This window comes from Anarhichas minor, unplaced genomic scaffold (assembly GCF_050575085.1).
Source record: "Anarhichas minor isolate MPS153535 unplaced genomic scaffold, ASM5057508v1 ptg000043l, whole genome shotgun sequence".
In the NCBI taxonomy this organism is placed as follows: domain Eukaryota; kingdom Metazoa; phylum Chordata; class Actinopteri; order Perciformes; family Anarhichadidae; genus Anarhichas; species Anarhichas minor.
Window position 1 is genome coordinate 7,960,673 of NW_027466489.1, and position 144,179 is coordinate 8,104,851.

Consider the following 144,179-nt stretch of genomic DNA (forward strand, 5'->3'; position numbering starts at 1 on the left):
TTAGAATTCTCTTGCCGATTGAATGGAAACTCGGCTAATGACAACCAGCTGCTCGCATTTCCTTTAAGTGCAAGCAGAGATTCAGAACACTGCTAAACCAGTGCACGGGGCTGCGTTGCTGGGGGCGTGTTGTGTGGCCTCAGGTAGCGGCGGTGAGACATGTGAAATACGATCCAGGAAGTTCAGTCGAAGTAATAGATTAATGCGTTTAAAGGCTTAGCGGACGCCTGCTAAGCCTTTAAACACGTTTTGACAGCATTTAGACTAAACAATGAATAGAGAAGTGTTGATCGTCACGAACTGAAAACTATTTCTTAGTTGCACCCTCGGTGTCGTTGATCATATGGCCGATTTGCTTTGTTTCAAAATAAGATGGTTTGAAACTTACACGTGACAGCTGGGGGTGCACAATTCGATGAAATTACGGTACTTAAGGGAAGACTGTTGGTGAATGAATGCTGTGGTCTATCAACAATGATTTTGCTCATCTTCTAAAGCTATTGAATGATACATTGAAACCGTGTCCCATATTGTGTTGAAAGGAAAAAGGTCCAATCAGACAGGATGTAACTTAGCTTTCAGCCTACGAAAGGATTGTACTGAGCGTGCTCACTGATCTGCCACCTGCCTGAAATCACACCTGGGTTTTAAACTAAATCTGCTAGTAGCCTTTGTCCATCAGTAGTGTCAGTTGCAGCTCATGTGCTACAATAGCATGTGGGTTACAGTATGAGCGAGGCCTTCCTCATTTCTCCATCTTTCCCCCCTCCCACCCTCCCTCACAGCCACCTGGCCCTGCCTCTGAGCCTGCTGGCTGACCAGATGCACCCTGAATAAAGCAGGCCTGCAAGGAGAGAGGAGGGGAACTAGAGGTTATTATGGGTGATTACTCAGTCTATATCTAGATTACGACCCATAGAAATACAGCATCCCACAATAAGCTATTCTCTGTGTGCTCACAAACAATTAGATATCCCATTATTGTGGATTTGACATGTTCCTTAAGGGCAGAGCGAAAAATGGAATACGCCTTTCAAGTCATCCAGTGCTGTTCATACGTGTAAAGGGCAAAGATAAGGGGCAGCACCTTCTCCTAATGAACTGTTTGTATTCATCCGACGCCATTTGCTCGTTTCTTTACACAGTCAAGTGCCTGTGGATTCTCACACGTTGATCATGTTCTCTTAATTGTCGGTTGTCTAATTAAAAACAGATGAATGCCTTACTTACCCCAGGCGTGTATACTGAACTGAGCAGCATCGTCTTTACTTTCCGGAAGTAAAGTGTCGGAGTGAAGAAAGCATGCAGGCCGCCCGATTTCAGCCAGGGCCCCATTGTCTTAACCCGCATTGTGTCTACAGGAGCACTTGAGCGGTGAGGCATAAATCAGGCGGTGATTTAAGTTTAACTCAGTGAGGACCGAGCGCAACGGGACGAGAGAGTAGAAGAAGAGGAGAGAAGAATAACTCATTCATGCTCCTCAAGTGTCCCCCCCCCCCCCCCCCCCCCCCCCCCCACCACCAATGGGCTGGCTGGCGAGGCAGCGCTGAGCGGCGCATTAAGGAGCTGAGACAAAAGAGGGCATCAATGAAAGAGGAGAGAAGGAGGGGGGGGGGGGGGGGGGGGGGTAGATAGTATGAAAACATTTTAAAGGGAGATCCTCTCTTCTCTTCAAGGGGCAGAGGGGAGGTTGATAGGGAGTGAGGTTGCAGAGGACCCCCCCCCCCCCCCCATCCCTCACACACACACACACGCACACACTTTTGTCTCTCTTGGCACGGCCTCTTGTTTAGCCTTTAGGTGCCAAAGCAATTAGTTATGTTAATTGCAGGGGCCATTGCCGGTGAATGCAGGTTGAATAGAGCCTGTCAGCAGCGGATGATTGGCCAGGATCCACAGGGGGGCGGGGGGGGGGATGGGACGGGAGGAGAGAGGAGGGGAGAGAGGCGGTGTGGGCTTGTGACGTCGCCGGTGCACCCGCCCCATGAAAACAGAGGAGAGGACAGTGTGTGGGGGAAAAACGGGGGAGGAGCTAGAGTGGAAAGAGAGAGAGAGAGAGAGAGAGATAGAATGAGAGGGTGGGAGGCTCAGAGCTTGAAAGAGAGAGCGCAAGGGCGGACGCAAATTCACAGAGAGAGAAGAGATTTGAAGAAAACAAACACAGCAGCGGAAGGCAGATTGAGGGCAGGAGAGAGTGAGACAGAGAGAGTGAGACAGAGAGAGCTTTCAGGCGAGAGAAAGAGAAACAACAAAGACAGACAGAAAGTAAGAGAGAGTAGTGGCAGCGTTTGCGCTGGTCTACTCGGTGATCCGTCTCCATCTGGGTGCCATCTGTGTCTCTGGCTCTGGCCTTCGCCACACTGGAGCTCACATATGTGGGAATGCAAACACATGCCTGACATATGAAGGCGTGGAGTCACAGACAGAGACAAAAAGGAAAGGATAAGAAAGCAGCTGACTTTCTCCAAGGACTGAGGAGTGGACTCTACTAGAGTGGAGGTAGGAGAGAGCAGAGGGGATCTCAACGTGGAATTTGTGTCAGCATTTTTCTCTGTGTATTTTCCTTTATTTCTATTCGTGAGTGAGTGTGTGTCTGCTTTTGCAAACGGTGCATTTAAGTGTGTGTGTGTGTGTGTGTGTTCCAGACAAATTCCCAGAGCTGTTCTGTACTGCTGTACAGATGGTGCCTCATCCTTTCCTCTTATCTCTTCATCCTTATCTACTGAGGTAGGAGGGATGCATTTGCCTGCCTGCTTCCTTTACCAGTGGACTTAAACGTCTGTTGCCATATGGACAAAATACTGATTGTTGTGGGTGCTTTTATATGGTCATTTCCTTTGAGATGAAATTTCTCTCCATGGAGGTATAGTCTAAATGTTTTACTTCCCTTTTCTGTTTCTAAATCAACTCATAAATACTCTGTGGAATTTGGCATAACGTGGTAACATCAGTAGCAGATTTCCTTCTTTATTAAGGATGCTGAGGCCATCTGAGGTTTTATTATTTATTTTTTTTCAAAAAACTTCTCATCTTTTCGTGAACACCAAAGCAGATACATTCCCAGGTTTAGCAGCCAAAACATGGAGCCATCTGTTGTTCCTTTATTTTTCATCTTGCCCCTAATCCCCCCCCCCCTTATGATATGAGGGAACAGACCTCTTTTTTTCTTCTCCCAAAAGTAATACTTATATGTAATATACGTCATCTCGTTCAGCTGTCCATTTGCTCAGATAGAAATCAGTTTTCTTCCAGATGGCGAGCATAGTAGAGGAAAAAAAAAATGGGTAAAGAAGACGTGTGCATCTGTTGTACAGTAGCCCCGACATATGGGAAGAGGATGTTGGAAGTGCTGTCTCTGCCTTTCACGCTGTGCGTACATATTACACAACACAGACATCAGTGGGAATGTGGATCCTAACAGAGTGCAAACCCCACATTGTTGCACTGTGTATGTTGTGTATAAGTAACTGGAGCTCCAATGTTAAAACACCTTTTTGTAATATAGGTAACTTTCTTTTTTTAAATTTTGACCATGTACCTTCCAGGAGAAAAATCTTGTTTTTTTTTTTGTGCGCGGAGGGAAGGAGGTGTGTGAGGGAGCAGCAGACAGAGAGAAGGCAGAGAGACCTGGCTAGTGTTTCGCCGGGCCAGACCAGTCCATCGGGGAGATAGGAGCGACTAACTGTCGGCTGCACAGTCTCAAACCAGAGACTCCTGTCTGGTCTGCTGGACACTGTCACGCTCCTGACAGCAGCCGCTGTTCTGCATCCGTGTGCGAGTCTTGTGTGATTGCGGCGACGATCGAGGATGTGACATTTATATTGCTCCTAAATTGTGTTTTGCCCCCTCGCTCGTTCCTTGTCGGGCAGCGGCTGTGTTTGTCGTGGACTCTTGTGGCTTTGAAGTTTTCGATAGCGCACTTGATATGTGCGAGGTTGAGTCTAAGGCAGCGTGTGCACGTGTGTGCCAGGTGTCTTGGAGACATTTTGTCTGCCCCGAAGTACAAGGTTGCTTTCCCCCTTTTCTCTCTGACCTCCCTCTCAGCTGTGGGTTTATCAACTCAAAGTTTAGTAATAAATGGGAGAAACAGACCACCGTGACCCTTGCTCGCCGTGCTATTATCTTAAGAATTCATGCATAGAATACCCCCCAAACCCCCCCTTTTTTTTTTTTTTTCAACACACACATGCACACAGAATAGAGCAGCTGCGTCAAGATGCAGGAAGTGCTCTATTAGTTCCAGTGGTGAGGGCTGTGATATCTGGCCCCAGGGGTTCAATGAGAGGTTGTGTGTTTTAAATGTGTGCGCTCGCTTATGTGTGGACATGAATGGGTCGGGTCATTTACTCAACAGCAACAGCTCAGTCACTACAAGTAGCGTAATGAAAGATTATTTCATCACTAGGACCATCTCCTGACAGTATAAATGGCTGTGTGCAATGTGTGTGTGTGTTAGCGAGTGTGCAGACGCGTATCTGTGTCAATGAGCACTAACCACCTGCGTGCCCCCCCCATCTCTTTTATTGTAACCCCATTGACATCGTGGAATCCCCTCTCCTTGTGCTAAGTGCATGAGTAAAGGTCTCTTTCCGGGGTCTAGTGACTCTCTACTGGCCTGGGAGAGCCGCTCAGTGACCCAAGACAAGAACTCTTTTTTTACTGGGCTTGCGTGGTCTGAGAAGGGAAGAGTACCAGCGCATTGTTAAAAGCCTCTAAAATGACCTCAGTCGAATTCTTCAAACAAATTGATTCAAGGTCTTAAGTTCTGTGTAAATGCAAGAATAATAATATTATCTATAACTATATAATCTAATAAGTATAATAAAAAATATGGGAACATTTTAACGTTTAACTTGATCTCTTAAAGCTGCATGCACCTTTTTTATTTTATTTTTTTTTCAAAATAACAATCTCACAAAAACACAGCTGCTGACATGTTAGCTAACGTTTGCCTACTCACTCATCCAGCTGACACGGATCAACATGAGCGCCCCACTGGCTACCGAATGTTAGCCTTTTAGCTAATGCTTAGCGCACCGATTCCCGAGGAAAAAAACATCTGTGTCTTGAGCTTGCGAGCCAGTACAACTTTCTTCATTCATTTGTTGCATGTATTTGGTTTGTCTAGACTTGTTGGCTTGAAGTTGTGAAAAAAAAGGTAGTGAGATGTAACTTGCAGTCTGCACAGAGGTACCAGATTGTGTTGTTTCTCAGTTTGTTCAGCAGTACTAGAGACTACACGGAGTTATTTGAATGTTAATATCACAAATATTATGTCAGGCTGTCGTTAACTTGAATTTTCCAATATTTAACCAAGGAGACACAGATAAACAGAAGGGACATTGGCGTTTTGTGAGCATCTGTGAAAAGCCGAGGCAACAGGATGCATTCAGACTTTCCTGGAAAGACTGTCATTTTCCAATTGGAAAAACCCAAAAGGCAAGAGTTGATACTTCTGAGGACGTGCAAGAGCCACAGAAAAATTGTACACGCTTTGTGCTGTTAAGTGTGTGGGCGGATAAGAAATGGGTGTTGCAGCCTCTCTGCGTGAACTGTCTGTCATAGTCATTATTTTCCCTCTTCCTTTCCCTCTTTCTCCTTCTGGGAAAGCGTGGATTCGAATGTTTTTGTTTATTACAAAAAAAGAGACTAAAAACTCACACACACACTCATTGATACTTTCTTGTCGACAGTTTTATGTTGGACCAACATTATAATCCTACTTTACTTTACTTTATCAAGAAGAATTGTGTTTGTTATCAAGACATGACCGTCTTATAATAAACACTGTGTTCTTAAACACATGTGCGCTCAAACCCATACGATGTGCACAACAGGCCTCTGCCCACACGTTCACAAACATACACTCATCCTCACACACAGCTATCTCCGTCTCACTCTCCTCATTGTTTCGTGCACAGCTGGCCTCTTTGTTTTACTTATCTGTCCCTATCAGTGGTTGCTGAGTTCTGGATCTTTCGTGCTGCTTTGGGCTTAGCTTACACACAGCTCTGTTTAATGGACTCCGTGGACCATACTGTATCCACTGCTCAGCTTTGATTCACTGCATCCCCAAAACCTGAGTCCATGCGTGGGGAATGGATTATAACTTACTACAATACAGTAAGGCTTGTAGTTCCAGCTTTATGTGCTCAGTGTGACTCCCGGAAAGCCTGATCAGAGAAATGCCGACATTTCACGCAATGATATCCCTCGTGACATGACAGCAAATCTATTTCTTTTGTCTCAAACCTGAAACGGAAGATCTCCAAAACAACTTGTGTACGTCCATGCAGCGCCATGCTTCATGTCTAGAAACCTCGACCCTCTGCCCACATGTTCATTGGAAGTCTTTTGCACCAACGCACTCAGTGTGGGTCAAGCAAGGCTGTGTAAATGTCTTCAGCATGGCCCGTGGTGATGGCAACATCTGGTTGGACCCGAGCCCGGGCCATTTGGCTGTCGAAGCCTCTGACGCCTGGTCTGAAACAGGCCGTTCTTAATGCTTGCTTTGTTTTGTCATGTCTAGAGCTCGTATTTAGTTTTATGGACTACCGTAACTTACTGGTTCAGAGTGTGTGTTCAGAGTATGTATGACACCGAAGTACGGAGCCGAGGAGAAACAGTGTTTTGCCTGGCTGCCGGTTAGGTTGATTGTCTGGGTTTATAATGGATAGGAGCTATCCAGACTTAATCCTCCAGACACACACGAGGATCTACATCTTCACTGCTTGTCAGGGGAGCTCTATAAGTCTGTTCTGTCATCATATAATTCTGTTTCACCCTGAGAGTAAACATGCCGGAGGGGGGGGGAGGGAACAAGGGCAACGCAACTTAGTTTTAATGCTGTCATGTTCCCAAATAGCTGATTGTTTTTCTCTTTGCAGTCTTGGGTTTAAAGACTCAGCAGGCTCAGGATGATTGATGGGCAGGCTAACCAATTAGTTACGGAGAGGTGAGAAGGGTTGTAACCAGATAGGCACATAATCTACTGCCCCTCGGAGAAGGGGGTGTGGGAGAGTCTGCTTAAGTGTGTGTGTGTGTCTCAGCTTTTGTGAGTCGAGGTGATGATTGACAGATTTGAATTGTCTCCGTTTTGCCACAGTTGTTATTTGTGTGGGTGTGTGTACACGTGCCTTAGGCTGGCCATTTCACACAGGTGTGTGTGTCACTTCAGGCCTCTCTCCACTAAGCCGATGGCAAACCCAACACCTGGTACACAAGGCCAGCACACACACACACACACACGATGACACACATCCACTTCCAGCTCTATCCCTCATGGCTCAGCTGTGTGTGACGCAGGCGTGCGTCTGGATTTAAAGTTTGTGCCACTCTGAATAACACACATCCGTTTGACCCGGTGACGGTGGAGCCTGTAACAGAGGCCGACTACAGCTCGACAAGTGTGAGTCTTTGTCAAACACGTGCAATTTTACTTCATTTTCTTTGAATTTACTCTACACATGGGCCTTCTTGCCTGCTTATAATGTTACGCTGGGACATAGAATGGATCTAGTACGTAATACGAGTTGACAACTTGGATGTGCTGCTGTTGGTTGCTATTTATTTTCTCTAATCCTTTACAATGTTATGGTTACAATTCTTACAATAGTAGCAGCAGCAACGAAACATGCAGAGATAACTTATGTGTTTTGGAGAATAAAGTCACTAACTTAGAATCACATCCAGTATATTCTCCCTGCGGTCTGACCTCATGCACACGTGGACACTGTTCCCTTCTGGCTGTCCAGCGTCTGCCAAACCTCTTCTCCCCCCTCTGCTTCCAGCATCATATCACTGCGCCTCTTTTACTGCTCATTCTTAGTTTTTATGGGAGACGTCTGTCCGCCTTGCAGTCCCCTTTTTTTCGCTCTCTCTCTCTCTCTCTCGCTCGGCCACTAAGTACATTTCCATCCCCGGGTCCCTTTTTTCACGGCATGTTATTGTACTTATCTCAGTGAGTGACAAAGTAATTTCGTCTCTCGCTGCCACAGGGTTCACTTCAGGAACATGTGTGTGTCTCCTCACATGGTCCTTCACCGACACATTTCTCACCCTCCATCTTCTCCAGTTCTATGTATACGTCTTTCTCTTGCCCCCCCCCCCCCCCCCCCCCTTTTACAGTCAACCCTTGCCACCTCCCCATCTCTCCCCTCCCTAGCAGAGTGAGGAGCATAGTGTTGACATTGGGTTTTGTCCAAATATGTCTACGGGGCTGGACGGTGGTAAGGAGAGCCAAGAAAAACAGCCCGGCTCCGAGTCTGACAACCAGGCTTGTCTTTCTGATGAAACCAAACGAAAACAGTATTTTCTCTCCTTGTTATTCCCTCCCTTTCTCCCATCCCTCTCCCTCTGCGCGCATCCCTCCTTCTCAGCCTCTGGCGCCTCAGACTAATTTCTTATTAAAGGCAAAGCTTGTTTAACACTCTTGCATGGTCAGTAAAAGGTATGCAGTGATATTGGCAAATGTTGTCTTCAATTGGCTTTAATAAAGAAGTAAATAAAAAAATAATGCAAGTTTTTAAATAACCCGCAAAACATAGATTTGTAACATGTAGCGTGTCATTATATTCTAAAAAGTATCCGGTGATGCTTACGTGGAAGTGAGTCAACTGTGTTGTGGCAACAGTTGAGGAGGCGTCAGTCCCAAGAGAGCAATAGTATGAATTAAGTTGATTGAAATAAGTAGACGGGACACGTGTGTCCCGATTTTCAGACATTTGACACCATGCACACACCGAAAAGTCTCTAAAATACTAAAAGTCCTTGAACTTGTCCTTCCGTTATGAGGTTATAATGACAACCTGACACTTGAGAGACACCATGTTGAATAATCTCTTTTATAAGTGGATGTTGTGTGTGTGTGTGTGTGGGTGGAGGTCAGGATGGAGCACAGGATAGAGGAACAGATGTGTGCTGTATTGTGGTGGTGTGCGTGGACGGACGGGGACCAGGTGCAGCCTTTGTCTCCCTGGCATTTAAGTCCACTCGCTTGCATTCAGCCGCCTCGTGCCTCCCCACCCCTCCCCTCCACGTCGTCCTCCACTCCTTGGAGGGAAGGCAGAAATGTGTGTCTCTGTGTGTGTGTGTGTGTGTGTGTGTGGAGGAGGGGCCGCCTTGGCTTAGCGGAGGAAGCTCCAGCCGTCCCTTCTGCACCCCCCTCCTCCTCCCTCACAGGTGACTGTTGGAGGTCCCAGCTGGCCAGCTCTTGGCCGATTAGATCCATATGGTACAGGAGGAGGAGGAGGAGGAGGAGGAGAGAGAAGTGCCCATCAGTTGCATGGGTGCTAAGGGAGCTGCTAGCTTGTCCTTTTTTTGCCCTTAGCTTCAAAACAATCCTCGTATGTTTTTATTTTTTTTAATCTTTTACACTTAATCATTTTTTTTTTCACTCCATGTCTCACCATTATTTTCTGTTTCCTCTAGAGTCTTAATGTTGTTCCCCCGAGTTCATTCTCAGATCTATTGCCGTTGGTCTGCTCTCTGCTGTTTTGTGGAGATGGTGTCTTCTTTGCTGATCATTTGAGGGCTCTGTTTAAAATGAGGGATTATTGTTGTGTTTTATTCAAATGGTGTGAGATTGGGGTTTATGGATAATTCTTTCATACGTCCAAGAAATACACCAACTTCTGTTGATGCGTGAGAGTTACAAAGAGTTACAAAGTTGATTGATTTGAATCTCTGTACACCCATGGTCCAGTATATTTAGCCTAGCTTAACACAAAGAGTAGAAAGCGGATGAAGAAAGCTAACCAACCCCTAAAAGAAGGGGAAACAAGCCTGCAGCACAGCTAAATCATTTACATGTGTTGGCTCGGTAGCCGTCAAGCTACCCGCTGAAACACCCATGGTTTTGTTCAGGGTTGGGAAAGTCAGGACATTACTTCTGAGTTGCTGCGTTTGTACTGATGTTGGTCAAAAAGCTACAGTGCGTAAGCTAACTCACTAAACCCACAAGTTTAGTTTTCTTTAATAATATTTTAAAAATGCAAGTTACAACGTGTTTTTCATGAGAGCTTTGGAGTTTCTGTGTACCATTTTTTAGTTTGTTTTTCCTTCTTGTTCCAGTGTTTGTGCTAAGCTATGACTAAACATGCTCCGTCTTCCATTCAGCGGTATTCCTTAGCTGTGCGTGTCTGTGGGTGTTAACTGGGCCCACATAGTTGTAGCGTTGCACATTGCTCCCAATTGTCTTTTTTGCTCCCTGATAAATGAGTCAGGCCTGTGTTACGTCTTCTCTCGCCTCCTCTACAGTGACAGGAGAGCGATAGCAGCACGCACAGGCCTACACCGCCACACACCCTTGCACACACTTTCCTCGTGACTCACAGCCGCCGGGAGTTTCAACTTCAGAGTTAAACCAGGAGCTTAATAAACCCTCAACACATTAATTTATACAACACATCGAGAGTAACTTATTTGCACCGATTGAAAGTAGGTTATCCATCTTCACGTCCTGGAAGGAGGTAAATTAATGTCTTGTTTCAGATATCATTTTTTAATAGATTGCCTTCAGTCACAGTTGTAGCACGGTGGGAATATCCCTCTTCTGTTTTTCTATTTCTGATCTCTCTCTGTGTCGTCATGAGCCTCATTCTAAATCATCACCTGCAGAGGCAGAGGCAATTAAAGCCGATTAAATGTTTTAATGCAGACGAGCGTCACCTGAAGCTGAACAAACAAGGAACACCTGGCTAGCAACGGCAGTCATCCCCACAGACGCACACTACTTTCCCATCCGTGCAGCGACAACTGATGTAAAAAGCAACTCAGAAAGCTGAAGATTAGACGTTGTTATTTAGGTCTATTCCACATTTTTTTGAGAAGACAACAGGAAGAGCTGCAGCATGAAACGGTGAGCAGAGTTTAGACTTATTTTCCGTTTCTTTTTTTTTTAAAGAGAGTAGATGAAGACTTCTGGTTTTCAGCTTTGTATTCAGTATGCGTCGGTCTTTCCAGCTTTCCTTCAAAGTGTTGTCGAGGCATCGTGGCATTTCCATGTAATCCTGTTGATGTGTAGTGACAAGCCTTTGTTTCATTTGAGCAAAGATGACAGGTGGCATTTAGACCAAAAACACCCCACACCCCATATCCGCCTCTGAGCCAACATTCACCTGAGTTGACATTAGACCACTTTGTACACTGTGTGTGTGTGTGTGTGTGTGTTTTGTGGCTGCTGTAACAGCTGCCTCCTGTGACTACATTAGATGGACTCAGGTGCTCGTCAGCCAGATGAAGTCATCCAGCTATGTACGCTGCCTTAATTGACAAGCAGAGGCAATTCTCTGTGGGCTGTCAGCACACTACATGCACACACACACACACGCACACCTACACCTGATGTCTCCCATATTGGCCATTACCTCTGGCACGGCAAACGAGTCGACGCACCTTGCCGCATCTCAAGGTTGCTCCAACATGGCTGTGACCTAATTTGTCAGTTCTATGCGGACACGGGGTGCGTTATTAAGACATTATGTTTGTGTTCTGTGGCGTCATGTGGATCTGTCGGTCAAACACAACAGGCCTACAAGAAGCTTTACAAGGATGACAGTCAATTTGGACGCAACCGGTCGCTGCCAATGGAGAGCTGTTGATAATGTGTCAACATGTGCACACATCCCCATGCAACATCATATGAAGTTGTTTACGTGGTAACCGTCTTGACACTAAAGGCCATATACCCCGTTGGTTCTGTTATTGAGATGTCAGTCTAATTTACTGGCCATACGGACGGAGTGTGCGGAGCTGCTTTGGAACCGGTGTGTGTGTGTGTGCGTGTGTGTGTGTGCTGCGGGCTGCTTCCTGCGGTGCACTGGCAGGCCGCGTGTGTGGTGGGTACAACAGTCCAAATGTCTGCGTTGAGCCCTCCTTCCTGCCCCCCCCCTGTGTTGGTGAACAGGTGGAGCGATGGCAGGCAGGCCACAGGGCTGAGAAAGAACGAGAGAGCGGGTCGAAGTGGACTGCAAAACAGAAGGAAGAGCAGTCAAAGCTGTATAATGAGTTGCAGGCATAACAGATGAGTTTCACAGGGCAGATTGAGAACGTGTGCAGACTCTAGGAAAGGCAAGCAGGGCTGAGAGATTCGTTGCCAAAGTTTCTTTTATGTGTGCATGCTTGTGTAATTTAACGTTTAACTCTGAATTGTTAAGGTATTGATTTCTGTATGCTTTTACATATTCGTTTCGCATTCACAAAATCTAAAATGCCTTCTATTCATCCAATGGGTGTTATTCCTCCTTTCCGAGTTCTCATGCGTTACCTACTGACGGCTTAGACCTTCCTTTATAAAGTGGGTCCCTGTGGCTCAAGGCCATGCAGAGTTCATAGCTGTGAAAAAGATATAATGGGTGCCATTGAAGCCAAAGTCCTAAAACCATGAAACCACATTTAAAAAGCTGCTCTCTGCCGACCCATGACCCGCGAGGCCGTGCTTGTCTATTAATCGTCCATTCTTGAAGCAGTTAGAAAAGTCTGATCCACTCTAAATGGAGACGGGACCCGGCCTTCATGGATCTGCGGGAGACAAAGACGCCTTCTGATCCCACATCTCCCCACCGCCACCCCCTCATTTCACTTTCTCAATACTCCTTATCTGGTGGTCTCATTCAATAGCATATTGAGAAGTTGCGTTTAACATTCAAAAGCTCTGCCGATCTTGTTAGTAAAGCGTGAAATAACCCCGTCCCTTTCTCTCTCTCTGTCCCCCCCCCCCCCCCCCCATTTGCTGGGGAGCTCAATAACGGGGCATTCTTCTCCCACACAATGGACTTCTTCAGCGTTTCTTCTGTTATTGATCTGAATGGTTGGGAGTGAGGGGCTAAACTTTAGACATCTGGCTCTTTGATGGGGGGGGGGGGGGGAGGCAGGGCGGTTGATGTCCCGGCAGTAAGTGTTGTATGATGTGAAGTGGGTTCGGGGGGGGGGGGCACATTTTTGTTTTCTTTTGTGGCTATGGCCCTGAAGCTTTTGAATTGATTTAAACTATTGAGCTCATAGGGAAAGCACAAGTGCTCTTTTTGTTTGCTTGTTTATTTGTCATGTGGACACTTTAATGAATTCAATTTCTTTTTATGGTTTTCAATCAGATTATCATCTTTTTAAACCCTCTTTTTGGACGTGTGTGTGTGCGCGCTGTTCATTTAATAAAGAGAAAATGGTACAATGTGAAAATATATATTTTTTTTAAGTGTTCTGGTTTTGGACCGACTGCTGACCTCTCTCTCTCTCTTTCTCGCTCTCTGCAGACAGTAGAGAGAAGAAGAGCCCTGCCATGCCCGGTTCTCCTGTGGATGCTAAGACTCATTCTAGATCAGCCCCCAGCAGCAGCTCCACTATGCCACCCCTGCCTTCAGTCAACCACAGCGGCCCTCGCCCGGCCTCCTTTTCCACCACAGCATGTAAGGGTCATTCTCACATTATCTTCTTTATTAATTAGTTTCTTTAATTCTATTCTCCGGCAAGCCTGTGGTGTTACTTCTCCTGAGGTTTCCTCCTCAAACTTTTGTGTTCATTTGGTAGATTTGTCTTATAAGCGGCTTGAAAGCATGGGTCCACTCTATTATCTTAATCCCCCCCACTCTTCATCTCACATTTTACTCCTCAGTGACCAATGGGAATCATCATTCCCCGCCAACCCTGAATGCAGTGCCGTCTCCACCGCAGCGTTACAGCAACGGACCGTCCTCTTCCTCTTCCTCATCGCTGGCCAACCAGCAGCTGCCGGCCACGTGCGGGGCCCGCCAGCTGAGCAAGCTGAAACGTTTCCTGACCACGCTGCAGCAGTTTGGCAACGACATCTCTCCTGAGATCGGAGACAGCGTCCGAAGCCTCGTTCTGGCCCTCGTGGTAAGTTCTTGTGTCAAAGATAATGTCTCGTAAAAGATATATATATATATATATATCCGGCATTTCATCCTCCAACTGTGACTTGGATTGACTGGCTTCTTGAACGTCACTTTCCCTCTCTCCTAGAATTCGACAGTCACCATTGAGGAGTTCCATTCGCGGCTTCAGGAGGCCACAAACTTCCCTTTACGGCCCTTTGTTATTCCCTTTCTCAAGGTAAACGCATCTCCAACCCCCCCTCCATCTTCCCATATTTGCTTTGCATTATTCTGTTGGACTACTTCCTTTTTTTGTCTCTGCAGCAGTGTTTTTCTTCCCCCTTTCTCAGTTTTAAGTTTTAAACCTGACACAATATGGTAAGCCTGTTTGCCCGTCAGAATCTTCTAGCCCCGCTGGAAACCTGATTAATCGCAGATTAACAAGTGATTAAGAGAAAGTCCTTGAAATCAACGTAACCCTCGTTCAGGATGATCCGAGTAATCTATGGCCGATCACACCGCAGCCTGTGATTCATGATTGTAATACATTCATTGCAATTTATTTGTGTATCCAGGATACATTGAAGTAGTCTATAAATAGGCAACTCTGTAGGTTTTCTAATTAAATAAACGGCTTCTCCGTGGTTCAAAATTATCTGTATCAAGATTTGACTTGACAAGCAACAGATGTGTGTGTGTGTTAAACAGCCTCTCGAGCCCCTTTGTAACCAGTGGAGTCTGCAAGAGTATACTTTTTAAGAGCTCCCCTCGGTAAAGCAGCCCATAAATCTTCAGTCAGTTGTGCCGCTGTAACTTCAAGTGGTCGAAATGTGCTCTTTTTCCACACTTACCTCTTACTCACCTTTGGAGCCCCTCCATCTGTTTGCCTGAGAGCGCTGAGACAAGAAACCTCTGTTCCCCTCCCTCTACCAATTTATTACGAGCGGGTGGGGTCCCCACAACTTAATTCCAACTCCTTGAGACTAGCCCGTCTGAAGAAAGGGAGAGAGAAAGTAGGGCAGAAACAGACAGATGGGACAAAGTCAGGGAGTGAGGAAGTGGAAAAGAGAGAGAAGGCGGGTGAGGAGGAGAGAGGGAAAAGTGGGAACTTGGAAGTGTGAAACATGCCTATAAAGTGTTGCCTTCCCTTTTTTATGGGCTTCCATGTGCCATATGGAGCCGCTGTGCCGTTAAAAGAGCATTCAGCTGCCAAGGCGCCGCCAATCTAGCATCCGCCCCGCTGAACCCCAGAGAGCCCTCTTCTGTACCAACACACAGCACATGTGTCCGCTAGCTCGGGGCTCCGGGGAAATAAGGGAGGCAGAGGAGCATGGGAAACGTGCACAAAAAAAAAGAGAGAGAGCACAGGGGTGTTACAGAGAGTAGACCACAAAGCAGAGGTATCATCTTCGATGCTAGGAAGAGTAAGCCAGTGGAGACAAAAGGTCAGATTCCTGGAAGAAGCTTTACTAGAATCTGCTCGGTAATGGCCAAAAGAGCTGCGTGATAGGAGGTCAGAGCCACAAAACGAGAACGGCATGGTTATTTAGTTTGTTGCTCAAGATGAAGGGGGAATGAGGGAGTGAGGAAGCGGTGTAATTGCAAACACACCGGAGTCTGTTCCCAATTAGGGAAATGCCGGGAAACAAAAAAGTGAGATGGAAGATAGGAGGACAGTCACAGATAAATATTCAGAGACAGAGCGACGGTGAGGAATGAGGCAGACGCGGGGTCTGTGTATCGTTTGTTATGAAATGTTTCTAAGTTCATAAGCCCCTGCAACATCGTGCATATGGAGACTGTGACCAAAAGTATCGTGCTTAGCAACCGACTCCAGCAGCAGCTTAGAAAACATTTTCATTCGAGCGAGGGAAGCCACAGCCACCATGGAGGCAGCCACAGAACAACACCCAGGCCCAAATTGAGCCTTCCAGCCAGACCTCAAGGAGTCAGTGCCCCCCCCCCCCCCCCCCCCCCCCCCCCCCTCCTCCCCCATTTACAACCCCCTTCCTCCCACTACGACGTCCTCCCCTGGAGACATATGAACAGTGTGTCTCTTAGCTCTGTGTGCTGGTGGTCTCTTAGGACACTTCTGCTCTGCTCTGCTTCAGATCTCCACTACTTTAATGACGAGCTGACTTGTGACTTCTTCTTTTCTGTTGGTCTCTCTATGCCTCTGAATGTGTATGCGATGTATGACTTGACATGTGGCTGACATTTAACCCGGTACAACAATGCTCAATCATATCAAAAAATAGAGAATTGTCGTCCTCCCAGTTTTTAGACTACTCTGCAAATCAGAATGCAACCTCACCAAATTCCTTCTTTCTTGCCAGGCAAACCTGCCCCTTCTGCAGAGAGAGCTGCTCCACTGTGCACGGGCTGCCAAGCAGACCCCAGCCCAGTACTTGTCCCAGCACGAGCATCTCCTGCTGAGCACCACCATGGCCTCCTCTCCAGACTCCTCGGAGCTGCTGATGGAGCCTCCAGAGGCCGTCACCAAGAGACACAGCCCCAACAGGTGAGCTGAAAGTACACGTTAGTGGACGTGTACATACACAGCCTTCATACTTTATTTTAATTAAATTGAATTGCCCTCTTTCCTCTCTGTCCTTCAGAGCTAAAGAGAACGGTTTCCACGACCGCGAGCGTCCACCCCCAGCCATGGAGCCCGCCGCTAAACGAATTTGCACCATCAGCCCTGCTCCCCGACACAGCCCCGCCCACCCGCTGCCCCTCAGCGCCCAGCTTCACCCGACCCCTCCGCCCTTGCAGCACTACGCCCTGGATGACATCGCAGCGCCGCACATCCTACACCGCGAGCACAGCCAACGCATGTTGGAGATCCGCGAGCTCAAAGACAGGCCCAGGCTCCCTGGTACGTGATGCTCTTTAGCTCATTTTTATGGTTCAGGTTTCCAAGAGTCATTTTGCATCTCGAGATTTAAAGTCAATGACTACTGACATTTAATTTATTCCTCAAGAGATGTTCAGTCCCAGTCATGGCTGCTCGTACTGGAGAAGTTCAGTTCATTGAACAAACGGCATCAGACATTACTTCCTCTAATTTCAGTGAATGATTAAAGGCTACCGTACATCATGTAAACTTGGAATTCCTTGCTAAATACTTAAATGCCAAGAACTTTTACTTCCTTCTTGTTCTTCACAGCAGAGTGAATGCAAGTAGCTGATACATATAAAATGAACACATTTTGCATGAAAGCAGATAATCGCACATAAAATCTGCCGCAGATAACGGGTGGTCTGCGTGTCTGTGTAGCCGCCCCGTATATATCTCTGGAGTCCACGTGTGTATAAACAGAGCCATACTGTGCAGGCAGGGAGGGTCGGATCTACTCTGGTGTATATCTACACTCCATTTGGGGCTTGTCAGCATGCAATGGAAACGGCAGTAGCTCACAGACACACACACACACACACACGTACAGAAACATACCTGGTTATGTTCATGGCAGAGGTGCTGTGTTTACGAGGCCTTAGTCCCTTGTCTGACAGCCTCCCGCCCGCCTGCCGCCACTTAACTCAAAGGCACACAAACGCGCACACACGCATAAACACATCAGTCCGCACACTCGTGGCTTTGAACTGATGAACACTGATGGGAACCAGGAGTAGAGAAGAGGTTGAGTGGAAGGCTAGAGAGAGAGAGAGTGTGTGTGTGTGTGTGTGTCTCTGTACATGAGGGAATAGTTATCCTTCTCAGCAGGCCTAGTGTGCATGTGGCCTCTCGCTGGCTGTTTGTTACTCAATTTGAAGCGATTGTGGTTTGCTATGTCTTTGTAGTCAGTTTGTCTCTTTACATGGAGATGTATCAAGAAGTTTCTGGGCTCTGCATGAGCACAAGCTTTGTGTATGCAAACTATTATTGCTGTTAAATGCACAATTAGATATTGTTTAATTCAAAGTGTTGTGTAACAACTGAATTGGAATCAGATAGTTCACTAAATGTGTGTGTGTGTGTGTGTGTGTGTTCATGGTTGTAATGGTCCACAGTGAGTGTCAGACCGGCTGGTTGTGTTTAGAAGTGGAGCCACTCCACTCAGCCTGAGTGTCTCCCTACTGGAATGCTCTGTGTGTGTGTGTGTGTGTGTGTGTGTGTGTGTGTGTGTGTGTGTGTGTGTGTGTGTGTGTGTGTGTGTGTGTGTGTGTGTGTGTGTGTGTGTGTGTGTGTGTGTGTGTGTGTGTGTGTGTGTGTGTGTGTGTGTGTGTGTGTGTGTGTGTGTGTGTGTGTGTGTGTGTGTGTGTGTGGTTGACAGCTGACTTCCAGATGTGTGCAGGCTCTGGGTGCTGGAAGTCTGTTTTGCATCACAGGCTTCTCCTCTTCTCTTTCACCCCACCTCTCTGACTCACATAACCCCCCCTCCCCCCGGTACATTTCACATCTTTTCTTTTTTTGCTCCCCATTTATTTGCCGTCACTCTGCATGTAAGAAGCTGCTGCCTGTGAGTCTTGTCTCTGCTGCTATGTGTGGAAACTATTTTATCACAATGTATGATCATCACGAGATCTTGTGGTGAAATAATTTAGCTACTGTAGCTCAAATTTCAAGGTCAGGTCAAGTGTTTTTTTTTTGTCATCTTAAAAAAAAAAAGATTCTCCACAGACACACACACACACACACACACACACACACACACACACACCTTTCCCTCACTTACTGTCACTTGTAGCTTCTCTTACAGTTAAAAAGAATGTTAATCACATTGGCCTGTGGTCTGTCTTGTGTGTGCTTTAATCAGGCACTAACGGGGGCTACCGAGAGGAGCCGGTGGACCACAGACTGACAGACAGAGAGTGGGCTGATGAATGGAGGCATCTGGACCATGTAAGTCTGCAGACAGGCACCACTGCTGCTAATGGCTTGTGATATACAAAGAATGTAAAATGTAATTTGTCTTCTGGGGTCCTACGCTAAGGAGTTTTAAAAAATTCTCACAGCACATCTGGATGTTATACCTTGAAATGGGGAATTAGTGTCTTGCTAACAGATGGAACAATCGCCCCTAAACATACATAAGATTTAGATAAAATGATCTATAAATAGCTAAAGCAAACGATACATTTTTGCGTGTCCTTCTTCACCCTCTAGGTGTTGAACTGCATCGTTGACATGGTGGAAAAGACACGGAGGTCAGTGAGTGTGCTCAGACGATGCCAGGAGTCGGATCGCGAGGAGCTCAACTACTGGAGACGGCGTTCGAGCGAGCAGGAGGACCCACGCAAAGGAGGCTCGGGCTCCGCTCCCTTCTCGAAGACACACAGCCCCCACTCTGCAGAGTCGGGTGGGTACCGCTATTTTCAATTCAATTACGTCAGTGTGCTGCAGAACCCAGTCATTTCTGTGATTGGAGCCTCTTGTTTTCCTACAAGAGACGATTGCCTCATGAACAATCGGATGAAGCCAGGCCAATGGAAATTTTTGGGAAAGTTTGTTGTTGCGCTTAAAGGACCGGTTCAACATTGTGCCAGATAGCATTATCTACCAATTTCTGCTACAGAGCAGCAGAGCAGAGAATTTGTTATGAGTGCCCCATGATATGAGTTTAGGATGTTCAGTTGGCTGAACTGATCCTTTGTTAATTTGGAATAAGCATCATAGATGAGCATCAGTCTCAGATCCTGTAGGAATAGATATGTCTTGGCAGGAAAGTGTAACTATATACAGAGGTTATACATACAAGTCAGTACCAAAACCTGAATTTAAATGCCAATTGTATTCTTAATAATTAGATCTAATGATTTGAACACCCTGAGCTGTACTTACTTTACATGATGGTCAAGTCTGTTTTTTAAATATGGCCCAATATTAGATACTGAAAGGTCTGAACACCAACCAGGACAGCCTCTCTTCCATTTCTGCCGTCTAGTGGTCAATTATAGAATTGCAGCTAAGTCACGGCGTTATTGGGTCCCTCCACAGTTAGTCCCCCAGTCTGCTGTGTGTACTGGCACAGTTCTTTCCGAGTGCCAGCCTTGCCTCCCCCCCTGCTGGTCCATCGTCACAGACAGGTGCCAGGACTGGCCTCGGCCATATCGGCCACAGAAGGGCCGTCCTGCCGTCCTGCAGGCTCAGAGACGCAGAGCTGGCTGACTCGCCTGAGCGCCATCTGGGCCCCCAGCCGGGAAGCCCGCCCGCCCGCCTGCCTGCCTGCCTGCCTGGGCTCGAGCTGAGGAAGACTGTAGTGGGGGGTGGAAATGGCGACAGGGAGGGTGAATGCAGGCGTGGTTGAAGAGAGTGGATGTAAATGAAGGAAAAGAGAGAAGGCGATGGTGAGACGGAGGATGTAGAATATGGGGAAAGAGGAGATGAGCCAGGTGGCAGTGTTGGAGAGGCAGAGCCCAGTAGCGACACAGAAATGAATTGAGATGCAGGGAGTCAGAGAGAGAGAAAGAGAGATTTGAGGGAACAGACAGAATGTTGACACAGCTTGTTGGTCTGCAATTCCCTCCAAGCCAAACACATTCCTTTCCAAAGCTGTCAGATCTCAGATCAGTCCAAGATTCTGATAAACAACAATTACGTTGGTTGTGTGGCCTAGAAAGATATGCGGACAAATTAAAAAGACCAGATGACAAAGATAGTATCGCTGTCTGCCTCTGTGGCCTTTCTTTGTCAGCGCCCTTTACCTTCATTGAGCCGTCAGTCACAAAGTCGGCCATTATTTCAACAATTAATCATCTTGATATCTTTTATAAGCCTTGGCAGGTGCTAATCCCTTCTGTCTCTGCTTCCCCGCAGACTCCCAGCGCGACTTTGCTCCACGGCCAGGCTCGGCATACGTTACAGATGAGATCTGGAGGAAAGCTGGTGAGAACACAATCAAATTTAATTACTGATGTGTTATTTAAAAAAAGGATTTAATATATGTAGTTCGATACAAAAGGTAATCCAGCATTTTATTCAAGCGATAATCAAGATCCCAGAGGACGGATGTTTGGAGCACAGATTGAATGAATTAATGATTGGTTGATGTCTCCCCTGATGTATAGAAGAAGCGGTGAATGAGGTCAAGCGTCAGGCCATGGACGAGGTTCAGAAGGCGGTAGCGGAGGCCGAGCAGAAGGCTTTCGAGATGATCGCTTCCGAGAGGGCCAAGATGGAGAAGACTCTGACTGATGCCAAGAAGAAGGCTAAAGAGGATGCCGTCATGGTCATCAATGAACAGGAGGACTCCAGTGAGGTGAGCAGGAAACTAGATTGACGAGATTCTATGAAGTCCTGCGTTGAAAAATAAGCGATTCTACACACAAGCACATCAAATTCACTTTTTTTTAAACATTCAATTTAGATGTACACAGTCATACTTACAGCTGCTATAATCAACATTTTTTTTAATATTAAAATTGGATTAAAAAGACTACATCTAACACACATCTTTTAGCTCAGTGTTTGGGTTCACTGTTATTTCTCTCCTCAGTATCGTGATGCAGGTAGTTGTTTTCAGTGGAAAAAAAGATCCAAATCTCCACGGTTTGCTATTTGTACAGCACCAAACATCAACGATACAAAGACATAGTGGAGCGTTTAGCAGCTGAAGGGCTAGATATTTCCCTCAGCGGCTGGTGGAGAAAAGAAGAGGTTAAAGAAGAGTGAGGACTTGAATTTGCCAGCAACACGATTATCAGGGGGACAATATGTCAATGTTGAGTTTCTGCTTACTCAAATAGAGACTCAAATCTGCACGAGAGACATTCCTGTGAAGACTTACAGTCGCCTCGTGTCTCTTTTTTTTTTCCCCCTCAGTGTTGCTGGAACTGTGGCCGCAAAGCCAGCGAGACGTGCAGCGGCTGCAACGCCGCACGCTACTGCGGCTCCTTCTGCCAGCACAAAGACTGGGAGAGGCATCACCTCATCTGCAGCCCAGGACTTCAGGCGCAACCCAAACCCATTTCTGCCATCACTGCAAGCAGGGCAGCTGCTGCGGCCACAGCAGCAGCGGCGGCAGCAGCAGCAGCCGGGGTGTCTCCTGTAGGTCTGGTCGGGGTCAAGACCCTCGACGGCGTCCCTTCAGTGTCCAGTCCTGGTGGAGACAAGGCTTCGGTCGCTTCTCGCTCCTCCACCCCTTCCACCCCCGCCTCCGCCACCGAAACCAACGGACACTAGGAGGCGAAGGACATGAGCGGCGAACGTGTCACCTATCCTCTTCCTTACTGGGGAAGAAGTGAGTCAGCAGCAAGAGGGAACTATTTGTGGGTTAAGTTAGGGTAACAGATTTATCATCACACTCTTTGGCAGAAAACAAATGGCAGATTATGGATGACTGTTTGAGTGATATGTCAACTGGGATTTTGGCTTTGGCAAAGAACAGAAGGGAACGTCTCGAATGCATCTATTGGATGAACAGATGGAAACGTGTTTGTCTTCGTCCAAAACTCCCAAATCTTGGATCTGCAAGGGGCGGGGAAAAAAAACTGCGTTTATCTCTGGAAGTTATGAAAGAAGGCATATGAGAAAAGACAGAGGAGATTAAAAAAAGAGATATAAAGGCACCTCCCCCCCCCCCCCCCCCACACCAATATTCTCACTTGTTTGTGTATAGATTTAAGATAGCGAGGTGGTGGCGGTGGGAAATGGAAACAGTGTAATATTACCAGCCATAAAGCATCTGTCTTCTTCCTGTCTGGAAAATCTGACAGGAGACCACATAAGCTCCTCCTGTATACAGAAATATTTGCTCGCCAACTTCTTGTCAGGTTTTCATGTGTGTGTGTGTGTGTGTGCGTACGTGTCAAACGGTCGTGCAGTCAGTGAATATTGTACAGCATATGATAACTTTTGTCAAAGCAATATTAAAAGTGAAGTGTTCAGGTATCTCAAGCCGTTTTTCTGCATCACCAAAGTTTTCGGTCGCTAGAGAGGGAGAGAGGGAGTCGTCGTCGCCTGTAAATGTCTTGTGAACGAGAGATAATTATACACTAACACATCATATCTACTTTTATAAAGAGCTTAACTAGGAACGCCGGTGACTGTCTTTTAATTTCTGATCATCAGGCGTCTTCACAGAGAGACGGGTGATGGTGATTGGTTCAAGTAAGCGCAGGAAGGTGAAGTTAAACGATTTTTCACTCCGGTTGCAGTTTCATTTTGGCACTTGCTGGCGTCACCAGGTGTGTATGGCGGGCTCGGACGTTGCTCCAAAGCTTCCGCCATTGCAATGTGGGGATCGGGGGGGGGGTTGTACTACAGCTTTTCAAGTACAGTTTTCCACAAAAGGAAAAGAAAAGGGATGACGGTGAAATGTGTTTTACTTAATTTGAGATAATCAAAAGGGAGAGAATCCTCACTGGCGCTCACGTCGCCGCGGTGCAGGTTGAGAGCAGCGACTCCGTCCCACGGAGAATCTCAGGAGGCAGCTAAACTGTGTTTGTATGTACAGATCATTCTGTTCTTTTTTTTTTTTTTTTTCTTTTGTCGCAGTTAGGTTCAAGTCAAAAGTTGAGTGAGTGACTCTGCTGTTACAACTGAGATATTGTTCTTGTTTTATTTTTCCGTTTTGTTGTAAGATTACTTTGTAAAGAATATTATGAGAGAATGCCTTTATTTTGTGAGCCACGATTTTCTTCGTTCTTTAAACACTTTCCTTTTGTTATGAGGCATAACTTCATATGGAAAAAAAGATATCTTGACATGAAGTATGAAATAAAGAAATGGAATTACCTCAATAGTTTCTTTTTATTGTCTTTTGTCTGATTGACCTTAATATTAGGAACATATGATGAAATAAAGGTTAACTATACGATCATTAATCACAGTATTGGGAGACGTGTGAAATAAAACATCTGTCCATGAATATAGATTATCATCTCTGACATGGAATTAAAATGTCTTATAAACTGTCAGAGTTGACGTACTCATTAAATATTACAAAATATAATCATCTGCTTTATATAGTCCGTATCAGAAACTCAAAAGACTACATATTTAAAAACTACATAGAATTACATTTTCTATTCTGTATTAGTCTTTAATATGAAGAGCATTGTTGCTTTCATTTTGGGCTACTTTCAACAGTGTACTTAATATTTTAGATATTAGGTTTGTGTTTTGTGCAGAGCTGAACAAATGACACTCTGATGATAAAGTCATATTCATTACAAACCAGCGTTATATTGAACCCCAAAATGTTTCTTCCAAAATAAGTTGATATAAAAGAGCTTCAAAACACTATATATTCCTTATATTTCTGTATAACTTTATTGAACATGTTTAAAAAGATCTTAATACCTTAAAAATTATAGACATTTGCTTCCTAAATAAACTTATTTTACTGCACAAAGGTTCTTCTAAAAAAAGCCACACAAGTCTTTAATTTTTGCATCCTCTGTCTCCTTAATGTGAAATATTCAGTGACTCCTGATAAAATATGCAAGTGGCATCTTTGAATTCAGGTATGAAGTAATGGGGAGGCTCATATTGAATTATACTGAAGTGGTTGTAGATTCTGTCGTGTATAATGTATAATCTTTTCCACCAAGTCGGTTCATACTGGTCTGTATTAAAAAAAGAACCACGGTCGCTTCAACAGTGACTTTAGTCATTGTGTTTTACATCAAAAGAAGCTAAATAATAATTCAAAAAGAGACCGAAATGCAGTAGAAATATGTAATATTGTATATTACCACAAGGTGGCAGTATAATATATATTTTAAGAAATGTCTTTGCTTCTAAACGTCAGAAGATCTTGTGAAAGGTCTGTGATGAAAAACAAGGTGATCACAGTCCACAATTACTCATCTATGGAATAACAAATCACACCGAATAATCTAAAAGCATGACTTTTGTAGTCTGAGGAGACAAACAGCATTTCAAGTAAATGTCCTGCGGTGAAAATATGACTTAAGTTAAAGTTAATTAGTATTACTAACAAAAATAAAAGTACATAAGGCAGAAAAATGCTCCTTTGAGAGTGTTGTACAATTATATAATATATTAATAAATTCTTGCTAAAAAAGTAAGTTTCCCTCTAAAATGTGTAGTTGGAGTATAAACAGCATAACATTTAAAACTAAAAGCAACTAAAATGTGTACTTAAGTTCAGTATATAAGTAAATGTACATACATTCCACCTCAGGTACAACATCGTTTTTAATTCCAAATAATATATCTTAACATAAGCAGCTGCTGTTGTTTGTCTTTGTATTGTTTCAGCTTTTTATTTTTAGCACAGATCTACAAAGAACATAAAGTGTATTTCCTGATCATTAGTTGATCTAAAAATGAAATAAGACTCATCTGTTGTCTGGAGAGAATTGTGTGTGTCAGCATGTGGGCCAAAACCAGCATTGTTTAGTAGCAGGATTATGACGTCTGCTTTATGCTGAAAATAACAAATTGAGTTGTTTCCTGCTGTTGCTCAGATGTTAGCCAAATTAGCTTGTAGGTTCCAATCTGATTATTTAACATGGATCTGTGTATGCTGGGTTTTTGCACAATATATACACACACATAGTCTTTTATTTGGGGGAAGTAACCTCTCTAAATGTGACAGCTATTTACCTCAATGATACAAGAATGCATTTTAATTCATAAAACCTCTGGAATTGAATAGCTCATTTGTGTTTCACTAAACAGTAGATTTCTGCTCATGTTCAAAAATGTCTGCACATACAAAATATATCCTTGATATCTGTGTTCTGTGAGAACTCGTAGTATTTTGAGAAAAAGTGTCCTTATATAACAAGAACAAAGCCGTAATTTAATGAGAATAAAGTAGGAATATAAAAAAATAAAATAAAATCCACCTGCTCTATAGTGTGCTGTTCATGAGGAGATACGATGAGAAACATACAGGACACAACAGAAACAAGGTTACAAGTCTACAGACAAGCTAGCAGCGCTTTGAGGCTGTATAAGGCATTGCCGTACTTTGAGCTAAATGCTAACAGTACCATGCTAACGTGCTACCAATGGCAATGCTGAATTAGCACTCAAGTACAAGGCTGGTGGGAATGTCATTAGTTTTGCTGGTTTGGTCATAAACCAAAGTACTTTACTGTAACAATTGAAAACGTAGATCTCAGGGTGACAGTAGATCAAATGTCAAGGGATCACTATATTTTTCACAATTCAGGGGAACATTGATATCTGTACCAAATTTCATGGCAATAGATGTAGTAAAAATGTCAACCTCATAGTGGAGCTAGAGGAAAACTCATTACCCAAATCAGTAGGATTCATCTTCTGGGGAGCATGAATGACTTTTTGAGATTTGGAGTCTGGACTAAAGTGGTGGACTGACCGACCGACCAACCAACTCTAGCATGGCTAAAAAAAAGGTAGAGCGATAAACACCATTACCACACAAGGATAAAAAAGTAATAAATGGTAAACTTAATACCAGCAATGCAGAGGGAGCTAACATTTTGTCTGTCACCTCTGCTCAGCCTGATGCTTAAATTACATAATGGCATTGGAGGTCTGTCACAGTTCATCATCCCAGGGAGGCCAAGAGGACATTGGAGTTGATCTTACTGCCATGCTGGACCTCAAATGACACAAAAAAAATCAATTTTGAGGATGATAACACTTTCTGTGCCCATCTGTCTTTTTCACATCTTCACATCTCTTTTACAGACATTTGTCATTCCCTTCTCTCTCTCTAACCCTGTCTGCTCCTCTGTAAAATTTGCAAATGTTCTTTGACAGAACGTTACTATGACCACTTGATGTTCTTCAAGGACAGGAGTGACGCAGCAATTGATTTTGAGACTGTGTTTTGTACGTTAATACTGCTGTGCTGGACCTATAAGGAAACAAAGACGCTGCATGAAATGTTGTTTTTGTATGTACGGCACAGCTCTAACACTTCTATTAAACAATCAATACAGAAACATTTACAAGAACAATTTGTGTGTAAACTATTAGATCTTAAAGGTGCAGTGTGTAGGATTTAGCGACATCTAGTGGTGAGGTTGCAGACTGCAACCAACTGAAACTTCTCCAGTGTGCCAAGTGTGTAGCAGAATTATGGTGGCTGGAGCGAAATCTCAAAAGGCCCAATCTAGAGCCAATGTTTGGTTCGTCCACTCTGGGTTACTATAGTATACTATTGCCGTATTTGACGCTTCGGGATGAGAATGTGTTCGAAGATGGTGGTGCAACAAAGTGTACCCTGTGAAGAGGACCTGCTCCATATAGAGGTATAAACGGTTCATTCAATGGTAACAGAAACACGATTCTTATTTTCAGGTGATTATACACTAAAGTAAACATAATTGTTAATATTACATTCCATTTCTGCCAATAGTTCCCCCTAAATGCTGCATACTGAAATGGGATACTAAATTGTTGTTTCTGGCAAACAACAAGTCCGTGTGAGAAGTCTCTAAGTCAAAGCGGATGAGTGAGTTCGACTTTCAGAGGCGAGACACCTTCCGAACATGTTTCCTCCCACGCAGTCAAGTTTCCAGGGTGAAAGAAATGAAGATACTGAGGCATGAAATAGGACAACAGCTGTTGCTTTGTCACCTTTGGGCCCCCAGCCTTTGGATTTCTGTGAAGATAAGTTGCACTTGAACACGTCAGACACACACAAATAATGACTCATCTGGTGCCCTTATTAATTCTGATGAATTTTCTCTTTTTATTTGCATTTTTATTTTGCCGCTTTGACCTCGTATACGCTCGTTTAATTGTGTCTGCAACACACTGACAGATCAGATTTAAAAGTATCTTAGTGCTTTTGTGTTGACATTCTTCAAGGATAACTTCAATTACAACTTGTATTCTTCCAACAGAAACAACAAACACAGGCTTTGACTTTAGATGTCTTCTGCGTTGCCTTCTGCACAATAAAGTAACCATAGTCGAGGAAATAAACAATGGGGAGGAATGAAACAGGACAGCAGATGTTGTTTGGTAACCTTAGCTCCGGCCCTTGGCCCTCTGAAGTGATGAGCTGTGCTCGCACACATCAGAGCCAAGGGCACCTACCTGAATATATAAATCTCCTGCTGAAGGAGAGCTGCAGAGTGGTATTCAAATGATTTCACTTTGGCTATTCATCGGTGAACCACATCCCTTTCACCATACAGAACAGCATGTTTCAAGACCAGGAAATGAATCACAGGAAAATATCGTTAATAAAGACTGAATGAGTATGGAAAAGTGCAGGTGGCTATTTGTTAATTTCTTTTGAAACCAATGTATTAAAGTATAGCTCACATCAGACGGCTATCCAATTAAAACTCGATAGACTCAAAGGAGCCAGCCGGTGCTTGTGTTGTTTCAGTGTCTCGTTGGAATAACTGCAAAAAGAAAATCTCCTGAGACTCCCGGGTTGTATTTTGAGAGAATAATGCATTCCGCAGTGGTTTCGGTATCCACAGTTATCTCATCCAGCAGCGGCAGTAGGAGAAAAGTAAATCCCTGCTGTACCTCCAAGATATAAAACAGGGAGAACACTGTTTCTTTAGTTGGCTTGGAGAACATCAGTTATAGCAGGGGATGAATTTCTATCATAATAGGCGGCGGTGACTAGGAGCTGGATACATTTTGTTAGAGACTCTGAGATGGAGTTTATTTTTTAGAACCAGAATGTCTTTTAATTTATAATCCTTAAGATTTTCATCAAATCAAACCCAATTTGTGAATCGTGTTTTTTCATTGCTGTGGCTGGGTCCGCCATCCCCGCGCCGGATTCAAATGACCGACGCACAAGGGATTAAGGGAGCCTCATTGAGTTTTGCTCTTTTCATCGAGAAAAGTATTTTCCAAATGTTACATGCGTTGCTTTTGGGAGTTGGAAACAGGAACAAATGACGTACATAATGATGTATAAAATGTACTGTCCAAGTCGAGATATTCATTTTCGTACTTCATCGGTCTGTGACATCTGCCGGAAATACTCTTCAAACAGCGACAGCCTTTATTTCTTTGTTGCCTATAATTCGCTGTAACTTAGAAGTCTCTTCTCCAACATTGGTAAAAGGTGAAATGGTGACACTTGTCCCTTAGTGATCCGAGGAACAGGTGAGGAACAGGTGGTGTGTGGGTACACATCTTCACAGCTTCACGGCTGCCCTGATCGCCGCTGTTCATTCCGTCTTGCCAGCAGACTGCCAGCCTGACAAGAGGCTGAAGATGAGAGGGCTTCAATTTGCCAGTAATCAAGCAATCAAATATTACAGCCCCAGCAATCAGTGCAATGATGTGCCAGCCTCTGTGACTGTGCACGCACTTGTGGCACAAAGAATCTCAGCATTATGTTTCTGTGCAAGAAGCAAGAAGGGTTCTGCACATTTCATTGCTATTCAGAGCTTGTGAAACATTGATTGCTAAGGGAAAATGAAAAAGATGCACAAGGACTTCTTCTTTTGAGCTTTTGTGTAGCGACACGGGTTGAGACACGGACCCTCCATTAATTCTTCTGCATTCTGCTCACACACTTGAATAATCTTAGTCAGGAAAGTGTCTGGTGTGATCCACGGAAATTGTCATTATTTCAAGGCATATGGGGAATTTATAGCTCACAGGAAACTGATTTTTATTTCTATGATCCCTAAATATGAACCAGACTTCAGGCAAATTATTTTTTGTCAGATTGCTTATTGGATTATTCGCTTTCTACGCCTTACTCCAATTAAGTTCAGACTTATCTGGTATCTGGTATCAACTAGGATACGATGCTGATTCCACTCAAAGCACCATCGGTTCGTATTTCTGGTGTTGGTATTGAATTAAATGACCAAATGGAATGTGAGAACAGTTGCTGGTGACACAAGCATGGGCTATTTTATCCTCTTTATATTGTTTAAATCTTTATTTCATGGTTGAGTCTGAGAACAAAAACACTCTAATAAACCGTAGTTGTAAATTACCTCCTGACACCTAATGGCAGAGAGACAAGTTAACAACTTCCTGGTTATGAAAACCGAATAATCTGTGGATCCTGACATATTTATTGGTTGAAACCAGTGCAAAAGCAAAATGTGAGCCCTGCGTTGTTACTTAGTGTCTGCTGAATATCGACGTTTACTAAATGTCGGCCATAACGACTTCATAAATTGATAATCTGCCACTGAGTGCTGTGCATCTGTCAGCCTTTGTTGTAATTGTTGGTAATTACTCTACTCCTCGGTGGCTCAAAACTTGATTAATGCAGCTTTAAATTGTTCTGTGAGAAGGGAATCTTGGAATCAATGGAAACGGAAACAATTGAGATTTGAGTTCAAATTAATTAAAAGTTGCATTATTAGAGGAAACATTTCTGTAGAGAACTCAAGATTCAGAGGCATTTTCACTTGTCAAAACAATGAATAGCTTTAATCTTAATCGTGTTGAAGTCGAGTTTCAGTTTGTTTACATTTTGTGGTGTAGATTACAGAACCAAAACACAACATGAATATATCCGAGTTACATATGTACAGATGGAATAAACTCAAAATAAATACATCACACATTAAATATATTTTCTCTTCATAACTTAGTGATACAATGACATCTTCTCACAAAGTGTTACTTCTGTTAGATAATCACACTTTTGGAGATACTTTTGAAACAAAAGAGGAGATGTAACTAACATAAATAAGTAGTGGATCAATAGATAGCTGCCAGGGCAGGGTTAGCTTTTTAGCATTCTGTGCACACGACAGTAGAATAGTTGAATGAAAGAAAAACAGTTCTACAATATTATACAGCATATACAGCCAGGATTTAAAGGAACTATATGACTGAAAGCCCTTGGCCACAGTAGTCAGCATGCACGTTGAGGCTGAAGAAACCTTTCATCTCCTATTTCATTGTATTCAACTCTAAACAACTCATCAAAAGCACAATAACTATACTGGCATGGGGAGTTTCATTCAATTGGATTTGTTCCAGTAGCCTATTCTAGCGTCTTTTTTGGTTGTTCTCCACTGGCATAATATCAGACAAACACCGCAAGAGAGAGGAGGCCAAGTGAGAGACAGGGTTATGAGAAAAGAAAAGGCTTTTGCATTGCAGAGAATCAAACACGTTCAAGTCATTAGATTGGCTATAGGGATGCAACTATCCCTTTTGATATAAGCGGCACGATAATGAGCAGTCGAAGACAGACGAACGTTTCAAAATGCTGCTGGAGAGCGCTGGATGACGCCGTCGTCTGTCTCCTGTTGCTTTTTAAACACATGGATGCCTTCTGAATTCTCGTGTGTGTACGTGTGTGTTTATGTGTGTGGGTGATGGGCGAGAGTGTCTTTGTCCGTGTGATAGTGTAGGCAGTAGATGTGACATTCTGGATTCAGTTGCTAGTTGTTAGTCATAATCCACCAGGAAGCTGAGGGAACACACACACAGAGTTGGGTCACCACACACCAATATAACTCAGGGAGGGACACGTCAGGGTACATTTAGAAACCATCGTTGATCTAGTTTACGCTTGAGTAAGCTCTCATTTTTCACATATTTTCAGCTGACCACTTCCATCAGCAAAATAACAATTGCGTAAATGATTTACATAATTTGGAGATGGCGCCAATTAAAACAATTACTTGCTGGGAATTCTCAGCTTTATAGATAGAGGACAGGGTCATTGTGTGCACATTTGTTCTGCTGTTTTCAAACTGTTTACACCTTATTAAATGTGATGTCCAACAAACACAGGCCGGATACAAAGCAAATGATTTTACACTATGTTTAACGTGATGTGTTTTTCCGTCAAAGAGATGCACGTATTCAAAGAAAGTAACCGTGTGCAAAACTCCTCCTGGAAAAAAGACGAGAAAGGAGTGTGACTGTTGCTGACACAGACAATAATAGCCTCTGCTAGGAGCAGCCGAGTGTTGTGTTTTATTTATTTTTTCTATTATTGATTCCAGAGTCGACTCCTTCCTGCGCTTCTGACGTGCGCCTCGTAAACTGCTTTCCCTCTTTCTCCCAATCAGCGCATTGTGTACTCGCTTGTATCCCCAGCAGCCAAACTCACAGTAACCTACTAATGATATCCGTCTTTGAGAAAAAACAGGCAAAGTCACTCAAAGCAAACACATATGGTGTTCTATAAGAACCAGCTTCGCAGCTATTTTATTGGAAATGCTGCACAGCATGCAAGCCCTCTCCACAGTAAAGTGCAATTTAATATAATGTATAATATTTTATAACGTATTGACTTTTCCCCCAGAGAATTAAGAAGACAAACCCTCAATTAATACTACGAAACAAGTAAATATGATTATTTTTGTGTCACATTTTCAAGTTTATCTTTGTGTTCATGATTTCAGTTCAGTCTAATTCAATCAAATATTGACAATATATATTTAAAACTGTAATTAGTTTTCATTCTGGAAATCTATTTCAGGTTTCTTTTGGATCTATCTCACTCACACACACACACACACACACACACACACACACACACACACACACACACACACACACACACACACACACACACACACACACACACACACACACACACACACACACACACACACACACACACACACACACACACACACACACACACACACACACACACACACACACACACTTCTCTTAAATAAAGTGCTGAACTTCTGAGTCCCTGTTCGGGTTGTTTTTCCTCTGTTTTAAAAGTGACTCCTGTCTAATTCCTGTGTTTACGCCACAACTGTTTATTTATGTCTGACACAGTCAGCATGCATATGTGCGAGTCACAGATGTGGAAGTAAACAACCACATACAGTAACCTAGCAACGAGCGCAGCCCGTGCAGCCGACACAGCTAAATAACCCTCTGCAATGGAAGCAAAGAGGCAGAAATAATAATGAATCCTATTGCTTTCTGAAGCGTATTTTGAGGCCCGCAACAAATGACTCAAATGTCAAGAGGAGAGTCGTGATTGCGGCCTGGACTGGGGTGGCAGTGACTAGTGCTACTCTGCCACGTGTTGAGCCTGCTGAGGAGTTGACGACGTTGTGACGAGAAAATAAGAAATGTGCGTCGGATGGAAATAGCAATGCCAAGTATAAGTCTGCCTTCTGGAAAACATTTTCCACATGCAAATGTGTCCCGAAAGAACGCAATCAAATATTTGTTATTCTGTGTTTTTGTGCCCTGTTTACACCTTTACAACACACAAATATGGGATCTCTGCCATGTGAGCAAAACATAAGAACCGGCTCACTTTAAACAGGCAGCGCGAACATAGCCCAGGGTGTTTGGAGAGAATATCCCCACTTGGATATTTTATTTATTCAGAAACATTCAATATTTTCACAGTAAATCCCCGATTTGAAAACATTTATACCTTAAACCAAATTCTGAAAGTGATTTATTGTCAGGAGGCCCAGAAGTTCTGGACGCACCCCCGGTTTCCACAGATGGGAGATTTTAGTACATCATATCATAACACATCCAGGCCTAATGTACTAATGCAACAGCTGAATGTGACACACGGAGCGATTACCACATTCACTAATCTTGGCCAATATGAAAAAGGTTGTTAGGCAAAACACGATCTACACCTGTGTCCCAATTCCATATTACATACTGTGGACGTTGTGACTAAGCAGTGTGTTCTCACTTGAAAAGTGACAAAAACCCACTCATTAAAGTTTTGAATTTAGTATGCATAAAAAAACGCTTCAATTTCGACCGTCGATATACGCAATTGTCCAAAGTTTGTACGATATCTAACGAAAAGTAAGAGCATTCAGACACAAGCCACTGGGTGTTCAACCAATCAGCCATTTTTTGCAGCATGGCCTAAGACGACCAAAGATAGACTGAGAGCAAGTTACTTGGCAAGTTCAAGTTAAAGTAAATGTCACATCTACTCTATGCCACAACCAGATCTCACTGTTTCTACTGGAGGTTTCTCCAAATCCTACATGTGTTGATCTCACTCTAAGCAGGGTTTGCAGAACTGGTTTTAATGTTCATTTAATAACATTAAAACTATTAAATGTTCATTAATAAAATATATACATACCTGGCAGCAACATGGTAGAAACTAGTTCTGCATCCTCCAACATGTCAATGGCGCAGCGCTGGAAATCTTTACTGCTGTTGGACTGCAGGTAGCTGTGGAGAAGACAACGAAGGAGCAAAATAGGTGTAAAAAGAGATGAGTTGAGCATCTATTTTACTCTAAATGGAACCATAATTTACTAAATGAACATCATGCTGTTTTGAAGACGACTTGAAACTAGTGATTGAGACCATGAACTCATGTTAAGGTGTTAAATCAAGTGAAAAGTAGGGTCATTTTCTCATAGACTTCTATACAATCAGGCTTGAAACTGCAACCAGAGAAGCAAGTTTAAAGCACTTCCACATTGGCTTCACTTTTCAGACCGGGAGGTCGCCCTCTGGTTGCAATCTACAACCACAACACTAGATGCCACTAAATCCTACACACTGGACCTTTAATTAGTTCATCAAAATTGTAAATGTTCATAACTTGTAATTGTAAACCTTAATTGTTTTTTTAAAATCAATTCTGTGCAGATTCATTTATCCACAGATATGTGTATAGATGCTATTTAAAACCATTTAAGATACATCCATGTGTGTGTGTGTGAGAACTGAGAGATGGGCCATCTGCTCATCTTCCCTGGTGGAGAACATTTCCATCAAAAAGTTAAGATTGCCAAACTGTCTGCCAATATCTGACACAACAACACGCACAGACACACACACACACACACACACACACACACACACACACACACACACACACACACACACACACACACACACACACACACACACACACACACACACACACACACACACACACACACACACACACACACACACACACACACACACACACACACACAACTGACCTCATCCAGGAGATGCGGTCTTGCCAGAACTCATACATTATGTAACACAACTTTCCCGGGAGCTTCTGAACGGACACACTGACAGCAGGATGGAGAAGAAGAAGAGGAGGATATAGTACTTGTACAGGTTCTTGTATTTCCCTTTTATGCAACTTTATACTTCTCCTCCACTTCATCTCAGAGGCAAATATTGTACTTTTTACTCCACCACAATTGTCTGACACCTTTTCGTTACTTTTCAGAATACATTTTTTCACCCCCTTCCTGTCAAGTAAAAACCATGTCTGCAAGGATGTAGTGCTCCTTTATACGTTGAGAAAATTCTCCTGAGTTAAATAAACTATTTTAAAACCATCTTGGATCAGCTGGATGCATCGTCACAAAGCTGAAGGCTGTTTTCTGAGCTCATGAAAAGTTGACTTTTAAGCGATACGTTGTCTCGCAGGACAGGGACGTTACAAACATGATGGTGATCTTATGGAATGTGATGCATTGCTGTTGCTTAAACCACCCAACAGCATGAAGTAGTTAAGATTAGAACGACCTTAAACATCTACATCAGTAAAATACAACACAGCAGTTGTATTGATCCAAAAACATGATACTAATCAAGTACATTTTGCTGATAATACTTAACTAAGCTGTAAAATGAGAAAGTTTGTCCTGGTCGCCATTTTGAAAACAGCTAAACCAAAACCAAGAAAAACCCACTGACCGGAGAAAACATTCTCATTCCACAGCTAAACAGAACACTAAAATATCTTTCTGAAAACCGTTGAGGCGAAAATGAGGCAATACAGTCACAGAATATTGATTAATTGATCTGCTCAGAGCTTCACAAGCTGTGATTGACAGCTGCGTTAGAGACTCCTCGGCTCTGATTGGTTGTTTCTCTTCGAGTGCGGTGGAATCTTGCAGATGCCATTGGGAGCACTAAAAGGAGGCAGAGGAACTGGATTTGTTCACAGATTATCTGTCTCATGTACTACTGTCATGATATAGGGACAGTTTGAGTAAATATGATAAAAAGTTATTTTCATTATAGATACCAATTGTAGCTTTAATTAAGGAAAGAATCGGAGTACTTATTCCACCACTGGTTACAACTAGGCTAAGCTAGAGCAAAGCTTGTTACAAGATAACAAACAGCATTAAAAGATTAGCCTCCATATTTGTGAAAATGTAAGATTTAAGATTTCATTTTCAATCAAGCTGCTCACAGTTTGGGGTCACATAAGAGCTGCTATAATATATATAAGCTATAAGGATGATGGATGATAATATGCTGTTGGGAACTTTTCATTAACAGTACAGTTTCCATCCTTTCCACTGAGTTTACGTATTAGTTTTTGGCACAGTCGACACTTCAAAACCCTGATTCAACATGGCCTCAATTTTCCTCAGCAGCAGAGCCTGACACAGATATATTACTTTGTCGGAAAAACAAGCAAAACACTCACTGCAGGTTGTCAGAGTGGGCTGCGGTGGCATCGATGTAGCTCTTCAGAACTTTCCGGAAGTTGTCCAGATCTTCATCGGTCACCGACATCTGCCTCTGAACCAACAGGATGTTCTGTTAGCAAGACAAGAGACAGAGACGGGGATATGAAGAGATGACCCATTGGCTGCTCAGAAGAAGAACATACTGCTCTATGTGTGTGTGTGTGTGTGTGTGTGTGTGTGTGTGTGTGTGTGTGTGTGTGTTTTCCGTCAAAATTAAATGTGATCTGACAGTCAGTGTCGCAAATAGTTTTTTTTCCTACAGTTGTTCCTTGAAGTTCACTGGTGAAGTGGTGACAGCACACTCAACGTATCAACTAACGCAAACACCTGCCGTCCACCAATCCAGACGGAGGAAAAGAAAAGACACTTTGAAATATGTTACTTTATCGATTGATGTACCCAGCTAACGAGCAACATCCTCACAGCGGGCCACGATTCCGCGTCCTCCTCTGGGAAATTGGGCTTGAACTAAAGTCCCCGATGCACAACGTCAACCTGCTGTCCTCTTTTACTTTCTCAACAATTCAATGCAGGAGTGAGTCACCACTGAAGCCAGTATAAAGGGAAACGTATAAGCTGTGTTTCCACAAAGGTCTTCATCACAAAAATATATTTTTGGCTGTATCTGCTAAGTTTAGTGTTGAGGTACCAATCGTTGAAATCTCTTCAGAATGTTGTCACCACTCCAATACAACGGAGGAGGGTGGAATTTCATTAGTGACGCTAATGGCATTTAAAATGACATTAATGAACGGCATTACCCACAGACCTATCTTTAAAGAGATGTCATTGAACTTCTTTGAAAATAGTACCTACAAAAAGCGCAGTTTGCCAGTGGTCAGAGGAGCAAACAAGATTACATTCGGCTCAATTGTATTGCAGTGGCAGAAACTTTACAAGTACATCCTTCAAAACCTCAGCACATAAAAAAACCGACTCCGATAAAGGTGAGTGACAACATATGTGGTTTTGTAATCCAAGTAAAAAAATCTACCATTGGATCTTGTGGATTTTACTGTGCATGGGAATACACAGTGAAAAGGACAGGGGTTTATGGATGGATCCAGTGTGTATTTTGCCCTTATTCAAATATTGTTTGCTTTTTTCTGGGTTTCATTTTGGAAGGCTTATTCTAAAATCCTATAAGAAACAGAGAAGCACAAACATTGCTCTTTCCATCATTTTCCTTTTGTCAAGTACTGAAACTTGTGAAAACAGACTTCACTTTGCTATGGCTGTTATAAATACTTTGACATAAGTGTCACCATAGTTCCCCCTAACAATACAGTTTACTGGCACTCTCACCTGTCTAACTTCTTTTGTCCGTGTGTGAACATGTCAAAGACACTCGGACACAAATTCAGAACAATAATCATTTACCCTCTCTTTGTCTCAAGGTGAGCTTTGTCAAAAAGTGGCCCTTGCTTGCTTCATGTGGAACACCATTTCATCTTGAGGCTCGTCATATATTGATTTTCATAGCTGGAATGAGCTAGAATGTGTGCAAATGTGACAGCTATCTGCTGTTATGGTGTCATTTGGTTTGAGAAGGAAACAGGTGTGCTGCTTGACATTTAGAATGGGGACAGTGAACAAACTGAATGAGCAAAATCCAGTTTCTAGAGAGTGTAATTTCTGAGTGCGGCTGAAAAGGAGTTTTAAGCTATATACTGTGAGCTATTTGGAATATACTGTAACTACTGGAGGTGTACACAGTCAGAAAGAGCAAAAAGTGGAGCAACAGAGGGTGTTAAAATATGTAGTTTAAGGGGAATTATGCAATGAAAAAGAATTAATAAAATAAAACAGTTTCAGTGTATTCTACTTATTTTGCACAGTGATTCACAATCATTGTAATCAAGCCACTGTTCATTCTGCTAAAGAGAGCATTGTTCTATATCATAACACAGAGAGATACGTGTCACATTTTAACATTACAATGCAAAGGCCTCACTGTGTTTGATTGCTCTAAAATGCTGTCGGTAAAATTTAGTTTGAATAATGTTTTTTTTTCTTCAGTGAGTGTGTGTGTGGCTGTATAACCCTAATTATCCTGTAAAATGTCAAAATAAGAATAAATTCTGTGTAATTAGCAACCTTTTCACACGCTTTAATAATACCCTGCATGGGGCAGCCTACGGTCTAATCCTCGCACTTAAGCAATCATTTACTTTTTACAAATTCTACTTTAATGACGAAAAGCTTCATGCTCAATAAATACTACCTGCCATAAAATAAAATGTGTAGTCATTGCTTTTTTTTTTTTACTTCGGCCAGTAATCCAGGTAAAATTATTTTATCAGTGCTGACTTACAGACTTGTAGGTGCTGGCCAGTGTGTCCTCTTTCAGTGGCTCCAACCTGGGACCCTGAAACAAGAAGGTAACAAATATGAGAAGAACTTCTTGTCTCTGTTAAACATCTGAGGTATGGGCATCGTTTTCTTTCTATATCACAGTTCACATTTTCGGATTGAATCAGTATTCTTTTGAAAGTCATGACAAAAGCAATTTGGTAAACACCAGAATTTTCCTTTATACATATTTCACTTAACTTGCATTGGACATGATTTGGCATTTGTGTGTGTGTGTGTGTGTTTTACACAGAGAACATAACCTTTGAGGCTGAAAACGTATTCTGAAGCATTTGAGAGAGCAGAGGAAGGGAGAAAAGTGGACAGAAGGTGTGTGTGATGCTGCTGGCGTTGAAGTGTGGGGATGGATATTGCACTCAGAACATGCTGCAGGTTATGAATTGCTTTCGATATTGCACTCTGAGTCCCTCTGGGTTGGTGGAACGGAGGGCTAGAGAGAGAAAATTGCTTTGAGAGCGACTGAAAGGAGAGGAAGAGTGAACATCAAAAGATGGGAATAACTAGGAGTTAATAAAGAAAACGACTGGCAGAGAGAGAACGAGATGGAGCAGAAGATGTGGCAGGAGTGTGAAGAGGTTTTGAGACAAGCAAGAATGGATGGGTCACAGGATACAGAATGAGAAATGGGAGGTAGAGAGGTGACTGTGCTTGACAGATACGCAGATCTGCTGAACTCTTTGAAAAAGCGCCATTTTTACATGCTTCCACTGCACCCTTCGCTCTTTTTGATCATCACAAACATACAAAGACATGCTCTGAATTACGCTGCCAGTGTGAAGTTGAATAAAAATGAACATTATTTGACATAGGTCGCGGCTACAAGCGGCCGAAATGAGCTTCCTCCGTAGGGTGGCCGGGCTCAGCCTTAGAGATAGGGTAAGGAGCTCGGTCATCAGGAGGGAGCTTGGAGTCGAGCCGCTACTCCTTCGCGTCGAAAGGAGTCAGCTGAGGTGGTTCGGGCATCTAATTAGGATGCCTCCTGGACGCCTCCCACTGGAGGTTTTCCAGGCACGTCCAACTGGGAAGAGACCCCGGGGAAGACCCAGAACACGCTGGAGGGATTACATCTCCCAGCTGGCCTGGGAACGCCTCGGGATCCCCCAGAATGAGCTGGAACATGTTGCCGGTGAGAGGTAAGTCTGGGTCAGCCTGCTTGGCCTGTTGCCACCGCGACCCGACCCCGGATAAGCAGAGGAAAATGGATGGATTGATGGATTATTTGACATAATAGACAGTAAAGACCTAAACAACTGAAAACATAGTAGGTCTGTTAAAGCAGGCTTGTCGTTTTCCACATCACGGCTGAAACCATTCAAGCACTAAGCTGACACCTTGTCCCGGACATTAGAATGAAAACAGAACACGAAGCATTCAAGTGAAATCCACGTGTCCTAAGTAATCTTGTAGTTTTGCAGGCAGGTTTACAGGTAGCGATGTGCACAACCTGCAGCGCTGTGTGTGTAGCCCAATGTACTTCTCATTGTTCTAAACATATTAATAAGTCTGTATCCCAAAATGGTTGAAATGCATTTGGCGTTACTGTTTTGCATATTCTCTCCAAAATTTGTCACATGTTTTTCTGTTATTTCCTATTAAATTGATTCCATGACCTGTTCAGCAAACTTAATAATGTTAATGTTGATGGCTGCTACACACTGTATTTGTATTCATGGGACATTTATGCCTTAGAGCTATGGGGGAACAGAGGGTCAAAATATTTAAGCTTTGTGCTCATATTTGCAAAACCTTTCAGATTAAATCTGTATTCTGCTTTAAATAGAAAGCTTCCTAACTGGAGACATTACAAACTGGCAGGGGATATGCACGGCCCAGGACAGGAGGGCTATATAGCGGGTGATGAAAACTGCCCAGAACATCATTGGTACCCATCTACTGAGCATCAGTGATATTGGTGACAAGAGGTGCCTGCAAAGAGCCCAAAGGACATAAAAAGACAATACCCACCCCGGCCAAAGCCGGTTCACCCTGCAACATTTCTGAGCAGCTTCTTTCCTCAGGCTGCGAGACTCCTAAATGTATTCTCCACCATCCACCATATGATGTAGGTTTTTTTTTGTGTGGTTTTCTTATGTAGGGACTACAAACTAAATGTCGTTGCGCAACCGTGTTGTACAATGACAATAAATTAACCTTTTGACCTTATATATACACAGAAGGAACCGCTTCATACCTGGCACTCCAGTTTATCCAGCAGTTGCTGCAGCCTGTTGATTTGAGAGCACCAGTTCTCTCCATCTTCCACGCACACACCTGCAGACACCACAACACGTAATCATCAGAATGTCCGACAACAATTAAAACTGTCTCAGTTCCATTCTGCATATTACAACTGACTGGATTTGAGTAGTAGTACATAAAACAGTAGGCTTTTTACTATTGATATATACTTTGGACTAAGAAGACAGCGCTGAGAGTTTCCTTTCTGTGTTTATCATTTGATTAATGTCAAAAGACCCCATTCAATCTTGTCAAAACAGATGGCTTCCATCAGCTCAAGGACAAAACATGCGTGTGAAAATGCCTTCGTGTACAAATAAATTCCCATTTAGAAATAAAATCGTTTGAAGGATTCAGGGGAAACAATTATTGTGAAAGAAACTAAAATCATTCACCTATATGACAATTGCACATATAAAACATGTACAATTGCTGACTTGTTATCATGTATAGAAAAATACATCCAACTCCTGATACAGTTTAGTGAAAATTACTTTTAAAGTGTTTTTACGGTGAGGGCTTACTCCTTTTCCCTGTGGGCTCAATATCTGATGTTCAGTCCCTCAATACTAGTGAAGAAGAAAATAAATGAGGCTCAACATGAAATATTTGTCTCTAGAAAATGTCAATATGATCTTAGTAAGGGAAAAGAGCCCTCAGAGAGAGCTTACAGACGCGTCTAATTATGCCCAATACTTGTTATGACAGTGATGTATATGAATAAGTACATTTCATTGTTGATGTGCTTTGGTGAGAATGTCATCATGGTGTTTGAAATGTCGATTTATAGAATGGTGTCATTTGTCCAAGCAGGCAGAAATTGACACAATAAAGTTGCAGCGAAACCCCGTCACACGGTGGAAATCACGCCCACCAGAGGGAAAAACAATCGCCTCCACAATATGCAACCAAGGACCGAAAAGTCCGAAGTATGTGTCAGTTTACGAGTATAAATGTTTACGGTAAATCATACGGAACTACATTTTATATTTTAGTTGTTTATCATGTGTTCCATGATAAACACGAAACGGCGTTGCAAATGTTTGGTGAGTGCAGCTGGTTAAGTCAGCATCGATGTGGACTCACTGTTGGCGGGTTATAACCCAGCAAGGGCATTGTCTCTCCCGGAATGATTGAGACTACGAACATGGGTTCTCGTCTGCACAAGAGAGATGCTCACAAGGTAAGAAAATGGTGACCGGTCGGTGGGTTATTTATTTTTTGACAGCAAGGTTTCTTTTGTTTGCTTTTACGGATTTGGTGTTCACAAAGTTGCATCATCATGCGATGAAATAGGGTGCGTCCCCTGGACACGTCTATGGTGAGTTCACTGCCTCCTTTGGGATTTTAATACAACGCTGCACATGTACCTATAGCAACATCACTGATACTCCTCACTCGTTTTTAAAAAGTACGTCTTTGGTAGGAACCTGGGGTTGAGAGACTCAAACAGATTAGGGAAATGAGTGAGTATTGACAATGCATCAATTAATCTGCCAAGTGTAGTAATATGTAAGGGGCTAAGTTAGCTTTTGGTTTTATGGGATTTGTTAAGGATAGTTAAAATGATGAAAAATGTTTTAATATAATATGATAGTACCTGTGGTCAGGATGCTAGAGCGGGGATCTGATGGGGACATGCACAGGTTATTATGGATCCTGCGACCACACCGCCTGCCATTCTTCTGTACTGCTGTCAACTCCGGTGCCTTTACCTCTCTTCTGCAATGACAGCGGCGGAAACCCAGGGAGACAAACATCAGAGAGAAAGACAGCAGCTGTCAGAGGGCTGTGTAGTAAAAAATAAAATAAAACAGAAATTGAAGATAGGGCGGACAGAGGTAGCCACACAAGGGACTAAAGAAGAGGAAACTAAGTAGGAAAGAGAGGAGATAGGGAGAGAGGGTGCAAGAGAAAAGCAGAGAGAGGTAAGGAAGGACGTATTAATAATTGATTCAAATCAGATACGGATATAGGTTAATGTCTGAGAGAGAGAGCGCGGTCAATGGTGCAGAGACACAAGAACCAGAGACGAAGTGTCCAGAATAGAGGTGAAAACATTTAGAGGCCAGATACACACCACTGCTTATTAACCCACAGGCTAGGTGTTAAGGAGGATGAGCCCTTGCACTTACCCATTCGAATATTCAAACACATACACAGTCTTGTTTTCATTAATTTTGGGGGCATTACATTGACTTACATGTATTTCCTGGAGATTTATAGCTTTAACCACTACCTAGCCTAATCCTAATCCTTACCCTAACCTTAAACCAAGTCTTCTCCCTAAAATATTATGATTAATGTTATGGGTTCATGCAATTGTCCCCATTTTGTCCAAAAAAAAGCGAGTCCCCACAATGTGACTATGTAATCAGATGAATGTCCCCACAAGACAGGTAAAACCATCCTACACACACACACAGCTCTGTCATACATGGAAGGTGTTTGCTGCCTGTAAATGCAGTGTCAAGGGCAGTTATGAGTGTGACCCTTGAGACACACTCACACCGTGTGTGTGTGTGTGTGTGTGTGTCTCTGTGTGTGTATTTCACTCGTGTGTGTCTCAATGTCTCGAAATGCCCTCACACATTTGTTTTTTCATGTTAGTGTGTGCCTCTCTGTGTGTGTGTGTATGTGCGTGTGTGTGTGCGCAGCGTCATGCTGACGGCGCAGAGGGAGCGCATTGCCAGGAGGTTTTCATGCTGAGAACAGCCTGGAGCCCAAAGGCCACTGCAACAGCCCTATACATCCACTGCAGGGAAGCAGAGGGGAGAGAAATAAGCTGTTTGTTGCCAACTGAATATGTCTCTAATTCAGCCCCTGTCGGCCTGCCACACTCCCCCTTTCTCTTTCCAATATCCATACCTGTTTATGCAATCTTAAAAGAGTTATTTGTGGACAAAAAGATCCTCATCGTGTCCTTGTCCTCTCTCTCTCTCTCTCTCTCTCTCTCTCTCTTTCCATTTATATCAGACATTCATTTAATTTTTGTATTCATCTTGCTTTCTCTTTCTCTATGACTCACTTGTTCTGTATCATCCTTTCACATTCTGCTCCCCCTCTGCCTCCCCCAGTCCCATCTCAATAATTCCCCGTGGCTACATTCAGTCCATTATTTCCAATAATAATACCAGTGTGGCACCCAGAGGCGAGAGAGACACACGCAGCGGAACAGACAACCTCAGCTGCAAGTTAAACAAATTGGGTGGCCGCAGAAAGTGGAGGAAGCATCTTTGTTATTCAAAATAGTCAACAGTCATTTGAAAGTGTGTGAAAGCCACTGGTCATGGTATTGACCTGTGGTGAGGTAGATTTCTACTCATCAAAAGGTCCTTGACGGATTGCTCCTCTGAGCATCTTCTGCATTGAATTTCTTTAATAGGTGATGCATCAAAGAAATGCGGGGGCCAATGCCGAGGTCTTTGATGAACCACAACGTATAAAGTATAAAGCGCATGTTTTTTTTATCCCTTCGCGCAGTGGTTTACCAAATCCCAAATTGGTGGCAGCAATTTAGATCTGTTTTTTTTTGCATGAGCTCCATTTACATTTCTTGAAAGTGAGGCTCTCTGACAGAAATATTGAATTTCAAGCAGTCTGCCTATTAGTGAGGCGACTGTTTGAATTACTGTGAGAATGTAAACAAAAGGCTTCTGGGAGCACTGATTAGTTGGAATTCCTTTCTGCTTAGACCGAGACTGACTTCACTGACAACATTTTCCTTTTTAACAGCATAGTCGTGGTGCTGCTATGCTTTATAGGGCTGCTTTCCTGCAATGCTTTTGATAGGATGGTAGAGGAACAAAGTAGAGTATATTTAGCAAAGTGTTTTGCTGTGCTGATAGTGGTCTGGCAAAGCTATGGATGATTTCCATATAAGTAATTCAAACTAATTGACCATTCTCTCCATCCGTCCTCAGACATCAGCATGGAACCTTTGGCGTTCTTCACCTCCATCGTTTTTGTGTATGTGGACACCGTGTTGTGTCTTAGCTACTGCTTACAGTGTTACATGCCGTATGTAGAGTGCCATTTCCTCTTGTTTTTATACTTCATAGAAAACAACGAAAAACGATACTTGAATATATATCCTGTTTTAAAACACATTACTCCAGGTGCCACAACATTAGGGACCAAAAAGAAAATTCTCCTCGCCTTCCCAATCATTCAAACAGAGCTGGGTAAATCTTTACCCTCTCTTTTCATGTTTAGAAATATTTTAAGAAACAATGTATTTTAGCCTCTGATTCCTGTGAGTTGTTTTTCTTGTTGTGTTTTGGTATGTCGTCCAACATAAAACTTTTTTCTTGTTGCCCATCTTGGGCAGGATTCCCTGGCAGAAGGGATATTGAATCTCAATAGGACCTTTCTTGTTAAATAAATGATAATAAAAAAACAAGAGGTTTTATTGTGTAGTTGCCACACTCAGACGTTTTCTGGTCTACTTAATCCCCAATGGGTATTATAAAGTAAAATTTGGGTTTACGAGAACGGACGTGGTCTTTTGTTGAGGTTTGTTGAAGTTGAAGCACCTTCATGGTTACAGGAAAACACAATTAACATCACATTACTTCCTGCTTTGGCATTGAATGTACACACAGGTCTTATTTTGTCTTGGTTCATTATTGTAACCTAGAGACCTGATAGCCAATCAGAATCTTGTCAGCTAACTTGAAAAATCTTCTTTATGTCAATCCTCTTTATTAAGGCCTTCATTAGGGCGAGTATCGTTGAAGACCATAGTGTAGTATAGATAATATCTTGTAATCTGTATATGTAACGCACAGTACAGATGTGTCATATTGCATTACTGACGGGGCAGGGCTGCTCTGCTCTTCCACAGCCTCCATGGCACACTGCAGGGACCTCTGTAGGGACTGTAGCTGACTGGACGTCTCTCTTAGCATGAACCTGGTGACAAACTGGCCCAACACACTGGAACCCTGGTACTCCTGGGAGACACACAGAAGGAGAGGTTAATTAAAGCACATGATGCTCAAACAGAAGCAACAAGAATGTAAAAGCATGTCAGAGACAAGACAGACCGCAGAGATGGGGAGAGAGAGAGAGAGAGAGAGAGAGAGAGAATTTGGTAGCTTCTCCAAAACAACAACAGGTAGACCTACTTGTGAAATGTGTAACAGCTGCAATTAAATGGACTAATTATTTATCTGAACGCATTAATTATTCAGTACCACACATCCAAATTCCAAGGTGGAGGAACTTCAGCATAATTGCTGCTCGATTCCCCAAACACAAACGTGATTACGCACTCTCAAAGGAGTCTTATTCAAGCAATGTGCTGATGAAGTAACATTGCATTAGCTCTTTGTTCAAACTTATAATGACAAGCAGCCTCAACTGAAAATGCATCATGTGATTATGATCCAGAGCACAGCTGCTAACTAGCGTTTGCAGAATGCTCTATGGATTTCCCCAATCTGACAGCTTTAAAAAAGAGCCAGAACAGAGGAACAAGGTGATCTAATTAAGAGGGGATGCATAATTATTCAGCACTCATCTCCTCTCCTCTTCTCGTTTAACAAGCGTTGCTTTTTTTCCTGTGGTATTGCGATTGAAATCTCTGATTCAAAGCTGTTACCTTAAAAAAAGCCCCCAGGCAATTTAAAAACTAAATGATGTATTTACTGGAAAGCAAAATGTTAGGCTTCTTCAGAGTTTTAACCACACTGGAATATCAATTGAATAGTTTTCTGCAGTAGCAGCATGATTCAAATTCATATAATGTCAAAATACAGAGCTGGCAAGTCTCTCCAACACTATCAGCAAACCAACATTAGCAAAAATCAGAGTGATAACATTTCAAAGAATACCTCACTCTTTGGACCAACTGTGACACATGTTCTTTATCTTTATCCTACTAAGACTTATCCAATGACTCTTATAGGAATAGTCCTACATTTTGGGAAATATGCCTATTTACCTTCTCGCCGAGAGTTAGATGAGAAGATTGATACCACTCTCTTAACTGTACAGCAGAGACTACCACCAACAGCCTGTTAGCTTAGCTTAGCACAACATCTGCAAACAGTGGGAGACAGCTTGCCTGGCTCTGTCCAATTTAGCTACTTAATAACACGTTATGTCTCGTATGTAAAGGAACAAGATAGGTAATAGATAGGCAGATTTCTTTACCATTGGACAGAGCGAGGCCAGCTGTGGAATCTCCTGTAACTCTCGGCAAGAAACTGAATTTTCATATTTCCCACAATGTTGGACTATTCCTGTAAAATCAAGCATAATACACTGGTAATGTAATGGAAGTGTGTGTGACTGAAGTGTTCTTTATTCCTCTTTTGTTAACTCATCACTTTTGGGAAACTTGGCGCAGCATTGGCTCCATCTGTGCACGTCAGTGTTTCCTCTCAGCACAAAACTAAGCATATTGGTAGCAGAGACCCCCGACTTTGTGCACGTGTGCTTTTGTACGACAGAAGCTTGATTTTAAGCAAATTCCTATAAAACTAAAAAAAAAAAAAAAAAAAAAAAAAAAAAAAAAAAAAACTTACCTCTTTAGTTTTATCCATTGCCTTCAAAATGGCAACATTCAGGCTCTCCAGAGATGAAAGTACATTGAGATACTCCCCCAGATGCTCAGAGAAATACTCTAATAGGAGACAGAAAACAAGCTGTCAGTGTCATTGTAATGTCAGAACAGTCATGACAGTTTGGAGACAAACTCTTATATGTTGCCATGACGGATTCCAATTAAAAGAAGGCCATGACAAAGGCAGCGAGGCTGTCGTAGACATGGGTAAAAATAGCCATCTTTAGTTCAATTAACAAGTTGAGTTGGAAGTATTTGATGTTCACATGCCTATGTGTCATTAACTCTCAATGCTCCCTGCTCCCCATGAAGTGGATACTGTGTTTGATTAACCATCATATTAATCACCGAGTGTTATGACAGTAGCTCGGCCACGTACAGTTGGTGAGAGGAGCTTTAAGGATTCATTTGATACCAAAAATAAACAACTGATAAAGAAACTCCTCCACATGCCATTAATATTAATATTTATTTAAATAATCAAGGTAACTGTGGCGTGAAAGTGCTTAAAACCAAACCAGGAAAGCAGAGAACGACTTAGATCTTAGATAGTTCTTAATTAAAAACCTAATTTTACTACAACCAAAGAGTGCACTCAATATGACACACATATCCAAGGTTAATGGATCAGCAGCACCTTTTACACTGCTCTCACTCGGATTCAATTAAGCTATCCACCTGAATTTAACTCCTCTTCGAATCACTCGGTAAAAAGAAGAAGACCACGCCACGATTAGTGGACTAAATCTGAGACAAGCGGAACATTCCGTCATGGAAAACAGTCAACTTCTATTGACGTCAGATGGAAAAGATGCCATTTCCATTCAATAAATTATGCAGAGGTTTTATTCTGGGTACTATTGGTATTAACGGGTCTCTGCCCCATTTCTTCGCTTCATTCAGGCCATCTGACACTCGCATGCATTTTTAAGTTGCTAAAAAATAGGTCAATAGATCTGTGCCATTTCTTTTTTCTTCAGATTAACGGATTAAAATCAGAGCTGTGGCTGGTGGTGGTGGTGGTGTTGTTGGTTGCAGTATATTATAGTACTTTTTCAACTCCCGAAATATCTAAAAGCAGAGAAGAAGAGAGGAGTTGAATGAGACAAGTGATACCACTCTTGTGTCTGTGCAACACATTCTCACCCCAATGCATCAAATACCGCAGCTTGGTCAGTGGCCCTAAGCTTCAAACTATTATGCTCTACGTACCCCTCTGCCGTCTTCCCAAAATTAACTCCTGTTTTCACAAGTTAGGTTAGGCAACAAAACCACTAAATTTGGTTTGGAAAGAGTGCGATTGACGTTAACTTGACTGACTTACAATTTACGTGACTATGAGTCACGTGACAAACCACTTACGTGAATCATGTGACTAGCGACTCGTGTGACCGAAAAGTTAACGTTTACCTTTAGTTTTCACGCTTCAAGCCTCGGAAACCTCCCCTCCTGACACCTTTCCGATATCTCCCATATCTCTATTGATGGCTTATGTCGTCCTTTGAGTGTGGCCATTCTGATCAGCTTTCGACGATCGTGTAACCCTACTCTAAAACTTACAAATACACGTCATGTCTCATTTGGCCCTGCGTTAGTCTGGGACCTGTCCAGGGTGTAAGCTGCCTTCGCCCAATTTCAGCTGGGAACGGCTTCAGCGACCGTGAAAAGGATAAGCGGTTCCGGATAGTGGGTGGGTGGATGGATGGATGGATGGATGGATGGATGGATGGGTGTCTCATTTGTTTAATTCGCGCAAAAGTCAAGTGTGAGAACAACGCATTGCACTGTTGAGCCGTCCCCATCTGTTTCCAGTATTTATGCTAAGCTAATCTAACGTTCTACAGTCGATCTACTCATCAAGCTCTTAGCAAGAAAGCCTTTAATAAGCGCATTTCCCAAAATGTGAAAGTATTGCTTTAAAGTTTTTCCATGCTCACTTAAAAATATGGACCCACAATAAGACAAAAATCACTGATATTGGCGAATTTTAAAGAGAGCAGTTTTACAGAAATTAAAGTACAACGACAACTTATTAATCAGACAAAGCACTTCCCACCAACCTGATAGCTTGTCGGTATCCAGATTGCTGTAACACAAGAGGAGATAAAGGTATTGAGAAAATGAATTAGGGAAATTCAAAGTCTGCTAGATAAACTGTGTGGCTCCAAGCTGTGTGAATGTTACAATATTAGCCCAAGAAGGACACAGAAACGACTCCAGTGCTAAAGCCACGTGTGTAATATGAACAGCTTAGAATATGTGTTCTTGATAGAAAGACTGCATGTTAAAGCAATCTCGAAGATTTGTATTGAAATAAATATCTGTTAAGTCACTATCTATTGCCATTGATGAAAGTATTATCCTATTTATATATTTGCAGTATTTTGAACTTGGTGTCTGCGGCCTAGAGATTTTTCTCCATTATATAAAAACAAAAGATTGAACTTTTTCTGAAAACGCGAAGGCCATGTATCAACAAATTGCATTTTCTTTTGAACTCACTCCACTGTCATAAAAACATTGAGATCCATGGTCGACACATCCTTTGTCTACCATGTCTACATGTACGGGTTATTTTCCCTATCAGATGCAGACGATAAGTGAAGCAGTGCAACGGCTTGTGTTATTAGAAAGCTCACACAGCCTCTGTGGTCAAACAAATGCTTGTTTTTTTTTTCGGTTGTAAATTTCCATTTTGATAGTAATGAGTGTCCACACATCTCTGTTGCAGGCTATCATTACAATGAGCACGGACAATATATTTTCAATGGAGAGGGGTATATTGTCTGTGCTATGCGACTTTTTTTTTTGTCTCAGAAGTGATATTATATAATTAAAAGTACTGTTATTCAGCACAAGAGTGTGCTTTAATTAGGCATCAGAGCTCCGTTCATGCCAATCGCCTCAAAGCTTGGAGCGTGGTCACAGTGGTCTGAGGGCCGGTGTGTCCCATCGGTCCCAGCGTAACAGCATGTCCAAAAGCTATTTATCACACAGTGATGGAAGAACTGGCGCCACAACAAAACATTAAAAGCATTAAAAGCAGAGTTGTTATTGTAGCCAGACACTATCCTCACTCTAATTGGTTAGGCGTACAAAAGAAAAACATACAAAGTAAGCTAATCGATGCATCTCAATGTGCTCGGCGTGGGTTTGTTTATGCTGGCAAGTGCCGTCCTGTGAGACCAACACAGAGACTTGCCAATCACAGTGAATTTATTATTTCACCTGAGCCGACACACAAAGGATTTGACAGTTACAAAGTCTGGCTTAGTCTTTCAGCATTGGTCCATATAAAGAAGCATATGATGAAGAAAAAAAAGGTTGCAAATGAATACAAATCTTGAATCTCCCAAAGATGACAGAGAAGAACTGGCTTTAAAGAAAGGATAGCAAGCATCACTTATACCACGACAGGAGAGAAATGGTCTTTTCCTCTGTGGCTGCAGTGAGTTAAATATTCTCTGCAGACCAGTGATTTCAGCAGCAACCCTCGGGCGCATTTCTCTGATTGCAATTGCAGGCGAGTAGGTTTTAAAGTGGCTGGTACAGTCCACAGTATTTTATGTCCAAAGGAAGGGGGTAAACATTCATTCAGACTGCTTGAGTTTGGCTGCAGGGCTCATTTTTTACTGAAGACTCCCTCCAGCTGTGAGACATTCAGCCTGTAACTGATGACTTGAAAGGGACACATTAACTGTGGCTTTGAGCCTCAGACACTTGCTGTTCAGTCTTTTTTTCGGCTTCTTTCTAACTGTGAAAGGCACACATTTAATATAGCACTTGTAGAAATAAAAGAACAAAACAACTATTAGTCATTTTTCACCATGAGGCATTGAAATCAGAGCTCATTTTGAATAACAAAAACTCACTTATTTTGTCGGCCATCTATGGAGAAGAAAAGCTCCTGCAGCTCCTCGGTAGTCAGGATTCCATCCGCAAAGTAAGTATTGAACTCCTCAAATGACAGCTTGCCATCATCTGACACACGGAGTACAACACAAGAACAGGCCTACATCAGTACAGAAATTACTATAAATAATACTAGTTATAAGGGTGTAACATAAGTGTGTGGCCTCTAGATCGTAAAGTCCTAATAATCAGCCCTTGATCTTTAAAAAAAATTCTCATGGGAATCATGTTTTCAATTTACAATGACATAAAAAGACCCAAAACCAGTAAATTATCCCATATCGAGGCGCCGGAACCAGAGCGAGTTCGACATTTATGTCTTGGTTATAACAATTAACCCATCAACATTCAAAGTACAAAATTCAAAAATTCATTCTTATTTTATTATGTTGGATGTATAAGATAATGACATCCCGTATCACTGAAATTGTATTACAACAACAACTGTGCAGAAACATTCCACAAACTATAACTTTAAAATGGAAGAGGCCACATATTGTCAGCAGATTGGGTTTTTTTCTCCCTCTATTCAAACTAGTTAGCTGTGAGCACAGCTTGTTGTGACAAACAAGGCTCAGAAAAATCAGCAGCAGAAGATGAATAGCTCGGTTGTCGTCTGAAGAAGTGTTCCTTTGCGAGCCTCCGACTTTATCAGTCTGTCTACTGGCAAAGCTTATAGATCAGTCAGCAGTTAGTCTGGCAGAGAGAAGCTGCTAGATGTTTCAGTCCTCATAAGAGAGTCCACAGCAACCGATAGATTGGAGTCTGTGGATATTTCCTGAGCCACGACAGACACTCGAGCAATCAGAGGTAGGGAGTTGGACACTCAGTCAGTCAATGCGTGAATGCTCAGAGTGATAAAGTGGAGTCAAGATGACACACAGACAAATAAGTAGGACTGTACTAAATCAGACACACACAGAGGGTCTCAGTAGCTGTCTCAGACAGAAAAAGTCCTCCAGCCATGTCATTGCTGCACCCATTAAGGAACCATCACCGCTCGTGTTCTGCCCTCTGAGTGCAGGACGACTGTTGGCGTCACACTTCACTGTTGACTTGAGCAATCTACCCAAATAATGACCCTGTCTACACAAAGACGAGGTAAAATGAGAGCAGTTTAACATGCCATGCAGCGCCAGTTGGCTGACTCAGCAGAGCTGAAAATTCAAGGGCAAGCTTGAAGACCATCTATTCAGCTGGAGCCTCTGAGACGCCGCTCATCATCACCTCCGACCTCTGAATGTGTAAAGTGCTGGCACTTTGGCATATTTTCTCTCTTTTTCAGATCGTCTTTTCTACTTTCATTTATTGTTTATTTGACAGGGACGGATGCAATAAACATAGATAATTGCACAACAATTGTACAATAATGTGGAGCATTTAATAGTTACTACTAATTCCTACTACTAATTGCCCGTCCTTTAAAATAACAAATATAAAAACGTGTTCACAGACTATAAAGTTCACAGCGAATGATTTGTATTCTAGAGCCATGACGGGTCATTTCTTTTGTGCATGCTGGGAACAGACTGAACTGTCCTGGGGCACAAGGAGAACATTATGTTCATTCTTAAGTTGAAGGCAATCCTGTTAGTGTGGCTCCATCTTTTTCTGGAAAATGTCCACTTAAGCCCGGGAGTACGAGTATATGGTTAACACGTGCTGAAACTCTTTAGTCCATGTTCTTTGCTTCAATCGTTTACTGAAATGGCAGCAAAACCCAAAAAGCAATATTATGCACTATAAGCACGGTAAGCAAATAAAAACTAAATTCATTTATCCATTATATAAATGGCTCTAACGCATCCTGTCAGTATATTTTATATCAAGATTCTTTGGGAAAGTTATATTCATGCAATAATATACTTTTTTATGCCTTTTATACTTAGTTGATGCAGTTTAACTTTGATGCCATCTGTAGATAGTTTGTGGATCTGAGACTAAAAACCCCTCCACATATTTGTCCTTTCTCAGAGTGTTGTATTTGGAAGGATTCCTAAATTTGGGGTGCCAAGGCAGCAGTTATGCTCAGAAGTGACATTCTTGATAATCAGTTTGATGGATGACTGATGACTACCAGCAGTCTCTTCGATATTCACTTTGACAGTTCTGGGTCAAATGTCTTCCTCATGACAGGGGGATGGCCGCAACAAATACACAAGCCTGCCCTGGGCATCTATGTGTCTTACTTCCTCTATTATTAGAAAGTTCTATGATCCCTATACTTGTCACTTTAAGGGGCCTCGTCACCAGGGGAAGCCTTTTTGCACAGTATTCAACGCTGCGGGTTTGCACGTGGTTAACGTTGTGAAATGTTGGCGGTTGGGTTTAGGCAACGCAACCACTTGAGTTAGAAAAAAATAAGTGCGCTTGTAACGTAACCTAAACTTCAGACTTAACGTCATGCGACTCAGTGACCTATAGCGTCACATGACATAACGTAGTCAGCAAAAGTCCCTTTTTTTGGTTTCGCACTGGACACCAACGCAGGTCCCCCGAGTAAAAGTCGTGGGTTTGTTTGTCCCTTCCAGCAAAGGGGTATTCAGTTGGTTGCAATCTGCGACCTCACCGCAAGACGCCTCTAAATCCGACACGCTGGTCCTTTAAATGTCAAACAGCAATCCTGCTTTTAATCTCACCCAGATCCTCCAGGGATGATGGTGAGAGGTGGATGGCATTAAAAGCTTCAGAAACTTGAAGATCCACGGTCAGATGAGGGGATTATGTGTTTGCTACATCAAGACTCATACCTGTTGGCCTCCTCTCAATCCCAGTGTATGCATCCTCACTTCAATCACACACACACACACACACATCTCTTTTGATGACAAAAGGGAGGATGGGAGGATGAAGGAATTGATGCAGCGCTTATTTGCCAAATAGGACATCCTTGTTCAGTCAAGCATCATTCTGAAGTGATGTTTATCATTTATGACACTTTAAGCAGCTGTATTATTTATCACCAGGCCTGTATTGGGTGTACTGTTCTGCACAGATTTGTTGTCTTTCACAGAATAGTTTCTCATGTTTTGGGGTCTGGGCCCCATATGAGGTCACTTGATAAGCAGAAAGAGTCAAGGGGGATTTCTAGAATTGATATTTTAATATACTTAAACATTTCTTGAAGCAAAACCTGGCAAAATTAAACAATTCATAAGCTCTCTTTCTCTCCCTCACAGCTTGCATACAATCAGAAAATGTCATGTAGCGTTGCATTTTAAACTGTATTTGTCTCAAACGTATCGCTACATTTATTCATCCTGCGACAGTCCTATCAGAGCAGCCACAGTAATCAGTTACTAAACAGATTCCCAACCCAAATGCCAGCTGATGCCTCGAGATTGATGAATCATTCATGCATGGCCCAACAAAAAGGAACACACATGGGTTCCCTAAGTAGATCACAGTTTCCAATAACACTCCTAATATACACATTATGTATATTATGAACATAACCTTTGAAGCATTGCTCCCGTCATGTTCCCAGTTAATGTGAAGCTATTCCTGGACCATTTTCAGGGAATAAAGTAAGTTTCCTTGTAAATAACTCAATCATAGTTGGCAAATGAATCATATCTCTGCATCAGCAAATGTCATTGACCTGGTTTGAAAGGAAACAGGAGCTACTTGAACAAACAAAATACCTTTGAATGTCTTGTTCGTTGAAAATTAGACCTAAAACAATTTTTTTTATCTGCTGTTAATGTTATCAAGCGCTGATTTTTTTTTTTAAATAGAATGTTTCTGACTGAAAATGCTAAAAAAAAAAAAACAGAAAAGCTCAAAGGCTAAAGAATAAATCATTTTGCATGTTTAGTGATTCATAGGATCAAGAAATAATTCAAACACCACACCTTGACGACAGGTAGAATCCAAAGCAGTAAAGAAAAATGAGACTTAAAACCCAACCATAACCATTTATCACTGAGCAGTTGTTTCATCTAAGAAACAACAAACCGCCAGTACGTAGAGCACAGATGTGGAAGAGAACATGTGCACAGCAAGAAAGGCATCTTCCAACTGTGTGACATCCTCCTTTAAATGGAACCAAAATCTAAGTAGTCAAAGCTTCATACAACAAATTGCTTCACAGGCAATTCTATTAATACAGCAAAATAAAAATCGCTATAAATCATACTTAAGCCAAAAGCAATGTGCATAAATTGCTCTTTAATACTCAGTCAGAAAAAAAAATGACTGAAGAATTTCAAGGTGAGAAAAATGTTTCCATGGACAGACTTAGGCTGGTGTAATGTGCTTATTCTGCAACACAGCAGGACACAGACAGCTCTTATGTGGCCTTTCCTCCTTTAAAAAAAAGTAAACACTCTCAACAAAGTGCTCACAAGACCAGAGTAAACACGAACCAAATGAGTAAGTGAGGAAGTCCTGTAAAGTAGGGCACAAAGTAGGCCGCGCTCTTATCTCTCCAAAGGTTAGTCCCGTTGCTGCCTCTCCTAAGTGGTTTTTAAATTCCCATAAATGCATCACAGCTTCAAAAGCAACTAGCATTGCTCAGAGAGTTGGGTCTTGTTTCTTTCTACTACTGTAGACCCAGACCATTGCAGATTCTGGTATTCTTATTACTGACGCTCTACTTAAGATGTGTTCCACCAGGCCATCTGTGAGGAAATCTGTGATATAAGCTGCCTTTGCATAGCCATATCCCAATTTAAGCCTCGTCGCTGCTTTTAGATCGCATATCATACATGCTTCTCGATTCTCCACCTCACTAATGGTCTGAAGCTCGCTGGTCTTTTCCTCCACGTTGGAGCTGCTGTCAGGCGAGAAGCGAGCTTCATTAAAAGCTGAGGAGAAACAGAGGACATGATCTCTTCAGCTATCACACTGGAAAGTGTGTTCTGGGAAATATGAATATCAGGATAAAGAATATCATTTCCCCACTAAATTTGAAGTTTATTTTTGTATTGACCTGCTTTTTTAAAAACTAAACTTTAAATCTGCATAACAATTTCAAACAGGATTGCTGATCTGTGACCATTTTGCCAATTAGGTTGTGACGGTTATGTAGGGTGGCTCATTATCCTAATATTCGGTCTTAAACCATTAAAAGCATACGTTTGGACCACAAAACGGCGATGAACATGAACTGGGTTTAATTGAATTCTTCACAGTCGGCTCTTATCTTACTCAATGTCCGCTCACTAGCTTCTTCCACAGCTTTCAACTCTATTACCAGATTAGTACAAAAATCAATCTGGATTGGTTGGTCAAGAATGTAGTTTTATGCTGGTAATAATTAATTTGGCCACTTGAGGTCAGTGGAACAACCTCTTAACTCAACACTGACAAATTATCACAATAAAGTTGAATGGCTTTGTAAATCCTGATGACACATTGTAGTGCTATGGACCTTATCTTTATTTTGTTAATAATATCACATTACTTAGTCTATAATCTCAGTGGTGTTCATTGCCTAAAAGATGAAAAGCAGTGAATGTAGCGCAGCATATATCTTCTTTGTGTTTTCCTTTCATATGAACGCTCCTCCTCCTCCTCCTCCTCCTCCTCTCCCCACCATCCTTTCTCCACGACTGGTGCAGTGATGACGTCTGAACTGAGCTCATTCCAATAAACATTCTGACAGTGGATTCGATTGTGTCCGGTACGGAGACACAGTGGTCCGGACCAATCAGCATCCTGTAAGGAGCTACTGGCAGCTAAGGGAGGGGTTTAGGTGTGTGTGACGCCTTGGAATGATTCTAAATTCAATGAACTTTAACAAAAGTCTGCAGCACAGTCTACGCATGAGTTCAACATGGGATCATTTTGTGCCAATGACCAACAAGCACACACTCAAAGAGTACTGGCTCTTCAATCAGAACAGCCCACACCGCATAATGAAGTTCAGTCTCATTTCATGGGACTTGTTTAAATCTGCAAAGGCAAGACAATGAGCCAAGTAAAATAAAACGAGACAGCTTGAGGAAAGGTGGGTACAAAAAAAGCAATTAATTCACATTCCCAGAATGATTTTTACATCGTAGAGTAGACTGATGATACATCGCAGTGTAAGAGGATCCAGGGGGTATTGAGACAAATTGTAACTTCAACATACTCCCTTTGATCCCTTGTGATGCTTCTACGGTTTGATCGCCAAAACTAACAAACCTGCAGTACCCTTAAGGCTCCTTCAACAAAAGTCATTTTACAAAGATATTTCAATTCATGCCTGTATTGCCTGGACATTGTATCACAAAAAAATGGCATAATATAATATATGTATACAGTGCCAGTGTGATATCTACAGTACAAGTATGTGGATGCATATAATGTTGGAGTTTACCAGTGTATTCTGTGTCATTTCATGCCATATTCTGATTGATTGGTTTGTAGACAAAATCATAACAGCAGTCACATGGTTAGAATTTAGGTCCTAAATTTCTGACACAGTCAGAGACTCTTTGTTCGCAAAAAACTCTAAAATGGACATGACTTTTAGTACTACATGTATCAGGCCACTTACTTACTTCAGATTTACTTTGACTATATTTTGATGCTAATACTTTTACTAAATAAGATTTTGAAGTCGTAGAAGAGTATTTCTACATTGTGGTATTGATTATTTTAGTTAATTGAAAAGTCTAAATACTTCTTTAGTATTTTGGTATTCAAAACTGTAGCACTTGTAGCATTGCTGGTAAGTATAAATAGAAAAGGGATTTAAGTGTGGCTGTGGCACTGGAGGCGAGTAGAAAAAAAGATGGTGAATTGAAGAAAGGCTCAGAAGGCAGCAGTCCTCCAAAAAAGGTGGTGGTTTTATAAACCAAACATCACAATGAAACAGAGGAGAAGAACAACAGTCCCAGGGAAATTAACAAAGAGCAAATAGAGTGAAAATAAAACTGAAGTAAAGCAGCAAGCTGCCAACTAAAACACCTCTCCCACAGTGTATGCCTAAGTGGCTTTATATCCCCCTCCTGGCCCCACCCTATTACTGAAGCCCTGCATGTGAGGCGGTAAAACAAAATCCCACTGAAACCTGATCCTAACAGCAAACATCACAGAGGTTAATACACACTGCACCAACACATAACCCTGGTTAGGGAAAACGTATTTCATTTTATGTCTTTGTGATTAACTTTAGAAATAAATCAACTAATTGATAGCTCCACCCGCTGCCTCACTCGACACAGGTGGCCTGAATCACCTGATGACCGTGATTGCTGTGGGACATGTAGGGAATGGGCATGTGAAAAGGAAAAGGGTGCATTGTTTAGAATTTTCTATTACTTTTTATTTTCAGTGTCATTTAAGTTTAGTTGTATTTAGTTTTCATATATTGATGATTAGTTTTACAGTAGTTTTTTTTATTATTATTAGTTTTGTAACCAGGCAATATCATTTCAGTTTAATTTTCGTTTTTTTAATAGTTTTTATTTCGTTTCAGATTGCTACCAATACTTTTTATGGCTTATTTTCGGTTTTGTTTCAGTTTTCGTTTTCAATAATTACCCTGTTTTGATCTGACAACCAAAAATTGCACGGTCCATAAATGCCAATCCTCCCACTAACCTGCTTTAAGGTACTAAACATCAGCATGAATTTAAGGAAAATGTGTTAGAATTACTCAAAGTATATTTACAACAAGATGCGTTTTGTTTATATTGGCAAATAAAGCGATATTATTAGTGATTCACAGCTAAAAAGATAACTTGGCTCATCCTGCTTTAACATGACTCATATTCATTTGTAACCCAGTCATGTGTGTCGACGCTGACAGAGAGGTGCTTTATTTGTGTGACACATTCTTCCAGTCATGGCTACAATCCAGCATCTTAGCATCATTTTTAATTGGGCGGAGAAACTCTTTGGTGCGTGAGGTGGAAAGGAGCTTTACTTGATGAGTCATTCATGCAAATCCTTTATTTCTCCGCCCAGATTATCTGAGGCATAATAACAAGTAGAAGAATGTGGGGAAACGACAAGCATGTTTTGTCACAAATTATTCATCAACAAAAAAAAAATGTGTTTACTCACCGTTTTTGTCTGCTCGGCGGAAAATCTGAAAAAGAAAGAGGGCGGAGATGGTTATTACCTCTAGCCAAGCATCACTAAAGAGGTTCTTGCAATAACTTGGTATGGGTTATTAAGAATGATGAAAAAAACTAAAACATTATGGATGTTTGACGTCTGCTGATGAAGGCAAATCATTCTGCTGCACCAAACGGAAACATGTGAACCACGGCATTCACAAATACTCTGGATGTCATGCAAGGTTGAATGCTAGTTTATAGTACGTGTCAGTTGTAAAACAGGTTTAATTATCACCTCTGGAGCGAACAGCAATTTGCTGTCCAATAGCTAAGAGGCTTCATAGTCAGTATCTTGCAGGGGAACTCAGTCATGAAAGCGGCTCAGAGGAAAAGCAAAACAAACTGAGATGTTTGGAATTAAGATGTTTGGTTTGATTGAATTCTATTGAGCTGGGGATCAAAATAAACAATTAACAGTGGAGCAATGGCCACCAGCCGAGTCATCAATAATGCCCCAGAGTATAGATTCAGGCAGGAACACGAGGCCAGCTGGTCTCTCCGAGACACTAACCACCTCTCAGCAGAGCAGTCTATTTTAAAGCTTGACTCCAAGCATCAGTCCCTATACTACAGCTGCTCCTTTGGGCTCCTGTTACAGCTAACTGTATTCGCTGGCCAGCGGCTGCAACTGCAAGATGAAACAAAACACCCACCTCAGGCTTCACCCATATGGGACTCAACAGACCATTTTCACTGAAGACATGTTCACATGACATAGGGGGGGAAGTACAGGTGCAAGTGATAACATTAACGATGGGGGGAATAACAGTCACGTGCCGTGCTACCATGCATGCCGGCTCATTTAGAAGCTAAATTAAACAGAGGCATCGTTAGTGTTATTATTCACACATGTGCTCTTCCAGCTTTGACAACTCTAAAAATGTGCAGTTAAAAAGGTACATTTAAACCACTGCTGCTGCACCCTGCTGTTATTTAATATATACGCCGATACATGAACTGTCAGCTAAACTTGTAATGACATCAATGTGTTGTTTGTGTGCTGTTCAATTTATTGACATAATCACTATTAGGTCCGGCTCCTGTCCCTCTATTCTCACCGGGGGGTTTCTGAGATGATTAGCAGGGGAGGCTGCAACACTGAAGACGGTTGACATTTGTGAACAAGTATGATGAAGATGTTTCTGAATGAAAATTCTTCTGATGAAAATTTCTGATGAAAATAAACTTTGACACAGATTGGCTGAGACCAACAACAGAATGACTTCAGTATGGGCGAGTGACTAACACCGGGAGAGCAATTTGTTGGCTGACATGAAAAAGACACAAAGCCGTACAATATGGCTTATTGCTGACCATATGAGGGGGTGTTAGCCAGCCTTTTAAAACGGGCTGCCTCCTGGTCAACAGCAGAAAGTTCCAGTTTCCAATTTAAAAGACATGAATGCAGTTTAAAGAAAGAAAAACTGAGTTTATATATATATATATATATATATATATATATATATATCCTGCAGCTGTTAAATAAGTCTCCAGTGTAACCATAATCACTAAACCATTTACCTAGACTGATAAAAAAAAAAGGTCAGTGCACCCAAAAGTCCTATTATAATCATCCACTGGATTGTTAAACTGCGCACACAGGTAACTAAAGTACGGTGGATCAAAGTTGGAGTAGCTCTTGAAAACCAAATAGATGTTTACAGTTGACAGTTTGGGGGACGGTTTTAACAACCAGCTTTGTTTTCATGCTCAATAAGTGGGTTAGATAATTGGACAAAAGCGAGGAAACCTGCTCCATTATGAATCACTGTCAACTGGAGTCCCTGTGACCCAATGTGGCAACAGTAAAGCTGGTGACTACATTGTTGTCGATGGCTAAAATTATGAAAATAAAGAGAAGGAAAAAAAACACAATTTTCCAGAGTCCACAGTGTGCAGAGATGTCTTTTCAAAAAGTTAACATTTCAATTACAAAAACAAAGTTAACCTACGGAAAAAACTGAATCTAAAACTAGAATTTTAAACCACTGTTTAGTTTCAACCTATTAATTTATACTTCTTTTTTTTTTTTTTTTTTACAAAAAATGAATAATAATAATAATGGATAGGACGAGATAATCGTCCTGCATTCTCTCATCCTACCCATTATCTCGTCCTATAATGGGTAGGACAGAGCAATGAGTGTGTCCTACCCATTCTCTCGTCCTGCATTCTCTCGTCCTGCATTCTCTCATCCTACCCATTCTCTCGTCCTACGCATTCTCTCGTCCTGCATTCTCTCATCCTACCCATTCTCTCGTCCTACGCATTCTCTCGTCCTGCATTCTCTCGTCCTACCCATTCTCTCGTCCTACGCATTCTCTCGTCCTGCATTCTCTCGTCCTACCCATTCTCTCGTCCTACGCATTCTCTCCTCCTGCATTCTCTCGTCCTACCCATTCTCTCATCCTACCCATTATCTCGTCCTATAATGGGTAGGACAGAGCAATGAGTGTGTCCTACCCATTCTCTCGTCCTGCATTCTCTCGTCCTGCATTCTCTCATCCTACCCATTCTCTTGTCCTGCATTCTCTCATCCCATTCTCTCGTCCTGCATTCTCTCGTCCTACCCATTCTCTCGTCCTACGCATTCTCTCCTCCTGCATTCTCTCGTCCTACCCATTCTCTCGTCCTACGCATTCTCTCGTCCTGCATTCTCTCATCCTACCCATTCTCTCGTCCTACGCATTCTCTCGTCCTGCATTCTCTCGTCCTACCCATTCTCTCGTCCTACGCATTCTCTCCTCCTGCATTCTCTCGTCCTACCCATTCTCTCGTCCTACGCATTCTCTCCTCCTGCATTCTCTCATCCTACCCATTCTCTCATCCTACCCATTATCTCGTCCTATAATGGGTAGGACAGAGCAATGAGTGTGTCCTACCCATTCTCTCGTCCTGCATTCTCTCGTCCTGCATTCTCTCATCCTACCCATTCTCTCGTCCTACGCATTCTCTCCTCCTGCATTCTCTCGTCCTACCCATTCTCTCGTCCTACGCATTCTCTCGTCCTGCATTCTCTCATCCTACCCATTCTCTCGTCCTACGCATTCTCTCGTCCTGCATTCTCTCGTCCTACCCATTCTCTCGTCCTACGCATTCTCTCCTCCTGCATTCTCTCGTCCTACCCATTCTCTCGTCCTACGCATTCTCTCCTCCTGCATTCTCTCATCCTACCCATTCTCTTGTCCTGCATTCTCTCATCCCATTCTCTCGTCCTGCATTCTCTCGTCCTACCCATTCTCTCGTCCTACGCATTCTCTCCTCCTGCATTCTCTCGTCCTACCCATTCTCTCGTCCTACGCATTCTCTCGTCCTGCATTCTCTCATCCTACCCATTCTCTCATCCTGCATTCTCTCATCCTACCCATTCTCTCATCCTGCATTCTCTCATCCTACGCATTCTCTCGTCCTGCATTCTCTCATCCTGCATTCTCTCATCCTACCCATTCTCTCGTCCTACGCATTCTCTCGTCCTGCATTCTCTCATCCTAGAGAGAGAGAGAGATCCTATCAGCTTTGACCTACAGGTTATTAATAACAGCAGAACCTGCCCCTCACTTTCATTTCCCATCGGTCAACCAGCTCACGGTGGGCACTTCTGCCCTCTGTCTGTCAATGTATGTCTCTCCACAGCTGCAGTCCCGACTAACAACCAGAGCCAGGTCATTTGGAAAACCACTTCACAACACACTCATTGCTCCGTTTTTGATTCGTCTGTCTAGACTCCAAGGTGAATTTAAAGCTGCAAATTACCGTCTGTGTTTTGTAAAAAAGTGAAATGCTGCTTATAAAAGCATGAGGACAGAACATTCTGACCCGCCATGTTCACTGCATAAATCTAGCAGGAGTCTTTTTCTTTCCCCTCCTCGGCACTGTAACACATCTAAGCTGCATTTCCCCCCTCTCCTGCTTGATTCAGTGGAGACTTACAATACATCATCATTTACAGTGAGCCCAAAAAAAGGTCACACCATGCTTCCCAGTGTGCTGCTGTTCTGATGTGGTGGTGGCCGGTGTTAAGACAGAGGGTTCTCCCAGGCTCTGCTGACACACTGTTTTGTGCAGAGCTTTTGAAACAGGAGCTCATGATCATATTTTATTGAGTATGTTCTACGTGCCATTTTTCTCGGAGATTCTAAGTGATTTACTGAGATGAATCTTTCCTTCTGCTTCCTCATATGCCATGTTTTTTGTGGGTTTTTTTTTTTTGGGGGGGGGGGGTTGTTTCTCCAGCTCAAAAGCAGCAAAGCAAGAGCAGAGGGAGAAAAGATAAGAGGGAGGACAGCAATGCGAGAAAATCTGAGAGAGTGCGTATGATGGAGTAAGCCTCAGAAATGCGAAGCCAGTGGATGCACAAAGCAAACGCAGAAGAAAAAAAGCAACAACAATGCCGATGATAAAACCACCTTCAATGACCGGCATCATTAATTGTCCCTGGCCTGCTTTGAACAGGATATTTTTTTAAGGCATTGCTTTGACACTCACTCTGGGAGATGTTAGTCAAATACTGTGAATCTCTGCATCTCTAACATTACTGACTGGCTCATTATCATGTGTAAAGGATTCAATGTCGACCCCCTGTTGATGCATTGATCTCTCTCTCTCTCTCTCTCTCTCTCTCTCATTATCTGTGAAAATCAATCACCATTGATCTGCTTTACACCTTTTGCTCCTGGCACACAACATATTCATTTTTAGGTGTATCAGCTGTCAGCTGATTAATTGAGCTTACCTCACACTGTGGGGACTGGTGGAAATACCATGCAGATGCCATATTCTCAGGCTAAAATCAACAACAACAAAAACAACTCAAGGTTGAAGACTAAATGAGGCGGCACTTCGGTGCTGCACACTGTTCAGGGACAGTTTTCGCGGACAATTCTGCCAAACGTGATGTGTCCTCGCTTAGACAAGGCTGTCTGCGTACTGCAGCGTTAGTGACAGAGTAGACAAAGAGATGTCAGCTAGTAAGAGCTCTGATTTGGACACATCATTGGCCTACTAACCCATGAACATGACAGTATGTGATGGATGGATAATTACTGTGGTGATGGAAAGTTTCTGCTGCAGTGCTGCAGGTGAATCAGGCAGTGGGTGTTGTTACTTTAAACTCCAATTGGGATAGGTGTGTCGGTGTGAGTGTGTACCTCGGGATAGGGCTGGGCAATATGGGAAACATTAAATATCACAATATTTACGACCAAAAATGTTGGTATCGATATTATACAGGGTTATCTATTGGTGCTTTTGATAAATATTTCCACAAGGAGGTTTTTGATTTTTTTTAAAAGCATCAGTAATGTGGATATAATGACGAAGAGGGAAAAGGCAACTGATAGAGCGGCTAGAGCAGTCTGGTAAGTTCAGAGAATTACATCACTTTACTGGAATGCAACCAAGCGACAACCTTAATAAGGTGCTGAAAGATGATGCTAATGAGGAAGTGACAAAAACTGCGGTTCCTCAAATGGCCAATGATGGCTGGAAAACCGGGAAAACCAGGAAAGTACGACACGTATGTGATATTACCATCTCCCAAATCTAAGACGATATTCATATATCACAATATATCATATTGATATACTGCCCAGCCCTGCCTTGTGAGAAATATTAATGTGATTCTTTTGATGAAACAAAAAAAAGATTGTTTCTGTCTGTGTGTGTGTGTGTGTGTGTGTGTGTGTGTGTGTGTGTCTGTGTGGTATCTGTTGTTGCATAACACTTTTGAGAAGTGTTTGTGCAGCATGTCTGTGTGCAACAAAAAGAGGAGAACCCCCAGCAGTCCCTAAACCTGTCCGACTGTGAGAGCTTAATTTATCATGCAGAAGCAGCAGCTGCAGCTCTTCCTCTGGCATGCACGCAGGCACGCACGCACACACACACACACACACACACACACACACACACACACACACACGAGAAAAACGATTAATAAAACATTTCTGTTTTTACTTTTATGGAATAAAAAAAAAAGAAACAAAGTAGGTATTACCACTCTACACAGTAGGCTAAGCCTATTTGACAGGACACGGAGAATAACAATGATAACAGTAAATAGCTGATGTAATAATTTGATGGACAAACGTCACTTTGTGCGGTGATGCAGGCAACAGAGAGAGGCGATGCACTCACATCATGAAAGATAGTAAGCCCTTGTCCGGCGCTGTGCGGCGGCGGCTGCTGCTGCTGCTGCTGCTGCTGAGCCAGAAGATGCTTCTGTTTGGCCGACTGCAGGCACATTGTGATCATCTCCGTACAAGCCAGCATCTTTGAAACGCGTTAGAGACACACCTCGATCGGGCGGATCGCTCTAAACTGTTGACGGGAGGGAAGGCGGACGTAAAGTATTGTCTGGAGGAGAGGCAGGCAGGCTGCAGGTGAGACAGATACCAAGTGAAGGCAAAGAGCGGGCGGGGACTCGGAGATGCTCTGCAACTTTGTGCGGAGCTGCCAGAGCGGAGCTGCCAGCCAATCACAGCGCCCCCCCCCCCCCCCCCCCCCCCCCCCTCCCCCTTCCTCCTGCTGGAGCCGCTGTGATTGGCTCGTTTATCTGCGCCGGGCATCTGGATCAGAGCGTTAACTTCATCAGCACCAAATGATCCGTATATCCTCTGATAATGTAAACAACACATTAATGCACTAAACACAAGTCATCTTTCAATGTTACACCAACTTGGGATTTAGAACTATAACCCACGATGTAAAGAGTAAGTTATAGTAGCTATTAACAGCAAATAAGATGCAGTTTATTACATTATGACGTACGCTTTATAGTGCGGGAACGTGTACGTTTAATGTATCTTTGCAATGTAAGTTTAACGTTGTGAAATGTTTGATACATTCATGTCAAAACAACTTTGAGCTGTAAAATTCCACTAGACTCACTTTTATCAGACACTGCCATCTGCTGGATGCTGGGAGTTTTGATATTTTTTCTTAAAAATAGAATCCATTATGATTATATTCCATTACATTTGTTCTGACGTTGCATTCAGGTTTATTCCTTTTTAAGAATATTATGAACAATATAATTGCATTCGTGCCTTTGAGCTGAATGCCTAATTGGTGTAGTGGTCTAAAAGTGGGCTGATAATAAAACGATAGTGTCAACAACCAGATAGCCTACACATAGGGACTGTTTCATTGGTTTTATTCTTCTTTTTTACAAGGTTGTTTATATCATCATCATCATAACCTTTTAAAGTCCCAAGAGCAGGAGTCAAGGGGCGGAGCACAGCGATTCGAGAGCAACCCGTTGTCATTTCCTCTTCCTGGTCTTCAGTAAGTTTCACTTTCTCCCTGCTGAGAAGTCAGAGCTGGTCACCGTCAGCAAGCAGTTTGGTCTTCATCTGGCTGGAGCTACAAACTTCAAACTTGATACCTGTAAGTCCACTTGAGGAAGCGAGTGTCTGATGCGGACAGTGCAGCGGGCAACTCGACCAGATCAGGTTGGACATAAACTTGTCTGTAACGACAGCTGTGTTTGTCATAACTGCGATGTTTGCGCCATACATGTTGTTGTTCCACTCCTCGTTTCAGGTGTAATTATGGCCTCTGAAGTTACACCGAAAGTCGATTTGAAAGAGGGTGAGCGGCTCAACTTGGTTTCGATTTTGTTCTGAGGTTTCTGATCTAATGTCATGTCACAACATCCTATTCCCAATATATGATATTTAAAACTTATGTTTCATAACTAGGCTACGTGTTGGAGAGGAAAGTGAAAGTGTGTCATTGTTCTGATTAGTCATGAACTTACATTCTCTAGTCTAATTATAGAAGTAGCAATAAATGAAAGTAGGGGAGACCAGGGGCAAATGTAATAATTCTCCAAATGTTCCTTCATAACTCACAGGCTGCTTAAAATACACCAGTCATCTTTTGATACAAGAAACATACATGTGCACTAATTCATAATATAATTTAACTATTATAACTAGTAACTAACCCTAACCCTATAACAGACACATTAATTTTGATACACCCTTTTAAAATGTGTAATACATTTAGAATAATGGAAATACATTTTTTTTTTTTTTTTACAGAAAAATATGACAACACATGCAAATGGTGCTTAAGGGCACAGGTGCTTACATTAGGCCATGCATCTTGCAGCCATGATAACATCTCTATGCTAGCAACACCTATCTTTTCATCGGTTGTTGATAGTTTGAATTCGCAGCCATCTTAACTTTAGACAGCAGAAGAAAAATACTGTACATCCAAAGAGTAACTTTCATACCTCAAAATATGTATTTATATATATATTTTTTTAATTCTGCCAACGTTTTCTGATCGTTTCTGATTGGAGGAATTGCGTGTAGTACAATTGCCCCAAGCCTCCCCTACAATCAAATGTAACAATGTAATATTCTTACAGCTGAAACACTCAACATGTATAAAAGCTATGATATGTGACAGAGAGGAAAGTATAGACAATGCACCACACAGTGCACCACAGGCAGTGCCATCCAATAGTAACATCCGTCACTGAGGAGAAATGTTGACAATAAGCCACTTGAAGATAAGAACTCTTCCCTTGCTCCCTGTGCAGCGGAAGAACTGGCCCTCTCTCTGAGTGACGCCCTCAACAGTGGGAACGGACAGGAAGCGGTCCAACTTTGCCAGAAACTGTCCCAACTCCCTGTCCCAGTGTCCGTCAGCGTCAACAGTGAAGCCTACCCTCAGGACTCCATAAGGTGGGACGCAACCGTGTGTATGCATGTGTCTGTGTGCTGGACTTGCTTATTTTGGCCATAGTTTCCAAGACGTAAGAAAGGAAAACATGAATCTTGTTCCCCGTGGGAAATAATTTGCAATTCCAATGGCAGTGTTTCATTTTTAGAGTGGATTCTGTTTTGAATTGGGATTACGTAATTGCTAAGTATACGAGACAGAAGGTAAAGAATGGCGAAAGTGTGTGTGCGCATGTACCGTATGTGTCTGTGTTTGGTTGCTGCTTGTTGGAAATGTGAAACTAAGTGGGGTTTGGATGCATATTTAATAGAAAAATCAAGGAAAAGCTGGTTCCATTGTTTTTGATTCCATAGGTTGCGGGTCGGAGTGGAGGATGCTCAGTCAGATACCGTCATCCCAGTGATTGCTGTGGTTTCTACCGACATGACAATTGCACAACTTAAAGAAAAGGTACATAACGTGACAGCAAACGCTTACAGCTTTACTTTCAATGCACGCAAATACTGCACATTGCGCACACGCTTCCTGGAACAAATTTTCAAATCAAAATGTCATTGAATGACCTGTCTGTCCCTCGTTTTGTGTTCACAGATAAGCAATGAATTTGGGTTCCTCCCCTTGCTGCAGCGCTGGGTGATCGGGAAGCGGTTGGCTCAAGACCGGGAGACGTTGTACAGCCACGGTGTCCGTCAGGACGGAGACCAGGTCTTCCTGTTCATCCTGTCTGCCAATTCTACTCAACTGACACTGCATCAGCACAAGCATGACCAGGAGCAACAACGCATAGAGGGTCAGTAACAAACACGCGCGCGAAGAGATCAAGGCTGCTTAGAACAGTTCTTTTCTTCGTCAGTTAATCGGTTCAATTCATTTTTTAGCAATTAGTCTGTCAAAAATATTGACTATTGAATCCTGACTCTTTACAAAGTGAGGAATGCACTAATTAACTACTGTCTTTCCTTTGCTTTTATTTCAACAACAGTGCCAATTTAATACCCTTTGACTTTATTCGATCAGACAATGCCTAATTAATGAATAAACAAACCAAAGAAACTGTTGAATCATACGATCCAAACAATGTGTTTTTGATTTGATGCAGACACATTTATATAGGTTCAATACCCGCCTTGATTACAGGTGGAATTTACAAGTTATATTTAAGTTCAATGACATTATTCTTTATTCTTAGGCATCATGGAGTCCATGCAACTTTTACCCAGAGGGCTGGGCAGAGGTGGTCGTGGTGGTGAGAAGAAGACAGCTGCTCCTCCCGAGACTCAACACATTCCTCCTCCTCCTCCTCCTCCTCCTAAACCAGCGGTGCCGGCTAAACCTCAGGTCAGAATCCAACCTGTGCATTAGACATCATGTCTGCATTGTGACTCCATTACTGTAGTTAAGTATATCTGTGTTTCGTATGTAGTTTGGCTGGCCCTGCCCTATATGTACGTTCTTGAACAAACCAACGCGTCCCGGCTGTGAGATGTGTGGAGGAGATCGGCCGGAGGGTTACCAGGTGCCTGACATCTACCAGCCGGACCAGCAGGAGGTTCTTCGAATTCAGCAGGAAAGCCTGGCCATGTTGCAGTACGAAGAGGTAACAGTGCTGTTTATGAAAAAATCGGGCAACTGGTATTTTCTGAAATCTGTTCAGCCTATCTCATCTAAATTTGACGAAACCGGGAACACCGAGACTCATCACAACATACGTTATGTTGTGTGGGGACCAGTCGGCAATAGACCTGCAGCACAGTGCAGCTGGCGTTTTAGCAGGAGTTGTCTTTGCAGTTACATACACAAATATCAGAAACACCTCTCCAGATAATGCAGTCCAGAACAGCACCGTCACCATGGCCTCAATGCTATAACATATAAGTTAATTAATAACTCTATGACAGTGTTGAACAAAACTGAACAATATAGGCATCGCCCAAGTCAATTTAATGGCTGAACAGTCGTATTGGTGTGCACTAGGTTGTACTTATTTACACAGAAAAAGTAGCCTCTGAGTGTGTAGTAAGTGTTGTTTTTTTGTCAGCTTTAATCACATGGTCAGCCAGCTTAAAAGATTTCTACATTTTGTTCTGTGACACATTTTTTTTATCAAGATTCCAATTTTGACCCAACATTCTTTATATGTATGATAAATGCAGAACCAGTAGATGGCCCTTGTGCACTTACAGAGGCAAATAGATAAAAGGGGAAGTAACATAACAGAGTGAAGTCCTGGTGATGCTCATGGAAACTTTTAAAGCAGATGCCACGAGCTTGTTGTTTCAACAGTCTCCAGCGGTTTCACTTTCCTTTTTCTGGAAACGGAGGAGAATAGGGTTTTGTCATTTGTCGTGAATCTCTCTGTTGTTATCGCTTCCCTCCCTTTTCCGGGTGACGAAGGCTCAGCAGGAGGAGCGACAGAGGAACTTCCTGCATTTGTTGGCAACAGAAGACAAGAACCTTATCCCCAACACCACAGAGGTAGACTGTCCCATCTGCTTCTGTCCCCTGGCGGCAGAGGAGGGCGTCGTGCTCAGAGAGTGTCTACACACCTTCTGCAGGTCTGACACACAGAATGATTTTGTTGCTTAGTCTTATGTCGTAAAAAAAAAAAAAAGCTTAAAGTGATTTCTCTGCTTTCTTAAAGTCTACAATGGCCACATACATGCCATTATCTGCAGAAATGGGCAAATGTTAGTATTTTAAGCGTTTATTCATTAGTATTTGTTTTTTCCTTGTTTAGTGATTGTCTAAAAGCGACAATAGTGAACAGTCAAGATGCTGAGGTGTCCTGTCCTGAGAAATGTGACAGCAAGCTGCTGGACCGAGAGATCAAAGCGGTGAGTGTCAGACTGGAGAACGAGAAACTTCTTGAAGGTTTCTGGAGGAGGAAGGACTGCCTCACTAGGAAAAGCAGGCCTCTCCAGTGCTCTCAGGGGAGACGCTTCAAAGGTTTGATTCAAAGTGCACGGCCAAAGCTGTAGCACACGGACGCGAGGCAACACACTTTATCAGAGGACTAACGTTTCGATGCCAAGAGGGTCTTCATCAGAGTTAAACGGTACAGAGATTTAGATTATCTTCAATAACCTCCCGTAATTAGGGACTGATTCAGCACAGGTTGGAAAAATTGGCCCTATTTTTCCAGCCTGTGCTGAATCGGCTCCCGATTAGAGCAGGTCAGAGAATGAGAACCTCTGTGCTGTTGGACTCTGATGAAGGCGTTGCAAAGTTCGTCCTCTAATAAAGTTTGTTGCCTTAAATCCGTGTGCAGAAAATCTAAAACATCAGCCCCATCTCAAAGCTGATGGGAAACAGTAACATGTGAAAACCAATAATAACTCAAACGGTTTCGTGACCGTGTTCTGTCCACTTAAACAACCGAAATGACAATCTGGTCAATGATGAAGAAAATGTACTGTGTATAATTAAAATGAGCCCATTAGCTTTGTAGACCTAATGTAATATTTCACTGTTTATGTGCGTCTGCACTGCTTGGTCAGACTGAGTAAAAGAAAACGGTGGTTTCTTCTTCGTCTTCAAACCTACCTGTAAAATGTAAGAACTGTGCGTGGAATATAAGTTATCCATAAAGGACCACGCAACATAAAAGCATGTGTGGGAAGCTCATTGTTAATCTTGATTTTTTTTTTAAGAAATTCTTCTTAATTAAAAAAGCAACAGAAAATGGGAGATCTAGCAAGTCAGTCAGTGGGGGTGGAGTTATAGTGGTAGTAAATCCATTATTCAAAACTCTTCCTGGGAGAAGAACACTCAAGTTCTCTAAGATGATAACCCTACAGTATGCACACTCTTACTCTCTCTCTCTCCCCCCACTGTATGATCCTGGATACAGCTGCTCACAGAAGAGGAGCACCAGCGCTTTCTGGAGTTGCGTCTGAGCATCGCAGAAAGCCGCTCCGAGCACAGCTTCCACTGTCAGACTCCCAACTGTCGAGGGTGGTGCATCTACGAGGATGAAGTCGATGAGTTCCACTGTGAACTCTGCGATGAGACCAACTGCATTCTCTGCAGGGTAGTTTTTTTTTTTGGACATTCACAATGTTAACTGACCCGGGATTTTCTCGCCGTGTAGTAACCGCAGAAGCACCAGACATCAAGGGAGTTGTGTGTGTTTTTGCAGGCCATCCATGATGACATGAACTGCAAGGACTACCAGGATGACCTGCGCACCCGAGCAGAGAACGACCTGGCGGCTCAGCAAACTAAGAAGATGCTGGAGGTAGGGTCAACCTTACAGCTGCAGTCTGTTGCCCCGTTTGGCAATAAACACTTGTGTGCTCCTTGGCGCTTGTAGATCAGTTTGGATCGAGAAACACGATCCACACTAAACATATCCCCTCATTGGTTTTGCACCAGTGTGCTACTCAGTCAGCCATAAACCAGTACAGCAAGCTCTGAGGGGTCTTAAATGTAGCTTCATTATATCCTGGAGGAGCCAACTAAAACACTGGTAAAAAAATAAATAATATTTTGCTAATAAAAAAAACCCATCACGTAGAACTTTAAATGATTTAATCAAATCTAATGGTATGAAATGATTCTATGATGAATCATGGATAAAGAGAAGGCTTACTGTCTGCACTCGACTTCAAATGCCAACTCATTTGTTTTACAAGTTCTGCACTGACCCTGACTTAGTTAATTGTACACTTTATATTGTAATATGTATTTTTATGTGTGTGGCTCGAGCAACACCTCAGGCTCCTTGTTCTGAACTCTGACTGATTCTTTCAGTTTGGTCCATGCTTTCCCAGCACCAAGGGGTTGTCCTCATAATCCAACAGCAACATGTTTTTTTATTTTTGAGTTGGGTGTATTATTTGGCTGGCGCTGTTTTGTGTACATTTTTTTTTTTTTTCTTGAATTGCATACTTGTGTAATTCAGCGTTGTATTGTGCATTTCTCACCCTATGGCTTCTCTGCATTTAGATTTGATTTTACTCCACCGTATTTCAATATAGAGCCTGCTACAGAATGGGGAGGCCATGAAATGTCCACGGTGTGACATCGTCATCCAGAAAAAAGATGGCTGTGATTGGATCTGCTGTTTGATGTGCAAGACAGAAATCTGCTGGGTCACCAAACAAGCTCGCTGGGGACCAAATGTAAAAAAAAAATAATATTCACTCACACGCAAGTAGAAAACCACTTCTTCAGTGTTGGTTTAGTATTCAAGCAAATATGACTTTTCCTTTTGTTGTTGTCTCTTACAGGGTAATGCCGACACATCTGGGGGCTGTAGATGCCGAGTCAATAATCAGCCTTGCCATCCCAACTGCCAAAATTGCCACTGAGGGAAGCACACTAATGAAGACGCAGAGGAAAAGCAGATTAACTTAATGCTGGCTACGTGAACGTGTTCAAGACGCTGTACAGGGGTTGTCTTGTCATTGAGGCACAGCTTTCTTTGTTGCGCTGTAAAAATGATGCAATGTAAATGCTACATACAAGCTATGCAAACTTTTAAGCTATATCTTCCACTTCTCCTCCGCTGAGGATTCTAACTGTCAGTGTGAGATTAGTGGGATCTTCTGATAAAATAATACTTTGTTGTTGCTTATTAATGTAGATGTTGACCTATGGCTACTGCTTTCATAGCAAAAAGGTTTGATGAGCCAGCAATCATATTGCTACCAGTTTAATTCTAAACTTTGATAGGATAAAGCTCTGAAACTGACTTTTTTTTTTCATCTATAAATATGTAAAACAAAAAGGCTAATACTCAAATTCATAAAATAAGAAAACAATCCATAATTAATTAATTCACGTCATTTTTTCACATGAATAATTTGACTGTTTTTTGCCCCTCATCGTTTAGTCTATACCAGATCTACAGACAGGAGAGTGTTACGATTGCTGTTTACCAAAGTACCTTTCTGAAGTAAACTGACCAAAAGGTTTATTTTGAAGTTGTAACCAGGGTGTATTTGCTGTTTTTTCTTCGAAAAGTGACCAAAATAAGAATGTGTTATCTGCACTATAAGAGCAATAGATTTACTTTGTCGACTAATGAGAAGGAAGTTGTTTACATTAAATTAATTTGTTCAAAGCTAGTCTGCCGCACTTGATAATAACTTTAATCCTGTGCATTTATCCCATCCTGAGTATTGAGCAGCGGTAGGCTGCTGTAAAGCGCTCGGGGATCAACTCGGGGTTCGGTGTCTTGCTCAAGGACACTTAGGCACACAGACAGTAGGGGCCAGGGATCAAACTGTCAACCTTGTGGTTAAATCAACACCCGCTGTACCGAACGATCTACAGCCGCCTAAACATGGCGCTGTGGGCAGATAATGATGCTGTACTTTTGTCAGGCATTTGGGACTTTAACTGGAGTACTTAAGTGTTGTTTATGTCTTGTATCCATGAAGTTTGTTTGGCTCCACCTCCACGTTTTTTTAAAGTGACAGGCCTCAATTCTAATAAACTGGAACTGCAAGCATACAGTAGTGTGTTACCATAATTGTAACACAATGAAATGTGTTAACATCAAGCCCAAAGGAACAACAAAGTGCCAACGTGGCGATGAGCTTCAATGTACAAGTTCTACGTCTGAGATGTCTTAAAATTGCTGATTTATTCAGACGGAGAATATAATAAGTAATAATTCTCAGCCGGGGATTACGCACATACACAGCATCTGTGTATGCAGAATCAAAGACGTCTCAGAGAGAGAAAATACAAACGGTTACTAGACAGTCTGTTGGTGTGTAGAGACAGTAAGGAAAGGGAGTAGAGATGCCTTCTTCTCAGGAACAGAACGTCTGGAGGACTAGCAGGTGTGTGATAAGAGAGCGGAGAGTTGAAGGCGAGATGACCGTTAAGAAAAAACAAATCCTGTTAGCAGGCTGTGGACGTGCAAAAGGCCTCCGTGAAAATGATCTCTGGGTGCTCAGAGAGAAAAACATTTATCAAAGGCACTTCCTCCACATGCTCCACTGTCAACATAAATTGACACAACATTGAACATTTTCACTCTAGTTTATTAGCATTCTGTTGTACAACTTTACATTAGTATGACAGTTTCATTATAACAAAATAAACAAAAAGGCAGATCCATTCTTTAGTGCAATGATAATTAATGACAGCCGCCGAGTGCAGATACATGGTGTGTTACAATACAGCTGAGCTCTCCGGCACCTCCGTGCATCCTCGGACATGTTCCAGGTCACCTTCAGTCAGTAGATCCCGTAACAGCTGAATCAGTGGTTCACTACAAAGGCAGTACACCACTCAACCATAACACAGTATTCAGTTCCTAATAAAGCAAAAACAACTCCCTTTACGTCACTTCAACACCTTCAACTGAAGCGAAACGTTTGTAGTTGACTGGTTGTTGTGCAGCACAATACATGTGACCTGAAGTAAATAATTCAGACATTTTTCTGTTAAGCAAACTACATCATAAAGATTACAGACAAGCCAAACTCACCATCTTGGAAGGAAGTGCTGTGACAAACTATTTGCAATGTATTTTCTGATGAGACTCGGCTATTCGGGGAAGTGGCTCACCCCTAAACACCCTAAATATGTGACTGAATGACTGCAACATTGGAATGAGCTCGACTGCCTCTGAAATGCAAATGCTACACTCAAAGCAATCCAACTTAGTTAATGTTAAGTGTTAAAGCTAAATTCATGTTTGTAAGAAAAAAGCTGGATCGCATGAATATGAAGGCTTGGACGCTTTCTTTCTTCTGAGAGGACCACCCGTCGAGGACGAGTGTGAGAAAAGCACCCATCAAACCAATTTGAAAGTGATTTTACAAAACTCGCAGTCAGTGTGAAGTGGGTCCCCCCCACTGTGCCAGCCCAAAGACGACAGAATATCCACTTCATTCGATCTCAGCTCTGATATTTTCTGTTACCCAGAGTGAGTGAGTGCGTTACTAAACTAGAAGGAGAGATTGAATCATCTACTCCAGAGAAAGTGACGCAGAAAGCGAACCCTATTTATTAGAGGCCATGAAACACAGACACACTCTTAAGGTTGTGCATCCGAACAATTAAGTGCGTGAATAAAAAAGGAAAGCTCAAGTAAAACTAGTTTATTATGGTTGATTCTTTTTAGCATTTTTTACTTCCTGGACCGTAAACGCTGTGCTCCAATCTGGGGCCTAATCCTTTAGAAGTGTTGAGTTACAAAAGTACTCTTCCAGCAGGCTACAACACATCTACTTAGAAAAGACCAATAGGAATGCATTTAAAACTTCTAACAGATATGTTTAGCTGACCCCCAACCATGAGCCAGAATTAAAATGCAACGGTTGACACGTTTTAAAGATACTCCGTCACCAGAAAGGAAGATACTTTCTTTAACAAAAAATACTTTTCGTCGACACGAAAATGGACAAAATTACCTATACCATAATAAAATGGTGACCTTAACAAGGTGCCTGTGTGTCATGACCATCTCTCTTATATACCTATAAAATAAGATACAGTAAATACAAAGGACTCCAACAATCCTCTATTTGGTCTTAGTCCAGGTATTACATGGGTTGCACACACACACACACACACACACACTCATACATTCACTCAAGCTCTCTCAATTGGCAGCAGTTTCAAGTGTAATGAGTCCACCAAGCTTTCAGCATAAATGTCTGGGAGCATAACTCAATCTCAGATTATCCTAATACCAAATATAAATAAACTTTAACAATGACACCATCAGTAATGGTTCTTATAAAAACAGTCTCTTCATTATAACAGGATGAGCCCTTCATTTCACAACACCAGCCGTTGCAGCTGTTTTACTGGGGCCCGCTCTTCAGGAGGAAGGACCTCCAGCTGGAGCCTTAGAGGCCACACATAGGACGTTAAGACACATCCTGGAAGATGAAAAGAGGAGCGTTAACTGGTTCAGTATAGAGAGTGCACTCCAGACAGTGTTCGACTGCACGGTTTGTGGTTTCACTAATTAAAAAAAGGGTTCTTGGAAGCAGACCCACCAGCATTCAAGGACAGATCTGCTGGAGCGTGGGAGTAAAAGAGGAGCAGTTCAAGGAAACAAGTCCAGTTTGGGGGCCCACTGCAGGGCCGAGTTGACCACAGCGAAAGCTGCTGCCCCTAAAGCCACCGTGAGGCCCATGACGGCCAGTCGGACCAATCGGCGCGTCGTCGAAGGCTGGGCCACCGTCACTACCGCGTTGGCCGCCGACCTCTCCAGTGCAGCCTGTTTCTGTCTGCGTCGGCGACGGAGAACAGAGTCTGGTCGCTGTTGAGTGGACGCAAGGTCAAAGTCCTTAAAGGTAGAGGCGGCCATGCTTAGGAGGAAAAGAGACAAAGAGAGATCGAGACAGACGGAAAAAGGAAAGTGTTAATGAAAGAACAGGGAGCAACTGGAGCTGAGAAGTAGAAGAAAGTGGTAAGCATCTGTGGGAACCAGAGGGAGTTCAGTACCTGTCATGTGCGGCAGCCTCTCTGGCCAGTTCAGAGGGAGGGAACTGGACAAAGAGGTCTCCCGCTCGGCTGATGAGCATCTCATACGGCAGATCCTGGGGGATCTGAGACAGCAGGTGATGAACCATGGCCATATCGCACTCACACTCCAACACCTCCTCTTCTCTGTACAGCACAATCTGCAACACAACAACCACAAACACACACCACCGCGTTAGTTATTGACACATTGATGACTGAACAGGTAGAAACCTGTACTTTAGGTCACTCTACACTTTGATGAATACCAGAATAAACTCGATGAGCCTTAGTTGTCCTTCCTTGAAGTTTATTGGACACAAATCTGATGTCAGAGAAGATATTGGTACAGCTTGTATGCACGGACACAGTCATACCAAAAAAAGCTTGATATTGTTTCTAGTAAAAAATGATGTCATGTGACAAGGTAGACAACGTGTCTGTATCCTCCAGTCAAGACCAGTTCCCATGCTTGCTTATCACTGGAGCTGGGACATCTTCAAGGACGCCCAGAGCCTCCTCACACAAAGTGTGTTTGGTGTGAAGGACACTGAGGCCTCTCGGGTTACCTCGTGAGCTATGCAAAGAACACCTCCCCAAAATGTAATTTTGGCCTCTGAATCCCCACATCAAGAAATGTAGCTCACACAAATGTTCTTGCATGTAACTGACTCAGCAGACTTGGTTCAAGCACCATCAAATGAAAGCTGGGTTTCTAAATGGCAAAACTAGGAGAGCCAATTATAGGTCATAAACTTACCACAGCAGCAAAGTAGATGGGCATCAACGGATGGCAGGCCAGGAAAAAGTCATACAACCGGACCACATGGCGGAAGTCTGACAGGACGTGACCAAACCAGGTGATCAGCCAACTGAGAGCGAAGACTGTCCCCACCTCAGCCCTAAGGATCAATCGATGAAGGGCAGAGATCAACTTACATTGGCACACAAATCTGTAACGCGTGCCGACGCTGCACTTCAGGGACCCTGTATACTAAACATTCATTATGAAAACGACAGTTATGCTACGGTATCTAGAACTGAAAGACAGAGGGCAGCGCGATGTTAGCCCTCCGAGCAGAAGACTTAATGACCTGTCGTGTTAAATCTTTACAGACTTAACTCGAGCTGTCATAATAGGATCAAGTACGCTGAAAGTGCACCGTCACCCCTCTCCTTCACATACTCAACAATGACGTCATCTTTATATTTGAGCGTGCTGAGGTTTAACATTTACCGTTTTAAAAACACCTGGGACAAGACATTGACAGTGATGCCAAAGTTCATATAGAACAAAACTGCTTTGGACAGAAACAAACTAAATTCACTTGTTAAAGAAAACATACTCATTTAGTACAGCAGACACCAGTGGAAACTATTTATAGAGTAGATATAAATGGTATCACATTTCATAGCCTTAGGGAAAGTCATGTAGAGTATGAGGCCTTTTAATATTCGTTTCTGTTCTGCCTTAATTAGAGCTGAACTAGCTTGCAAATTATCTTCAAACTGCATATAGAGCGAGGACGGATTTCTCACTGTGGGATGTTTCATGTCCCACAAGTAAACCTCTAATAATTTGGTTTGGCGTGTTACCACTGAAACAGAGAGTCTTACTGCTGCATGAAGTCATGTACTTCAGGGTTGACCCTCTCAATGATGGGCATCAAATAGTTGAGAATGTGTTTCGTGTTGTCCATGGTGGGATCCATGAAGTCCCTGAAAAAGACAAAACAGAGAGCCGCTTTAGAGTGCACAATAGACCATTGATGAAGAGAGGAAGTGGTGGTGGTGGTGGTGTTGCAGATTACGTATGTGGCGAGTACCTGAGGTGGTGCGTGGAGAGCTTTTCCACAAGAGCAGTTGCGAGGCGCTCTCCCAGTACCAATAAGAAGGTGACAACAATGTCATGGTATCCTTGGTAGTAGTGCAGCTGGGGATTGCGTTTGAGAACTACAAGGATGATGTCAATTAGTTCTTCCTGGAGACCCTCCCTCTGCTCATCTGGCATACCTGTACAAGACCACCCAGAGTAACATACAGCCGTTAGTTTGTATAGGCTTTCACCTACCAGTCAAACCCAGCAGAAAGATGAACAGACAAACAAATAATACATTTCCGTTATTCCGGGATGAAGCTTAAAAGTACAAATCCTGCTGTGATCTGAATAAAATTCATTTTTTAAAGGATACCGATTGAAAACTACAGAATATCAAGTTTCCCCCCCCCCCCCTCCAAAAGTGACAATAGTACATTTTACAGTTTTGTTTTGAAGGCAGAACCCCTTGACTTCCACCTGATCACTGACGGACGTCACAGTGAGATCAGACATGTGTCTAGTAGAGAAGCAGTAATGGCAAAGCTTTGACATTGCGTTGGTCAGTAGGATAACGTGTAGATTTTTCTTAAGTGAATGACATTTCAGTATTTGCCAGGGCAAGTGAAAAAGTACCGTGTTACTTTTATGAAAGAGCTGAAATTACTCTATGAACATGTCAAAATAGTAGCATTTGTCATTGGTATTGAACTCAATGCAACGTTGATTATCAACAAGTTCCAAATTAAAACTAACCCCTGTACCCCCAAATATGTTGCTTTCTGTCTGGTTCGAAACCCTATGATTTACAAATTGTATGTTGCATTAGATTGTATTTCTAACATTAACTTATGAGTCCAAATCTCGAGATGTGATGCTCAGGATTAGTGCACAGCCTGGCAGTGTGTTTATCTATAGGTGTGTCAGTTCTTGTGTACAGTATACACAGCTCAGCGTCATGAACCCGTTCTCTAAACTGGTAGGAGTTCTGCTCACCAGGCGGGAACCTCCGCAGCGAACGCTGGACATCCAGTAGCACCTGGTTGTAGTCCTTGTTATCCTCCCGTTCTACCGTTTCTGGACAAGACATGTCAAAAGTCAGCATTACCACACACTAATCAAATACTGTATGTGGGACATTTTGCACCTGCGTGAACTCTGTATGTTCCCATTTGTCATGCATAGTGGGAGAGGGAAGGCATGTGTGATGGCGTATAGATATGTAGCCTATATTGCTCAGCTTGTGCGTGATGCAGCTATTCCCACGTGATACCTGGCTCTTGTTCCAAGACGTGAGGAGGGACGTTGAGGAGCTGAGGCCACACTTGACAGCGTAGCTCATCAGTCAGCAGACCACCTTCACTGATGGCCATCCTCCTCAAAGCAGCCACGTCCACTGGACTCGCACTGAGGGCATGTGCGATGTCCGCAATTTTCCTCTTCCGCTTGGTGTCCCAGTCTGAGACACAGATAAACAAACGCAGTGTTCAAGCAAGTGCTAACTTTTATCTTGGGAAAGTTAACGTTACTTGTACGTGCAGGTAACAGTTAACGTACGTTAACTTAAAGCATTTGCGGAGGTTATGGAGGGAATGGTGAGCCAACTTCAGCACCATCAAACATGAGCACGTTTATAACATTGAAGACTATTTGGGGTACTGGTTTTGCTGCTGAAATGCCCTAAAACATATGACTGCACCAACACGAAGACAGCTAACGCTAGCGGTTAACAACCTTAGCGACATGTCAAAACTACCGTTACCTTGTTTTCCGTTCACCGGTGACGAGGCACCAGCACCTCTGGATTTACTCATTTTTTTTGTCTCCGCTTCTTGGTGTGTCCTTGTCAAATTACATTAATACTTGCCATCCTGCTTTGCTTGGCTACGCTCAATGTAGCCCTTCATGGCTGCCAACTGGGAGCTAGCTGTCTAATTAGCAAGGCCAGCCAATACAAGCACGGCCCGATAGTTAAGCTAACTAACGCTAGCTATTCAGTGTTAGCTAGTTATCGAGCTAACACTACATTGCCCCGGTTCCGAAACTGCTATTTTCAGCGACACATCCATCATTATCCGTGCTACTGACAAACGTGTTGAGCATTAGGAAACGCGGCTCAACAGCAGTGCGGTTACACCTTAGACTGGTGAACCGGCTACATGTTTACATTGACGGAAGCGACCAATGGGATAGCTTTAGCTAGCCTCCGCGCTCACACTGAATGATGACGTAGGGACAAGATGATGTGAGGTGACGAGGAGGAGGAGTTTATCAAATAATAATGACGATTAAAAAAAAGACAATAACTCAAATATAATAATAATTATAGTGCTATTATTATATTTATTTATATTAATATGTTTATTATTCAACCATGTCTTTGATTTAATTATATAGTTTGCTTGTTAGTTGGTTGATTAATCTATTGAGTGACTGATTCGTAAACCTTAATTTAGCATTTACTTATTTCCTCCCTACTTAATTGGACTACTTCCACTCTTTTACATTCCAGAGGTAAACATTGCACTTTGTACTATATTTGGTGTATTTGACAGCAATAGGCATAGTTTGCAGATTAACGTTTTACATACACAACTTTATAAACCAGCTACACCATTATAATGCTGCTTACACGTTAATGCAGTAAGGAGCCAATAGGCCTACGTTATCGATAATACTCATTCTATTTAGTGTGTCACACCCAAGCATTCATTCACAATACCAGGGCCTTGGCCGACCTAAATGGAACAGGACCATAATTATTTTTGATTAATTACACCTGAGTCTAGTTACATGTTAAATTGCAGTGAAAATAACCCGTTGGGCATAATTTGTTGTATGCATTTATGTTAAACAATTGCCTCTTGCTTACATGTGTGTGTTACATATTGACTTCTAGGTGGGGTGTGTTTGTTCTGATGAAACGAAAACGAAAATGACAGGGCATATTAAATAGCAGCTTCCTTAAAGTGAGCAGCAGACGCAGCTGAGACAGAAGAGACTTGCGACTGAGAAGGCTATAGGCTCTGTGATGCTAGCGAATGGGCTTGATTACCTTGTAAACCTTGATGTATGTGGAAGTATTCATGTCAAGTGGATAGTCTAGGTGAGTTCTCTCTTTTATTCGTTATGTTGCGTTTGTTACGAGGGGTGGAAGGTCGATGTAGCTGGCTAAAGCATTCGGAAATGTGAATACATTGAAGGACTGAGAATAAATAGAGATCCGGAGTGAAATTTAATAAAAAACTCAGTCAACATAAGAGGTACAGACGGTAAATACGTATTAGCAGATCCGTGAAAGAAAGACGTGTGAAGTGGTTTATAACGTCTCATCCGATTTCTGGAGAAAAGAAACCTATCTTACAAGATCCAGCAGAGGGCACACTTACTTTAAGTTAAGTCATTGCACTTGCAAGCAAAGTCCACTCTCATAAAGGCATTGGCGTACGATACGCTTTCGAATTAAAAATGTCACAAATTACAATTAAAGCCAATACCACACAAAATATCCTGTTTTTCATGAGAATAAAGAGACAGGCAAGCACACGGACTGTTGCTTCGATCTCCTCAGAAGCTGTATTGAAATCAACCCTTCTTATCTGACCTTGACAATCCTGTTGATAATAGTTTGAAAAATGGATAGAACAGAGTGCATACGTGTGGATGTTTATGCTGTGGTGGGAAGTGACGAAGTACATTCAAGTACTGTGTAGGCTACTTAAGTACAATTCTGAGGTAGTTGAACTTTATTTCCATTATACTTCTACTCCTTTACATTTTTGAGGCAAATATCTTACATTTTACTCAACCATAATTATTTCACAGCTTTACTAGTAACTTTAGATTCAGATCATTAACACAAAATATAAATCGATTAGTACACGGTGACATATTTATATGAATTAAGCACTGTAGAATAAGTACGACTAAAATGCAAGTGTTTGGCATTACTACTCTTTACTTAAAGGATAATTATTCGACATCCAGAGCATTAATATAGCTGCAAACAACTATTTGCTATGTAAATAGTGGAAAGTATTGTCCACCCAAGCCCCACTCCCTCTGGATGTGCTGTAATCTGAGTTTCTCCGTTCTTTGATGTCATAGTCAGGCCGGCCACGCGTGCTATTGGTGCATGTACGTGCACGTGAGCGCGCATCACTAGCTAGATCACGGGGGGCACGTCTGCACTGCCCTCATACGGAGGTGACAGCTGATAAGTCCGTCCAGACCGTCGGCCTCGTAGCGGCGCCCACCCTCCCGTTCCCCCACCAGGTGAACACAGTTTGCCCTCCCAGCACTTCTCCCGGTGTTAGCGCTGTTAGCATCGTTAGCAGCGAGCTCTTGTATTATGGCTTCTTCCACTAGTACCTAACTTTACTGCTTGTATATACTACGCAACCCTTAACAATGTGTGCGTGTTCATGCTCAAATGTGATGTATTTACGTTCAATGTCTTGCCACACAGAAAACATCAGTGTTGCCAACCTAAATTCCAGCAACCATGGAAAGGCCAACTTCAATAACTGGTAGGTGTCCTAACAATGGTAAATACAGGCTACAGGAGAGGCAATCAAGCACAACTCTTGAGTAGAAATTCAGCCATGGTGTTTATTTTCAAGGTGTAAGTATCTTACTGTCTTCTTATCTTCCTCCCCCCCCCCCACAGACTCAGGACAAGGGAGTGAAAAAGGTGGGAGGAAAGAAGGAAGGGAGAAGACAGGTGAAGGGGTGCGAGGAAGAGGAGCAGATGGAGCAGCAGGCAGGGGGAGAGGAGGAGGAGGAGGAGGAGCAGCAGGAGGAGGAGGAGCAAGCAGGGGAAGAAGAGGAGGAGGAGGAGGAGCAGCAGGCAGGGGAAGAGGAGGAGCAGCAGCAGCAGGCAGGGGAAGAGGAGGAGGAGGAGGAGCAGCAGGCTGGGGAAGAGGAGGAGGAGAAGGAGGAGCAGCAGGCTGGGGAGGAGGAGGAGGAGAAGGAGCAGCAGCAGGCTGGGGAAGAGGAGGAGGAGAAGGAGCAGCAGCAGGCTGGGGAAGAGGAGGAGGAGAAGGAGGAGCAGCAGGCTGGGGAAGAGGAGGAGGAGGAGGAGAAGGAGGAGCAGCAGGCTGGGGAAGAGGAGGAGGAGGAGGCAGGGGAAGAGGAGGAGCGGCAAGCAGAGGAGGAGGAGCGGCAGGCAGAGGAACAGTTAGGGGGATGACTGAAATGCGTGTATTGAGAGGTGGACATAGTTTGGATGGAAGAGGAGGACGTTGGGGTGAGAAAAGAGATGGTGTTGGAGACAGATCAAATTCTACAGGCAGAGTCGGGGCACCACAGGGTCGTGGGCTGGGCTATAAAACACTGAAAGAACTCTCTGAAAAAGATCCGTCTGCAGTGGCCATCACCCTGTCCGCTCACCCTGCCCTGAAAGAGGTCCTGCATTGCACAGATATGAGGCAGGACCTTATTGAACTCCTCTGCCTGGTGCTGAGTAAAGCCTTCAAATCTCAGGCAGACAGGTGCACCCTGCAGCACCTGGCCGGCATCATAAAAGATTCAGGGTTCTTCCGCACCGTCCTGCCCCACTATCTGGGGGGCATGGTGTCAGAGTTCGACCCCACCCGCAGGGCGGACTACCCTTTGCACATGGAAAACATCTTGACCATTCTGTCACAGGTAAATAGTGGAAAGAATGAATGGACGAACCAATCAGTTAGTAAATTCAGCTGAAGGATAAATTAAGTAATGCATGAAAAACACTCAGTGAGTTTGCATTAAACTAATTAAATGGACCCAGAAGAGCTGCCTTCAACGACGGACGCAAACAAAGTCCAGCAAACAATGTTGTGTTCCTTGTTTTTGCCTGATTATGCTTCTTTTTTTTCTATTAACAATTGTTGAATTAGTAATTGAAACTCTTGTAGTTGAATATACTTAAACTATTTATCCTCAATATTATGCTCACTAGGTCCTCACCACCTTCCCTGCCAGCTCGGCCCAGGCTGTGAGTCTGATACTGACGATGCTTAAAGCCTCCATCGACAAACTGAGGGCCTTAGGGGTGGACATCCAGCCTCAGACGGAGGAGAGCGTGGAGAACATCGAGGTCCTGATCAAGCACCTCCAGGAGAAATCCAGGGACAGAACCCTGCGCTCGGACAAGGACACGTATGCCCTTCTACCCACAGCAGGTGATAACCCAGATAAGGGCCTCTTATACATCTCTTTACTACAAATGCTGTTTTTCTCAATGTCATATTCATGTGATTTATGATACCCAGATGAAGATATGCAACCGGATTTCCGGACCATACCCATCTACCCAACGCCCGAGGAGCTCCAGCTGGAGCAGAGGCCCTTCCTTAGAGCCAACCTCACCTCTCAGCGCTACACAAACACCCATCTCTACCTCGACACGCACTTCCGGCTGCTGAGAGAGGACTTCGTGCGGCCACTCCGTGAGGGGATCCAGCAACTGCTTTGGATCCAAGCGGAAAAGGGAGGGGGCGATGATGGGAGCCAAAATCATCTGAAGACGAAGCAATTTGATGACATCCGAGTATATTTTGACACCAAACTGGTGGTGCCCAGGTGCACGCCGGCTGGCATTGCCTACGTAGTGCAGTTTGACATTCAGCCACTCAAGGTTAGTCTCTCTCTTACATATTTTAAGAGATACAGTATTTTGCTTATTGAATGGCAAATTGAAAAATGCATACATTAACGCGTATATGAATCTTTCCTCCATCTGTCGTACAGTTTGTGCGCTGGCAGAACTCCAAGAGGCTGATCTTCGGTTCCCTGGTGTGCTTGTCGTGTGATAACTTTGAGAGCTTCCTGTTTGCCACAGTGTCAGATCGGGATCCCAAAACCTTGGAGCAGGGACTGGTCCAGATTGCCTTTACTGAAGAGAGCAGAAACAAGTTGGCCAGAATTGAGGTGGGTGTGTGAAGTGTGTGTGAGCAGAATGCATGTAGTTGCGGTCTAATATCAGCCACTTCTTCTGCAAAAAGCTATCACTGAAATGATTGGGTACATTTAGCTAAAACACTGAGAGGGGTTTCTAATAAGTCCAGTCTTCACTGATATACAAGAGGTGGACAACATATTTAAAACACCTCGTAGTATAACTGTATAGCGCCACAAAGCCTCCAAAACACGGTGAATCAACACATTGTAAAGACTAACTTCCTAACATGCAGGATGGGGGGATTTATGCCTTTTTTATGAAACGGATATACAAAAAACTAAACTTGTTTTTTTTCTCACAGAAAGATCAGTCGTTCCTGATGATTGAGACCACTGCCTACTTTGAGGCCTATCGGTATGTTCTAGAGGGTCTAAAGGAGCAGAAGGAGGACGACCTGCCCTTTCAGAGGTAGTAGGAGTGTGTGTGTGTGTGTGTGTGTTTTGTTTGTGTTAACATTTTACATTCTACAGCCAAGGTCATAGTTTTGATATAATCCCACAGCACTTCAAAAAAACAGTTCAAAGTTGGTTTTTCAAAGGGAAGCTGGGGGGTGAGGGGGGGGGGGGGGTTAGGTATGATTTAATTATATCGCCACGGTTTTCCAAAAAGCGATCATGCATGAATAAGTTCAAAGGTTTGGTTTTTGTCTCCACTCCCAGTGCCCTCCACAGTTACCACAAAGTAATGTACGATATGAGACGCTTTGTTGACCGTCTGTGCCCGGGACTCTCTTTTGTGACCACCTGAAACTGTTTTTCCTTCAGAGGTGCACCATAGGACTTATCACTAGCATGGGTGTATATATTAAACAGTTCTTCTTTCTATCTCACATTTTCCTCTTTTTTTTTTTTTTTTTTTTTGCCTGCTGTTAGATGCTAATTTGTGTCGGTGGTGTAAACAGTGCCATCTCCAGCTTTTCCCGGTGAATCCTCAAACAGCCCCTACTTCAGCTGAAGATCACTTCTGCAGCTCTCCCACTGGTTTCCTTCACCCCTCGAAACTAAACACATGCTGCTTTTGCGCTTGTAAAGACTATGTAGAAAAGTACACTCTTCCTCTTACAAATGAGAAGTTGAATTCATAGCCGACAAAATGCACTTTTTGTTGAATTCGGTCCACTCTGGTTTTGCAGCTAAAGCCTTACTTGGTGAAATCATTGTCGGACGATAACCACTGGGTTCTGAATTTGCATATTGGCCAAGTGTCTCTTAATTAGAAGTCTCTACATCCTCCTTTCACACAGATGGTAGATGCAAAAAGTAATCCTCCTATCCATACTGTGTCCAGGTACATCGTGGAGTGCAGCACAGATGTGGAACCCCCGGCTTATCTGCGAATAAGAGATGACTATGACCTGTCATCTGTTGCTCACCCTGAACATAAGCCCAACGTTAAGCCCTTTCACAGCCTGGTGGCACGGGCCTGGCCGAGGAAGGAGGACCTGGGGCTGGATGAGTCTCAGATGAGAGCCTTCCAGCTGGCCCTCACAAAGGAGCTCACCATCATACAGGGACCTCCTGGCACTGGTGAGACATTGGAAATACATTGTTGGAAGGATGACTTCACTGATGTGTACATGAAAAAAACCAGTGTGAAATGTGTTTTCAACAATCCATTAACGCACACAAATCCGGCATCTTCCATTTTCTCAGGAAAAACCTACGTTGGCCTTAAGATTGCTCGGGCTCTGTTGACCAATCAGGAACTTTGGAGAGATGGAGGTGACGCAGCTCCAATGCTGGTGGTGTGTTACACTAACCATGCCCTGGATCAGTTCCTTGAGGGTAAGCAGTGGTGCCAATATGACCAGATCTAGTTGACATGTTTGAGTGGTTTTGGATTTAAAACAAAGAAGTTTATTTGTGAAAGAAAAATGCTGAAACCTTTGCTAATGCACCTGTTTCAAGTTTTATTTGATTATTTATCTTTACAAGCTGACCTTGAATGGGCAATGTAAGACTAATGAGCTCTTGTTTTGCCTCTGCGTCTTAAGGTATTCATAAATTTCTGCCAGAGGGATTAGTGAGGGTAGGAGGGCGCAGCAACAGTGAGATCCTGAAGCGTTTCAATCTAAAGGAGCTGACCCACTCGCCTGACTTCAAACGAACGCTGCCGCCTGACCTGCAGCGTGCATACAGTCAGGTGAGCTGCCTCACCTGCAGCGTGAACGTGATGCTTCAAGTTGCTCCACACTTCTTTCTCTCATGCACAGCAACATGTTGAGAATATATGAAAGGATAGAATGTGTTTACATAATTCCTAATCATTTTGCCTTTTTGAGATTCTGTAAAAAGTCTTGAGTTTATTATGTTGTCTGTCATGTTGTTGTGTTATGCACATTTTTTTTACCTCATCTTTGTCTGACAAAGGCTCTAATGGAAACCAAAACATAAGGAAACCGAGATTTACTTGGAGAAGAACAACCAGCTTTATTGTAAAGTAACCATACTGCTACTTTAAGGGGAGGCAAAAACATTGTTTTTTCAAAAGCCAGTAACTGAACTTCCGGTGTTCTCCCAAACTAGAGACGCTCCAATTCATGCTGGGGCAAAACATTCAGGGAGAAACAAGGCTCCAAAAACTGTGTCGCCGACCTGCGTGTCTCTGCCGCACACTTTGCTCCTCCGGTCCTTCTCCTTCTTTTTGATGAGTCATTGATTTCAGGTGCTCCACTCCTACAGAATAATGCAGCTAGAGGGGAGGGAGAGCACCAGAGAGAGAACAAAAACAAACTGAACAATACGGCACATGCAGGGCCACCCGTCATAGTCGGTGTATCACATTCTTTTGTGATGTTGCCACCTAATCACTGTCTCCTTAACCTGTTACTCAGGTTTACAAGCAGGTGTGTGAGGAGGAGAGGGCCATCCAGAGCCAGAGCATGAAGCTGGAGTGCTGTCTGAAAGGCGTCCTGCGGGAAACCTTCTTACAGAGTGTCATCTCAGCCGGACACTGGGACAGTCTGCACCAGCAACCGCATGTGAGGAAATAAAACAGAAACATTCTGTGTACACGTGTAAACTGATGAAGACTGTGCAAAACTCATCAGTTCCTGTTTGTGCAATGCTTTGTAGACATGGGAAAATGTTTGGACTTCGGGCGAGAAGAAGGCCAGCCTGATGATGGATTGGTTGGGTTTGGGTTCCACCGTCTTCCTGCAGAGGGCGACAGAGAATGCAAATAGACATGACGGTAAGGCTTTCAATGTGATGAGCACTCCACTGAAACCGATTCAAGAGGATCTGATGGTTGCTTCCTTTTCACTGACAGTTTGTTAACGGCACCTCAGAACTGATACTTTTAGCATTACAAGATTCCCTCCACAGAGGCCGTCACATTTGCCCATGAAACAAGTGAAGACCAGTATAGCACTGCTCACATTTACACAGATGCATTAGCTGTCTAACCTTGCCTTGTAAACGCATCACATTATTTTTAAAGAAGTAATGACATCAAAGGGATTGCAACCATCAGACACGTAAGACCTGTACTGTCCTCACCTGTTGACTTGCACTCAACCATCACAGATATGGCTGAGAGAGCATAACAAATGGATTCCACTTGTAATATTCAACTGAAATGTTTTGAAATTACCTCGAGGAAAATTATTTATGTAATTATGTGCTGAGATGGAAAATGTGACTTCAGGGAAACAGAAGCTCTTACTCTCAAGTGTCCGTCTTCTTCAAAGTAAATTGATGTGATCACTGCCCGAGTCATGAAGTAACTTTCTTTGGTTTCACTCCCAGTCCACAGCATCTCGTATGAACACCAACCACTGAGCCAGATAGCCTGTGCAGCTCCATGTCGGCTGACTCCAAGCCGGCTGACATGAAAACTTAAGAGCTTCAAAAATGGCAAAATGACCATCAAATTCTTAACCCTAAACGGTTCCAGCTGGATTTTGTAGTTTAACAATAATAAATAATCTAGAACCCAGTTCAGATAGACCAGTCTCTGGGAATTATATAAACCATCAACTTCTACCATTTATCGACTCCTGTTGGCCTTTTTTTTTTATTTTACGACCTTTTCTTGTGTGTTATTACGATTCCATGCAACTTTATAAATCGTCGATGAAAACTAAAATGCAGCGCATTTATTGTACCGGTGAATGAAACACCGATTCTTACTCCAATGTGTCGGATGCAGCAGCAGAGGAATCGTTGGAGTCGGATGACGGGGACGACCTCATTGTCATCCCAGAGGAAGCAGATCTGATCCTGGAAGAGCGGTTTATCGAAGACGGCGGTGGTCACAGAGATGGCAAGAAGAACGGAAACTTGGATGAGGCTGTCCAAGCAGTCGGGGAACTGATGCTGGCTATGAACCTGGAGACCGACGAAGTACAGGCTGAGCAGAGCGAGGAAGGCTTTCAGGTAACGTTTCTCATGATTGGAATGGATTTAACATTTCATGAGTGTTTTTGCAATCCCTGTTCAATCAGACAACTTGATTATGAATGCAATTACTTATAGTTTAAGAGGAGTACATACAGTATAGTAGTATATCTAAGAGCTGTCCAATGGAACCGTATCAGGTGCTGCACTATACTTACCCTCTGGTTTTACATTCACTATTTCTTACGAAAATGCATCGTGTGGGTGTCCTTGGGGTCTAACAACTGTTCACCACAGATCTATATCTTTATACCTTTCAAACGGTTTCTTTACAACATGGCTAAATACACTTCTTCTGTGTCGTGCTGTCCAATTGTCATACTTCGCCCTCCATTAAGCTACAGCTTACCCTTAAATGGTCATTTTGATGTCGATTAAAGAGCAACAAAATGTTACCACATTGGGTAGGATTCCAAACCGTTAATAAATTGAGGTTCTGATCTGTGCAGCTACAACGGCACCAGAGGAAAAAGTTGAAGAACCGAATCAAGACAGAGCTGAGGAAGAGTTCGGCCATGACTAAAACGGACGAAGTTGCTGTCTTGGATGTTTGGACCCTTAGCCAGCGAGACAGATGGAGACTCTATCGGTATGTCTGCATCTTTGTTTCACTAATGATGTGCCTTTTTTCTTCCCCATCACTTCTCCTGGTACCTTTCTTACATTTCTCTTCCTCTCATCCCCCAAGCAACCTCAGCCTGGTAGAAGTAGTCTATTCCCAGTGTGTGTAATTAAATCCACTAATCACCAGGAAAATGTCTCCCAGAGGATCTTCTCACCTCAGAGAGCCAAGACATAACAACCTAACAGGGCTACCAGGACTCTTGTTTATGTAGTCGTAATTATTATTTAAACTGACAAATGGGGCAATTTCCTTCCAAGACTGATATGATGCGTCCCCCTGTAATTGCTTACCCACTAGTAACAAGTACCACAGCATTGTTGTTGTTTTTTGAGTATACTTTTAGATGCTGAGCAAATAATGAGTGTTCCAGTCTCCAGACTAGTTGTCCCAATGTTTTGCTATTAATAATTTGTGCCTGCAGGTTGTGGGTGGCCCGCTACAGAGTAGAACTTTGCACCATAATCCAACAGTCTGAAGAGGACTATCAGAACGCCGTGGACAGATTGGCTGATGTAAAACTTCATCAGAACCTCTGTCTCCTCAAGAAAGCCACGGTACGGTATTCAGTATTGTATAGTATGAATGTATTTATTTTTGTAGATTTTGACAAAACTTTAAGTAAAACACTTCTTGAATTTATAGGTTATCAGCTTTATGTAGTCATCAGCTTAATATGCGGAGAGGATAATGAAGCACATTGCTTTACTTCCACTTACTATCCAAGTTGTTCTTGTTGCCTGAAAGATACCCTTTAAATATTTAATATATTTATAAGTCCGGACTGCACGCAATGCGCAAACTAGTAGACGGAAGCAAAAACATTTCAGTAGGGCCTCTGTGGATCACTATGAACGATGGTATTAATGACACTAAGGTGAGGCTGCCAGTCAGGGGAGACTACTGCGCCCGTCCAATAAATACTCCGGTGCCGGAATCCCCCCCACATAAAACTGCAACCTGTCACTTCTACACTTGAGTTTTTCTGCTGATTAAACAAACAACATATAATGTGTGCAATTAGCAAGCTTTAGGCAGATTTTGTTCCCTTTTTTTTTTTGGAGAAGCCAAATGAGCCGTTTCCTCCTGTTCCCAGTGTTTGTGCTTAGATAAAATTCTTGGCTGCAGCTTGATATTTAATGTGCGCCCCATCAGGTTATTGGCATGACTACAACAGGGGCAGCCAAGTTCCGTAGAGTTCTGCAGATTGTGTGTCCACGTCTGGTGATTGTGGAAGAAGCTGCCGAGGTTCTCGAGGCTCACACCATCACGACGCTGAGCAAAGCCTGCCAACACCTCATCCTCATCGGAGACCACCAGCAGGTACGAACCCGTGCGGACGAATAGGGCAGCTATTCCTAAACTCCCGTCTCATTAAACAATTTGTGCACTGGTGTGCTTTGTTATGCCATCTTCTTCTGACTGAAAATTACAGGACAAACCTGTTCAGAGGGATTTCGTGTCGTTGTCAGTATCTTTGTGCATGTCGCCTTGAGGGAAATGGCGAACAAAAAAAAACATGCCATGCCGGCCATTACAAAAGATATAGAGAAGAGTGATATGCTGGACATCAGTAGACTATTACGACAACTTGTCGAGGCCTGCCAAGGACATATGGCCGGGCAGCCTGTCTAGCAATCTGCGCTGCACACAATTCTATCGCACCATCTCAATATTCTGTCCTGGTCTCTTCTTGCTGTGTAACTTCTGTCTGCTCTTTCCCTAATATTTGCTTGTTGTGCTATGTTTGTGCATGGATTTATGAAGGCATTTGAATATACAAACAAACCTGACTTCTTTAGAGTTTGCACTGAAAGTTTAGCGAGTACAAGAGTGGAATTCAAAATAGAGGTTGACTTGAAAATTGCATTTATTGTAACCCGGGCTTGGAAATCCATAGTCATCTTTAGATATACAAGATTATTATAAAAGTAATTTACCACTGCGCCGGAGGCTCCCTTCACTGTTTTACACAAAGTGCAATTTAATGTGCAAAATGAATAAATCAATATTAAAGTATATCTGAATTATCAATTTAAACAACAGAACAATTAAATTAGTACAGGTGTGGTTAAAAAAAAAATGTAAGCAAAGCCACCAAGATGAAGTATTCTGACGGCACAATTATGTGTAGTTGGTTTGTTTCATGAGTTTAAAGCCATTTTGATGATGTTTTGATTCTATGACCCAAGTGTTCAGCGCTTTTGTTTTTTTGCGTAACCCAAACTTGAATCCGTGCATGTAACGGAGGTGGATGCATCACACTTTCCGAGTAAAATAAGCTTTGGCGTTGTTGTGCTGTTCATTAATCACAGGTTTGGTGTTGCATCGAGCAGAACACAATGCATCACATTTATACCACAATTTGTCTTGCCTCCCCCACACCCCTCCCACATACATGCACAATCACACTCTGTCCTCTAGCTAAATTAGGTTTGCACACACACACGGACACTTGCACGCGCACACACACACACACACACACATTTTCTGCACAGTCAAAACAGTTAAAAAAAAAAAAAAAAAAAAAAAAACCTCGACAGGAGAGGAAAAGAAAGTTCGAGTGCATTTGCATACATCCTATATTCCCATCCAGCCACCCTGAAACAGAAACTCGTAGCAGAATATTGTTAATCCCTTCCAGGCTTACCACTGTATAGATTGGTGCTTCCACCTGTGTCTAGGAACTGTGTAATACCTATTCACTAGCATTTACATAACTGTAAATGGTCTTATCACCATAAGCATGTGTCCATGAGAGTCATCCCTCACTTCTATGGTTATGATCTAGGGCTCCTTAAATATGCTAATATAAGACAGTAAACCTGCTGAATTGATGTAATCACCACTGGATGGAACAAGATTTATTCATGTTCTCAGTTTGTACAAAATAAAAACTACGCCATTACTTTAAACCTTTCCGTAATAATTCATGAAGTTTAAAGCATATGGTAAACATGTGATTTTTTTTTTATTCCTTAAGCTGCGCCCCAGTGCCACAGTTTATGACCTCGCTAAGAACTTCAACCTGGAGATGTCCATGTTTGAGCGGCTGGTGAAGATGGAACTTCCTTATGTCAGACTCGACTACCAGGTCAGTGTTTCTGCATCCGTTCATTTGTTTATCTTATCAAAGGATCTGTCGATGAATACAATGTAGACATGTTGAGATTATTCAGTTAAAGACCAAGTATGTTTGAGTCTCTATGACGGGTTTATCTGTGCTTATGTGTTGTGTTTGTTCTTCAGCATCGTATGAGGCCAGAGATCGCCCGTCTTCTGACTCCACACATCTACGCAGAGCTGGAAAACCATCCGTCTGTGTTGAACTACGACAACATCAAGGTGCATATTTTATTTTCTCTCCTGCTGCGCATCCAGCAGTGAATATCCGTTTACTCGCTTGCATGGATAAAAAGCATCTGCATAGTTACTTGAATACATATAGATATTTTGAGTCACTGTTTGGGCAAGATTTAGAAAAATATGATAAAAGTATTTTGTAAATATCAAAGAATGACATGGAATATAATATATAAAATGCTGTTTTACAGGGCCTTGATACCAATTTATTCTTCGTGGAGCACAACCACCTTGAAGAACAGATCAAAGACGGGAAAAGCCATCGGAACCAACACGAGGCGATGTTTGTAGTCTCTCTTTGCCGCTATCTTATCCTTCAGGGGTACAAAGCAGAGCAAATTACCATCCTCACAACATATACCGGGCAGCTCTACTGCCTGCGCAACCTTATGCCTGCCAACCAGTTCACAGGGGTCAAAGTGCACGTAGTGGACAAATACCAGGGAGAAGAGAATGACATCGTTTTGTTGTCTCTGGTCCGCAGCAACCTGCAGGGTAAAGTTGGCTTTTTGAACATTCCCAATCGCGTCTGTGTAGCCTTGTCTCGTGCCAAGAAAGGTCTCTACTGCATTGGCAATAGTGCAATGCTGGGCAAAGTCAAACTGTGGAGCAACATCTTCGACACCTTGAGGGAGAAGGACCAGATTGGAAAAGCTCTGACGCTGTGCTGTCAGAATCATCCAGATCGACGGGTGAAAGCGGCTGACGCCGACGATTTCAAGCAAGCCCCCGAGGGAGGCTGCACGAAGCCCTGCGAGTTCCGTTTGGATTGTGGCCACGTTTGCAATCGCGTCTGCCACCCCTACGACCCCGAGCACAAGGAGTACCAGTGCCTCAAGAAGTGCCAGAAGACTTTATGCGATCTGGGACACAGGTGCCCACTTGTGTGCTACAAAGCATGCCCAGAGAAATGTTCAGTGATGGTTGAGAAGATCATACCCCAGTGTCAACACGCACAGTCGGTTCCTTGCCACCAGGACCCGCAGACATTTACATGCCGGGAGCCATGCACGAAGCTGCTTCACTGCGGACACCCATGTGAATCACTGTGTGGAGAACCATGCATCCTCAGTCGGTGCAATGTGAAGGTCCCCATCGCACTGAAGTGTGGCCACAGCCAACAGGATTCGTGCTTTTACAAAACGCACACACAGGAGCCTGAATGTAGGACCCCTTGTGAGGAGCAGCTTGAATGTGGCCACGCCTGTCGCGGTAGCTGTAGCCGGTGTTTTCAGGGCCGGTTCCATTCCCCATGTTTTCACCCCTGTAAGCGTCTCCTGATTTGCTCTCACATATGCCCGGAGCCCTGCACTCGTGATTGCCCCCCCTGTCGGAGACCGTGTGAGAACTGCTGCGTGCACAGCAACTGTACGAAGCCTTGCGGACAACCCTGCGCTCCGTGCGTTGAGCCCTGCGCTTGGCAGTGCCCTCACCAAAGCTGCAGCATGCTCTGCCACGAGCCATGCGATCGTCTGCCATGCGACCAACCCTGTGCCAAGACCCTGGATTGCGGCCACCCATGCATAGGTCTGTGTGGAGACAAATGTCCGAGCAAATGTCGCGTTTGTAATCACGACGAGGTCACAGAGATTTTCTTTGGCACCGAGGATGAGCCTGAGGCTTACTTCATTCAGCTGGAGGACTGTGAACACTTCTTTGAATACACATCCATGGACCACTACATGGATACCAACCAGCAGGCAAATGAAGGCGAAGATGAGGCCATTAAGCTGAAGGAATGTCCCAAGTGTACAGTTCCAATCCGCAAGAATCTGCGCTACGGATCTCACATCAACCGCTGTCTTGCTGAGATTGAGATGGTAAAGGTCAAGATGAATGGATGTCAGGCAGATATTGATGAGCATCGGGAGACCCTTCACAAACAGTGGGCGGACAACCTTCTCCTCGTTAAAAGGCATTGCCGAATGGACTACATGGAAGTCAATTACCAACTGGAAAAAAGCCATCTCACAGCGAAGGACCTGTGGACCCTGGAAAACAAGATGGATTTCCTAATAAGAGTTGCAAAGCTGAAGAAGATCCTAACGGAGAAACTGCGGGAGATTCAAAGCTCGACATTGGAAGATAATGTCGAGCAGTTTGTGCGCTGGCTCAATGACCGGGGCCAAAAATTCACAGACCAGCAGGTCTTTGATTTGCAGAGAGAGCTGCAGAGAATCACACTCCTGATTGAACTCAACGCCCGTTGCAGTCAGGCAGACATGAGAGGACAAAGTGACAAAATACGATCCGAGGTAAAAAAGATAACCGAGCTTTTGGAAAAATGCGGCCAATTCACTGAGCATGATCAACAACGAGTGACCGATGCCATGAAGGAACTCGACCAGAAGTTCCCGCCCACAGGCTTGGGGATCAATGACGAGGAGAGAAAGATGATCGTATCTGCACTGAAAATGCAGCCTGGACACTGGTACAAATGTCCCAATGGCCATGTCTACGTTATAACGGAGTGTGGAGGGGCTACGGAGAGCAGACGCTGCACCGATTGTGAAGCTACTATTGGTGGGGCCAATCACACACTGGCTGGTGGCAACCGAGTCGCCTCAGAGATGGATGGGGCGCAGCATGCTGCTTGGTCCGAAACCAACAACCTTCTAAACTTTGATCCTGATGACTTCTGAAAGCCGTCGTAGAGAAGTGCGTCGTTGCCTTCACAGTCCTGGTCTGTTGGTTGCAATCACTTTTAATTCATGTTGGACTAGGAAGGCTCTCTACAAAGGTTACTGAGATAATGCAGTAGTCTATTTTACTTTGAGTTTTAGGAATGCTTTTTAGTTCTCGTGTTTTTATATATACATCCCAGTTGTTTTTGGTCTTTCCCACAAATTTTGCTGTGTATGTGTTTTGATGCCACTTTGTGTTCATGGAAGTTTGAACATTTCCTGCTTCAGACGTAGTGGTTTTGTTTTAAAACTTGCTTTGCTGCATTTGCTCAACCATCCTTGTGTAAGTAACAGTTGTCCTGTTGTTCAACAATAGGTGGCAGTAAAACACTGTTAAAGAGCTTACAGAGAAATGACATGATGGTTATCATTTTTGCAGCTTGTTTTAAATGAAATAAAACTTGTTTGAATGTATTCGCCCATTCTTGTCTTAATTTTACACACACACACACACACACACACACACACACACACACACACACACACACACACACACACACACACCATAATGTAAGAAATACCAGCAGGGAGAGCAGTGCCTTCCAATAAAAGGTTTCTGCAAATATACACGGAGTTAAAATGTATGTTAGTATTTTTCATATGGGCCTCCACAGGCAGAGAGCATTAAGCTTAGCAGAAATGATTAACATGTAAACTTGTAATGCTGCTGCAAGACGTATTTGTAGAAAAGCTAATGTTGACACGTGCACATAAACGCAGCTCATGGGAATAATCAACATACCATTTTTAGAGCTGCTGTTCTGTAGGAATTTTTTATATATAATGCGTGACAGAAATCCTCTCCACCATTATTACAACAAATGCCGTCTTTCCTACACTGCTCGCTCTCTTTCTCACAGAGACAACATGAGTTTCTCACAGTCTCTAATAGGACATCATTGGCATTGAAGCCAAAGAAACAACCCTGAAATAGCTACAATTCCTCTTCACTACTGTACAGTTGCTGAGTTTCATTTTGGCATTTTGTAACCGCTTGCATCACTTTATTACATGATGAATGTGTCCCTGTCACAAGACCAGCTCCAATGCAAACTGCGCTGTCTGCAGGGAGGAAAAAAAAAAAAAAAGAGAAACATCCAAAAATGCACTGTCAAGACGAAGTGTTAAAATTGAGCAAACTTTAAAAGGATGCCACTCAGTATTTATAGGATTCAAGCACCCGGCTGAGAGAGAGCTGGACAAAAAGAGGCATTGCAGAAAAATGTTAATATCCTACAGAGTGGACTGTCTCATCTATCATGTCAGGTGGCTTTGTGTTACTGTCAGAGTTTCAGCTGGTGTGACCTACCAAGTCCCCCCCCAAAAAATCACGCGCACTGTACATTATGTGGTTTCTTTACTGTCTCTAGCAGAACTGATGAGACACGAGAAGGATCTGACACACCCAGCAGTGATCAGTGAGGGCTGCAGGGAATGTGAAGGGATAAAACGCAGCAAAGCCAGCCGCACGTTTTAAAACTACAACAAAGACGACAGAGCAGCCGTGTCTGTGAAGCCGCTCAAGGCAGTATCCAGTAAACATGTCCTTATTAACAGACAAAGGGATGAGCCCTGACACTGGCAGTGGCACCGTTAAGCAGACCGGCAAGACAAAACCAATCAACATTTCTTGACAGCGGAGTATAAACGGTGTCCCAATTATAGAAAGAAAATAAAAAAAGATGATACAATTCAACGCTGCTGTCTTTGCTCCCATAGTAGATAAAGAACATTGGCTATTCCAGTCAGAAAATAAAATATCTACCGGTGAGTTCAGACACTGGACCAGAGGGTCAAAGTTTAAATGGAACCTGACTGACACACCAGTATCATGATCATCTTTCAGCTGTTGGTAGCCACTGTTAACAAGCTCAACGTCGTGTTGTTAAAACCATTTCGGGATGAGTGGACTGAGAAATACATATTCATCCTATCAAATGAAAACGAAAGAATAACTTACTTCATATGCAATGTAAACAATGTCCATGGCAAAGAGTGGAAACATGAAGTTCCACGACACCAAACAGGCCCGTTTTGAAAATGTTTCCCGTCAGTGACAAGAGCAAGAGCAGGCGATGGAATCAGCATTTTCCACTATGAATAACTCATACTACGGTAAGCTAACACTTCAGTCATTGACGTCCACCTTTTGTCTCCAATTTTAAGGACTTTGTTAAACCATAAAGGTGTCACAAATGCTTTTAGTTTAGTGTGCAAGTTTAGTGTGCAAAGTTCGGAAGTTTTTGGAACTTAATCTGCGCGATCTGTAATGAAACAAATACCCCAGAGATATATAAATGTTCAGTAAATAGTCAAACTTGATGCGACTGAGTTTAGTTTCTTCACTTTCCAGCATCCTTGCACAAAAGCTTTTTGACTGCAACACATATTGGGTATTTTCACAGCTCCCCATACACCTTACAGGTTGTCATTTTGACTCGCAGGGTAAGGGCACTCGAGTGTAAGTCTTAGAGGTCCACTAACCAAACTTCCACTGTGTTGAGCATCCAGGAAGAGTGGATGTTGACTGTGGTTTGTCTCATATCTGGCTCACACAGAATCGGGTGGTTGAAATGAAACGGTTGAATAGAGGCTGAGAGATTCAATATGTGATTGAAGATGCCATTGTTTGATTATTTTGACATTGTATATTTTGTTTATACCATGCAACCATGGTCTTGAAGCAATACAATTTGAATTTTAAAATGCCTTTATTTGTTATCTGGTTCAGATATCATATTCACCTCTTTGCAGTTCAAATGTAGTCAAAGAAAAAAGAGGACAGTATTACTCTGTCCCTTAGAAAATGCATCAATGTCTATAATCACAGAACAAACTGCTGGTATTATGTTGGCTGTAAGGGTAACGCGGTTGTATTATCAGGAAATTGCTGATGAAAAGGCACCAAGGGAACACTAATAAGCAAAGCTGCTTGAGATCCAAGGTTTCTTCATAATACGGGATGCTCTACCAGACAGAAACTGCTTGTGTCATGGATGGCATACAGAGCAGCCTTGCTCTTTTGGCAAAAGATCTGAAGCAAAGTTACTTAAAGATTAGCTTTCACTATCATGTGTTACCTCCAAGCCTCTTAATGTGTGATGCACCATGTCTCCGGGCTAAATAATAAATGAGAGGTTGTTTACATAGTTGTGCTCCAAAGAAGTTTTTTTTTTTTGAAACACTTTTTTTTACTGCATTGCATAATTGCAGTGGCTTCTTCTTAAAATGTATCCGCTAATTCATTTCCTTTGATTCCAACATGTGCCGGCATCCGTAGAGATAGCGCGCTCAGTCCCATCATTTGAATTCTGTGCAAACGTCAGTTGTAATTCTCTCAAAATGTCTGGTTTGCTTGTTGAATGTCTGTATCCCAAACTGACTTGAATCTGAACAAACAACTGCTCTCGAACTGTCTTCAAACTGCCTTCTGTCTCGAACTGTCTTCTGTCTCGAACTGTCTTCAACTGCTCTCAACTGTCTTCAAACCTTTGTAATGCTAACAAGAATGCGAGCCTTTCTTCGCTTGATGAACCACCACGGCTTTTCTTCTCCACCTTAAGGTTAAACTCTGGAACGGAGAATGCAATTCCAATTGTATTGACTGAAGTCTTGGAAGCGTTTGTAGTTGAATATAACTATGGTGACTTTTTGTGTTGGTCTTTACTGTTTGTGAATTCAAAATAAACTCCTCACCTTCTTTTTGATTATTTGTCAAATCTACAGTAGGATCAGGTTGTATTGCTGATAATGGAATTGGATTTACGTTTGTTTGAGATAATTCCAGTTCTGTTGCGTTCTGCACATCCAAAGCTCTTTGTTTCTCTCTCCTTTTCCCAGCTTAGTGTGCAATTGAGTGAAAGCTTTGGGAATCCTTCTTAAGCAGCATTTCTTCCAATTTAAACTAATGTAATGCTAATGTTGGAGTTAGGGTTCGGGTTTGATCCCAAAGCCTGTGAACTTTTTGAGAGATGTACTTGCAGCAACACCACACACCCATAATGTTGTATATAATTAATGAATATGATATAGATGTTCATCAATACATTGTTTTCCCATTTACTCCCAACCAGACAATAGCTTTATCACTTTCTTACATTTGTCAATAACCTTGTGGATGTGAACTATTCTTCTGTTCAACCACAACCTGAAAACTTTTACGTTTTTCATGCTGTAAAATTTCTTGAATGAAATCTTGTTTTTTTTCCTTAGGTATTTAATAAATCCTCTAATAAACTCCTGGCTAAACCTCTTGGATTCCACTGAAGAATAATCATTACTGTAGGTCCTTTCACCCATGACTCCAGGTTTCCTATCTGTTTAAAGCCTTTTGCTGATTTTTCTCCGAGGATAGAATAAATTCAATCTCAAAAAATGTCTCAGCTCCTTTTACAGTTATGTGTTTAGTTTCCTCTGTTTTGAGTTTGACTTGATCTGTAGAATTACATACACGAGCAATGAATCCGTTTACCCACACTACATCAGTTGATCTCTGTCCTATGACTCTCCATGTCGATGCTAAATCTTCACTGCCTCTGCATTGCTTTTGTTGCTTCCTGTTCTCACACTTGAATCTCCACTTGAATTTTCCTGACTTCATAGTCCCATTGTGCTGACCTCCGCAGTTACAAATTTTAGCCTTCACATTATCTTCACAATCTTCACATTTGTGATCTCTACACTTGCCACATTTTTCTGTGCCATAACAGTGAAGAGGAGGTGGATTAGAAGGCCTGACTGAAAAGCTCAGTGATTCCAGAAACAGCGACAGACTTTGTAGTCTCTGACAATTTATTGTTTTTAACAGTATCCCTATCCTCCTCACCTCTACTTGAATACTCCATGTTAGTCTTTCCATATCCTCCTATCCTGTAATCACTTCCAGGGACAGTCAATTTTCATCCAGAATCCTCTGTTTTCTTGCAAATTCTCCCAATATGCAAAGCTTTATTTCTCTGTTCAGTTTTGCACATCTGAAGGCACTAAGATGTCTGGTTGGAAGAGAATGGGGCGCAGATATAATTGCATTCAGACCACTGAGAGAAGTTGTTGTTCAAATTCATGTTCATCTCAAGATAACAACAGCCATACAGAACTGAAATGATGGGACTGAGTGTGCTATTTCTATGGATACCAGCACATACTGGAATAGAAGGACATCAATTAGCAGGTACATTTTTTAAAAGCAGCCACTGCCATTATGCAGTGCGGTATAAATATAAAAAAAACACAAATGAAAAAAAAAACATTGATAGATAACTTTATAAATGAAGAGTGTAATGCGTGCCCAGATTGAAGATAAGGTGCCAGGAGCGGTGGGAGGAAGAGAGAACGGAGTGATGGTTTATAGAATTGAAAGAAAAGTCTGAGGGATGAGAAGCACAGGAAGGAGCATTAGAGGAGACACTGATATCCTGATTGATATATGGTAAACAGCACATTCTTTAACACAATACAGGAAGATGTGACTTCCTGTAAGAAAAAACACTTAAGAATATGTAATGATTTCATTTTCCAAGATATGGAGATCGAATGAAACTTTGATAGACGTGATATTTTCCAAAGACATTCAGGAGATGAATATTATCTATTTCGGTTTTATTATCTGAGGAGAATGAATGTGATTGACAGGATTTGATAATGTTGTTCTCTTGGCTATTTTTACTTTATTTTTATTTGATTCATTATTGGTGTTTGTGCCTCACATTTAGGGTCAGATCCACAATACCAGTTGGTGGCGCTAATGCAAAAAAAAAACCATCAAGCAGAATAAGGAGGAACTGGTGAAATCCATTTAGTGTGTATTTAGTAACTAGTCAGTATGATAAATCACTTTACTTGAGGGGGCACACAAAAAGTAACTAATGATTGAAGATTGATGATTGAAACTGAACACACTCTGCTCAGGACGCCATTACTCCACTACATCTTTATATAGCAAATAGTTGTTTGCTGCTGTATAAATGCTTTGAATTTGGAATCTTGCACCTCTAAGTAAATAAGTAATTAATGAGTTGTTAATAGTTTTGTGCCGCTCAGCGGCTCATTCATAGTTAATCAGGAATGACTCATGAAGAAAATCGATTTACATATTTTTATGGACTAATCATTACCTAATGATTCATTACAATAATATAGTATCTCCCAGTTTGTTCTCACTCATCATTATCTAATATATAGTCAGGGGCGTAGTAGACTGTGCGGTTGCACTAGGGCCCCGTGGGCTGCATCATATGGATCATCGCTAAAAACTTTAAATGGTGCCATTTGTTAAATATGCCCGCAAAAAGGAAAACCCATCTCATCATGTTTTTTTGTTTTTGTTTTGTTTGAATAGTCAGTAGAGATAACAAAATGATGTGCTTATTCTACATTAACAATAAACACTGAAAACATATAAAAACAATTATATTAAATGAATAATTGTCTTTAGTATTTTTGTCATATATATGCAATGATGATTGCCTGGTAATATGAATGTTGATGTTGTCCAATTTCCAGTCTCTATCTGATCATGTGACGAGGCGATACAATGTTGTGTGTGTGTTTCATAACTGGTATAACGTGCAATAGGCCCCGTCATGATATTCTGCACTGGACCCATCTTAACCACCTTTAGCCACTCTATATAGTCATCGATTTGGAGTTATTCAGGAACTACTTATTAACGCACGTTACATCTCTTTTGTCTCAACCGCCCCACTGGCCCTTATTTCCTTCACATTTTGTCAGGACCCTCGGGTGTGAGTTCCTGACTGAGCGGATGACCGGCCCTTTTCTCCCCCAAGTCCTCAGTGGCACTCTCACTTAGCCTCAACTGGCCTCCCATCCCTGGCCACGATTCCCACGGATGCTTTGAGCTCTGTTAACATGCTGTTCACTTCCCACTGGATTTGACTGATCCCCATCTACTGGACCGGAGAAACAGAGAAAGCCACACAAAGAGAAGGATGGAAAGACTCGCGCGCACACACACACACACACACACACACACACACACACACACACACACACACACACACACACACACACACACACACACACACACACACACACACACACACACACACACACACACACACACACACACACACACACACACACACGGACAAAACAAGACGGACTTAAAGAAAACATCAGTCAGAAAAACAGTCAGATTGGACGGGGATGAGATGTAATAGTCTGATTGACTGACCTGCTTTCAGTCCACCAGAGACTCTGCTGATATAGGGAAGACAACACACAGAGAGATGATATGGAGGGAGAATAGACCCGGATTCATATGAAGGGAATTGAGGAGTTTGACTGATCCTCCACTCCACTGGACCAGTGAGATACACATACAGACAGGAAGACAAAAGTAAGATAAAAAGATAAAAACAAATGCATATGGCGAAAGGGAGAGAACATTTGAAGGGAGTTTAAAAATTGAGGAGGAACTAAAAAACAGTAAAAGGGAGGCTGACATTTCAGATTCAGGTTGTCAGACTCAGCTATATATTATCAAACGTCCTATTGTGTCGTCCTCACCCCTGAGCAAGAACATCTTTACAGTGGAAATACAGTATTCTTAACATCTATGGTAACACACTTTTGTTGTATACTTTGATGGCTTACACATGAAACTATTGAAAGAAACTACTGTATCTCACTGATCGGTAGTGTTTTGAATGACAGTCAGTGGTAATAACTCATTCTAATTCAGATTTAGACACCAGCCAACAAATCTGGACTCAACTATTTTGAACTGATGTTATTAATTCAAGCCATCCACTTAATCATGTTACATTGTTCTGTAGTTGGAGAGACATATATGAATCTTGCAATTACGATTTACAAAGCAGCTGCTGTTGTTTGCGATGCAGAGGCTTGCTCAGCATTTTGCAGAGTCAACCACAGGAGAAGACTGATGATTTTGTCTCTAGGAATAAATAATCATACCAGTAATGAAGACTTTTCGCCCAAATTTATATTATTCCATTCAAGAAAAGTGACAGCTAATTTCAAACAATAACGATAATTTACCGATAGCCCCAAATCAAAACAACTCATGCCCCCACACGGTCATTAAATCTAATACAACTATTTATTTAGCGCTGTCAGGCAGCCTGCATTCTCGATCAACACACGCAGCAGATACACACATGGACCTGGATAGCAGCATCATTGTACCGATGCTAGATTGCACAGAAGCAATGACTGATGAACTTTATGGATAAACCTGAAATGTTTTTAATAAGTATGGTATTTGAGTCTCTCTATATTAGAAGCAAAACAATTGAAGAAAACGCAAAACTTTGGGTGTTCTCTTAATTGTTTTTTTGGAGTCCGAGACACGCATATCCTTCACTCGTTTTGAACCAGGACATGACATGTACTTTATGAGACTCAGGTAGAAGTGAGCTGGAATCCAGGAGGAAGTTTAACAGACTCTAATTGTATGTCAGACACACAACCTGTGGTTTTAATTGGTGCTTAATTGCAACGTGGGCAGTACATTAATAACTTATTACCATGGCCCTCTCTTAAGATACTAGCCAGGCAACTTCCCGCGGGGTGGTGTGTCATCGCATCAAAACTTTGATTAAGGCAGTGGGAAAAGCGTGGACCCTGATCACATTTTTGTTCAGCTTCCAAGCTGATTTACATGTAAATTCAGTTTTGTTTCAGCTCCTCCCATCTCTTGACAGCATCTTGGTATGGGAGCAATGAGGGAGTTGAAGTGAAGCAATTCTGCCCAGGTAAGCATGTTTAGTTTTTGAGCGTTTGATTTCTAAACTAATTAGAATAACTGTGTGAAAGCCAATTTGATTTAATTGCGCTCTGCTCTTCTGAACACCTGCAACTAGATTAGTGACTGAAATTAAGTTGTTTTGCCGCATTGGGCCTCCAAGTGCTGCTCCTGCCGCTTCATAACTCTGGATTTACCTCCAAATCTCAATACAACACCATATGTGCTTTGCAAAAACATGCAATGAACTTGGCTTGGTGTTTCAGAGCAGCAGTGAAATATGGCTAAGAAAGGGGAAACAAATACCCGGGCTAATCCATCCTACTCTCCGATGCCTGAGTGCTGTGACAAAGGTGGTTTATTATCATTACCATCAGTGTATGATTATCAATATATATTAGGACATCTCACCATCGAGCCCCAACGCGCCATGCCAGGCCCAAAACAAACTATGTTTGTGCTCCATGGAGGGACGGCATTCGGCAAAGACGCACACCCCCTGGCGCCCGCCCAGCACATCTGAATCTGCCAGAGAAGCTGAATGGGTATTTGTGTTAGTCCAGAGCAGCACACACTCTGTCCTCGGCAAGCTTTTTGTAAGCCTGTGCGGCTCTATGATTTGTGCACCAGCACACGCTCATTGATCCACTCCAGTTCAGAAACACGGTATTATGGCTGTCGCACCCCAAGAGAGTTAGTATTTTTTTGCACTTCCGGCTCCCTCGTCTCAAAGTCAATGGGTTTTTTTTCATAGGTTTTTGGTTAAATGTCTGAAATAAAGTCTATGGTTGACGCAAGCTTCAGATATGTTCTATATAAAATACATCAGTAGATACCAGTCTCATGAATTTCAAAGCTTTTAAGTGTCTACAGATTGTAGATTGTAATGATGAGCTGCAGATTGTAGCTGTTATTTTGATGGATTGCCTGATTAAGGATGTGGTCTCTGACAGGTGGGTGCCCTCTCAGGTTGCTCACTGCTCCACTGTCACTCGGGTCTGCCTCACCACCTCTTTGCCAATTTTTGGATTAGCTGGGAGTGTCGTCACTGCCAGGATGGTGATGGCCGGAGACTATGTCCATAGTTTGCTCAATGGTCTTACCAAGCATGTAAGATGCATGTAAGAAAAAAATGATTTGTCTTCAGTGAAGTTTCTGTGAAGTAGAACCACTTAGAGAGACAAGAGATCCAGATATGATTACTTCTGTCAGTGTTCAGTAAGCCTTACCTTGCCTGACTGCCCCTTTCCCAGCAGGGAGGACACACCATTGTCTTGTTCACACTTTTATGCTCCGCTGGGTACATTGAAATGTTTGTACCGTGGGGTCGTCCTCATTCCTTTGGCTTACTATGTCAAATGCAATGCAAATTATAGGTTGCGTTTCCCTAATTAAACAAGATATTTACGCGTAAAATTGCAGTACAAAAGTTAATGCTGCATTTGTTGGTAATTTAAACTGGCAAAAGCGTCATTCCCACCCTGTATGGGTTCCAGCTACCGAGGTGGGAAAAACAAAGAATGCCTGCAGCTAAATGTATTTTTAGTCTCTTATGAGCACGAGAACCCTTTGTGTGAACAATTTAAACCAAGAAACGTTAATGTACTGGTGTGCTGATGATTTAAAAACATGCCATGCTGAAAATCATCAACTAACGTTTTTCTTGTAAAGGCAATATTTGTTTACTGTGTGGGGAGCCATGTTCATTAGGATTCATGCCAGGCAGTGGGGTTTGAGGAAACATACCCTCGACATTGGAACAGTCTCTTGCAAAGACTGAGAGAAGCAGATCAGCCAACATCTTTTAAAGGCATCTTAAAAAGGCACTTGTTTTCTTTGCCATTTAAACGATTTCATAACTTTGTACTCTTAATGGCTTTTACATTGGTCCAATTGTACACTTGTCCTTGTTTTTTTTAAATTAATTGACTTCTCCTTAATTCCTTCTTTCTCTTTAATTGAATCTGTAAATCGTATGTTGTGAAAGAGGATCCATACTAGGCTAGAGTCTATACTATTTGATCATTTTGCACATTTTTAGACAAATATAGTGCAACATGAGTAACATGGCTGCACCTCAGATGAGCTTTAGAATTTGGAGGTGATGCAAGGTGAACTAAAATTAATTCTGCAAGCATCTAAATAGGGAAGACACTGAGTGGAGTCAAAGACTTGTAAATGGTTGATTCAATTTGAATACATTAGGAGGAAAGCCTCAAATGGTGCCTGAAATTTGTTCAAGTCTCCTTTTATTTGCATACCTTAACGTGGCAGAACGGTGTGGCTAATATTTTAGAGGCCTACAGCAGTAAACCATTCAAAGTCCATGGTTCTAGTACCATGTACTTCTAGTACTTGAACCATGGACCTTTATTTGAAGGCCTTGCCGTGGTCTCTTTCTTTCTGTTTCCTGGATAAACTGAGTGGAAATGTTCTGCACTTTGAGCACTGTGTGAGCAGTGAGAATGAATTTGGACAGCTGTAAAAAGGCACAGATTCTCACAATGTGCGGCTAACAGCAAAACTGGATCCAGGAGAGAGACCATTGAAAAGTCCTCTATCAGACCTGTCAGTGATAAATGTTCTGTCCTGTTTGTGCCGAGTACGTTTTGTAGCCAGAGAGCTCAGGAAAACAATTCTCAAGTATGCATATGATGTCAGGAAACTGTCAGTTTTGTTGTTTTACTTGTTTTAAATGCTAAGTTCTCATGCAACAGAGTGAGAGTACCACAATTACTGGGTATGATATTCATTGTCCAGCTGGCACTGAGTATGCTGAATTACGTTACACAAAATGTCTTTTGTGTAAGTTTCTGATTTAAATAACGACACAATTTAACTGACCTGCACAGTCACATAGTAACAGGGAATGTTTCTTGTCAAAGTGTTATGTTGGCGGTGAATGAAACTTACTGCATATTAGGTGGCCCACAAGCAAATGAAGAAACATCTTCACCTGTTGATCAATTTGATGACACATTTCGATCATCACTTTCTAGTCTCCCCTGGAAACAGTTTCCGTTGTGTTGTGAGCTTCTCTGTTTTTCAACGCTTTTTCTGAATGCTGCACGTGCGTCGTCAAGTTGGTGAGGATGTTTCTTCATTGGCTTCTGTTGTGTCTGTCTGCATCCGTTTTCTTAACTTACAGTATGTTGAGCTAACAGGGCCACCGTACTATGCAGTAAAGCATAATATATCCTCCAAATGCGTTTGCTGTCTCATGCGTAGTTCATTTAGATAATTCTGAGTGGGAAATTCAATTAAACTGCCTTGAAAATTAACACAGGCTACAGAAACGTGCTGCGTCAAGAACTTCTGTGCATAGCCAACACAATTCAGGATTATGGCTAACCACTGATGAACACAATCTTAGTTTTCACCTTTTCATCTTGAACACACACGTCCTTGCGAGGGACATAATACTGGGCTGTAGTGGTGATTTGCTTTTGTACATTTCTTTTTGCAATTACATTTGCTCGCCTGTGGCTATAAACACACATTAATCTAGCTTTTGGCTGAACCAATCACAGAGTGGGTTTTCAGGAAGAATTAGGGGCAGTGGCATCATCAGAGTTGTAGAAATGACTGAAATGACTTTGTTCTGACCTGGTTTTACTTGAGGTTAATTGTGATGTGCTCAGAAATGGGGAAGAGGTTTGTTTGAGTCCAGAAGGAGCTGCAGATGAGAGTAAAGTACTTTGGGTACCTGGAAAGCACTGCAATTTTCTTTCATCTTCATTTTTCACTCAAGGGCGAGGAACCCTTTTGTATCATTTGGTGCAGCACACAACATGCGTATAAATCCTCACAAGAATTTTAAATATAAATCTCTCTAAGTTGTGAATGCAGCTCGCTCCTGCGAAAGACAGTGTCAGTTAAAGGTAAACTACAGTACCACATTAATTACTAGGACAATAACTAGGATTATTATTCATGGCATTTAAGTGTCAAAATATTTGTTTCATGTGGAAAAAATACACTTGTAAATGTAAAGAACAGATTTCATCTGCGGAAAACGATGTTCAGCGAATGACTCAGAATGACTGGGCCACTGGTTTCTGTCATGCAGGTCTTGTCATCGTGACAAGCATATAAGCAATACTAACATGTATTTAGAATATGAACAGTGACGTCTCTCTAATTGGCTCGCCGCTGTCTGTCCTGATTTACAAGTGTATCGAAGCTCCTTTCTCACGCCATGCACATTATAAACAATTGGACATGGCTCTTGCCCTCCAGCTTGCTAACAATTACGTCAGTTCAATCTCCTGTCTGTGTGCCTCTGTGAGTTCCTGTGTATGTGTGTGTACACTTGTACAGCTATCTTTGTGAGGACCAATTTGAGTTCTGAACCTTAAGAGTGAGGACATTTTGGGAAAGTGTGGACATTTTGACCCGTCCTTACTTTGGGACGGATCTTCAACGGCCTATTTAACTGTCCAGACTCGGTTTCAAGGTTCAGGTTAGAATAAGGTTAGGGTAAATGTTTGGGTCAAGCATTTAGTTGTGATAGTTATGGTTTGGGTAAGGGGCTAGGGAATGGATTGTGTCAATGACTGTCATCTGCAAGTGTGTGCATGTGTGTGAGAGAGGGAGAGAGACAGAGGATTTCTACACACACTGTTGCACAAAAATAAATAGTGTCACATCTATCTAGTTGTTTGAATATTATTGATATATTTGACATGATTAATAATACATTCATTTTAAAATACCCTGAATAAAAGTCATGTATTAATAATTGTATTTAAGGTGATTAATACAAGATTTGATTGCCTCGCAACGTCTTTTAACATGGCGACGCCTGAGCCGGCGGATCGTAGCTTACCGTGCTAACAGTGTTAACCTGAGGGGGAACGACAGGGTGGGTGCTACACTTCTATGGCGACAGTGAAGGTCGGGACGGCCTTATCAGCTCTACCGCCTTATGAAAGGATTAAAGCATTAAAGGAGCCGCACTAAGCTGGTTTAAGTCATGTTCATCAGATCGATCCCACGATGAATCCTCCATGCACACCAAAGTTTGTACCTTATATATGCTTCCATTACTCCATAAACTTTTATTGTTTGCAGATGATATTCAATTATATCTATTGATCAAGCCAGACGAAACCAACCAGTTCTCTGAACTTCAAGCATGTCTTAACCTGGACGACCTGCAACTTCCTGATGTTGAACTCAGACAAAGCTGAAGTTATTCTATTAGGCCCGGAACACCTCTGAAATCAATTATCTAATGTTATAACTTCTCTAGATGGTATTGCCCTGGCATCCAGCAGCACTGTAAGGCATCTCAGAGTTACCTTTGATCAGGATATGTCCTTTAACTCCCAGGTAAAACTGATTTCAAGGACTGACATTTTTCACACCTACGTAACATTTAAAAAATCATCAGGCACATCCTGTCTCAAAGCCATGCAGAAAAATGAGTTCATGCATTTGTTACTTCTAGACTAGATTACTGCAATTCCTTATTATCAGGCTGCTCTAATAAGTCTCTTAAATCTCTCCAGTTGATCCAGAATGCTGCAGCATGTGTACTAACAAAAACTAAGAAAATAGATGATATTACTCCTGTATTAACTTCTCTGCACTGGCTCCCTGTAAAATTAAGAGTCAAATTAAAATTCCTTTTCCTCACCTCACCCTAATTGGTCAGGCAACATCATATCGTAAAGAGCTTATAGTACTATATTACCCCACTATAGAGCTGCGCTCCCAGAATTCTGCCTGACATTCACTGCTACTATTTTAAAGATAAATATTAATCACATTACCGATACCATTAATGCTTTTATTATTTGTATTACTTTATTATATCCACTGTTGCTGTTATTATTCGTCGTTGTACTTTTTCCATTATTATTCTGCTTACTACTCTCATTACATGAATCATTTATATCATATGCCCTGAATGTGTTGCACTTCTGTCCATCCTGGGAGAGGAATCCCTCCTCTGTTGCTCTCCCTAAAGTTTCTTCCTTTTTTTCCTACCCATTAAAAGTTTTTCCTGTACCGATGTGAGGGTCCCAGGACAGAGGATGTCGTATATGTACAGATTCTAAAGTACAGTAAAGCTCGGATTAAAACACATACAGAGGGAGAGTGAGTTCATTCTCTCCTCAGGTAGACATTACTCCACTATATCTTTACAGAGCAAATAGTTGTTTGCTGCTATATTAATGCTCTAAATGTCGCATATTGCCCTTTTAAGTACAGAAATATTCCAATGTTAAGTATGAAAAAGTACTCAGCAGAATGGGTCCATGTTGCATAACAATTACTGATAAATTAAGGGATGAGCAGTGATCATGGTATAGCTCATCACAATGAAGCTAAATTGGACTTCTTTCTACACTGCTGGGCAGTATAATCTGTAAATATAGATGTTGTATGTAAAGTCTTCTAAAGTTACTACTAAGTGTTATAAATGTAGTGCAGTTATCTGTCTGTCACTCTGTCTGTCGTCTTTCGTCATCTTTGACATTCTGCATCCTTTGTCTTTTGCTGTTGAGGAAACAAGGCCCTACTGAGTCACATCCTCCATGATTCCAAGTAATAACACAGACATTTCTACTGACTCAGCACACACCCACTGAGGCATTGAAAAAAAGAAAAAGTTGAGTAGTGCAACAGATTAAAAAAGAAAAATCCAGTGCCCAGTCCGAGAGGGGAAGTTTTCCATTTTATTTTTCATTTTCATTATCTGTCTGGTGCAAGTATAAATGCCAGGAGGATTAGAGAAATTACATGGGCTCTCGCCTTCCCTGGCCTGGTGCTTATCCTCCTCTCTGCTCGTCTCTCTCCCTCCGTCCTTTTTTTCATCCGTTGCTCCTCCACCTTCTTCGCCTTGCTCTCTCTGTTTACCCACCATATTTTCCACTCCAATGTCCTTTTCCCTCTCCTTTGCCCGTCTCTATCAATCTCTGGGTGTCATAGCTGCTCTGTTGCCTTTTCACCTCTCTCCTCTGTGACATACCCCTTTTTTTTTTCAATTTCTCCGACCCATATCTTCGTTTTTAACCATGCCACCACTGCTTCTTCTCTCTTTTCGTGAGCATGTCGATCTCTCCATACCGCTGGCACTCCCAAAGGGGCTCACACTGGATCAGCATGACTGACCCTCATGGGTCCTTCCGGCCGGCCAGTCCTCAGCAAAAAGAAGTATCTTAAGAAGGGCCCCCCCTAATCCTTAAGATCTATTACAGATAGCAGCGTTGACACAGGCGACAGAGATTAGAGGGGGCAGATACTGACTGTATTGATTGGCCTTCTCATCCCGAGGCTAGCCCAGCAACTTGCTCGTGTAATAGCACAATGTAATGAAATTCAGCCAGTCTGTCAGAGCCAGTGGCTCTAAATGCCTAAAGACTGGACTGAACTGAGGTAAATACTGTAGAGTCACACAGTGAGGGCAGGGGACATAGAGCCTGCTGGTGTACCATATTTAGTGGAGGTCAGCATCACCACTTCACCTCACTAAATATATGCTGGCCCACCGTGGCCCAAATTCGTTGAGAGGAAAAACCACCCTGTGTTTGAACCCACGGGTGATATTTCTTTTAATGTAGTGTCATGAACTGGTGTTTTAGTGAGCCGTTTGTTAGGGATTTTTGTTTGGCTTTCACATTTAGGCATGATTTGGGAGCCAAAAAAACAAAAACCAGCTGGACCATCCACTTTGCAGTCCATTACAAGAGGTTACAAGGCCAAATCTTTGTGCTTAGCTAGAAACAAATGGGTGCCAATTTTTTTTTCCTTCATTTTTGGAATTGGATAAATGTTGGAAGTGTCTATGGCTCATTTAGGCGGTTACTTAAAAAATAGGATCAGTATGAAACACAAATTAAACTGATACTCTGATACTAAAATAAAGATTGATGGTACAGACGTCTACTCAACAGCTATGCTTCATTTAAAATATATCTTGATTGAGTACAATTATTTTGCAGGTACAAAATGCTATATGGGTAAAATTAAATTGGATGAATTCTATCTTGGAATTACTAGTAATGACAACAATTACAGTGACACTGGGAACATAGCAGCTCTGCTATGTGACAAAAGAACTAAGAGAATGCACTGGCATCAATTTTGTGCGGTGTAAAAAGCGGGGTAGTGTTTCCAATAGCGTCTGAATTAAAGCACTCATGTCTTTGCACATAATGTTGTGATGTGTGCAAAATGGTGGTGGGATGTAAAGTCAATGGTTATAACACTTTTCAACAAATACTCGCAAATCAGAATGTAAACAAAGTCTTGACAAAAGGACAAAAATGTAGCTGCTCTGAAACCATCCAGTAGCTTTTTGTTTTGCAATTGACCCCCTGAAGTATAGCAATTTCATCTGGATCTCCCAGTCCTTGCATTCAAAACTGTAAAATACATTTTAGAATTTATTGTTATTCATTATTGCCGGTGATTTATTTATTTAAAGAGGAGCCAGCTCGGTAGCGGAACGGAGAGACAAAGTAAGCAGCATTGCATTGGGAATTGTTGGCATTGACAGTATTTTCTCAGCAGAGGCTGGTTTAAGATAGAAAGGAGCTACAACGTACGATGTGTTGTTTAACCATGTTGGAAATCAAAAGCTAAGTTGCAAAAGCAAAGGGCCACACCTGAAGGCAGCAACAAGTCCTGAAAATAAAACAAGAATTATACATGATTGTCGATGTCCTCTAGAAAGACACGTAGAAGCGTTTTCTGATCTGAAGCCTACTGACACCTTTAGAACCACACCAATATCTAAAGCGACCAATTGGGAATCTGCAGGTACGATTTCAACTGATGCGCTATAGCTGAGTAACTAATTAGCTACTTAGCCTGCAACCTGACATTAGTGGTGGGTGTTTATGTGGTTGCTCATTCAGCAAGACGAAGTGCAGCAAAAGACATTTGTCCTTGTTTGTTAGGTTAGAAAGAGGCATTATCTTGAAAGATGATGTGGGTTGGTGTTTAAAGTCTATGGGTCTCTTGTGTGGCAAGCTGCTGTCTGGCTGCTAGTGCACCACCTGCTCATGATAGAACGGTGACATTACCGCTTTATGCAAATACAGTTCAAAATTAAACTATTTGTCTGTGTAGCTCTGCACATAGCAGGAGAACAAACAACATCCTGAATCTGTTTTATGCAAAAATAGGGGGCGTGAACCAAAACATACAACAGAGCAGATATGTATGCAGTAGCTGAGAAAAAACCCCAACAAACAAGTACTTTAATCAATGGTCATATCAAGATATTATTTTAGTACATATGAGCTCAGTCAGAAAAAGCTAATAAGCATGCATTATTGGCACCAAAATAAGATGCAAGAGGTTTTACAGTGAAATTAATTGGCCACCATGTTTTTACTCATAAAATACTAAAATGACATGAAATGCATTCCTTATGTGTGCTGGCTCTGTTCTGAAGGACTTTTCTGACACTGTCAACCAGGGCAGGTGTAACACGACAAGCTACATTTCTCAACAGCTGAGAACATTTCCGGCAACAATGAATAGACACGGATGGATAAAGGACAGTAGTAATTGGAGTAGTGATCCCTAAATCTCAAACATGTTGCTTTTGCAGTTTTAAGTATTTTTTGCATGACGTTGCATGACAATTATATACAGAACTCAGGCTAACTTGATCAGTCTTGGTTGTGGGACGGTGCAGTTGTGATTCATCAGTGATACTTGAATAAACATTGACGCTTTACAACCTCTTGATGTACCTAATATTATACGAGAGGTGCATCTCAGTGTGCTTTATTTGATTTAGAGAATTGCTGTTTCTGCATTTGCAAGTAGAACGAAACTGACAGATCCCTAAGAGAACAAATAGATGTTCAAATTGCTCCCAATTTTCTATGTCTGCCTCCAGATTTGCTTCTTTCTTTCTGTCTTTACAGTACTGATATTTTTCATTTGACTATAATAGCTTTGTACATCTCAGGCTCCACCGGTGCCGTTTACTTATAATAGAAAAATGCATATTAGCATTTATCGTGATTTATTACTGTACAAAACAATACACTATTTTCAAGTGCTTAAAATCCCTCACAGAGATGAAAATATGTGACATTTATTTTTGCCATAACTTTGTCAAACATCTATTATCTATGTTAGCGGCTTACTACACATGCCTCGGGTTAGACTTGTTTCAGCCTTTTTTCTATTGCACACCTTCTCCTCTTTAGGCCTCCATGCTTGGAAAGAGCAACAGCCCCCCTGTCCCCTGGGTTTAGCTTGATGCAATGGATTGCCAACAACACACAATAGCTACAAGGCTTCTGCTAATCACACTATTGATCCTGTAATTCCACCCATTTGAAACTCTTTACCTCGGTGGGCGGTGTCAATGAATAAAGTCCAAGTCTCCGTTTCTTCCCCCGTTCGCTGAGGCACCCGGTGTCTCTGGGGAGGAGATTGAGACCTGTGCGCCTTCTCTACATCACAGCCTTGCTCTCTTTTTAGTATTCAGCCGCCACAGACTCCACAGGAAAGTCTGCGGCGTAGAGAACAAACGCAAATGTGGAATGGCTGATCGACCTCCTTCCCTTTGACTGCTACTTTGTGGGACTGTTGCGCTGAGTTGAGTTGTGTTGTGCTATGTTGTGTTGTTTTTTTTTTTGCTCGTTGTGCAGGTAAAGATTGCCACATCCGTGCAAAGAACTGGGATGCAAGAGAGGAGAGGACTTAGAATGTGAACTCTTATGGAATATCAATAGGCAGAGTAATGGCCTGGTTTTCGAGATGGCAGAGGAGGCTTTGGTTCATTGCATGTCATTTCAAAAGCTGCGCCCATAGAACAACAAAACAAACACACATCTGATAGTCCCAACAGCTATCTTGTGATAACACAACGTCGCCAAGTTGTTAGCAAGTCTGCCACCTTGCCAGTGAATTAGATTAACTGTGACAGACCTCCTTGACAATAATTATGCTTTACTATGACAGGAGCAAACTCAGCAATGCGTGCCCTCCTAAGAAAAAACAGGCTGAAATTTATGACATTATACTCTGCATGTGCACTCTGCAGTAACGCAGATGGTGCGGAGCAGCTAATGGTGGGTTTAATTTTTCTCAGCACTCTGCATCATGTAATTGACCCTTTAACTGTAGATCTGCGAGAAGATGAGCTTGAAGTCCCTGAGTCATGATGTAATATTTTGCATGCCTTTTAATTAGACAAGCAGCATTAGAGAGAGAGAGAGAGAAGAGGGGGAGAAGTGGGAAGGTAACATATTGCAGTGAGAGCCAAATCACCTGTGCTTGTTTACTTAGTCCTTAAATAGATGTAGGTCTGAGGGCAGACATTTTAGAAAGAGGTGAGGGAAAGTGTGGAACAAAAGAGAGAAAGGAAAGAGAGAAAAGAAGTGGCATGCCAAGAGACACAGAGATCGAGAGCTGAGGATTATCGGAATAAGAATAACACGGGGAAAAAAGGAGGAACAGCATTTACATAAAGTGTAGTTCTCGAATGGATTTACAGGGAAAGAGGCTATATCTGATGGATTTAGGAGAGTGTATCATTGGTTCCAGGAATACGAAGGTGAGATCAGTGTAATGTTGACGCAGGGATAAAAGTATTACATGAAATGTGCTAAAGTACTAGAGAAGAGCAGATGAAGTGGTGTCATTTGGAAGAAGAGAATCAGTGCAACTAGAAGAGTGGTTTCCCTTCTCACCCCAGAGGTAAGAGCCGAAAAGAGGTAGTGGATACTTCATAGCTAGAAGGGAGTTTAAATAATGTAGCACAGAAAGAAAAAGTGTCTTCCAGGATAATTCCTGTTTACAACTTGTGTCTAATGTTCGTGGCTTTGGCCATCGTACCTATGCATTATGACGAGCTTGCATAAGGGGTCAGATGATCACACAGATTGTTAGCAAGCCAACAATTAGGACAGAATACTTAAGGTGCTAAATTCGATATTCAGAGCGTTAATATAGCAGCGAACAACTATTTGACATGTAAAGATACATTGGTGTAATGCCTATCTGAGCAGAGAATGAAGTCACTATCCCTCTGTGTGTGTTTTAATCGCAGCTCTGCTGTGCTTGGTTTACATAGCCGTGGCGGCCGTGCGTGCCTTTCAGTGCATGCGCATCGTGCCTCACTGGTTAGCTCATGGCCGCCACTCTGCACTGCACTCATATGGCTTTGAGGATGCTCATACCCCCCCCCCCCCCCCAGCCCCTCCCCCTTTAAAGTAAACACTGCTAGCTATGCCAGCACTGTTGCCGTTGTTTGCGCTGCTCACGCCGTTAGCACCATTATCTACTAGCCACTTGCTCGTCATGTTGTGAGCTGTGGGGGACGCAACAAGTATGCTCAGATTTCCCTCTAAAAGTTATTTAGATAATTACATTGTTAGGCATCTGAAATTTGGAGGTTAAAGGAAAAGTTTGAGGTTTTTTGGCAAATACACTTATTCGCAACCAGCAGAGGATGTTACTGGTCTCAAACAAGAAATAGCCTGGCCCATACATACTTTTCATACGCTCTCACGACACACCTTCGTTACGCAGAGAAAAACAAATGTATGATTGATAATTTGGGCTGCCTGGATACCTACATGTACGTGCATGTAAGATGTTTCTGTTTAGAATGAATAGCTGACAAAGCTGAAACTTGTGTGGAAATGATATGATAGCTGGATAAATAATATGATCCATATGATTGAGGATATTTAACCCTGCAACAAGGTCAACTACTGCTGATCCGTCAAAAAAAAAGATCCTGAACATACAGACGAGTACGTCATGTTTCAGATGTCCATCAGGTCCTCAGAATGTACTGGCCATAACTGCCTTAACTGCTGGTTGAAAAATCTGCATTATCATGTTGTATAACAAAGTTGTTGTTATTGCTGTCACAAAAATGAAATAAATTACATATATTACCAAGTAGAAATTATTGAAAAGCATCATAAACCACCAAACAGAATTCAGTGAGTTAGCATTTTTTCACTCAGGCTGATTAATCGCCATCATTTAGGCTATGATGTCTGGAGGTGATCAACCATACCTATTCATCATTGACCATGATTATGGACTCATTTTTTTTCATCTATAAATGCTTTAAAACTTTAAAAAAATGTGGCTGCTGAACTTTTTAAACAAAATTCCTGGAGTTTGAGGAGTGACGACTGTAATGTCACAGAAGAACTACTCATTAAATGTAACAACACTGAATCTCACTCCAAACTATGTCGAAGAGGTTGCAGCCCTGGTTTTACACTTTTACAGATGAAACAAAAAAGATACAGCATGTCAATCAGTGAGCTTGAGAGGTGCTGGAAGGCTGATTTGGCCAGGCTAGGTGTTTCCCCCTGCTTTTCTCTCTCTTAACGTGCTAAGTTAAAACCTCTTATTCTCGCCGCCCCCAAATTTGGGGGCTCACGGGCTCAGAACCCCTCAAACTCAAATGCGGAAAATAGCATGATTATTAGCCAGTAGTGTGGACGTGGCCACTTTTTTTTTTGGATGAAACAGCAACGTATGGACAACAACATCATATAAGTCACTTCTTATACACTCCAAACACAACTATAGGCTACTCATATAAGCAAAAAAAAATCGTGGCATAAAAGCACCAAATCCGGGGCCAGAAATCTGCGTTATGAGTTCAGTAAATCAATGTTTGTACCCTCATGCTAACAGCTACCAAGTCATGCAATGCATTTAATAGCATTAGCACACGTGGCGGAACACGTAACTAACTTCTGTTTTACGATCCGTATAAACACTAAACAGTTGTGAGTGATCAAACGTACCTTCATGCTGAACTCCGCCGAAAAAAATCGTAGGTATGCGCCCAAGTTTTATGAAAAATATGGATAATAACGTCGCAGAATTTCCGTTCCAAAGCTGTAGTCCTTGTTGCCAACTGCATACTGTTGACTTCCGACTTGTTTCCAGAATAAGAGCGGTCAAGCAGGCTTGGGCGAGTGGTCAGACTGCCTGCGACCGGAAATTTCCGCCGGGGTACACGTGTCACTTCTGGCAACTTGATTGCTTGAAACTTTTGCCGATCACCACCAAACTCGACAGAGGTCTTCCTCAGACTCTGACGCGTCGAAGGAGGGGTTATTTTTTGAAATCGACCGAGGATAGGCTGAGATCCAGCCACATACACACACATGAACTGAGAAAATCCTACAGATGACAGCCAAAACTGGCTCTGATGAAGTTATGAATATGAATATGATTCCTATTATCTGTATTTGGATGTATTGAATCATATGAGTGATAAAGAAAGTGAAATATATAGTTATATAGTGTATAAAAGTACAATGTAACAGCTGCAACAGCTGGTTCGAAAATGATGACCTCGCCTGACCGCTTTGTACTAAAACCTCTTATTCTTAACTTTATTCCACTTTATTCCACTTTAACCTTTTTTTAATAACTACTGATCAGTTATGCTATGACTTGGGAAAGTTTTAGGGAGCTAGCTGCATTATTTCAATAACCTTTTATCAATGAAAGTGCATTTTTTCCAGGCGAAGCTGAATATTTTCAATTTCAGCTGTGTAATGTCTTATTTTACTATATTAACCAGCAACATATACACAATATTACCTATCTAAACTATGTCACAGGTGTTGTGATCTGATTATATCAACAAAAATTATTAAAATCGACCTTGTAGTTACAGAACTATGGTCAGTTTTGTAGGGCTATGCTTTTTCGCTCAGAGACCTCAAAATCGGCTCCGAGATTAATTAAGCTAACTGGCTGCTCGCTGTAGCTTCCTATTATTGTACAGATCTAAAAATTGGACCAAGAAGAAAACCGCAAAGATGACAGCCGTTGAATATTAATGTGGTAAATGCTTCCCGTCAGATCAGCCCATGCAGGTGACAGCAAGGCAGTGTGGTCACACATGTTTTCCAAGGTCTTGAAAGTTCGCACATTATTTCATGGATCTGTGCCAAACCAACTGTAACAGCTCCTGCTGTTGTTTTAAACAGTGTCTTGTTGGCTCATTGGAATTTCATGGCAACATTTTCTCAGGACTTTTCAAACATCCAGCTATTATTAGCCTCTGAAACTCACGTGGACCTCTGGACTTTGAGGGATTGCCATTGTTCAGTCTCTCACTCTGTGTTTCATGTGCTGCTTCGATTATGGTCCAAAGAGATAATACCACTCAACAAACCCGAACTGCCCATCGCTTTGTTTTCTCTCATTATTATCGAAAGTAGTGATTGTGCTGCTGCTGAGGCCCCCTCCCTTTCTCGCCCTCCACTCACCCTCTTTCTCTGTCATAACAGGCCCTCTTTGCACTCAGCCACAACCCATTAAAGTTGTCCCACAGCAATAAGCCTTTGTCTGTGTGACCAAACAGTTGATGCTTGATAAGCGTAATCCTGGTCTGTGTTTTAGTCCCCTGAATGGTACTGTGTGGGCTGCGAGGCCCTTCACAAAGCAGCTAGCACTAAATTACTCACTCTTGCTTGCCTTTTGTCTCTGGATTTGTGAAACACTTTGAGCCGCTTTTGCTGTTCTGAGGGCAATGGCCTCTGTGGGATGGAGTTTACTGAGGGCTGTGTTATGTAGCTGTACTGACCACACATTATCAGGATATGGGCCAGTTCCAGTTTATGTGATCGCTGCAAAAGTTGAATTATGTTTTGTGCAATGAGTACAAATTATACAATTATACAATACTTTTGTATTACTTATTTTGATGGTGCAATTTGGTGCATTCTGGCCATGATCCCTGGCAAAGGAACCAATTCATGCATGAAAAATACAAATGATTTTACCTTCAGACTGTATGCTACCAGCGTTGAAGGAGTCCTAGTACCAATTCAGAATCTCTGAAGGTAAGTAAAATGTATTAAACTATCTACACAGCAGCTAGCTACCCACATTAGCGTGTCCACTGGCTTGTGTAACACACGCTAGCAAATAAGGATGGCAGCCACTGCAACTCAGGAAGGGAAACAAAACATTCAACAACCATCAATGTTAAGGAATGGTATGGTCCACTTTAGGGGTGTCTGAAATCCTATTACAAAATTCTTCCAGGCATCAACGTGGGAAACATAAATGTTGCGACCCCCTGACCTGTTATTTGATCTCTCGTTGTGGGTCCAAGTCATAATTAGGGGGATCAAACCCACTAAAATATCCCTTCTTATCCAAACCTGGATTTCGTTTCGTCATATATTTGATGAATGAAGTCTGGGTATAGACCATTGAGCTCAATGTTTTATAATAGCATGCATCACAACAACATGTAACATGGCAAAATATGTCTTTTGTATACCATTTGTATGGTGAGCTGGCAGCTCATTTGTATTTGAAAAAAAGAAGTGAAGACAGAGAGGACTGAATCATGGAAACCAAGCCATCGTTTCATGGATAAAGTCTGACTGAAATGTGGGATCTCTGCTGTAATACTGGATTGTGAAAAAGGTGCAATTTTATGTTGCCCTTATTCCTACCTTTCTGCTTCAAGATGGTTTTCAAAGTGATTTTAACACCTCATTAGTTCCTTCGTTTTTTGAAGTGTAAACACGTCTTTCACTCACTGCTTTTATCCCCCAGCAAGAGTATGGTCACCCACATCCAACTAGCTTAAGCCACAATCCCATTAATTGCATTAGCACTCCAAAGGGAAGCAGCCAAGTTGGATTAATTGGCCTGCACTATGCAAAGCAGGCACAATGTAACAGGAATTCAATACCAAGGAGGGCCGATGAGTGATGACAAAAAACATTTCACTGCCTGCCCAAAGTTTAGCCAGAAATGATCTCAAGGTTTAGAGTTCTCTTCTTTGCTCTCGTCCTGTATACACTTGTTTTGTTTTAGTATTAATTAATAGTCTGTTGTTGACAACGGCTGCAATGCCAATGCCTTGTTTTCTCTCAGTCTGAGATGTCAAAGATGTCAACATTCTTCGCCATCGCTCACTTCCCATTTGTGCAGACTCGAGCCCAGCTAATGCGTCCTGTGTGTCCCCTCTGGGCTCCCATACATCAGCCCTTGACCCACGGGAGAGGTTCAGGAAGGAGGGATCATTTATTATTGAAATGTCTAAAGGGGTGGGGTGAGATGGGGATTCTCATAAGGAATGTATTATTTTCTGAATGCAGTGAATCTGCATTACGACGTTTGGGTTGATATGGCCTGTCACAGATCCACCAGACAGAGAATCCCACTGTGGAACGTGAGCAGCATGGGCTTCTTTGCTGAGAAAATATGGTGGTGAAATATGATCTTGTGTGTAAAGAAAAAACTATTTGTGTGACTTTTAGTTGTATTTCACAAACTATTTGGGTAAAAACCTCTATATGTAGTTTTAAAATTCAAGTTGGGAAATGCGGGGCTGCACGGTGGTGTAGTGGCTAGCACTGTCACCTCACAGCAAGAGGGACCCGGGTTCGACCCCCGATCCCGGGTGGTCCTTCTGTGTGGAGTTTGCACGTTCTCCCCGTTGCAGCGTGGGTTCCCTCCGGGTTCTCCGGCTTCCTCCCACAGTCCAAAGACATGCAGCTTAGGTTATTTGGAGACTCGAAATTGCCCGTAGGTGTGAATGTGAGCGTGAGCGTGAATGTTTGTCTGTCTCTATATGTGCCCTGCGATGAACTGGCGACCTGTCCAGGGTTTACCCTGCCTTCGCCCAATGTTAGCTGGGATCGGCTCCAGCGCCCCGCGACCCTCAACAGGATAAGCGGTTTGGATAATGGATGGATGGAAGTTGGGAAATGCAAATGAATGGTTGACTCCATTATCATTATCTAACCAAATGGAATATTGGGTGAACGTGTAGAATAATTCTCCAGTGCAGATGCCATGGTACAGTCATTGTTTCCTTTAGATTCTTCAACATACTGCGTGAGAGCTTAGCTTCAGATATATATTTTTTTCAAACAAAAAACACCTGACGTAAAACTTTCATATTCCATGCAGTGCACCACTACGGTCACCGGTTGACAAAAAGTCTGTTGTGTGATCAACGAGCTTGTGCTGGAAATCATAGCACAGCTACAGCCCTTGCAATACAGAAGTACCTCATATATCCGGCAAATGTCTGCAATAACTGAATGCTATGAATAATGTACTGTATATGATAAATAAGCAATGAGTTTCTTTTGACCAGTCTTGTGTATCTCTCAACTAGCCTTGGTGATTTCAAAAGGTTGCACATTCATCAAAAGGTGCAGGCAGAACAAGAAAAGGTCAAGGTTGATGTTTTTTCCTTTTTTTAAAATTTGGACCCATAAGGAAGATAATGGAAAACAACTGGATACATATTGTGTTGTACAAAAGAACCTTTTTTAGGCCGAGAATGGATAACAGCTGTACTCGGTGTGTGAAAATGCAGAGCAGATGTATCGCCGTGTGCTTTCAAGTAGCATTAGGTTGCAGACAAAAACAGGAAAACTGGCAAATCAGCAGCGCTCCAGGAAAAAACAACAAAAACAAAACAGAAAACCTAAACTTCTATACTTATTAGAATAAGTATGATTCTGGGATAACACATCGGTGGACTTTTGATCAAACCAGCACTAACTGATCATGTACAACAGTTCATGTTCACCAAGAGACAGCGAAAACACCAGCCTAATCGAACAGATGCATCACGATCCCAACCATAAGAGCATTTGATGTTCCTTCAACATCTGCTCTCTTTTCTACCTGTACAGAGTTCAAATCCACTGCAGATGATCGTATCATCTAGCAGATTTAACATAGTCGCTGCAGAATGATGATCAGTTCTTTCTATCATGACTTCCCTCTTAAAAACTATCTCTGACTATCTCACTTTAAAAGCCTTTTGCATATTTGAGCTGTCTGCAGATATTTGGCTTTGGTTGCATAAATTATTTTTGGAATCTAGTGCATATTTTTTGAAAGGTGGAGTTCCTTGATTGGTTGAAAAAAATCAGAACTTTTGAGGATCTACTTTTTTTCAAAGCGCGTGCTTTTGCATGACTACCAAACTTAGACTGCCAAAATATTTTGCAACACTGTGATATGTCAGACATACTTTTATACATTGTAACACAGAAATATCAGTACGGCAATTATACTGTATTTTTTCACGTTTATATTCTGTGTAAGTGTTTGACTGATTCTCTCTGAAAACAAATGTGTCTGTCTGGTTAAATTGCAGTTATTGTGACTTAATCATCAATGACAGATATTTTATCCATTACGATGACAGTATTTAGCCCCTAAGGTGCCGGGTGGAGAAGCCCTGTAATTTGGTGAAAATATAACTCATTGGATGCAACAGCGATGTCATGTTTTCTGCCTGCCTATTGCGTTGTCAGACACCCCTAGTGTATCTCAAACTTTTAGGCCCTCTTTCCACTGTATATACAAAGACTGTAACCTCGGGAAAGTTCACCAATGTGATTTACATCATCTTTTCCCTCTAGTGTCTGTTCCCTTTAAGGTGTTTCTGAATTAAAATTCCTTAAAATGTCATGGCAGAAGTATCTTGGGGTGATGAGTCTCAGATGGCTGCACTCTGGAGCGTTACAGAGTAAATCTGAACCAAGTGAACACTACTATACACACACACAGAATGGCCATGGCTAAAACTCATATCGTACTTTTGTAGAGGGCTTATTTCTCAAGAAGAAGAATTAAAACCCTTCTATGTCATTAGTGGTGTAGCCATTTTATCCAATGCGAAAGAAAGCTTGAGTATGTCTCTGGCTCGCGCAGGAGTTCATATAAACTATCAGATTGATTTAAATAAAGGCTTCTCGCTATATTGATGTATATACTGGTACAGTACAAGTGGCAAAAAGGTTATCGTCTCTTGTGTTTGTATCCGACACATTCTTACTCCAAATACAGCAGTTTGGTCAGTGCTCCTAATCTTCAAACTATGATGCTCTCAGCGTCACTTTCGGACGTGTCAGGGACAGCGTGTCAATAAAAAGTAGTTACATGCATTGTGTCTATTCAAAATAATCTTCCACCTTTACACCGAGTTTAGGATCAGGCAACAAAAACACTTAGTTATGTCTTGGAAAAGAGCCGAGTTGACGTTGACTTCACCGACAACTCAGGCGACTAGCGACTGATGTGACAACATGTCAACGTTTACTTACTTACTTTTAGTTTCGCACAGGACACGAACAGTGGTCCCCTGTGTTTGTTTGACACATCCACCTCGCCTCTCATCCTGCCTGTGTGGACTATCTTGCACTTCATACTAAATCAATTGCTCCAAGCGTGTAATGAGGACGCGGCATGTGTTTACATTGGAGTTAGTTGCAAGCCCTGTGTGTCACATACACGCTAAAGAGTGCCTCCGTCTGTGTCACCATTACTGACCGAGCTGCGGTATTTGACGCATTGGGAGTGAGATCTAGTTGTTACACCAGATAAGTGGGTTGAATTGTCTGTGATAGTCAAGAGACCCCATATATATTTACAGAGACTTTATGTTTACTGTTTGTCGGACCATAAACCATCTGTTGTCTTTTTGTCACTTCCAGCTATTTGGACACTTGGACACTGACGATGCAGAATTTTAGAAATATCCACCGCCTCCATAAACAGCTGATGCACAGTTTCCACACTAAATCATTGACCAGTTGTCCATTTGGGGCAGTGAGTCTTTAGTGCGACAAACAGAGCATGAAGATGTGAATGAAATGTAACATCTGCCACATAATGGATGCTGCAATTCAAAATTGCCCCACAACATACATTTTTTAACATGAATGGCCTTCTTTAGGACTCCTGCAAACCTTGGCAGCCGTACTGACATGTTTTACTCACTGAGATAGTGTAGGTATTAGCTGCTGGACTGCCCAACAACTGTAGGGAACTTGAATATCCAAAATATATACATTGTCATATGTAGCAGGATTCAATGTCTCCAGCCTCACTTGGAAAAAAATCAATTGTCAAATGGTGATGTTGACGAATTTAAAAATACAACTTTAATGTGCAAGCAATGAGCAAGCCTAATTTTAATCAACAATTTTAAAGGGCACCAATGAATGCTATTTCTTTTCATCAATGCTAGCGGCTTGATTCCAGTTCAATCAGGAGAGACCTGATTTTGAGTGACCAAATATTCCAATTAACATCTCCATAACAGAATGAAAAACATCATATATTTTAAGGGAGTGATGAAGCCGTGAGTAGAATAGGGAGCCCCCCTATGGAGTCTAAACACTGGTGGTGGTGATGAGATGAAGATCTGGATGTGATGAGGAGTTGACTGGAGGGCGTGAAACAAAATTTTTACCTGTGCAGCTGCTGTCAGGGGCCCATGTAGGAAGGCAATTGTTGCTGCTGTATGTAGATTGGCCCTATCGAGCATGGACGGCTTCACAGTCTTCTTTAGCAGTGTTATTGACTTCGTAGGATGAACTACTAATGTCTGAGCATTTCTCTTCGTTGTTGCGGGATCAGAGATTTAAACATATAGCAATGTAATTGCTACATCAGATATGTTTGAACATGTGCACTTACTGTAATCCATGTGTGGGATAGCATTGAGTCCAGGGCAATACATTTGGCGGGCCGTCTGCTCTTGGCGGTGCTGACGAAAGGCTGGTTTGCAGGACGATGTCCATGGTTTGCGACACAGCAGCTGCCTGCTTTGCAATTGTATGGAGTGGTTGTGTATGTCTGTGCGCACAAGCATGCTCTTGTGAACCTGCACTTTCATCGTGGTCAGCAGCTCTCCAACGCAGCATTTTTGTTGTAGACACGTGAGCACGTGGACGTCACCAATTGACCACTAAGTGCAGCCTCACAGAGCATTTGGTGTAGACTGTAGTCTTGTTTGTGTAATTACATTACAGTACAGTCATTTAGCAGACGCTTTTATCCAAAGCGACTTACAATTCAGATTCTATCACACCGTAGGCACAGCTACATGAGTAATTTTGGGGTTAAGTGTCTTGCTCAAGGACACAGCAACATGCGACGAGTGGAGCCTGAGCCGGGGATCGAACCGCCCATCCTCTGATTGAAGGACGGCCCTACTCTCCACTTAGCCACAGTCGGCCACTAATTCTACACTATTGCTGTTGACAGGGATTTAATTTTCTTCTGTTAAATGGTTGTCATGTCTCCCATGTTAAGATGAAGGTCACCCTAACGTGTTGTGAGTCAAATCGCATCCAAGGCAACTACACCGACTCTCCACCCACTTGTTTATTTCAAGAGATTGTCAATGAATAGCTGCACACTTCAGTGTCTTTTGAAGAGGGTGAACCTTGTAAAAAAAAAAAAAGTGTCATTTTGCATGGAAAGTCACACACCACTCTCCTTGAAGTGCCTTTCAATTAAAACCAAATTACAAATCACTCTTCCTGCAAGATATTACCCCGCCATCTACACTGTGCTGTGTTTCTAAGTGAAAACAAGATATTCAGTGAAGACAAGTACTGCACTGTATAATGTCTTCCATTCTGTGAATTTTAACTATATTCCTTTGAATCTGAAGTCACGGTTTAGCTGCGGATGAGAGGGAGAAAGTTAAGCAGATGCCCTGTGAGCTCCCGTTGCTCTGGAGAACTCTACTTCTTATTCTCCAGGGGTTTACCGAGGGAGAACTGTAACAATTTCTATTCTGATGGGAAGCAAGTGTGTGGACCGAAGGGCAAAATCAACTAAAACTGTTTGATCTCCCCACCAGCTGATTTACATTTGCGGAGCACAGTCCTAATCTGCCCATTTATAACCACTAAAGGAACAGAGACACAGAGAGAGAGACTGACCTGCAGCCAAAGAAGTCCAGCATCTTGTATATGCCTCTCTCTTCGTCTCTCTCTCTCCCTCTTATCTTTTGACTGTCCGTCTTTTTTCCTGTCTTTGCTTCCTTGTCTGTCTCTCTTTCTCTTTCAACATCTGTCTCATCACTTTCTGTTGAGCTGACTCTCTTCTCTCCATCTCTCCCCCTCCATCTGTCATTCTCTGTTCTCATCTCCCTGAAGGGCCTCCATCTTATCTCTGAGATAAGCTGAACTGCCACAGAAACTCATTGGTCTTCATCTCCTTCTATATTCCTCCCTTCTGGGTTTATGGAGGCACATTTGGGAGGATAGATGCAGTTTAATGAAGCATTCAATGTGTGCATGTGTCTGAATATGTGTGTGTGTGTGTGTGTGTGTGGCACAAAAATTACTTCTTACTTCCTTGGATACTCGAAAAAATGAGGGGAGGCGCATCTCCTGCACACTTGATAACATTATAAACCACCATGGTCTGTGAACCACGAGGCCCTTTGGACTCAACATCAAATAGTTTCCCGTTCAAGGAATTTATTCAGAACTTCTTAAAGTAGTATATATACCTTGTGTGTTTACCTCATGAGATATAGGATGCCCAAATACATGCTGCACATCCAAAGTGTGAAAATTAATTTAGATTCCCTATTACTTTGTTGCTGTCCTCTGCATAAATAAGAGGAAAAATGTCATTTCCTATTCTGTATTCCTGCATACTGTAAGATTTCCTCATTCATCACCTCCTTCTCTCTTTTACATAATGAACACACACACACACACACACACACACACACACACACACGTACACACAAACAAAAGGACCCACCCATACACACACACACACACACACACATACACATTGCTGCCTTGGTTCACTTCACTGGCCCAGGTGGTCTGCTCCTCACCTCGCAAAGAAACCCGCCTGGCCCTACTCCCTGCACGAGCTCCCATGAGCCTCTCCTTTACCATTCTGAGCGAGACAAGAAGGAACTATGCTTCGAAACCTGCTCTGCTCAACTGCCACTCGCTGCCATCTGGCTGCCCGGCATTGCGTGGCATTACGATGATGCGTGCAGATGTAGGGGAAATCTGTTTGCAGGTTGTTTGGTTTATAAGAATGGCAGACTGGCAGATGTTAATGGTATGCCTGCGTGCACATACAGTACAGTGTAATATTCCTGCATCTCCAGTGGTGTATTTTTCATCAGGTAGAGGCCTCAAGCCAACGCCGTGAGTGTGTATGTGTGTGTTATGATTTATTAGTGAACGGCTGGTGTGTTGTTGCTGAATCTGCAACTGTGCTACAGTGCCAGTAACTGATCTTCGTAACAACATGTTGTTCTCCGTTAGCGACGGGGACAGAGGAGAGGAATGAGAGGAATAGGAAAGCAGAGAATGAGAGTGTTTCTATACCTTGCAGTGATTACTTATGGGTTCATGTGTCCGTGTTTGTTGACAAAAGAGACGAGGGAGCGTATGCAGACATTGTCGTCCAACCTTGACCTTGGTTTAATGCATTCCTTCTGGTACTATAACTATTTTTTTTTTTACTGCAATTATGTGTGAGAGCAACTTGACACAGAACTGTGACGACAAAGACTGTTTCGCCATGCTTTCCAAAACACTGCAGAGGCTATGACCTGAGGTTTCTTTTATAAGGAATAAGACTTGTATTTACATGGTTCACACAGAGTTCACACAGAGTGGGTTTTATTAGTATGAATAAGATATGTAAAAGGTTACTTCGGCTATTTGATACAACACTTCCATTAAGTAGGAGGACTTGTTGATTGATTAAGTAGAAGTCAAGATTTCCTTGTTTTTAGCCCCTAGTCCAAAAACACTGGATCTTGTCCTTTCCACAACAAAACTCAATAGTGTCTTTCAAAAGACCCCCCAAAACACGAGTCTCGTAAACTCCCTCAGTTTTAAATGTAGTCTCTATCAACAAAGTGCAGTCTCAAACCCACGCTAACATAATCTTGATGACATCATCGGGGTTATTTCCAGAGCCACAGAAGACATTAAACAGCAGTTTTAACGGACTGCAGTGCTCCTCGTGGTCACTTTTAATATTTGCGAGCATATTTTTTAACACTGCAGAAATGCAGTCTGAAAATGTTCTGTGAACATTTAACATCATTTGCAACACAGCTGGTTGCTTGGCTTACTGTACATGAATGGGAATACGAAGATGTTTTTTTCTTTTATCTTCTTGAGCAAATGGTCGACACAAAACCAATTGAAGTGTTTTACATGAGACATAACACACATTAAAGACTTAATACAGCCAAGGACATTGAAAAAACAGCTCATATTTATTGGATCATAACATATAATAAGTGATCACCTAAAGACGGTAACTTAAACATTTTTTAACCTTATTATAAAAAGGTGATTAGAATTGGGACCCAGGCTGGATTAAATTGGCAAAGTGGGCAGCTGCGCCAGGGCTCCAGAGCCACAGGGTCCCAAAAGGCCCCACATTCACTATGTTCCACTTAGTTGTGGTAATTTGATTAATTGGAGCTTTGTTTGTAAACAGGGGACTATGCACCACTAAAGCACATTATCAGCTGACATAATATCGTGGTGGGTCCCACTTTATTACCTTAACTTGAGTTCCTGACTGTAAGAGGGGCCCCACAATGTTTTTAGCTGATACTGCACTCACGTTTCATGTTCCTAAATTTATATTTCATGTTTAGTTAAATGACCTAAACAGCAAATGGGGTAGTATTCCACTGAAGGAAACCTGTGCCCCGGTATATACAAACATTTATTATTTTGTATTATTGATTAGTATTGATTTTGTAATAAAGATCAAATTCTAGACATTTGTTTTACACTTTGATGATAAATGAGTCTATTTCTCTATTGATGTTCTTTTAAAAAAAAGCCTGGCTACATTCACTTTGATTTAATGTTGTAAAATAATGGAATAACAAAAAGTAAAAAGGGTAATATATCAATAACATTAGTTTGCAGCAACAAATTGGTCGTCCTTTGAAAGCACAACTAAGGACACATAATAGGACAATGCTTTTAACAAAAATACATCCGGCAGATAAAAGGTCCCACAGTTATTAGATGCAGCAATTGAGCATTTTCATGATTTTGTTGTGAAATATCAAGGTTTTGTAATGAAACCTTTCTGCTGTCACCATTATAACTAATACATACCAAGTCTGCCCGTTGTTCCTCATCTCATCATCTCTGACTGCAAACCTTAATGTGCAGTTGTCAGAGATAGTCAGTGTCCCAAAAGAAAGGTATGGTTACGGTTATAAGGCACTTTCATGGTTCCAGCATTTGCTTCTGTAGAAGGTCAAGTGGGATTTTCTTGAGCTCTGAGAAGAGATTTAATGACAGTTATGTTTTTACTCAGCAAGGGCACAAATAGAAATCACATGGTGTTGAGTCTGCCGTAATCAATAGCCTGTAAACCAAGGATGGATGGCGAGCTGTTATGGCCATAAAACAAAGAGCCAGTTGTATTGACATGGCCATCTATACTACTCTGCTAATGCTCTGTCGACTAGAGAGAGAGAGAGAGATTTCTCTACCTTTTTGTCTTTATTTTGGAGTTCTTTTGGTGCCGAAAACCACGTTTCCTTTTCAAACCTCGTCCTCTCGAAGGAGTTTCATTGACAGGGTTTTTGCATTTTTTTTTTGCATCGAGGATAAGTCATTTGCAGTTTTAAAAGTAACTTGGGAAAGAGAAAAAAGTATGTTGATGTATAAACAAGTGCAGTGACACCAGAGTAGCTCTAAATACGCATGGATGAGCCGTCTGACTGTGTAATCACAATGCACAGCAGATGACACTGAAACATGTATACAAGGCATTAGTTATGATACAGTGCTCCCCCATGTATGCACTGCTGACATTAAATGTAAATGGTCTTTAAAGTTGATTATCTAATATAAAGTTGTCAAAACACCCATAGTAACCAACACCTTTTTATAAAACTACTGAATGATCTGACAGGATATAGTAGAGGGGTTGTGAACACTGCCAATCCCTTTGAGAATCACCATGATGCAGTTTAGTGAGGTGGAGTCGAGCGCAGGTCAATGACAAGGGGCAGGTGAAGTGATAAGGAAGGGCAATTAACAGGAAGAAGGGAATGATGATGATGGATGTGGGGGAGGAATCTTGCAGTTGGTGGCAGAGGTTAGAGCCGGTGACTGGAGAAACCCTGGCAGACCAAAAGGAGGTGGCTGGATGGGATTATGGTGAGACAGCAGCTTGTGGCACAGCGGAGCAAGGCGGTAAACTTTAGTGCACAGCTCAAGTGGCTTCAAGCTCAAGACTACCACTGTGGCTGAATCAAAAACGAGTGGCCGGAGAACAAGAGTCAATATACTGTGGAGTTGATGAGTATAGATGAAAGGCAGCTGTGCAGACTGCACAGGGGAGGTGAGTGAGACGTTATCAGGAGGGAGCGGAAAAAAAAAAAATGTGGCCAAGATGTAATTGACCTAACGATGAAGAGTCACAGGGGTACAAAAGGTTTTTTTGACTGCAGACCCATATGTTGCATGGCGTGTTGAGATTGTTTTTAGATCTCTCAAGCCTCTGATAACAACAAGAAACCTCCTGTATGCAGCACAATGCGACTACTTTGTCTTCTGTCTTCAAGTATAAGTTTCAGCCTTGGGTGAATAACAGTCAGTCAGTAACTAATTGTGTTGCTTTTATGATCAACATAGATGGTAGTTCATGTCTCAAAAGACACATAAGTAATCAAGGTCAAAGCAAATACTCATACATCGACTTGAGATACCGCAACACCTCTCCGCACTGTAGAGCGATTATTGGTCGAACCTAAAGCTAAGAAGCTACTTCCCCACAGCTTCATTCATACAGTATCTCCTGATGCTATACTGCTAATGCTCTACAAAAAAAATATGCCAGATGAGACATTTGATGGAAGTGATATGTATTGATTTTTAATAAGGGACTTCTGCAGCTTTTAAGATATTGCTTTCACAATTAGAGCATCAGCATTGAGCCATTAGGCTGAGTGTTGCTTTACACCTACTGTATTTTCATCATCTGGCATTTTGACGATAATGGAGTAAACTATCTGAGGCACTGTCTTCCTAAGTGCTCATCTGAGAAGTCTGCTAACTAAAGTATAGTTGATGGTTCATTTCATATCGTTTTTCTGCCGCTCTGACCGCTTGCTTTGTGTAAGAGGGCGTTGGATTTACATGACAAAACATAAGAAAATATGAAAGAAAAGAATGCATTTGTAAGCAGAAATTCCTTTCACAGCATGCGAAGCATGTGAAGTAGCAAGGCAAGTTCATTTCCTACAAAGAAATGCTCTTTGACTCTTGTGATGATGGAACGCTTCTCTCTTTGGTCCCTTCAGCGTCTCCACCTCGGCTTTTGGATGTGTTCAGTGAGCAGGTAAACATGGCAAAGCACTAGGGAAATGATAAGCACAAACTCTGCATTATCATTTTCTTCAATTATGATATTTTATGTTCCTCCTATACTCAGCGTCCTGGGCTTATTTCCCAAAAGCATCTTGAGGCTAAGATGATCCAAAGTCCATATTCTTTTAAAAGTGCTATGATCATCTTAGCATTAGGATGCTTTTGGGAAACAAAGGGTAAGTAGCTCTCAGAGAAATGTCTTGTTACGTCTAAAAGGATAATACCATTATACTGCCTTTGTTTACTCACTACATGTCTTTGTAGTGAAGGACAGCTAAGTTACCCTAAAAGAGGGACAGCTTTATGAAATGGCAAAGCGTTGCCATGAGCTGGACTTGAGTATAAAATGTAATTTAGCCTCAGCAGTATTGCTTTTTCACTGGCTACACTGCAACATTTGCGTTTAACTACCAAAAGCCTAAAGCTTTCGAGAGGAAAATCTTTTTTTTTTTTACACCCATTTCATTTTAGATGCGGGAGCAATTTAGTATTCATTATGCATTGACATTTGTACAAGTATGGACTCCAACAGAGGAGTCACGGCTTTACAATCATATGATTTGTTAGTCTGTGTCAGTGTTTGTGTGGTGCAGCAGCGGGAGCAGCCAGATCTGTGCAAGCATTCCCCCCAGTAGTCATAGTGATTGAGGCTGGCATTCCAGCAGCTGGTTAATGTGAACTTTGTGCCACCTGGCCAATGCCAACAAATGTATCACACCAATGCCCCTGCAGATGAATAGCTAAGACCTTTCTGAGGAGCCTCCAGGAATTCTATGTTTATACTGTCTTCCTGAGCATTTTGGGAGGAGTGCTGGCACATGAATGAAGGACTGTCCACTGTGCTGCCACGTCCAGGCTATTTCAGAGTTTGCCTATCCTTTATATTTTATCATTTCAAAAACACACTGACACTGACTGAGGAGCAGAATGAGCGGACACTTTGTTTCACTTTTTTCATTCAGCCTGACGTTGTTTTCTTGTTAACTGATATCTTGTTCAGTACAGCATGGAAAGAGTATATTACTTTGTTCACTTATCAATTACTGTAATAGCTTCAGACATCATTTTCAGTTGACATGGAAGCTGTGCTATTGGCTGCAGGGGCAGTTAACATTTTCATGACAGTTTTCATAACAAACGTATTCATTTAAACGTTTAGGTGATCATATTTCTGCAGCTGCACCGATCTTATCCACACTGTTTTTGCAGTTGTCATTTTAAATGGGTATGCTGATTGGTTAAATGCCTCTCCAATCGCCAGAAACAGACGTCAATGAGCTTATGCTACTCCAAATTCGACAAAGTACCCGACAGGGTCCCCAGCAACATACACACCTAATGTGAAGTGGATCAGATGGGTGGTCCTTGAGATATGCAAGGAACACACAGACTCTCAGATTCTTTGCTTTGTAGTAGGTAACACAATAGCCATTCAATTTGGGTTTAAGTACACTGAACTGCAGTCTTTGAATTATGTAACACATCCATTTTAGTTTGGTTTTCATGCACTTTTGTATAATTTAGGATCTGTATTTAGCATTCTGAACAATAATCTTGCAGCACTATTTTCTACGTAAAGATATAGTAGATTAATGTCTATCTGAGCAGAGAATGAAGTTGTGTGTTGTTATCCAGCTTCTCTTTGCTGTGCGGACATAGCCGGGCCGACCGCGCATGCTTATAGCGCATGTTAGTGCACGTGAGCATGCCCAACTGGTTAGCTCTTCAGTCGCTGCTCTGCACTGCTCTCATACGGAAGTTACAGCTGATAATGGCGTCGTCGTGGAACCGTAGCACCCACCCTCCAGTTCACCCTCAGCTAAACACTGTTAGCTCTGTCTGCCCTTTTTGAGGTAGTTTGCACAGTTAGCGCTGTTAGCACCTTTGTGCGACATTAACACACGAGTTATTTGAATGCTGAATGTCTGAGCCTGCCACGCTGTAAATCCTAGCTCGACTTGCACAGTTACCCAATGATCTCACAGTAAGCCTTGTTTAGGAAAGGAGGCAAACGTGTGAGGCAGTTTATCCTTTGAGAAGAATAGTATAGTAGTTCTCCCCCAAAGAGACAAGGACGATCACACTACTTAGTATGTTGTTCACAGATGTCATTTTCCAACTGGCTACTCTTTTCAAACCTCCTCAGAGATTTGCAGCGTAAAATAATTTACCACATTCTTTAAAAAAAACAAAAACTCATAAAACAAGAGCCAGGAAAAACAAAGAAGGTGTTTTAGAGATGCTGCTCGATCAGAAGCACACTGCTCGAGGGAAGGAGTGGAGGGATGTCTAACGGCACATGGTTGTGTCGTTAGGGGTTGTCTGTATTTCAAGCCTCCTGGATGAGCTGAGCTGAGGAATGACTTTGGACTCTGCACTGAGTTGCAACACTGTATGATGAGGCGAGAAATTAAGTCAGGTGGAGAGGCATTGACATTGTTGACATTTCCTCTTAGCGAGTTCACAAGCACCGAAGACATCACTTAGAGCCTCGTGACTCTCGCTGTGTCACAGATTTGGTGCTTACAGAAATGCGTGGAAGCTGGTTTTGGGCTTCAGTTTCTATTTTGTGTGTATTTCTCTGAGTGAGCTTCGTAACAAAGTATGATCTCCCCGATGATTTTGTAAAATACAAAACACTACGGTGCTCAACCTGTAACTCGTATGAATGTTTGTTGAAAATGGTGGTTTCATACAAAGTTTAAATGCATATCTCATTATCAGTTAGCCCACACTCTTTTCCTAAACCTCATTATAATGCGTCATCACACTCCGGGAGCATTTTCTCTGAGCATCTGATAATGAAAGGTTTACGTTGTAGTTACTTGAAAGATCAATGGGCCTCAGATGCTGAAGGGGGCCTTGTGTGTCAGTATCAGATTGTGACGGGTGTGACAAAGCGTTGGTATTTGATGCCCTGGGAATGAGAATGGGCTGAAAATCTATATATACATTATATATATATACATAGGTGGAACTATAAATAATCAACTGATTGCTTCAGCAGTATTCAAATACTATAATAATGTAACACTCTGAAGTCATTGACCGTCAATATGGTAAATATATGATGCATTGAAACATGAAAAATGATTACCAAATAAAACATCAGAAATGCCATGGGCAAATATTAATGCTGACCCCAAATTTCCCTTCCTATCCTTCCACAATATGTCCTGAAAAAGAGTCTGCTCAATAAGAGATAGTGTTATTATCACTGTATCCCTTAGTAAAATGTTGTTTATTCCGTTAATTACCGCTCCTTCTTTATATGCTGCACTGTAGCCGCGGGGGCTATCTGGCACATGCAGCCAGGCAGAGCCTGTTAAAACCCTTCTGGAAGATTCATAAAAGTATAAACCACAGGCAGCTCCTCCTGAGGGCCTCTTATTGGGTCTGTGTCTTTCAGGGAGTGTTAAAATGTAAATTACGGAGAAATTTACACTTCTCAATGACAGCCTGGGGAACAATGAGAGACCCAGGGTGGATGCCTATCTTGGCAACAGTCTTCCAATAATCTATTTCTGCCATTGCCAATGACCGTGATATTCCAACGGTGCCGTAACACAGAAGCAACTGGACTGCAATAAATGAGGCACGGCTTTTCAAGGATAAGTCGCATGACGATAGAGAACAATACTGATTTAGTCTCTGGAGAGTTTCCAAAGCCTCTGCTGGAGAAGATGCTCATTTCTTACATCTTTACAATGGCAGCTCCATAATCTCACAAGAACATTTATAGGCTTTAACAACGCCATAACAATCAGTTAGATTGCCTGGCTTGTCAATGAGTAGAATGACTGACTCAGTTTGGAGAGTGTTTTTCACCGAGCAGTTGTGATAGTCGTTGAGTGAAAATTAAAGTCCCCCCAGAGATGCACCAGTTATCACAGAAAAAAAGGCAATCAGGCAGCTGCTCTCGCGCTGTGAGTGAGGGAAATCGTTAAAGTGAAATGTCTCATATATCTATCTGAAGGAGTAAGACCAGGTGTTCTCTGCTATGTTGCTGGGCGCTACGCTAATGAAGGAAAACACACAAACAGCAACAGTATACACACAAATATTACATTTTTCTATAGGACACGACACCGAATCTTTTTGGATTATGGGGATGAATATTTTTTTATCATCTGTTGATGTATTTTATAAGAAAATGGCTGAGATATTAACATAACTGTGTGTTTACGTATGTTGACATATCTTAATTACTTTCAATCTTATAAATTAAGAGGAAGATTCCAACTATATGCCCTTTGCTTGATAAACCATTCCAATGGGCAGTTTTTCAAAACTTCCCAGCTGGAGTAGAAATGCCACTTATTAAAGAGCTGTGAGGTGTAGCTCTTTCCCTCTACATCTGGCCACAGTAATGTCTTATAATGTCAGTGTCAGCTCAGGGCCATGTATTGGAGTCTTTTAAAACCTTTGTGAATAAGAAATGAACCAGAATTCACTGTGTGCTCGCCTTCTTAATGGTCTTATTAATGGTAATCATCACAGTTGGAAAAAAAAAAAGTTAAATTACCTCTGATGAACCTGCAGGTACACGGTATCCTGGATTGGTGGGAGGTTTGTGACTCATTTAAAGACACACTCCTTAGAAGCTGCTAATGCATAACACTTTAATTATATGGCAACGGTACGGAGTTGAAAGTTCTCATTTTGCCCACCTGTAAACTTACAGCCAATTCAGATCATATTCCTGTTATGCCCAAAAAGCATATCCCCGCTTTGATGAATCTTTGATTTTGTGTCAGCTTCTGAATGAACAACAAGAAAAGTCCTTCATTAACCCAGAGTGAGCCAGAGGTGGGAAAAGGAGATGGAGAGACGAATAGAAGATTACAGGGCTGTAGATTAAAACACAGAACAGCTAAAAAGGAGACGGAGAGAAGAAAACCTCAAGGAGATGAAGCGATCTTTGAAGTGATGCTCAGGACCTCTTTGAAGCCGTTCTCCTGTCCAGAAGCAAAGATGGGTCTGCACTGTACAAACTCACCTTTGATGACAAAGTACACAACACAGCCGTGTGGATTCAGAGCGGTGTAGATATACTGTGTGTATCCTTCCAGAGAGCTGCTAAAATGTTAAAGGGTACATGGTTTGATTAAAAAGTTATCACTAAAAAAAAGCACAGCGCTGCCGTAACATCTTGTCCTCAGGAGCATGTCATCAATCATTTGCTGTTGCACTTATCCACACAGATTGGCATGTTGTTGCCACCAGTGGGCACGTGTTGGCCTCCGGCCTCATTGTAGATTGGGATATTGAGATCCGGCTTGCAATATGAACCATTTACAGCTGACGTCAATATTATTTGAATGCAGGTTGACAGACAACGTTTTTTCTCACACTCCTCACTTTGCAACAGTTTAGCTATAAATACACTCTAATCGACCTGTCACTGAGCCCTGTTCCCCTCAGTTACGGTTGCTTCACATTCTAGTGCAGCTTGTACAATATGGAGTTTACAGCGAGAGCAGCGGCAGATTTGCCAGTTGAAATTCTTAGATCGTATCACCTGTAGCTACCTTGCAAATTAAGCTATTCATCATAGCAAACCCAATATTTGATTCTATGAATGGTCATTCATTAGTTCACTTTCTATATAGCAGTTCATAGAGTCAGTGATGGAGTCCAACATGCACCTGGCATTCAGGAAACAATGCTTGCTTATATGAAAAAGTGCATAACTGTAAGTATATGTTCTTTTGTGTTTCTGCCTAACTACCTGCTATAAGTGTGTTTACTCCGCCCATTGATCGATATATGTGCTATTTTGAACAAAGTATTACCACCTGTTTCCAAATCACTCATGAAAACCGTTAGAACTTGAATTTCATGATTTCGGAAAATTAGGTCTCCAACTACATTTTCTTCAGAAAATTGCAAAGTATTCATTCTGACGATTAAATTACAGAGTCGAAAATGAATCAATCAGCCAAATATTGAAATAGCATAACACTTTCTTCATAACGCTGCATGGTCTTTGTAATATTTTGGGGGAAACGTGTACACTGAAGTGTACCGAAGGCAAACTACGACAATGTAATATCGTTTACACATACTCTTGAGTCAGGTTTAGATTTTGTCAAAACACCATGATTACTAACACCCAAACGTGCCCATGCGTTTCTTTACTGGCAACTCGTCAACGATTCATGTCTCACTGGGAACACCGACAGTAACAGTGACACTCTGTGTTCGTTCTCTGGAGGATTGTTCCAGAGAGAGTTCCTTTTAGTAATAGCTCTGCTTTTTTTTTCCTGATGCAAGGCCATGAGTGATCCTGTTGAATTATAGTAAGTGGAACTTAACAGAACTGGACAGCATAATCCTAACCACAAAGTCCATTCATATTCATATAAGTGGAACAGAGAGGAAAGGAAGAACATTTTGTATACACACACAAATCGTAGTTGGTCTTCTTTGATTTTCAAGGAAAATTCTCCGCTCTGATGCTCACTCAAAGGTTTTTCCGTGGATAAAGCTTTGCCTGGAGGGCTCTTTGTGAGAAGATCCAAAGAAAAGACAACAAATGCACCATGTTTCTGTATCAACACACACTCAAACACTTATGGGGTACTCTGTTTTATTAAGCTTCTGAAAGATACTGGATTATTCCACAACATTTGGTGAATACTGGTTCTTTACATTTGATTGCTCACTTTTTCAGTGGACATTTTTCCTTACATTAGCAGATCACAAATAGAAATCATCAGGCTGGCACCTTATTAAGTTGATCAGAGATTCACAAGTCCATATATGTATTTACACGTCATGATTACATATTCAAACTGGCCCTGAAATGCGCAACATTTTTTTAAGACCTGAAGACGATAGCGGGAGTCGAGAAACAGTCATGTTAAGTTTACATCTATGTGTCTCCAAAATGTCACCATTTTATCTTATTTGTCATTTGTGTGAAATTGTCATCTAGCATATGAATTCTTGAGTTATGGCAGAAAACGTGTTTTGTGAGGTCACAGTGACCACCAAATTCTAATGAGTTCAATCTTGAGTCCAAGTGGACGTTTGTGCCAAATTTAAAGAAATTCCTTCTAGGCGATATACCGCTTTCTCAAGAGTGGACCAAACTGACCTATATGGGCATGCGGACAGACGGACGTAAGGCCTCTGGCCACGGCTTAAAAGCAACAGGCTTATTGCTCAGATAGACTGCAGACCCTGAGGGGATACTATCATAAACCGATCACAACCCACTGACCAATGACCCCTCTCTAGATAAATGGTACTGGACTGTCTTTCACGTATAGCCAGAAGCTACAGTTTATCACAAGTGCATGCTGTATTTGAATACTGCCTCCAGCAATCAGTGGCAGGATGAAGCACCAACCTATGAAGCACACAGTCCAGAAAGGATAAACTCCAATCAAATGTTGTATTAACTTTAATGGAAATCACTGCATTGAGTATTTGTATGTCACATCCATAAGATACTTTTCCCCTGAGATCCCTCACACACCTCTTCAATAATCTTTCATAAACAAACTGAATAAGTTGACTGAGACGGCGTTCCAGGATTGTCTTCCTGTATCAGGGAGGTATGGAGGTACTTCTTTATTGCTTTATTACACAGTGTTGGCCTCATGCTCCCATTACATTTTTTAAAATCTTTTATTTTCTGCACGTTTTAGTTGTTTAGGCAACCTGGTCTCGTTTTCTTGGGCACAGGAATGATGGTGGACTTCTTAAGGCACATGCAGACTGAGGGACACGCTGAATATCATTCTGAACACTGGCACATAGTTTGATGACCCGCTCACCAACACTGTCTGATCCTGCTGCTTTCTTGGTGTTCACACACTAGAAAGCCCACCTGACTTAATGCATGGTAAGGGTGATTGGTGAAAGGTGCATCCACCTATGCATTGACCTCTGCTTCAGCTGTTGTATGATTACTGATGGCCTCAAAGCGAGCATAAATACTCATATGAAGTAATGTCTTTCACAGAGCACGAATGCTCTGTGAAAAATGTAATATCTAACATTAGCTGATGTATTTGCACAACTTTCAGGATGAACCTCTTTAGGTTAACTACATTGTTTTCAAGAGGATTTTTCAAAAAATGGAAATGAACATAAATAAATAATTTGATATTGTGATAATAAAAACAATACAAACTAATGTCCGACTGAATTACTAGTCCCCAGATAACAGCAACGGACATGATAGTAAAAGTAAACAGTACGTGACTGGGTTTGGTATTGCATTTAACTATTCACATCCTTGGGGAGAGTAACCGTGCCCGAATAAGGGCTGGAAAGAAAAAAGAGACAAACACGGTTTCCAGTCTGGGGACACCCTTGTACTCCCTCATATGTTGGTCCTTAGAGGAAGCAAATAGGATCCACTGACAATGTTTACCCTCAGGCCTTCCACATGTAATCAAGAGGTGAAAAAAATTTAGAAGTAAATGAAAATGCCACAAATCTTTCACCGCACCATCGCTTTTAAATAGATCAATTGCCTCAGCTCGCATTGTCAGGCCCTTAATATCCTCCCCCCCAGGCTTGTGGTTTAGCTCTTTAGTCCCATAAAAATAGACTTGATGGATGGCTCTGCAGCACTCTGACAGAGGCAAGGGAATCCCCAAATGCTCCCTCTCTCCACACTCAACCCCACTCTCTCCAACACCACCACCACCACCAATCCATCCGCCCGCCCGGAGCCATTTGGCCGGCTGTTGTTCAGCATTTTGCCAGCCTCAGTTCGCTTTTCTGTTTCATTGAGTCACAAGTTCAGTATATTCGGGGATTCTTACATGGGTCAGTCTCATTGAGGGACAAAGTTAATGTGCTGCAGATGAGCAGATTGTAGCCACGAGGCATATTGGGGAGAGAAAGAAACAGAGGAACAGGCAGACATGGCGCATCATGTTAGTCAATCAAGCTGAGAGGTGCAAATAAGGGAGAGTACGTTTTTAAAAAGAAGCTACGATGTGCACATGTGCACCATATTTTACTCAATTGCTGCTTCATTATTAAATAATAGATCCATCCTTCACTCACCATCAATAGGTTGAGAGATATTGATTGGCCATCTGGTCTTCTAAAGCCAAAGGCTAATATCCGCTGTTTACTACATATAAATCTTCAGTTTGTACACTAAATAATGCAGTGCCAAGCAGGGAGAGCAAGAGCGAGAGAGCAAGAGAGAGAAGAGGAACATGAGGTTTCATGAGGCTCATACAAACAGAAAATGCTCCAGATCTGCCAGTGATCGTCCTAAACTGAGACATTTGTCTCTGTTGGTTCTGTCCTGCTGTGCCCGCTTTGGGACGATTAAACTCCAGCCGACATCAGGCTGTCCAAGAGCAGATGAAACCTTTCTTAGGCCAAACTGTGAAAAATGACTCGGTGCAGAAGTGTTTGCTCGTGGTTTCGGTTCGACATTACTCAATGTAGAACACATTATTCCCCCCCCCCCCCCCCCACACACACACACACAAGCCAGTATGAAGTATTGAAACAATTGCCCCTTGGGAAAAACTCTACAGGCTCTGACTTTTAAAGGAAATTGCAAATTCACCATTAATGATATGCTTCCCTCTCTTTTAAAACAAAGAAGATATAAGACAGTGAGGAAGGTGCCAAGATCAGCTCGGAAGTGACATCTTCGCTCTTAATCAAGATCGTATGCAGTCAGAAAACTCTCACTGAAAAGAAAAGAAAAAGTCTCAGTTGTTTATTTCTTCACAACAACTTACAAAAGTATAGCTAGTAAGTATTTGTGGCCTTCGATGTAGATAAAGCAGATTTGAAAGTGACAAAAATTTATTCCGTATCATCTTACATTCACAGACAGCCAGACTTTGCTCCTTATTTTCAGAATTTGCTGCAGAATTTAAATTCCAAAGCTCAATATATAAAGTTTCGGAAGCGTATTGCTGCCACGCCAGAAAAAGAAAAATCATCAGTGTCACGGTACAACAGGAAAAGTTAGCTGTAACAAGATGTTCATCACATTAAAACAGGATATGTTCATGTTATAATAATAAGTAATCACGTTTTAACTAGTCTCGCATTAGCGGGACCAGATCTCCACA

The 144,179-nt window shown here is 42.2% G+C and overlaps 5 protein-coding genes across 7 annotated transcripts; 3 read left to right on the top strand and 2 right to left on the bottom strand.

The window, feature by feature from the left end:
* Positions 1-13,258: 13,258 nt before the first annotated feature.
* cbfa2t2 (CBFA2/RUNX1 partner transcriptional co-repressor 2) lies at positions 13,259-22,331 on the top strand. Its single transcript, XM_076110737.1, has 10 exons — positions 13,259-13,403; positions 13,610-13,851; positions 13,978-14,067; positions 16,166-16,350; positions 16,448-16,707; positions 18,590-18,675; positions 18,940-19,132; positions 20,590-20,658; positions 20,841-21,031; positions 21,595-22,331. Exons 1-10 carry the CDS (start codon positions 13,277-13,279, stop codon positions 21,952-21,954), a joined length of 1,803 nt encoding a protein of 600 aa, XP_075966852.1. The 5' UTR covers positions 13,259-13,276; the 3' UTR covers positions 21,955-22,331.
* Positions 22,332-30,976: 8,645 nt separating this feature from the next.
* On the bottom strand, positions 30,977-65,522 carry necab3 (N-terminal EF-hand calcium binding protein 3). Its single transcript, XM_076110809.1, has 13 exons — positions 65,388-65,522; positions 59,200-59,224; positions 51,159-51,267; positions 49,347-49,372; positions 47,249-47,346; positions 45,534-45,670; positions 42,316-42,437; positions 40,669-40,748; positions 38,419-38,472; positions 36,062-36,174; positions 34,602-34,679; positions 33,743-33,834; positions 30,977-31,108 (listed from the first exon to the last, which is right to left on the bottom strand). The coding sequence occupies exons 1-13, from the start codon at positions 65,520-65,522 to the stop codon at positions 31,080-31,082; spliced, it is 1,098 nt and encodes a 365-aa protein (XP_075966924.1). The 3' UTR covers positions 30,977-31,079.
* A 1,026-nt stretch (positions 65,523-66,548) lies between these two features.
* On the top strand, positions 66,549-74,406 carry rbck1 (RanBP-type and C3HC4-type zinc finger containing 1). Of its 2 annotated transcripts, none has more exons than XM_076110465.1 (13): positions 66,549-66,703; positions 66,795-66,842; positions 67,807-67,951; positions 68,303-68,399; positions 68,541-68,739; positions 69,139-69,287; positions 69,373-69,546; positions 70,344-70,504; positions 70,687-70,783; positions 71,800-71,979; positions 72,088-72,186; positions 72,929-73,072; positions 73,181-74,406. In XM_076110465.1, exons 2-13 carry the CDS (start codon positions 66,803-66,805, stop codon positions 73,259-73,261), a joined length of 1,566 nt encoding a protein of 521 aa, XP_075966580.1. In that variant the 5' UTR covers positions 66,549-66,703; positions 66,795-66,802; the 3' UTR covers positions 73,262-74,406. The 2 variants fall into 2 exon arrangements, with proteins under 2 accessions (XP_075966580.1, XP_075966581.1); XM_076110466.1 differs by having other exon boundaries at positions 66,552-66,638.
* A 525-nt stretch (positions 74,407-74,931) lies between these two features.
* tbc1d20 (TBC1 domain family, member 20) lies at positions 74,932-81,408 on the bottom strand. Its single transcript, XM_076110467.1, has 8 exons — positions 80,966-81,408; positions 80,477-80,662; positions 80,200-80,280; positions 79,214-79,400; positions 79,005-79,106; positions 78,148-78,289; positions 77,370-77,548; positions 74,932-77,233 (listed from the first exon to the last, which is right to left on the bottom strand). Exons 1-8 carry the CDS (start codon positions 81,015-81,017, stop codon positions 76,969-76,971), a joined length of 1,194 nt encoding a protein of 397 aa, XP_075966582.1. The 5' UTR covers positions 81,018-81,408; the 3' UTR covers positions 74,932-76,968.
* A 757-nt stretch (positions 81,409-82,165) lies between these two features.
* znfx1 (zinc finger, NFX1-type containing 1) lies at positions 82,166-97,629 on the top strand. 2 transcript variants are annotated; one of them, XM_076110902.1, is made up of 19 exons: positions 82,166-82,309; positions 83,672-83,732; positions 83,873-84,852; positions 85,145-85,367; positions 85,458-85,822; positions 85,936-86,115; positions 86,448-86,554; positions 87,434-87,672; positions 87,799-87,930; positions 88,140-88,288; positions 88,980-89,126; positions 89,221-89,338; positions 90,299-90,525; positions 90,996-91,135; positions 91,593-91,725; positions 92,324-92,491; positions 94,152-94,262; positions 94,418-94,513; positions 94,723-97,629. In XM_076110902.1, the coding sequence occupies exons 2-19, from the start codon at positions 83,708-83,710 to the stop codon at positions 97,171-97,173; spliced, it is 5,991 nt and encodes a 1,996-aa protein (XP_075967017.1). In that variant the 5' UTR covers positions 82,166-82,309; positions 83,672-83,707; the 3' UTR covers positions 97,174-97,629. The 2 variants fall into 2 exon arrangements, with proteins under 2 accessions (XP_075967017.1, XP_075967018.1); XM_076110903.1 differs by having other exon boundaries at positions 90,302-90,525.
* The last annotated feature ends 46,550 nt before the right edge of the window (positions 97,630-144,179 follow it).

What these genes read in the sequence shown, in the direction of transcription:
- cbfa2t2 (XM_076110737.1), top strand. Translation starts at nt 13,277, where the DNA reads ATGCCCGGTTCTCCTGTGGATGCTAAGACTCATTCTAGATCAGCCCCC. An exon ending in GCCTCGTTCTGGCCCTCGTG is followed by an intron (nt 13,852 to 13,977) that starts GTAAGTTCTTGT and finishes CCTCTCTCCTAG; the next exon opens with AATTCGACAGTCACCATTGA. An exon ending in CCCCCACTCTGCAGAGTCGG is followed by an intron (nt 19,133 to 20,589) that starts GTGGGTACCGCT and finishes GCTTCCCCGCAG; the next exon opens with ACTCCCAGCGCGACTTTGCT.
- necab3 (XM_076110809.1), bottom strand. Translation starts at nt 65,522, where the DNA reads ATGCTGGCTTGTACGGAGATGATCACAATGTGCCTGCAGTCGGCCAAA. An exon ending in GGCTTACTATCTTTCATGAT is followed by an intron (nt 59,225 to 65,387) that starts GTGAGTGCATCG and finishes TTTCTTTTTCAG; the next exon opens with ATTTTCCGCCGAGCAGACAA. An exon ending in GCCCACTCTGACAACCTGCA is followed by an intron (nt 34,680 to 36,061) that starts GTGAGTGTTTTG and finishes TCCTGCTGTCAG; the next exon opens with TGTGTCCGTTCAGAAGCTCC.
- znfx1 (XM_076110902.1), top strand. Translation starts at nt 83,708, where the DNA reads ATGGAAAGGCCAACTTCAATAACTG. An exon ending in ACAAGTTGGCCAGAATTGAG is followed by an intron (nt 86,116 to 86,447) that starts GTGGGTGTGTGA and finishes TTTTTCTCACAG; the next exon opens with AAAGATCAGTCGTTCCTGAT. An exon ending in GAATGCAAATAGACATGACG is followed by an intron (nt 89,339 to 90,298) that starts GTAAGGCTTTCA and finishes TGTCGGATGCAG; the next exon opens with CAGCAGAGGAATCGTTGGAG.
- tbc1d20 (XM_076110467.1), bottom strand. Translation starts at nt 81,017, where the DNA reads ATGAGTAAATCCAGAGGTGCTGGTGCCTCGTCACCGGTGAACGGAAAA. An exon ending in ACCGGTGAACGGAAAACAAG is followed by an intron (nt 80,663 to 80,965) that starts GTAACGGTAGTT and finishes TCTGTGTCTCAG; the next exon opens with ACTGGGACACCAAGCGGAAG. An exon ending in GTACATGACTTCATGCAGCA is followed by an intron (nt 78,290 to 79,004) that starts GTAAGACTCTCT and finishes ATTGATCCTTAG; the next exon opens with GGCTGAGGTGGGGACAGTCT.
- rbck1 (XM_076110465.1), top strand. Translation starts at nt 66,803, where the DNA reads ATGGCCTCTGAAGTTACACCGAAAGTCGATTTGAAAGAGG. An exon ending in CGGTGCCGGCTAAACCTCAG is followed by an intron (nt 69,288 to 69,372) that starts GTCAGAATCCAA and finishes TTTCGTATGTAG; the next exon opens with TTTGGCTGGCCCTGCCCTAT. An exon ending in TGTCTACACACCTTCTGCAG is followed by an intron (nt 70,505 to 70,686) that starts GTCTGACACACA and finishes TTCCTTGTTTAG; the next exon opens with TGATTGTCTAAAAGCGACAA.